The 105,695-nt window shown below is 51.0% G+C and overlaps 4 protein-coding genes across 4 annotated transcripts; all 4 read right to left on the bottom strand.

Moving 5' to 3' along the window:
- Positions 1-1,759: 1,759 nt before the first annotated feature.
- Pfkfb4 (6-phosphofructo-2-kinase/fructose-2,6-biphosphatase 4) lies at positions 1,760-31,040 on the bottom strand. The gene is made up of 11 exons (XM_036193657.1): positions 30,866-31,040; positions 23,210-23,326; positions 22,980-23,076; positions 16,754-16,820; positions 14,063-14,137; positions 13,687-13,743; positions 12,740-12,861; positions 10,678-10,885; positions 9,945-10,091; positions 2,357-2,532; positions 1,760-1,952 (listed from the first exon to the last, which is right to left on the bottom strand). The coding sequence occupies exons 1-11, from the start codon at positions 30,960-30,962 to the stop codon at positions 1,760-1,762; spliced, it is 1,356 nt and encodes a 451-aa protein (XP_036049550.1). The 5' UTR covers positions 30,963-31,040.
- A 6,276-nt stretch (positions 31,041-37,316) lies between these two features.
- Positions 37,317-37,658, bottom strand: Ucn2 (urocortin 2). The gene has a single exon (XM_036192106.1). It carries the CDS (start codon positions 37,656-37,658, stop codon positions 37,317-37,319), a length of 342 nt encoding a protein of 113 aa, XP_036047999.1.
- Positions 37,659-38,764: 1,106 nt separating this feature from the next.
- Col7a1 (collagen type VII alpha 1 chain) lies at positions 38,765-71,786 on the bottom strand. Its single transcript, XM_036194247.1, has 118 exons — positions 71,699-71,786; positions 71,025-71,205; positions 70,283-70,442; positions 70,103-70,196; positions 69,850-70,011; positions 69,563-69,726; positions 69,354-69,483; positions 69,134-69,250; positions 68,906-69,052; positions 68,703-68,819; positions 68,478-68,627; positions 68,276-68,404; positions 67,379-67,522; positions 67,166-67,291; positions 66,924-67,067; positions 66,208-66,327; positions 65,932-66,075; positions 65,482-65,607; positions 65,243-65,389; positions 64,910-65,032; positions 64,447-64,593; positions 63,722-63,856; positions 63,493-63,639; positions 63,277-63,413; positions 62,871-62,997; positions 62,639-62,785; positions 62,381-62,553; positions 62,251-62,286; positions 62,140-62,166; positions 62,008-62,052; positions 61,875-61,937; positions 61,323-61,394; positions 61,197-61,232; positions 61,020-61,055; positions 60,783-60,854; positions 60,609-60,686; positions 60,200-60,226; positions 60,065-60,118; positions 59,914-59,976; positions 59,781-59,840; positions 59,650-59,685; positions 59,427-59,471; positions 59,321-59,356; positions 58,964-59,008; positions 58,842-58,877; positions 58,690-58,722; positions 58,294-58,326; positions 58,072-58,125; positions 57,940-57,999; positions 57,811-57,846; positions 57,626-57,706; positions 57,491-57,526; positions 57,240-57,284; positions 56,951-57,022; positions 56,686-56,730; positions 56,427-56,453; positions 56,210-56,239; positions 56,032-56,103; positions 55,922-55,957; positions 55,812-55,847; positions 55,642-55,722; positions 55,393-55,428; positions 54,973-55,035; positions 54,852-54,896; positions 53,756-53,791; positions 53,650-53,685; positions 53,458-53,544; positions 53,335-53,370; positions 53,207-53,242; positions 53,057-53,104; positions 52,735-52,770; positions 52,486-52,608; positions 52,207-52,407; positions 52,079-52,114; positions 51,942-51,995; positions 51,708-51,776; positions 51,589-51,633; positions 51,410-51,472; positions 51,175-51,219; positions 50,840-50,875; positions 50,684-50,719; positions 50,473-50,517; positions 50,342-50,374; positions 50,203-50,265; positions 50,060-50,095; positions 49,901-49,981; positions 49,705-49,773; positions 49,542-49,577; positions 49,424-49,465; positions 49,202-49,246; positions 49,071-49,115; positions 47,095-47,130; positions 46,957-47,016; positions 46,742-46,849; positions 46,511-46,582; positions 46,350-46,385; positions 46,184-46,243; positions 46,039-46,083; positions 45,845-45,880; positions 45,706-45,741; positions 45,571-45,627; positions 45,351-45,422; positions 44,973-45,044; positions 44,415-44,450; positions 44,059-44,139; positions 43,708-43,761; positions 42,672-42,725; positions 42,529-42,591; positions 42,115-42,177; positions 41,915-42,031; positions 41,167-41,244; positions 41,019-41,072; positions 40,814-40,862; positions 40,223-40,255; positions 40,011-40,097; positions 39,687-39,815; positions 39,393-39,587; positions 38,765-39,100 (listed from the first exon to the last, which is right to left on the bottom strand). Exons 1-118 carry the CDS (start codon positions 71,784-71,786, stop codon positions 39,090-39,092), a joined length of 8,826 nt encoding a protein of 2,941 aa, XP_036050140.1. The 3' UTR covers positions 38,765-39,089.
- A 3,617-nt stretch (positions 71,787-75,403) lies between these two features.
- Positions 75,404-86,310, bottom strand: LOC118586733 (cytochrome b-c1 complex subunit 1, mitochondrial). The gene is made up of 13 exons (XM_036191944.1): positions 86,195-86,310; positions 85,831-85,971; positions 82,447-82,533; positions 81,658-81,787; positions 80,972-81,170; positions 80,438-80,517; positions 78,046-78,161; positions 77,723-77,866; positions 77,463-77,623; positions 77,246-77,331; positions 76,391-76,479; positions 76,033-76,108; positions 75,404-75,594 (listed from the first exon to the last, which is right to left on the bottom strand). The coding sequence occupies exons 1-13, from the start codon at positions 86,261-86,263 to the stop codon at positions 75,530-75,532; spliced, it is 1,443 nt and encodes a 480-aa protein (XP_036047837.1). The 5' UTR covers positions 86,264-86,310; the 3' UTR covers positions 75,404-75,529.
- Between the last annotated feature and the right edge of the window lie 19,385 nt (positions 86,311-105,695).

Here is a 105,695-nt window from a genome sequence, read left to right as displayed (position 1 = left end):
GAAAGAGGAGCCAGGAAATATGGTGCCGGCTTATAAAGACTGGGCTGCGCTTGTGTACAGACTCACGTGGCTACTCCACGCATGCACGTAGATCACATGGTTGTGCTTTGAGCTTTACTAAACCACACAAAGCCACAGGGTCCTGGTCACGTGAGACATTTTGACCCAGAAATGGCTAGGCGGAAGTGAAGTGTCTAGGTCCGCCAGGCATGCCCAACCGTGGGGGCATGTTGTGAATTCATATGAGTTACACCTCCTAGTAATGCTAATCCTTTTGGGGGCCATTTTTTTTTTTCAAATCAACACACACACACACACACACACACACACACACAGGGGGGGGGGAACTAGCTATAAAATACCACCTCAAATTGCTGGTTTTTAAAAAGTATTTATTGCAAAGAATGCTGGACACAGTGCAATGCACAACTGAATTCCAAAACCACCCATTCTAGGGAAAACAGGACAATGTCGGCAATTCTGCCCATAAACCATCTCAGCTAAAAGCTGGTGGCCAGCCTGCATGCAGCTGCCTTGCAGAGGCCACTTCCAAGTGCTTGAGGGAGGGACTGTTCTAGCACATGCCCTGCTCCACTGACATCCTTTTGCCCCAAGCCTACCTAGGCTCTTAGATCTCAGGGTCCAGCAATTCCTGTCTTCCCTGGGCACAGAGGAAAAAGGCTTTGGTGGTCTATGCCTCAAGTAGCATCCAGCTATGTATTCACAGCTGTGTATTCACACAGGATCTGCTGTGACTAACAAGTGTGTCGAGATAACAGGACCAACATCACTCAGATTCTGAGGCAGGGGAGCAAAAGTTGCAGACCCCACACCCCAAAGGCAGAGGTATGGTCCTCTAGCTCCAAGCTAGGGCTTGGAGGTCTGATGAGTCCGGGAGAGTCATGCCCCAGTCCTAGCCCCAGCAGTTTGTCCACAGCTGCCGAGGGGTTACTGGCTGGGGATAATGGCACTGACTTCTCGGAGGCAGATGGCATCTTCAAGCTACAGAGCCTAGGGTTGGCACAGCTGGCAAAGGTAGACTGCTTTGCCAGACTTGGGCCTGGCTTCCCCATGGCTACTCTGTGGACAGCAGAGCACTGGTTGCTGCTAGAGACAGTTTCTTGCCCTGCTTCACAGCCTGCTTGTCACTCTGCTTAAAACATGGAGCCTGACTTTGCTACCACAAGAACTCAGGGCATGAGAGGCACCAGGCTTCATAAGGCTGTTTTCACTAGGCTTAAGTTGTCTATGAACCAAAACTGGAGTGGGCTGGGGACTTCCCCCACGGCTAGGGCTGCCTCTGTGTTTTCTCCTCTCCTTCCTCAGTCCTACAGGTGGAGGTCAACAGACAAGACAATCTGCAGGACTACCAGTTCTGAGCCATTTCTGACAGAGGCATGTCTCGGTCACCAGTGTTCAGTCCTGTGTAGACAATGACAGCATCAGCCGGGTGGGGGAGACCAGCTTCCATGAGCACTTTGGTGTATGCACCAAGAAGGTACTTCATGTGGCTGCCCTGCCATTACACGGTCCCCCGTGGGAGAATTTAGGACAAGGCAGCCTGAGTTGCAGCGATCCCATATTTCAGTGTACAACTTGGTAGACATTAGGAAGGGCGCCACGTAAGCTGCCCTCCTGCTTATTCAGTGTTAAACACCAAGGAGAACACGCAGTTCTCACGAACACCCACAAATATGGGTGACAGCTCTTCTGTTCCACTCTTCTGTTCCAGGCAGGGAAGGAAAGGCTCCCCCTCACCTCAGGCAGCATAAGGTCCCACGAAGATCTGGCCTGTGGCTTCAAGAGTGGCAGTGGAGCTCTCTAGGGCCATGGCCCCTTTCAGGCAGCTGGGCCGCAGTGGGGACATCCTAGTGAGACTTTTTGTCTCGGTGTCACATTTAAGGTCACAGAGTTCATGAAGCAGCCAGCCTGGTGAGTGGGCTGCTTGAGGGCTGTACAGAGGGGCCAGCAGCAGGGGCTCAGCAGCAGGTCAGCAGCCACACCCACCCCGTCACTGGTTGTCAACAAGGAGGCAGGCGGGCTAGGTTGAGGGTTCTGAGTGTTGCTAGCTGCCCATGGCTTCAGGAGTGTCCCCGCATGTTGACAGCATCAGTACTGCAAACACCAGGGAGGCCTGAGTGACCTCCTCTGCAGAAGTCAGGGCCTGCCCAAGGGGCTTGGATGAGACGTGGTCATTGGTGAGCAGGGACTGTGACAAGGGCTTCCTCTGAAGGCCTGGATATGTCTACATTCTGCACAACAATAAAGGCAAAGAATGTTCCCCCTGCTCAGGAATAGATGGGACACCTCACTCCTGCTGTCCTGATCACTGGGGCCAGATAGATACACATCTCACCTCAGGAGTCCCAGCTGGAAGGCCCCAAGCTGCCTAAGCATGAGGCACCCCTTGCTGGGTGTCCAGATGACAGGGCAAGCATGCGTGAGGGTGCTACCCACGCCATGTGCCACTGAAAGCAGGTCGGGTGCTGCCCAAAGCAAGGCCACGCCACCTGCCATCTGAGGACTGGTCAGCTGGGGAGGGAGGGGCGGGGAGGAGGCTCAGTTCCTGACTACACCTCCTTCCTGGCTCTAGCAGCCTTTGGATATTTAGTCTGTAACATGGTTTATCTCCTCAGGCCTGAGCCACAGGGCCCCATGAAGCCCCTGAAGCTCTCACCATGAATGACCCCCACAAAGCTATCCATCCCAATTCTATCTTTGGCCAGCTGAGCTTCGAGTATCTCAGGCCTGAGGAATGGGGGGCTTGAGACTTCCCTCAGCTCCACAAGGCTGTCCGGTGAGCCCTCAACAGCTTCCTTTGATTCCAGAAACTGTAGGAATAGGTCAGGAGTGGTACCCTGTGAAGCATGAAATAGCCGTACCTGCAGGGACAGAGACATGCTCCTCTTGGCCTACACTGAGCTCACAAACCAGCCCTCAAGTAGGTCCTTACATTGAGACAGGGTTGGTTTGTTATTGTTTTGCATTTTGAGAGAGGGTCTCATGTAGCCCATGTTGCCCTCACTATATAGCTGAGGATGACCTTGAACTTCTGATTCTCGTGCCTTTGTATGCTGAGATTATACACATGTGTCACTATGTACTGTTGGGGATCAGGTCCAGGGCTTTGTGTGTGATAGGCAAGCATTCTATCAACTCAGCCACAACGCCAGGCCCATGACACTTTTTTGTTGTTGTTGATTTCAAGACAGGGTTTCTTTGTGTAGCTTTGCACCTTTCCTGGAACTTGCTTTATAGACCAGGCTGGCCTTGAACTCACAGAGATCGCCTGCCTCTGCCTCCCAAGTGCTGGGATTAAAGGCGTACGCCGCCACCGCCGCCGCCGCCACCACCACCCGGCCAGGTAAAACATTTTTAAGAGCCAGGTACATACCTACAATTCCAGTTTACAAGTTCTAGACCTGCCAGGGCTACATAGCAAGAAAAGTTTTTGCGAGGTAGTAGTGGCAGTGCACACCTTTAATCCTGGCACTCAGGAGGCAGAGGCAGACAGATCTCTGTGAGTTCAAGGCCCGCCCGGTCTACAGATAGGCACCAAAGCTACACAGAGAAACCCTGTCTCAGAAAAACAACAAAGTTTTCAAATTTTCAATTTAGAAACCCTTAAGTCAAAAAAAAATCTCGGGCTGGAGAGGTGGCTCAGAGGTTAAGAGCACTGGCTGTTCTTCCAGAGGTCCTGAGTTCAATTCCCAGCACCCACATGGCAGATCACAACCATCTATAATGGGGTCTGATGCCCTCTTCTGGCATGTAGACAGAACACTGTATGGGTAATAAATAAATAAATCTTTAAAAAAAAATCTCACTTTTCCACTTTGGAAAACCTCTATGACAACTCTGAGCCTACTCAGATAATCAAATATACTATCTCTGAAGGGACCAGCACACAGTGGAATACCCACACCCAAACACTCGTTTTCACAGAGATCCTTTATTAAGCGGGGAAGTAAACTGGCTGACTTCTGACTGAGGCAGAAAAACAGCAGCAAATGACCTGGCTGTGTGACTTTTAAGAGGAGAAGGGGAGGTCTGTGTTAGAATGGGCGAGGATGAGGTGGGATGTTTCGGTTGGGCATGTTATTTAGGGTAGCCAAAAGGGGGTGTTTGACTGTTGGACTTCAATACTTTGACAGATGGATTTGGGGCTCGGTCTTAGGAATGAATCTGACATAAGAAAGTGTCCAAATAAGGGAACAGACCTTGGTGGCCAGCTTTAGGGATGTAACCTATGGTTTACAAGGGAGAGGGAGGGGAGGGCAAAGCCTGTTAGCACCATGTTTGCCCTGCTCAGGCCTGCTGGAGCCCTGCTATGGTCAGCTGATTAACCACCTGAATTCTACCTGTAAACTGAGTTCTCTTTGTCCATGGAATCTAATATGTGGTTCCCAGGAATCTGCATGCGGGTGTGTGTGCGCGTGTGTGTGTGTGTGTGTGTGTGTGTGTGTGTGTGTGTGTGACAGAGACAGAGGCAGAGAGACAGAGACAGAGAGACACAAAGAGAGAGACAGAGAGAGAGGGAATGTCTTTACATTGTCCTGTCTACTACTTTTGCCCTAAGGCCTCATTTGAGAGTTTGCATATAGGTGGCAGGGTGTGTGACAAGTGGAGGGAAGGCTCTTTGAAATTATAAAACTTCAGGCTGGAGAGATGGCTCAGAGGTTAAGAGTACTGGCTGATCTTCCAGAGGTCCTGAGTTCAATTCCCAGCAACCACATGGTGGCTCACAACCATCTATAATGAGATCTGTTGCCCTCTTCTGGCCTGCAGATGTACATGCAGATGAGCACTCACATACATAAACTATATAAATTTACAACAAATAGAACAATAAAAATTCCCTGCTCACCCCTAAGCAGAATAGCAGTAAGTCCCGGGCCAGCCTGGACTACATAGTGATTTCAGTGCTGTTTTGGGTTACAGAGGAGAAAAGAGATTGCCTTAAACAACGACAGGGAAAAAAAACAACAAAATTATCAATGACTGTTGTGTAATAGTTTAAAACAAGATTGAAACATTTCATCCTACAGGGACCAGGAAGGTAAACAACCCAAAATAGCTTCAGGAAGTCCCTGAAACTGACCAGAATTACTAGGCCACTCTTCTTGCCAAAGTAAGTGATAAAAGCTGCAAAAGAAGACTCAGACAAGTTGGGCTGCAAAAGATGCTCAGACAAGCCAAGATGCAAAGAAGACTGAGACCAGACCAAAGTAGAAACCAGCTGAGCTGCCTGGAAGAGGTTTAGATCAGTTACTTGGAAAGGACACTTAAAATATTAAAGATGTGTTACATTCTTTTATGTTGTGAAATATTTGTTTCATGATGCAAAATGTGTTGCCTTCTTTAATGTTGCATTTGTTTAACTCTGTGAAGCTGTGTTACTTTGCCTGTTTAAAACAACTGATTGGTTTAAGAAAGAGCTGAACAGCCAATAGCTAGGCAGAAGAGAGAAATAGGTGGGGCTGGCAGGCAGAGAGAATAAATGGGAAAAAAAGAGAAGAGCCAGGAGTGAGAAAAGAAGGAGGAGAATACCAGGGGCCAGCCACCCGGCCACCCGGCCACCCAGTCACACGGCCACATGGCCAGCCATGGAGTAAGAAGGAAAGAAAGGAATAGAGAATAGAGAAAGGTAAAAGCCCAGAGACAAAAGGAAGGTAGAACAATTTAAGTTAAGAAAAGCTGGCTAGAAGTAAGCCAAGCTAAGGCCAGGCATTTATAAGTAAGAATAAGTCTCTGTGCGTTTATGAGGGAGCTTGGTGGCGCCCCAAAGAGCAAAGAATTAAAAAAAAAAAATCAAAAAACAAAAACCAACAACAGACACTCTTCAGCCTGTTGAGCTGCCTGCAGGCTGTGCAGTGGGCTCCAGGTTCCAGTTGCTGTGAGATGTCACCCATGCTGGAGTGGGCATCGGTGATGCAGCTGTCTGTGAGTCTTTTCTGCTCCTATAAGTGAGTCACCCCCATTCCTATAGATAACCTCAATAAAACTCATGGTTCACCAAGTTGGGCTTTGGTCTGTTGAGGGCTCCATATCTTGGTGAGTAGGGGTGTGTGTGTGTGTGTGTGTGTGTGTGTGTGTGTGTGTATTTATTTTTTAAAGACAGAGTTTATCTGGTAGCCCTGGTTGTCCTGGAACTCACTATGCAGACCAGGCTGGCCTCAAACTCAGAGACCCTTGCCTCTGCCTCCCAAGTAATGGGATTAAAGGTGTGTGCTAGCACACTCAGCTGAAACAACAACCTTAAAGAGGTGCTGGAGGCTGAAAAGATGACTCAGATAAAGGCACTTGCCTTCAAGTCTGGGGACATGAGTTCGATCCCCAGGACCCACATGGTGGAGAGAACCAACTCCAGCAAGTTGTCTCTGACCTCTGGACACACTATGGCATGTGTTACAGATACCCAAAGAAAAAACATAAATAAATAAACATCACTTAAAAACAAACAAACAGAAGTGTTAAAGGAGATGCTAGGCTGAGTGTGGGGGTACACGTCTTTAATCCCAGCACTCGGGAGACTGAGGCAGGTGAATCTCTTTGAGGACAGCCTGGTTTATAGAGAATTCCAGGACAGCCAGGGTGGGGGTAGGGTGCTGATCTCGTGTGCACCTCCAGATTCCTCTCCCCTCTCCACTGCCCTAACTGCACAGAGCTGACCATTACCAACTGTACCTATCAGGCCACAGGAAGGGAAGTGAGCTGGTCACTCCCAGGCTGGGTCTTCACAAGGGCCATCCCACCTCACAAGCTGACCTTTCTTTCTGCTCTCCTGTCCTGGACAGTGACAGCAATCATCCTGACTGTAAGGAGGTCGGCTCAACACAGTATGCTTCACGACTTCCATATCACCTATCCATTTCTTTATGAGCAGTCCCTTTCTAAGCCCTTGGGTTCCGTCACCATGAAGACATGACCGGCGTCAGCCTAACTACCTGTATTTTGTCCCTGTCTGGTCCTGTTTTGCTTCCTTGATACCTCCCCTCCTCTCCTCTGCCCTTCTCCTCTGAAAGTTACTTTGGTTTCCAGAGGCAAGACTGACTCTGAACATCCTTATGATAAGGAATTAACAACTCCCTAGGCTTTGTATACAGATCATCCCACAGCGAGCTCACCCCTGCAGGTGAGGCTGCACCCCAGACTGTCCCCCTCCAGTGGTGACAGGATAACTGCTCCTCCTGAACCCCTTTCAGAGCTAGAGAGGAACCAGTGACCAGACCACTAGCCTGACCAACCAAGACTTCCTGTTCCGGCAGCTGTGCAAACCCCAAACCCTTCTTTTCTTTGTTCCCCTTTAAAAGAAATCTCAGAGTTCCCCTCAGTCTCTTGGGGATGGCCCGAGGGGTCACTGAACTCAGTATCATCTCGCCACACACTGATTGCATCTCCTTTCCCTGTCTGTTGCCTTGTCTCTGACTGTCATACTGCAGTGGAGCTCCTAGAGAAGGGCTTTTGCCCTAAAACTCCAAGGACAAGCAGAAACAATCTGTTTCTTTTTGTGGACCACAAATTCATATCGCTAAGTTGGTTTTTTGTTTTGTTTTGTTTTGTTTTGTTTTTTGTTTTGTTTTTTTTAGTACAGGGTGTCATGTAGCTGAAGATAGCCTCTAACTGTAGTCAGGGTTGACCTTGAACTTCTCTCTCTCCTGGCTCTGCCTTCCAAGTGCAGAAACTCCACCTAGGGTTTCCTGTATGCTAGGCAAGCACTACTAACACACAAGTTATGACTTGAATTATTTTATATTAAAAATCAAAATAGGCACAGCAAACAGTAAAATATATAGAGCAAAACAGAAATGTGAAAAAAAAAAACCAAACAGAATTGTAATTATAGTCTAACAACACTCAACTATTACTTTATGATGACCAAATTCACAAAAACAAAAAACCTAAGGGTGCAGAGAATTTGAAGGAACTAATTACAGATGCTGAAACCGATGCATTACACATACAAACTTTCCTTCTGGAAATGTCAGCCACACAGACAATGGCAGACAACAGTAAAATGACGCCTTGCCTGTACCTCTTAGCCACAGCTAATGAGAACACAGTGTGTTCAGCAACAGTTGTAACTGCTGCCTTCCCCACTGCCCAGCCAACTGGACGACTGAAGAAAATGGTGGTCTGACTCTAGGGAGGAAAGTGGGCACTTAGTAAAGGCATGGTGGCAGGACCCTGCAGCGAGCCCTGTGAGTGAGTCAGGCCTTCTCTCAGATCCTTGTGAGCAGGGTCCGAGGCCTGCTTCTAAGCCAACAGATTATGGCAAAGGCAATAAACTGTCAACCACACGGTCACACTGTAATGTAAGACTCCATTTTATCAACTGGAGAGACAGGCTCTTTCTTACTGACTGGAGAAATAAGTTGTCAGATTCTAAGAGGTCCATATGGCAAGGAACTATGGCTGTCCTATAGCTTAGTTACTGACAAGTGGCAGCCAGGAAGACAGCGGGCCCTCACTCTACAGCCTTGAAGAGATGAATCCTGGTAACACCCATGGGGGCTTGAAGGAGACCTCAAGCGTCAGCAGAGACACATTTCCCTCTGACGCTGTAATTGCAGAGAAGCCAGCCACACCTGCCAGGCTGGGAACCACAGCAGCAGTCAGATCGTAAGTCTGTGCTTGAAGTGACTTGTGTTCCTCTAAAAGGCTCTCTTCTGGCCTCCATGGACAACCACACATACTTGAATAAAAATAAAAATTCTTAAAGATGCACAAGAGAACACAGAGCCCCTAGCCTAAGCTCAGGGAAACCCATCGAACTCCCACTGTAGTGTCAGATAACTGAGGTTTCCTCACTCTGCTGTCATCAGGAAACTGCCCCCCCCCCCCATCTCCGGTGTCCTCCACACCTCTCTTTCCTTTGCTTGTTTTCTTTCATTTTGTTTTTATCAAGACAGGGTTTCTCTGTGAAGCCTTGGCTGTCCTGGATCTCACTCTGTAGCCCAGGCTGACCTCAAAGTCACAGAGATCCCTCTGCCTCTGGCCCCCGAGTGCTGGGATTAAAGATGTGGCCACCACGCTTATTTCTTTTTCCGCTGTTGTTTTAATTGGTTTTGTGGTTTGACAGAGTCCTCACTCTATAGCCCAGGTGGTCTTAAACACATTACACCCTCCTGCTCAGCTTCAACGTGGAGAGTTCAAGTATAAATCATCATGCCTAGTGCTAATGGCTATTTTTTTTAAGTTTCTTAATGAAGACATGGTTCTATTAATGAGAACAAGGAGTCGTTAGTTTATTTCCAGCAATACAGATAGAAAGGAAATATTATGCTTGACTTTGCTTTAAATAACCCAGTAGAAAAACAGATGGTATAGTTCAAACAAGACCAATGTAAGCTGAGTGTGCCAAGCTGACTCCTGGGTGCTGTGAGCATCAGATGTGGTGATGGTGAGCACCGAGACTCAACTGATTACTCTTTGACTGTTGCCTTGCTACACATTTAAGAAGCTCATTCATTGGTGGCGCACGCCTTTAATCCCAGCACTCGGGAGGCAGAGGCAGGCGGATCTCTGTGAGTTCGAGGCCAGCCTGGGCTACCAAGTGAGTTCCAGGAAAGGCGCAAAGCTACACAGAGAAACCCTGTCTTGAAAAACCAAAAAAAAAAAAAAAAAAAAAAAAAGAAGCTCATTCATTAAAAGCTGGAAGTAGGGCCAGTGATGTGGCTCAGCTCCTGCCACCAAGGCCCCACATAGGTGAAAAAAGAACCAGTTCCTGTAGGTGGTCCTCTGACCTCCGGAAAAGCAACTGGCATCAACGTGTGCAGACATACACAAAAACAAAATAAATCAATAATTATTTTAAACACCAGAACTATGACTATCATAGATTATTCTCCAGACCACAATGAGCACAAATTCAGGACAGAGGTTTTCCCTGACCCAGAGGACAGTGCCCAAGAGGCAGGCAGGGGATGAGGGACAGCAGTTACCGCGTCAATCTCATTGAGGACCTTCCACTGCTCATAAGGAACGCTCAGCGCCTCTGCCGTCTGGATTGTCCTCTTCATCTGGCTCGTCCAGACCTTCAGGTCCTTGATGTTCTGGTCACTGATGAACTGAGCCAGATGTCTGGCAAACTGAAACACATCACAGCATATTCAGCCCCACAGGTTCCTGGGCTGCCTCAAAGGACCCCAAAGCATGAGGTCAGTGGGGTTCTGTCAACCTCAGGATGTAGGTTTAGTTGAAAATCACCTCACCTCCCAGTGATGCCCACACCCAAGTGCTGTTCTGTGATTCTCCCCAGGCCCCAGGAGCAACCCCGTATTTGTCAGGTTCCCCCATCTTGATCCACTGTCCCAAGGCCATGTGGCCTCTTCTGTGAGTCTTCGGTGACTCCCTGAACTGTGAAGGCCTTTAGCGGCACAGCTGGGACTCAGGCCACTCTAACAGTAGTATAACCCTGCCAGGAAAGGGCTCAGCTGGTTTCTGCTCAAGTGCATTTGATTAGTGCCACATCACCCTCCCTACATCCTAGACCAAGTAAAGACTGTCCACCTCAAGTGCACATTGGCTACAGAAGTCCCCCTACATATTCATATATCCATCCTGCCACCCAGTGTACAAGGTACCAATGCACAGATGCACATCTCTCTCTCTCTCTCTCTCTCTCTCTCTCTCTCTCTCTCTCTCTCTCTCTCACACACACACACACACACTGACCTCTCTGCCCCGGGGAGATAGTCCAGGATCCCCACCAATCCGACCCTTGAGGTTGAGTTCACTCTCCCCATGCCGGCAGAGGTAGATGGAGCGGGGTGTGACATGGATGTTCATGAGGTAATAAACGATGCGACTCTGGATGTGGTCAGCTACACGGTTCACCACGTAGCTCTGGCCCACGTCCATGATCTTGATGTAGGACAGATCCCTTGCCAGAGAGAAGGTAGAGAGGCCCTGTGAGGGTGGCCAGGCCCTTGGAAGCACATGGGCAGCCACAGGAGCCAGCTATAAAGCCCGCAACTCTCACACTGGATTTGAGATCACAACACACAGTCCTGTGAGCTGGTGTGCAAGTGACAGGGTAAGGCAGCAGTGACACACCACAGTGACACACAGACAAGCACTGTGAGGGATTCAACACTCATGCTTCGAAGGTGACAGCTAGAGAAGCCGCCAGTTGAGTCACGTGATGACTTATTGCCACCTGTGCACTCCCAGGCCCTTCCTGCCTCCCTCTGGGCTCTGTGAGCTGAACCAAGACAGCTTTCCCTAGGGCTGACCTGGGAGCTGGCGAACTCTCCACTCCCCAAGGTTCCTGGTCGGCTTTCCTTCTCCACTGAGCCTCTTCCCAAGGAACACAGTCAAGGTCATCTATGTGCCAGGGAGCTGCCCCCTCCGCATCAGGTAACAACAGGTTGAGAAGCACAGAAGGACGGTGCTGCTGGCGACAGCTGCTGACAAGCCCACCTTGGCCACTTTCCCCACTTGGCATGTGTGTGGTGCTTCTGCTTGCAGAGCGCACTTATGTTGGCAGTGGTGGGGATGAGCTGTGACGGAGCCAACGGCCCCCTGGATATTCTCATTGGAGTTCTCACTGTCTAGAAAGAGCACGGGTCTCGATGTATGCCTGCTGCCTTGATACTACCAACAAAAGCAGGAGCAGCAGTTGCTGACAGGCCTAAGTGGGGCTCTCCGGAGAAGCCCACTAGTGCAGTGGTCCTGCAGAATGGCAAGAAGCGTTACTGGGAAGACCCGGGGAAACAACACGGCCAATACTCGGAGAGGTCCAAGTGCCATTCAGCTCCAGCCTGGCTGCAGAGCCCAGCAGAGAGAAGAAAGGTGTGTCACCATGGCCGACACAGGCACCACTAGTCTATAAGCACCCCAGAAGCCATCCGTCTAGCAGCTGCTTGTGTTCCTTGGTTCACACGCATTATATATTCATATGTAATTATAAACACTAATGTGTGTTTACACTCCAGCCTCACTGAGTGCAATCTACACTCCCACATCTTTCCATAATTATGACTTATGGTGACGGAAAGATTTCACCACGGCTCCACTGCTATTTCTTTAACTACTGCTGATTACGCTATGCCAAGAGTCCAGAACTCGCAAACTACCGTCAACAACTCAAATGCTGCCCACAAGCTGTTTTCTGTAAAGTTTGGTGGAACACACCCATCATTTATTTACACAGCTTCCCTTGCAGTACAATGGTACCGTCAGTTCACTGCAGCAGAGACAGTGGACCCTCCAAGGCCTGAATAAACTCACTGTCTGGCCTTTGGCTGAAGATGGTGCTGATCTCAGCTGTAGGTGCCTCAGCTGGGCACCCGCTATGGACCTTACAGCCCCTGGAACCAACACTGCTGCTCACTCTTCTATCCCAGAGGCGGGCAGATGGACCTGATAAGGACTGGCCACTGACTGCTGTTCATAGGCAAGATCGTGCTGCGCCCCACCCCCAACTGCACATCGAAAGAAGCACAGGAAATGTTTGCAAATGCCTTTTGAAAAGACCCTCTGCATAGAAATTAGGCTTGATTTTATGATGGGACAGGAGAAAGTCCTGACTTGTAGAGCTCCAGATGAGGCAACAGCTGTTCTGTAAATCACCTCTTGCCCAGATTTCTGCCCCAAGGAAAGAAACGAGATCAGACCGCCTCCACCTTTTGGTGTACTTCCCCCAGCCGCCACCAGAGGGAGCCACAATGAGCTGGCCAAGTAGACTGCCACCACGCACTCACTGCAGCCGCAGGCTGCGTGCTTTCTCGCTCACCTGTCCAGGTCTTCATCCAGGGACTCATATGAGTTCTCATAGCATTCAATGCGTCTCATGAAGTCCTCAGTGGCCTCATCGCTGTCCCGGTTGACATAGTCAGGACTGCCCAGCTTCACTTGCTGCCAGGGTCAGGCACAGAGCAAGGACACATCAGGACTGGAGTCCCGGCAGAGCCAGAAGCAAGGATATACAGCTAGGCGGGGTCAGGGAGGTGGGCCGGGCCGGGCCAGGCTGGGGGCCGCTCCCATCAGCAATGGTTCTGAAGCTCCCAGGTCTCAATCAGTCTCTCACTCGCTGCCCAGTGCGAAGCCCGAGGCCCTTTCTCTACCCTGAGCTATCTTTCAAACCAATGTGGCTTTTGTTTAGTCCTGGCTGTCCTAGAAGTCACTCTGTAGCCCAGGCTGGCCTCGAACTCAGAGACCGGCCTGCCTCTGCCTCCCGAGTGCTGGGGTTACAGCCCTGCGCTGCCACTGGCCAGCTGACATAGCCATTCTTTAGATAACCAAGGAGCACAGCATAAGAGTGGGAAACCTGGGCTGGGGATTTAGCTCAGTGGTAGAGCGCTTGCCTAGCAAGTGCAAGGCCCTGGGTTCGATCCTCAGCTCAAATAAATAAATAGATAGATAGATAGATAGATAGACAGACAGATAGATAAAGAGTGGGGAACCAGTCTAAGTCTTAAATAGAAACACCCAGCCACCCCTGGCTGAAGCTCCTCTCTTGCGGTCCAGGGATTACCGGAGAGGAGAAGGGTACAAAGGAAGCAAGGATGGAGGCCCACGCCGCACACGACCCTCCCATAACTGGTCCTCAGGACTCCAGGCTCACCTGCCTCCTCACTCCCACAAAATTCAGGATCAGCCCAAACTGGGGAGGGACCTCACTGTCACTGTCACTGGCCCCTGTCTCATTGCCATCCCAAGGAAATCAGATGCACCACTCACCACGATGTTGGCGGCTATGACCTCAGGATCCACACAGATAGATTCAACAAAGAAGGTCTACAGCAAGGGCAGAGGACCAGGGAGAGGAGGGGCAGAACCAGAGACATGGTTAGTGACCCGTTTCCTTCCAGGGTCTCTCCCTTCCACCACGGCCTTGCTGACCAGGCCTGAGCATCCTCTAGCTAAGGGATGCATCACTGCATCCTGGACCCCCCACTACAGCCTGGGAAAGCAAGCTCCAGCAGGAGAGGAACCACACCTCCGTCTCAAATTACACTTAGCCACCCTACTGCCCAGCACCAAGAGGCTGTGAAAGGAGCCGCTGAGGGCCCAGATGGGCAGACTCAGCTCAGAAGGGGCACCCAGGAGACCTCACCTTGTAGCCATTCTGTTCCCCAAAGTTAAGGACCATCGCTCTCCGTTCTCGGGTGGTATTGGTCGCATCAAAAACCTAGGACCAAATGGGGGTGAGTCGGGACTCTGGTCCTGGGGAAGCAGAGGGCCACCCAAGGCTGCAGTACAGGCATCTCTGTGGACTGGGCTTCTTGCCAGGGTACCTGCTGCCCAGGCCACCAGCCTGGCTTATCTCTGTGATGCACACAGAGGAATGCACGCAGCAGTGCTCTGAACACAGTGGGTACTCAGTTCACGTGTGGCCAGCCGGATTCTAGCAAAACCGGTAAGCCTGATTTGGTTGTCCTTTGACTCCTAAGGTTCATGTTCAAGTTCTCCCAAGAGAGAAGCAAGTCTGGCCTACCCAGCCCTGTGGTGTGGTGTCCTACCTCCAGATGTGATCTTTTCTTCCTCAGGGACTCCTGTCATGATGCTATTAGATCCTTAACAAGGGCTTGGGGGTGGGGCGGGGGTGAGGTTGGGGGTGGGGCGGGGGTGAGGTTGGGGGGGGCGGGGGTGAGGTTGGGGGTGGGGCGGGGGTGAGGTTGGGGGTGGGGCGGGGGTGAGGTTGGGGGTGGGGCGGGGGGGAGGTTGGGGGGGGGGCGGGGGTGAGGTTGGGGTGGGGCGGGGGTGAGGTTGGGGGTGGGGCGGGGGTGAGGTTGGGGGTGGGGCGGGGGTGAGGTTGGGGGGGGGGCGGGGGGATGCCCAATTTGGAACTTTCAGCCTCGAAACTGAGCTAAATCTGTTTTGTGAGGGGCTGAGACAAGGTCTCACTATGTAGTCAGGCTGGCTTCGAACTTGCTGTGTAGAACAGACTAGCCTCAAACTTGCAGCAATCCTCCTGCCCATGTTTCTCAAGTGCTGGGATTACAAGTGTGTGCTACAAACCTTTTTTCTTTTCCTTTTTATTTTATTTTTATTCTTTATCACAGTTAGGGAGAGAGAGAAAGAGAGAGAGAGACAGACAGACAGACAGACCAAGCCAGGTGACCTGAGACAGACATGGTAGAAGGAAGACCAGCTCCTGGGGGTTGCTCTCTGACCCCTATACTTGCGCTGTGGCACACTCCCACACACAAGCATAGAAAAAAGAAATGTTTAAAAAAATTTTTTTTAAATATTGAGAATGTTTCCCTTAAATTTAAAAAAAAAAAAATGAAGTCACAGGGGTCTGGAGAGATGGTTCAGTGGTTAAGAGCACTGACTGCTCTTCCAGAGATCCTGAGTTCAATTCCCAGCACCCACATGGTGGCTCTCAACCATCTGTAATAAGATCTGGTGCCCTCTTCTGGCATGCAGGTAAACATGCAGAACACACATATATAAAATAAACAAGCATATTTAAAAAAAAAAAAATGGAGCCACATTAAAGGAGTGGTGGCCTACACTCGGGAGGTAGAGGCAGGTGGATCTCTGAGTTTGAGGCCAGCCTGGTCTACAGAGTGAGTTCCAGGGCTACAGGGCTACACAGGGAAACCCTGTCTGGGGGTGGGGGATTGGGACCACTAAGATTTCTAGGAAAATGGGAGGTATAGGGAAGGAGGCTGAGTTGCCAGAAAGGGGCAGAGGCAGTTTATTAAATAAATGACTTTTGAAGTTGGGCAGTGGTGGTGCACAGTTTTAATCCCAACACTTGGGAGGCAGAGGCAGGCAGATCTCTGTGAGTTAGAGGTCAGCCTGGTCTACATAGAGTTCCAGGAGAGCTGGAGCTACATCATGAGACATGTTTGTTTGTTTGTTTATTTTTTTAAAAACCCAAACCCAAACAAACAAAAAAAGATACAACAAACACTTTTTTGTTGTAGTTTGGAAATGGGGTCTCAGGCATTCCAGGCTGGCCTACAACTCCCTAGACAGCCAAGGGTGTTCTGATCCTCCTGTCTCCACCACCATAGCTTTGAACTACAGGCTCCCACCACCACACTCATTATTCTACACTGGAGGCCCAATTCCAGGCTTCATGCCTGCCAGGCCAGCACTCCACTCACTGAGCCACATCTCCAGCCACTTTACCAACGAAAACTTATCTGTGGGGTTCATGCCAATAAAACAGGTGAGCGAAGCAAAGTGAAGGGGGCCTGGGCTATGGGACCTGAACAGGTGCTCCTCCCAGGAGAGAGGAGCCCTCGGAGTTCTGGCAGTGCCAGAGCCATGAGTACAGGCTGGAGTGGGGGCCGGAGGGTTCCAGGAGGCATGACTCCCAGAGGTAAGGAGGACCTGTGCTTGCGTGTACAGGGCTGGGCCCTTCCTCCCAGATTCTCTGGTTCTGCCTGGCCACACACTTCATATGACTGCAGGGTCACCACTCCAGTTGAAGTTCCTCACCTGGCCTCAGCTGCTTTCTGGAATAGTAAGCTATGGCCAGGGCAGGGCTCCTTGTGCCAGGAGATCAGTCATATGTGTGAGAGACTGAGGTAAGCTGCTGGTCCTAACTTCTAGAAGGAAGAACTGTGGAGTTAAATGTAAAGACACGTCCGGGGAAAGAGCTGGCCCACACACTTCCTTCTGCACAGTTTCTGCCTGCTTCTCCCTCTGGCTGGCACCCTCGGGCATCCAGGGGCACACCCACCCCACCCTGCTTCCCTTCCAGGTGCCTGATGAGCAAATGGCAGACAGGGTGGTGGTGAGGAATCCTATGTCTCACTCTCAGCTCTTTCTGGGGTGTCACACTCACCGCCACATGTCCCCCCTCCTCACTGAGGAACTTCCGGACGTCAGAGAGGGCTGCCAGGGCACACTGCCTTCAGGAGAGAAGACACAGAGTCAGCCGAGCGTGCAGCCTTTAACCCGCCACAGCCAGGATGGGGCAGCCCTCGGGGCCCCTCCCTGTTCAAGGTCTCCCTCCTGCTTTCGGCTGACCATCAGCATCTGGCTCTCATGTGCTCCTGGCTCTCAGGACTCTTGAACGCTACTTTCTGCTTTCCCTTCATTGTCTCATCATGGCCCCGCTGGCACTTTGCCATGTTCATGACACCTAAATGTCAGGCATGTTCTGTGATTAACAAGATCAGTGCTTTTCTTTAATTAATTAATTTATTTTTGGTTGATTTCTCTTATTTTGTGTATATGTTGTAGAATAGTTTAAGATGTGTTGCACTTGTTTATGCTGTGGAACATTTGTTTAATGATGCAAAGATGTGTTGCATTCTTTTATGCCGTATTTAACTCTGTGAAGCTGTGTTGCTGTGCCTGTCTAAACACCTGATGGTCTAATAAAGAGCTGAACGGCCAATAGCAAGGCAGGAGAAAGGATAGGCAGGGCTGGCAGGTAGAGAGAATATACAGAAGGAGAAAAGAGAGATTGAGGAGGGAGAGGAGGAGAGGACTCCAGGACTATATTGTAGCGATGTCACTGTGGAGCCAAGTGACACAGCTAAGCAGCTGTGCCCTGCACCTCACCGTGATCCTCTGTGCCCTCTAGGTCTTCCAATGAAAGCTTCAAAGAACTGTCTTCTGGGAATTGGAGAGACGGCTCAGTGGTTAAAAGCAATTACTGTGCTTTTAGAGGACCTGAGTTCAGTTCCCAGCACCCATCAGATAATGCAAAACTACCTGCAACTCTAACTCCAGGGGATCTGATGCCTCTTCTAGCCTCTGTGGGCACTTGTATGTACATGGCATTCACACATTCACACATTCACACATTCACACACACACACACACACACACACACACACACACACACCACACACAAGTATGCACTGCCACACGCATATAGACACATTTAAAAATTAAAACAAATCTTTAGGGAATGGCTCATCAGTTAAGAACACTAGCTACAGCCGGGCAGTGGTGGCGCACACCTTTAATCCCAGCACTCGGGATGCAAAGGTAGGTGGATCTTTGAGTTCGAGGCCAGCCTGGGCTACAGAGTGAGTTCCAGGAAAGGCACAAAGCTACACATAGAAACCCTGTCTCGAAAAGCAAAAAAAAAAAAAAAAAAAAAAAACCAAAGACAAACAAAACAAAAACCACTGGCTACTCTTCTAGAGAATCAGGTTCATCCCAGCACCCACATCCAGTTCTAGGGAATCTTTCGCCCTCTTCTGGTATCTGTGGGCATTGCATGCACATACATATGCAGGCAAAACACTCAGACACATATGAAAAATAATAAAACCTTACTTTGTTTTTCTTTTGTTTTTGTTTTTTGAGACAGGGTTTCTCTGTGTGTAGCCCTGGCTGTCCTAGAACTCACTCTGTAGACCAGGCTGACCTCAAATTCACAGAGATCTGCCTGCCTCTGCCTCCTGAGTGCTGAGATTAAAGGTGGGCACCACTAAGTTGAAACTGTCTCAAACCGCACCCCCCCAAAAAAAAATGTGTTTTAAGAGGCTGGAGAGGTGGCTCAGTGGTTAAGACCACTTGCCACTCTTGCAGAAGAATGAAGTTCAGTTCCAGCACCCACATGGCAGCTCACAACCCTCCACAACTCCAGTTCCAAGGAATCCAACACCCTCTTCTGACCTCAGAGGACACCAGGTATGCATGTAGTGCACAGACATACATGTGATCAAAATACTCATAAATTGTTTTTTTAAAGTGTTCCTTTTGCCAAAAACTCCGAATTCTGAGTCTAGAAAACTAGCATTATTGGGTCATTTCTTTCTACCTGCCTATAGATCTGCAAGTTCAGGGCTAAGATCTTTTGTGGGCAGTTCTGATTATGGATCTACTGTGTAGGAGGAATCTCAGGGCCTCAAAGGAATCAGCAGGAGAACATCCTGGGAGCCTGTGTACACACTCATATGTGAGTGTGCAAATGTACTTGTGCTTGCAGGTCTGTGTGTGGGTAGAATTGTATGATTGCACTTACCCATGTATAGGCATGTGTGTACCTGGACACATGCTGGAGGAACTGAGGGCATCTGGTGGGACCCCAAGGAGCTAGCTCAGATGTTGGTTCCTACTGTCCTTGGGACTTCATGTCACATGCCTTTCCCTTGCTTTTTATCAGTCTGTTGTAAAAAACTAGCCTTGAGTCCTGGGAGTCATCTCCCAATCACCAAAACGGAAGGCAGCCTTAGAGACCCAAGTGTACTTGGTATGTAGATGTATACAAAGGGTGAGTGTGAGTGTGTGTGTGTGTGTGTGTGTGTGTGTGTGTGTGACTGAATAATGTACATGCAAGAATGAGCCCAAGTGAAGATGCCACATGTGCACACACACTCTCACAGACAGTGTGATTATATGTGTCCAGGGATTGTGCATGTATGTGAACACACCCATGCGTACTTACAGTATGTAGGTTTCTGTGTATGTAGGTGTGTGCATATAAGGTATACATGTGAGGTTATGTGTCCATGGTAGACATAGAGAGCTCATGTATGGTAAGAAAACACAATACGAATGTGCCTGATGGGGTGTGTCCATACTTGAATCTGACTGTCACATGCTTGTCCATGCCTTCCTCTCATCCGGTTTCATGTATATGAATACTGTTCAGCTTTTGAGACCTCAACATTGTGTGTGTAGTTAGGCCCCTGGGAAGTGCAGCCCTGGCTTTCCAGGTTTCTCATTTCTAAGATCTGGTCCCATCACACATTGTGGCAAATGTGTGATCCCAGCAGGAAGTACAAGTCATTCTTGGCTAGGCAGCAAGTTCATGGCCAGCTTGAGTTTTATCATGCCCTCTATCTCAAAATGAAACAGACAAATAAAAATTCCTTCCTCTGCTGGGCCGGGGGTGCAGCCCAGTTTATCATGAACAAGGCCCTGGGTCAATCCCAGCACCACAAACAGTAACAGTAACAAACAAAAACAACAAAACTGAACTAAATAGATGTGACTTCTGGTCTTTAATTTTTCAATTACTTCAAAGAAAATCTGGGATGGTCAATGGAAAATGGCCCTGTGGCCCAGTAACAGCAGGAATGTCCCATCTTCCAACACAGGTCCCTCTGTTCCAGCGGGGTAGTTCCTCCAACCTCTCTGTGTCTGGGTTTCTCCATTTAAATTGTTCCCCAGATTCCGACCTTCCGGGGTAGTCTGAGTGAAATGGCTGGCCGATTGGGAATGCCAATGCCCCACGACTACATTCACACACACCTGCCTCCAATCCAGACTGGACGGCTCAAACAATGCTCTCACTTTCTAAGCTCAGACTCCACAGCTGGGAAGCAAGGTACCACCACTGATCGACATCCGCCTGTGCCCACACCTTGGCACGGCTCTAGATTTTGCACCTGAGAAGTTCTTTGACTTACTAGCCACGAGATGCTTGAGTGAGTGAATGATGGGCACTTTGTTGTTGTTTTATTTGTTCAATTGATTGGTTTTCCTGAGGCATGGACTCCTGCTGCCCAGGCTGGCTTTGCACTGTGTGATGGATGGTGCCTTGAACTGTTCCTCCTGCCTTCACCTCCCAAGCACTGAGACTGTAGGCCTGGCCTGCCAAACTCAGCTGTGATGGACAGTCTTTAGTGGTAAAAAGACTTAGGTTCAAAATTACTCAGCTACTTCAAAAGTGAAGTAACCTACACAGAAGTGTATGAGACTCCTGGACTTTTGAGCCTCAGTTTCTTTACCTATAAAATGGGGACAATGGATATCAGACACCAAGCATACAGTAGATTCAATTCATCTCCTAGCTTCTAGTTTTACCTAAATGCCAGACTCCCTTTCTGGGTGACTCAGCCTGGTCCCACCCCTACGACACAAGAGCAAATGAAGCAAGTTTAAGTATACAGTTGGGGTGCTCCTGTCCCCTTGTGGCCATACATGTGTCCCTGGTGGTAGCTCCAGATCAGTACAGTGGCCTCTACCCCAGGCTGGCTTAATTTGAGGAAGTCAGGAAAGCTAGAGTCTCTGGTACTCTCCTCCCAAGATGGCTGAGGCCAGAGCAAGTCTGTGCCACCTGACTGACAAGAGGCATGTGGCAGTTTTGTCAACTTGCCACAGTCTTAGAACCACCTGGAAAGAGGCTCAGTGACAGCCAGCCAGGGGTCAGGTGGCCTGTAGACATGCATGTGAAGGATTTTTTTTAAAGAGTTATTTATTTTCATGTGTTTTATGCATTTGTGTCTATGTGAAGGTATCAAGTCTCCTAGAACTGGAGTTACAGACAGCTGTGAGCTGCCATGTGGGTGCTGGGAAGAGCAGCCAGTGCTCTTAACCAGTAAGCCATCTCTCCAGCCTCTGGGTTGTTTTGTTTTGTTTTTGAGCTGAGGATGGAACCCAGGGCCTTGCGCTTGCTAGGCAAGTGCTCTACCACTGAGCTAAATCCCCAACCCTTCTTTGTTTTTTTAATTAGGTTAACTGAAGTGGTAAGACCCACCTTGAACACATGGGTGGCACACTTTCATGGCCTGGTCCCTGAACTGTACACAAGAGTGACAAGGAAAGCTGGGCAGGTGGGCATGCACATAATGAAGTCTCCCTGTTCTGCACTGTGGATGTGACGAGCTGCTTCAGGTTCCTGCCTTGACTTTCCTCGATGGGCTACAATCTGGCCCAACAAACTGAGTGAGAATCTCTCCCCTAAGCTTTATAGGGTGTTGGTGTTTTGTCACAGTGACAGAAGCAAGAACAGGAAAAGGCTTATTTCTGTCGTTGCTGTGAGACAGGGTCTCACATGTCACCCTGGCTGTCCTGGAACTCGCTATGCAGACCAGGCTGGCCTTGAACTCACAGAGACCTGTCTGCCTCTGCCTCCCAGTTGATGAGATTAAAGGTGTGCGCCTCCAGACCTGACAGGACAGGGCTTCTTGACCACCCCACCAACCCTTTCTCAAAAAGTTCATGTTTGAATTGGGAGGGGACTGAGGTCATATGAAAATTTCTACCTCCTGTGTGTCAACTACTCACTCCACAGCATCCAAGCCATGTTAAACTAAAACGAAGGCACATGCCAAGCACTCATGAGAGTGCCTATCTTGGGGCAGAAGAGGAAACAACATGCATCCTGTATGGTGGCCCGGAGTAGACAAAAGCAAGGCCTCCAAGTCATCCAATGGCCCCTGACATGCCTGGCCAACCCTCTTCTCTCCCTGAAGCTCCAGCCTCCCTTCCTTGTCCAAGGTCCTTAATACTAGGGCAGGGATGAGCGAGCCGTCAAGAGGCCACACACAGCTTCTCCCTACTCATCACATGCCAACTTTTCACAACCTGAGAGGGAAAGAAGCCAGACCTAGAGCTGGATGTGGTGGCGCACGCCTTTAATCCCAGCACTCCAGAGACAGAGGCAGGCGGATCTCTGTGAGTTCGAGGACAGCCTGGGCAACATAGTGAGATCCTGTCTCAAAAAACCAAAGAAAAGAAAAAGAAAAAACAAAGATGGCTGCCCTGTCAGTCACACAGCATGGAGCCAGCCCTGTCAGTCACACAGCATGGAGCCAGCCCTGTCAGTCACACAGCATGGAGCCAGCCCTGTCAGTCACACAGCATGGAGCCAGCCCTGTCAGTCACACAGCATGGAGCCAGCCCTGTCAGTCACACAGCATGGAGCCGGTCCTGACAGTCACACAGCTTGGAGCCAGTCCTGTCAGTCACACAGCATGGAGCCGGTCCTGTCAGTCACACAGCATGGAGCCGGTCCTGTCAGTCACACAGCATGGAGCCGGTCCTGTCAGTCACACAGCATGGAGCCGGTCCTGTCAGTCACACAGCATGGAGCCGGTCCTGTCAGTCACACAGCATGGAGCCGGTCCTGTCAGTCACACAGCATGGAGCCGGCCCTGTCAGTCACACAGCATGGAGCCAGTCCTGTCAGTCACACAGCATGGAGCCGGTCCTGACAGTCACACAGTATCAGGCCGAGCTGCTGGAGTTCAGCAGCAGCTCAAACATTCACAAGTAACTAGGCTCCAGGAGTTGGGGAAGGGGTGTTTCTTAGCCAATGGGTAGTAACTTATCAAGCCTTCTCTACAGCAATGCCCCACCCCAGCCCTCACCACACTTACTTCCTGATTTTCAGACCTTCTTCATTGTCTGGGAGGAAAAACTCAAAAGATTTGTACGTCTTGACCATGTCCCGGCGATACTGGCCAACGTTGAACTCTAGAGGGAGAAGAGGCTTAGCTTTCGCAGCAGCCCTACCGACCCCTGCCCGGGGCCCCCCAGGCTCTACCTCCACCCAGCCTTCTCTCTTCCCCTCCCCAACAGTCCTCCCATGATCCCCTTGGAGCCTCACCCCGAGTAGGCACACCGATCCAGTTGAGGTACCGGGTCAGCTTCTTAGAAATGTAGGTCTTGCCCCTGGCTGGCAGACCCACCATGACGATGAGCGTCGGGCAGTTGGTCATGCACACTGGAAGGCAAGTAGCGTTGGGATGGTTACTCTGGACTGTCACCTTGATGGGTCTAGAAACACCATGGAAACCAATCTCCGTCTATGAGGGGGTTCCCATTAGGCTAACGGAGGCAGGCAGACAATCTTAAATGTGGTGGCACTGTTCCCTGGGCTAGGGTCCTGGACTAAAGAAAAAAACAAGGAGAAAGGGGTGAGCAGAGCATCAGCATCCACTCATCTCTCTGTTTCCTCACCGTGGATGCGAGGTCACCAGCTACCTCAGGCTCCTGCCAACCAACTTCCTTGCCGTGACGGACTGTCCCTTTGAAGCATGAGCCAAGAAAAACATCTCCCTCCTTCGGTGTTCCACCAGGTACTCGTCACAGCAACGGAGAGTAACAATTCAAGCGCACTGTCGCACCATGCTGGAGCTCTGCGTCTCCCACTCTCCCAGTGTTTTGTCAGCCCGAGGGCACAGGATTGGCACCAGCTGTGATTCCTGGCATCAGACAGATCTCTAGTACCCCCAGATCCAGTCTTCGGCTGCCAAGTGCCTGTTCCAGGTCTGCTGGGCTCTGGGACTTCACCAGGCCTTCTCATCACAAAGCACACAGGTATACAGAGGCACAAACAGCCAGGCCAGCAGCTAAACACTCAACGGAGTGCCCACTGCTCGGAGGACAGTGGAGCCAACGCCTGCCTCTCTGACCCTAATCCATACCCTAATCTCCACCTGTCTCCAAAGATGTGCCAGCTCTGCCCGGGTCTTTGTTGAATTTCTTTTTCTCTTCAAAGCTCTGCCTTAAAGTTTTCCCTTCAACAAGGATTCCCCAAGGGCACCTCCCTGTGTCCCTGGGGCATTTGTACCCCCTACTTTGTCACCTCACTAATGACTGTTATCTCTGGACTAATTATTTGGAGTAGCTATTGTGCATGACTGGCCTCCAAGCCAAGCACACCTTTACAAAAGCGTTACCCTAGATAGGTCTGTTGAATGCTTCTGTCCCCTCATGGAGGGGTGGCAGGGTCTTGAGACCCTCACCTGAGAGCCAGCTGCTTTCTGACACCTGTTGTATGCGCCCACACCCATGTAAGGAACCCATGCTCCATAAGGAAGTCCAATGAACTCAGTGGCTCTTCAGAGTGAACTTCTGTGGAATTGTGCCTCAGCTTGTCCTGAGGACCCTGGGAAGAAGGGCAGAACTTGTTGACATCTCCCCAGGGAAGGAATTTAACCCAGGATCCCTGTAGTGCATGTGCTGCTCACATTCCTGTCCTACACTGACGCTCAGGGATATGAGCACGGAGGTAACCAGAAGCACATTGGGGTTCAGGACCACAAGGGACTGAGACCGGAGGCCCCAAAATGACAGTTTTCTTGACAGTCCGCTCATCACCATCTTACATGCTACCAAGTCAGGGTGTCAACCAGAGAATCTGCCAAGGCTGGAGGTAGGAAAAGACCTGTTCACAGCTGCCTGAGCGTCAGCTGCCTAGGACTAACAGAAAAGCAGGACTGACTGACTGCCTGGGACTCGGCTTCCAGTGTGACCAGATGCGGCCCTACCCTGGGAGTCACGGAAGCCTTCCTTTTCGTCACCCATAAGATCACGGTCAGGAAACCATAGGGGACAGACTGCTGGGCAGATGTGGGGAACCATCCCTCCTCTCCTCTGCCCACTTAGCTGCCCTCCTCAGCTGTCTCTCTTAGGACAGAGACCTCGGGGACAGTTAGTTCTGCCTGTCAGCAATCAGGTAAGTCTCAGTTCCTATTTTGATTGTGACACCTTCCGGCAACTCAGAGTCTTGGTGTCCTCACCAACATGATCTTTCACTTTCCCCATGGAAAAGCTGGAGCCCTTCTGGAAAGCTGTGCCCTCTGCCTTGCCCGGGCAGCATCCTGGACTATGGGCACAGGTGTACTTAGTCCCGACTGCACTTAGGCCTTGAGATGCAGGCTGCATCACCCTGTGCATGACCCAAACTGTGAACCCGGGGGAGGAGAGAAGGGGACCCTGGCTGAACGAAGAGTGAGGACACTTGCAGAATAACCTCAGCATTGGCCAAGGCGGGAGGAAACCGAGTGAAGCAAGGCCCTGCCTCCTCAGGGCCAGCAGACCGACCACACAGTTCCTGCCCAGGCTGACAGGAGCTCTGAAGAAGTTTAAAGAGAGTTCATCAGCCATTTTACCATGGCAATCCATCTGTCCACCCCTGGCCCTCCTGAAGAGCCCCTACACACATGGACACACACACACACACACACACACACACACACACACACACGGACACGGACACGGACATGGACACGGACACACAGACACACACATACATACACACACAGACACAGACACACACACACACACACATGGACACACACGGACACACACACACACATGGACACACACACACACACACATGGACACACACACACACACACACACACACACACACGGACACACACACACACACACATGGACACACACACACACACACACACACACACGGACACACACACACACACACGGACACACACAGACACACACACACACATGGACACACAGACACAGACACAGACACACACGGACACACACACACACACACACGGACACACACACACACACACAGAGACACACACACACACACACGGACACACACACACACACACAGACACACACACACATGGACACACACACACACACACACACACACACACACACACACACACACGCACACCCCATTGTTCCCTCAGTGTTCACGATTTCAAGATCAAGGTACTACACCTACTCTTCATGCCATGGCTAAAAACAGCTGGGGGGGGGGGGAAGGGTGTACTGGGCTTCCACTTGCACTGTTGCTCAAGAAAGGAAGTCAGGACAGGAACTCAGTGCAGGAACTGCACCTGGAGGCAGAAGTTGGAGCAGAGCATGGACGGGCGCTACTTATTGTCTTGGACATCATAGCTTGTTCAGTATGCTTTCTTATTCAACCCAGGACCACCAGCCCAGGGGTGGTAACCCCATCAATCACTAATTAAGAAAATGCCAGCTGGGTGGTGGTGGCGCACATCTTTAATCCCAGCACTCGGGAGGCAGGGCCAGGCGGATCTCTGTGAGTTCGAGGCCAGCCTGGGCTACAGAGTGAGATCCAGGACAGGCACCAAAGCTACACAGAGAAACCCTGTCTCTAGAAACCAAAAAAAAAAGAAAACAAAGAAAGAGAAAAGAAAGAAAGAAGAAAAAGAAAAGAAAATGCCCTACAGGCTTCTGGAAGCATTTTCTCAATTGAGGATCTGTCTTCTCAGATGACTTCAGCTTGTGTCAAATTGACCTAAAACTAGTCAGCACAACATCTATCTCCCCAGAGCAGACGTGGGCTCCCTCTCAGAGCCACAGTCTCCTCCCACAGTCTCTGGCCACAGCACCCCTCTTCCCCACTCCCATCAATATGCAAGGTGGGCAGTCAGGGGAGCAGATTGGATCTAGGCACAAAACAAGGCAATAAATTAGTGCTCACCTCTGCTCCCCAAGATAAGCTCCCCAGAAATAACCCGAAGCAAACCAAAGTTCAAGAACATCTGTGGCAGCTCTGCTTACCGCAGCACAATGTGGAGATAATCCCTAGAGTGGAGAAATTATAAACAGAAGCGGAACAAAGAGGTGTACTACAGACCTTGAGAGACACGGAACAGAGATGGGGTATGCAGCCAGAACACACTGTCTATAACACCGTACACACAGAGAGAAGGAAGTCTGAGGACAAGTCTTTACTGAAGGCCACAGAGCCCTGGGAACCCCAAGGCCTGAGATGTGTACCACTGGAGACTGCCTGCCAGCCTACCTACCAGGTACTTCCACCAAAGGCACAGCCCAAGTTCCTGGAGTGGACTCCAGGCAGACTCCTGGACTGATTGTACCTGTTCCCACCATCGGCCAGACTGAGGAAGGAAGAGGTCTTAAAAATTGGCCAGGCGGTGGTGGCGCACGCCTGTAATCCCAGCACTTGGGAGGCAGAGGCAGGTGGATCTCTGTGAGTTTGAGGCCAGCCTGGTCCACAGAACTAGTCCAGGACAGGCTCCAAAGCTACAGAGAAACCCTGTCTCGAAAAACCAAAACAAACAAACAAAAAACAAACAAAACAAAACAAACAAAAAAACAACAAAAACCATTAAGCAACATGACATGACAGTCCCACTCGGGGGCAGAAGTCTCTCCTGTTGACTTGTGCACACACACAAGTCCTGTCACCCAGGAGGAATCATGCCATCTTGTCACCTTTTGCCTGAAAAAAAGCCATCAGAAACATGTGGGAGACAGAGGCAGGAGGCTCTCAGTGAGTCTGAGGCCAGCCTGGTCTATAAATAGTGAGTTCCAGGACAGTCAGGGCTACACAGAGAAACCCTGTCTCAAAACAAAACAAAATACCTAAAAACCCAACAACAAAAAAGCACTTGCTCTTGCAGAGGACCAGGGTTTGGATCCCAGCACCCATACAGAGGCTCACAAGGATCCATAACTCCAGTTCCGGACTATCTGATACACTCTTCTCACCTCTAAGGACATCAGGCACACACAAAAAGCACAGACACACATGAAAGAAAAATACTCATACACATAAAATAAGTAAATACATATAAAAAACTTTTTAAAAATATTTATTTATTTATTTATTATTATGGATACAGTGTTCTGTCTGTACACCAGAAGAGGGCACGAGATCCCATTGTAGATGGTTGTGAGCCATCATGGGGTTGCTGGGAATTCAACTCAGGACCTCTGAAAGAGCAGCCAGTGCTCTTAACCTCTGAGCCGTCTCTCCAGCCCCATAAGAAACTTTTTAAAAAAGAAAGAAAAATGACATTCTGTCACTCAGGAGGTAGAGGCAAGAGGGCCACCACAAGGTCAACAGTACACCGACATAGTGGTTTCCTGGCCATCCAGAGCCTGTTCCTGGAGACTACATTCTCAAAAACAAACAGACAAAGGAAAAACAATGTCCTACCTGCTGGGGTCCCAGGGCCTTGTCCTTATGCCCTGGACCACCTGCCCAGAGCTCCTAAAGGTCGAAGCGGGGATTCTAATGGTAAGGAAGGTTAATAGCTTCCAGACACACAGGTGTGGCTCTGAATTTTATAAATTATCAAATTTTATCAACTGCTTATGGTGTTGGAGGGTGGAGACCTGGCTTTGTCATTCAGCCCCAGGACCCTGAGGAGCTGGGGACTAGACACCAGAGGAAACCTACCGCCAGCCCAGACTAGCAATGGGTACTGCTTCTTCCTCCCCATAAAGCCCTGTGGTCAGGCTACCCTTCCCCACCCTAGAGTCTTTATTGTCCTCACAGTCCTGCAACCTGGGCCCGAGTTACTGTGCAAAGGGCAGAAGGCTGCACGCGTGCAAACTAGTGTGTGCTGCGGCCTCTGGGGCCTCTGCCTGGGGCCCAGACTCCCAGGCACACATCTGCAAGCTTCATCCTTGGCCATGTCTCCTCCTACTCCGGGAAAGTATGAATCTACAGCCCAGACTATTCCAACACTCTCACACTGACAAGCCCCTCCACTTACACAGAGACACTTTTTTTTTCGTTCTTCTTTCTTTCTTTCTTTCTTTTTTAGTTTTTCAAGCCAGGGTTTCCCTGTATAGCCCTGACTATCCTGGAACTCGCTCTGTAGACCAGGCTGGGCTCCAACTCACAGAGCCACCTGCCTCTGCCTCCCCAGGATTAAAAGCGTGTGCCATGACTGCCTGGCAGAAGAGCCCATTTCCATCTACACTTAGAGCTCAGAGAAAGACATACAGGCCCTGACTCAGGAGCAGATAACTGAGCACATCCCTCCTCTGTGGGCCTCAGCTACTTTCCGCCTATAATGAGGGGATGGCTCAGGCTGACACCTCAGTCCCCAACTCTGAATAGTGAGCAAAGGAGATTGGTGGCGATGAAATCTGCTTCTACTTTTCTTTCTTTCTTTTTCTTTGTTTTGTTTTTGTTTCTTTGTTTGTTTGTTTGTTTTGTATCCCCGACTGTCCTGGAACTCGCTCTGTAGACCAGGCTGGCCTCAGACTCACAGAGATCCTCCTGCCTCTGCCTCCTGAGTGCTGGGATGAAAAGTTTGCGCCACCATGCCCAGCTCGCTTCCACTTTTCAAGTATCAACTCACAAGAAGCAAAGACAACAATGGTCTCATCCTAGGGCTGGTGTCTAAGGGTTAGCTCCCGGCCTAAGGTCACAGAGCTGGTCCAGGGTGTGGCCTGAGCGCTACTGACCCAAAGTCCAGGTTCCTACTCCTCCTGTAACAGGTGCAGACACCCCTGGTCAGGACCATAGTACTAATAAAGGCTGGCAAGGAACTGCCTTAATGCTTCCAAATGACGGCCGGCCAGGCTAACACCACAGTCCCTGGGGACTCAGAATCTGTCTGGACAGCTACGGCTCCACCAGTACCCATACTGTGGTCAGAGCCACCACCCACAGGAACACAGTCTGCCTATGAACCACAGCCATCCTATCAGGACCCAAGTGTGGTCACATACACCTTCCCCACCCCCACTCTACTAAGACTCTCATTACGGTAATGGTCAAAGCCATGGCCTCAGGCTGGCCTTGGCAACCGAAGCCCAAAGGACCCTTATCATACACAGCAGCCTTCAGGACTGCACAGAGACCCTGGCACATCACGCAACAGCCTGATCTCCATTTCCATATCTGCGCCACCAGTTGGACTAGATGTTCTGAGGTCTTTGCCAAGCTGCAAATTCATTACAATATTTGAATTACTACTAAAACATTTTTTTCTTTTCCCTGTTAATAAAAAGAAAATGCAGACTCATTTAAGAGCATACAGAAGAACCAAGGAAGGAGATGAAAACACCCAGGATCCCAGAAGAGGTGAGTCACTTAGCAGTTCACAGACTTCAGCACCTCTCGCTGTCCCACCCTCCTGTGCAGGCATTTACTTAGGAACTCACAGGGGTGCTTCCATGTCCAGGGGCGCCGGTAGGTCCACATGGTGTGCTGTTCCCATTGACTCAATCCTGACAACTGTACTCCCCTGAAGTTCCTCCTAAAACTTTGGTTTTAAGACCAAGGAGTACTTGTCTTGCTGAGAACTACTAGCCCATGACTAGGCTTTCAAACGTTCTCGGCTCAGAGACGCCAAGTACCTTGTCTAGAGCTACACAGCTCAATTTCTACTCTGTGGCCAGGAGAGAGGAACGAGCAGAACCATGACCACGAAGTCCTCTCCTATATCCAGGCAGTGGAAACAGCTTGGGTCAGTGCCCTGCCAAGGTAATGGTGACCAGACCCAGTCTCCAAGAAACTGGGCTGTTTGCTCACACCTGACTCCACTCCTGCTCCACCACACTTAGCTTCCACTGTCACCACCACTGTCACCACCGCCTCACCTGTTCCCAGCCTCTCACCTGTCCCCGACTCCGCCCATCAGTCACAATAGCCTCGCCTTGCAGGTTTGTCTTTCCCCTGGAGACCCTCGCCAAGGCCGTCTACCCACCCATCCAGGTTCATCTCCTCCTCCTCTCCCTGCGGACCCCGTCTTACCACCCCGCTGGCTGGCGTGCAGAGCGGGCCGCCCATTGCTATATGGCATCCAGATCTTCTTCAGGGGATTCTGGGTTAATTCCCGTGGGGACGCCATCCCCGGGCCCGGATGAATCGGACTGCGCTGCTTCGCACCCAGCAACCGGGCCACCTCGGGCCACCCGAGGTCCCGCCCTCGGGCCCCGCCCCTCCTCTAGCGGCTCCAACTCCTGTCCATCTTCCCACAGGCCCGCCCCAGTACTATTAGGCTCCACCCAAACTGAAGAGGCACCGATCTACGACTACGCATGCTCAATTTTCCTACCGCCTCTTTTTGGACTAAGCGCGCCCCGTCCTTCAAACCAATGCTAATAAGGCGCATGCTCAATTCCCAAGGAGTTTGCCATCCAGATTTTGCAGGGCCCGCCCCGGATGTGAAGTTTACAGCCCTCAAGCAGCTTGTTCTTATTTGCATAGTCCCCTCCCGTGCGGCCTCTGCTCCCTGAGGAACGTGACTTCAGAGTCGCCTGTGGGAAGGGTATGAGGCTGGGCGGGGCCTGCGTGACCCTCAGAGCCAGGATAGTCTACACCAGCTTGGCTGTTGTCCCTGAGCGGCTCCAATGACTGGCCTGCTGTCCTGGCTGTCCGCCTCCGCTGCGCCCTCCTGGACCTTCCTGGGGCTTTCTCAGCTGCTCCTCCCCTGGAAACTACCCCGATCCACAAGAACAACTTGTTCAACCACGCAGAAAAAGTTCCCTTATCTTAGGGACAGGAACACAGGATACTTCTCAAAATCGACCGTGTTTTGGCATGGCTCTTGGGAACTTGGGCTAAACCTCTGCCCACCTGGAGCAGCTATATGACCAAGCTATTCTGGGACCCACTAAGCCCTGGCAGTATTTTGAGTCTCTTCCCACGATTTACATTTTACCAATTATAATTTTGTTGTTGTTTTTTCTTTCTTTTGGAGGAGGAAGGTCAGGGTCTCTTGTAGCCCAGGCTGGCCTAGAACTCAATATGTACCTGAGGACAACCTTGAACTTTTTTTTTTTTTTTTTTTTGGTTTTTGGAGACAGGGTTTCTCTGTGTAGTTTTGGTGCCTGTCCTGGATCTCGCTCTGTAGACCAAGCTGGCCTCAAATTCAGAGATTCGCATGTCTCTGCCTCCGGCATGCTGGGATTAAAGGCGAGCGCCACCGCCTGGCCAACCTTGAACTTCTGATCATTGTGCTTTCACCTCCCAAATTCTGTTGCTGTGCACAGTGTTTATAAAGGGTTGGAAATCGAACATAGGGCTTTGTGCATGCTAGGCAAGCACTCTACTAACTGAGCTACACTCTCAGCCCCAATTAAAGTTTTTTTTAAAGATTTTATTTATTTACATATTTTATGCATGAGTGTTCTATTTGCATGTATGTTTGCATGACAGTAGAGGGCACCAGATCCCATTATAGATGGTTGTGAGCCACCATGTGGTTGCTGGGGATTGAACTCAGGACCTCTGGAAGAGCAGCCAGTGCTCTTAACCACTGAGCCATCTCTCCAGCTCCCCCAATTAAAATTTTAATAATGAGTTTTTTTTTTTTTTTTTTTCAAATGAGCTTCTGTCTCTTCAGGAAAATGAGATGCAGACATCATCAATTTTACAAGATTGTGGTACAGATTAAATGTATCAGTCTCAGAAATCTGCTCCATAACATGAAGGCGTTCTCATTCATTATAGTATCTCCCTCCCTGCCTTTGAAAACGTACAAGGTCAAGGGCTGAGAGCCAGGCCTTGCAGCTCAGTCTTAAAGGCCAACAAGGTACTGATAGAGAATTACATGTCCACACGGACCGCCTAACTATTTCCGGTGTAGAATAGCCGTCTGCGGGTCAGACATCTCGCGGGACCGGGACTCTGTGGCCTTACGTGGTTGCGTGGTTGCATAAAGCACACGCGCAGCCATGTAATCTACGCGCTTGCGTGGAGTACCCACAGGAGTCCCTGTACGCATGCGCGGCCCAACCTTTAAAAAGCCGGTACCATCTTGCATGAGTCTCTTTCTCTCTCCCCCCCACTTTTATCTCCTCACCCACGTGTGTTTCACACAGGCCTGTCACCTCTATCCTCTTTAATAAAACTCTTCTGTGGTCTTGTCGTGTTCGGGACGTGTTCCTAGCGCCACTTAAATACTAACAGGTACCATATGAAAAACTTCCCAAACTGGGTGACCCCTGATGAACATGACCCCTTGGAGGCTGGTGAGGGACAGTGTAGGGAAGCCACTCTTCTATGTTTGACCTCCACCACAGCCTCCCAAAAGCTCAAGCCTCTTCCTTCTGCCCAGCCCCACCTACCCAAACTAGACACTTTCTGCTCCAGGCCCCAGGAACATGGCTTGAATCTCCATCTTGCTGTCCTCTGGTGATGGCTTCCACCACACCCCTGGCAGGTTTTCTGACTCAAGCTCTCTGTCTCACAGATGCCCCGCCAGAAGCCGGAGACACGGAAAACAAGGTGACCTCATTCACAGTCAGTGCAGCATGCCTGCTTTGGGTCAGTCTACCAGGTCCCAACCCAACTCTTGAGAGTCTGGCAAAGACCCTTAGGATGACCATGACAACTGTATCTTCACCACTACACAAGGAAATCAAAGTTCAGAAGCCTACCTGGAGCCTCCCTAGTACCAGCTCTAGCTGGCTACATCGGGAAATACCCTGCTCCAGGCAGGTGGTTTATTTCCTTTCCCTCATTCTCCCATTGCAGTATCCTCCCTGCATCCCCCAGAGGGAGGGGGCAGCTTGGAGTCCACCCAAGCTCATGATGAGCAGAGCTCCTCTGTGAACGTCAGCAGCACCCAATTCTCCAAAACCACTCATCCTGTTCCTGTCCATGTCTCAGTCACTGCCAAGGTCACCTTGGGACCACATTTGGCCTCAGAAACCTCATTGCGGCTCCCTCACACCCAGCACAGTTCCCTCTAACATCATGGGTACCCAGTACCTCTTCAGGTACTCCCATCCACTCTCTTCCCCAGAACTGGATGTTACTCAAGGGCTGGTGGCAGAGAAGGGCAGGGCAAGGGGCCAAAGCCATCTCCACACCCAGCCTGAGCCTGGTTTCAGGAAATGTGGCTCTACACCACCCACTCTTCTCAGCTCACCCCGGGCTGACCCAGACACACCCTCTCAAGTCCATATCTCCAGCTAGGAAGCGTCACCATCATGAGCGTAGGCAACCTTCCCAATGCCAGGGTCTACATCTGTTCTGAGGACTCCTCCCCATCTGCCCTTCCGTGGCCTCATTTCTTAGGTAAGAAGCTGAGGATGCAGACGGAGGAGGAGACAAGACAACAGAGCCATCCACAGTGCGAGGAGTCAGCTCATCCCCCCAGCCTTCAGAGCTTCACCTCCTACAGCTTTCTTTATTGCCTCTCTCCTCCCACCTAGGCTCTTGGCTGTTTCCTCCACCGAAATGCCCTCCAAGCTTTGTGCTCCCCCAACACTGGCAGATGTTCACTAGACTAACAGCCCTTGTGGCTTTTCCCTCTCCAGGACTTCTCAAAGTGCACCAATTACCCTGTCCCATGCACAAGAAGTGTTGGGATGCCATTGTGCACTCATGCATGAACATGGCTAGCTCAGCCCTTCTCTACCGTGAACCTTAGCCAGCCTGACCGTGGTTGGCACCCTGGGCACCTTATGTACTGACCAACGGACCTCTTACCCCAGTTACAGAAGCCATTTAATCAAAGTCTTCAGCCCTCCGTTCTCAAGACTCACACTCTTCCCACTAGGTATCTTCTGCCTAGCCCTGGCTGTACCAACCGGTCATCATCTCCAACATCAAGATCTGGGCCTCAGCTCCGCCACACAAGTGCACACAAACATGCCCATTGCATACACACAGACGCACATATATTAATTAGCCCTGCTGCCCCGCTCATCTCTTCCTCTTTATTCCCTGACCAGATGCTGCTTTGCTGGGTGCAGGGAGTTCCCAGGAGTCCTAGCTTCCTCGGGCAATTTCCAAGAACTGTCCCCAGCATCCTTCTGGCCCCAGAGTGCACAGTGTGAGGTTCCAATTTGGGGGTATCCAGCCATGTGAGTGAGCCCTGATCTGTACTTCCTGATTCTAGCCTGGCACAGGGGCACACAGTAGGTGTGTAGAGAAACTCAGGACCAGCAGCACAGAGCACACAGTGTGGGGGCCCTAGAGACACAAGCTTAAAGGCTAAGATGGCACTATGTGAAAAACTTCCCAAACTGGGTGACCCTGATGAACAAGACCCCTTGGAGGCCAGCAAGGGGCGTATTGGAGAGTACCTCCCGCAGCTCCAGCTGGCTGGCCCTCCCCCTTGGCTAAAGGAAGACACTATTTATAGCCATCCTACCTTGGTCCAGGCCCCTCTTCCCAACAAGACCCCAGTTTTTCTTCCCTTCAGGCCACTGACAGATTGATGCCCTCTCAGAGCATTCTGAGAGACCCCCCCAACACCCTCAACTCTCCCTCCAACACCATCTTCACTACACCCAGGTCTTTTCCCAATCCCCGAGGTCCCCATGCTACCCAATGCCTACCCTGTCCGTTGCTCTCCCGCCCAGGGTCGGTCAGAGAGGTGCCTCCTAATGTACCTCTGTCCATCCTGCCACCGAACTGGCCAGGGCCGCCGCCCCCCCCCCCCACCCCCCTGCGGCTCGGCAAGGGTAAGGAAACCCCGCCCCCCCACAGGCTCGGAGGGAAATGGCCCCGCCTCTGTAACCATTCCAGACCCGCCCCCCAGGGCTGCCTTGCTCTGCGAGGTTGCCAGGCCCCGGTCCAGGCAGGCAGCTGCACTCTGTTCTCGGACCAGTAGCGCTTTTTTTCCAGTCAGAGCTGCCGGTAACCGCTCAGGGTCTAGTCTTCCTGCACGAGTTGTCTACACCACTTGGAGCTCCTCCCTCATCCACAGGCAAATAGGATCACACGCCCCAGAAAGTCCATCTCTGCAGCCCAGCAATGGGACGGGGATGTAAAGAAGGTGAACCCTCTTTCTCACAGCAGGTCAGAGGGTAGGGAGGGAAGGTGGATGGAAGGGCAGAGAAGCCAGGTGTGACTCAGCCCTCATGTGTCACGGCCTGGGTGCACATGACTGGGTGACTCGGTGCCTCCTGTCCTTCAATCAAATGACATTTATTGAGCGCCTCCTACAGCCAGAACTTTCATGTACACCATGCCACTCGCCACAAGAAGCTTGGTGGCATCCTTCTGCTTTACACTTGAGGAAGTTGGGCTCAGAAAATGGAACAGCTTTGCTTAGGATAATTCATCAAGGAAAGCAGAGTTGGCTTGGAACTCCAGCAGTATCCATTCCCTCCCGTGAGCCACGTGTGTCTCTCCCCTGGCAAGGCTGCTGGGGTGTAACTAGGTCAATATCTGTGGGTATTGGTGTAGATTTGGGAGTCAAACACCCTCTTCTCCCAGTCCTTCTCACATGCCTCCAACTCTTGCTTACACACAGCTGTCAGAGATTTATAACAGGCAGAGACTCAGCATGTACACACACACACACACACACACACACACACACACACACACCTGCCAAGGTCAGATTTCCCACATGTGGTTATCTGTGCCTCTGCCTGGAGATGTCTCTGATAACCACATCCAACTAAGCAGATCCTGCCTACCAGAGGATAAAACAAGCAAGTCATCAGATGTGGTGGCACATGCTTGGAAGCCTAACACTCAGGAGGCAGAAGGATTGCTACAAGTCTGAGACCAGCCTTGTCACATAGCAAGCTCTAGAACATGCAAGGCTCCACTGTGAGACTGTCCTTAAAAACAGAAACAGGGGCTGGAGAGATGGCTCAGTGGTTAAGAGCACTGGCTGTTCTTTCAAAAGTCCTGAGTTCAATTCCCAGCAACCACATGGTGGCTCACAACCATCTATAATGAGATCTGGCGCCCTCTTCTGGCCATGCAGCCATACATGCAGGCAGAATACTAGGTTTATATAATAAATAAACAAATCTTTAAAAAAAAACCAAACAAACAAAAAACAGAAACACAAAACAATCACATGGCCCTCGCCAATACTCTGCTGCAGTGGCTTTAGGTGGGGGCTCAGGCCTGTGGGCCTTGGATGGATGTCGGATACAGCACTGGGGTCCTCTCCTTAACATTTAATGATGGAGCTCACATGGCAGTATCTTGATGCTCTGTGACTGCCAGGCACAGCCAGGCACGACAGATTCCAACCAGCATACATACATGCCAGTGTTCAAGATACCCAAACATATGGAAGTATGAAGGGTACAGAAGCATGGCAACACACTGTATGATCAAGCTGTCTAAACATACTGTGGACACTCAGAGGCCATGGCAGCAGCCCACTATGGTAAAGCCTGGGTATGTGCTCTGCCTAGATGTAGTACTGTCCAGATTTGTTGCTGTCCTCCACAACTTTCCATCCAGGGTCAGCCCATCTTTATGACCCCCTCCCTCAGTCTCAGCGGCGGCCAACACGAGCTAGTATTTGGGCGTTAGTGGCAGCCTGATCCCTGGCAGCCTTGGTCCGGGCTTGCTCCAGTAAGATCCGTAAGAGGCCGATGGGGACATCCAAGGAGAGTGTGACACGCGTGTCCGGATGAGGGTTAGCTTTGGAGTAGCTCCAGGAAGCTGAGGGCCCTGGGGTGGTAGCTGAGTGGCTCTCCAAGGCCACGGAGTAGGAAACAGTCTCCGGATAGTTCTGAGAGAGGAGCCGGAAGGCGGAGATAGGGATCCCTGGTACAAACAGGACCCTACCCAATGTCAAGACCATGAGCAGCACCAGTGCCCACCTGGCCATCATGCTGTAAGGCTGTAAGGAGAAAACAGGCTGAGTCTGGATCTGCAGCTGCAGCTCACTGGAAGGAGACAGACTATAAGAGGCAAGAGCCAAAGAGGGGCTGGAGTGATTACAGAGGCCAAGCCTGGGACAGAGACACAGAGACAAAGAAACAAGAAAAAACCAAGAGGACCGGACCAAGGTAGCGCCAGACAGAAAGAATGAAAATGTGTCTTGAGGCATGGTGGCTTGTGCTTATAATCCCAGCACCTAGGAGGCTGACGTGTGATCCAAATTTGAAGCCAGACTGGGTCACATGAGACCCTATCTAAAACCTCCAAAGTTGGGGCTAAAGACAGTGCTATCCAGAGGCAAAGAAAGGAAGGGATTGGCAGGGGGAGGGCAGAGGAGGAAGAGAGGAAGATGGACGGGGTAGAGACAAGGCAAGATGGGGAAGTCAAGAAACAAGACAAGGCAGAAAGAGACAGAAACCATCAGAGTCGTCTAGATGGGAAGAAAAACTCAGAAACAGAGAAAGCGCCACAGGGACCAGATGGAGACAGGTTCTGAGCAGCATGGCTGATGAGGAAGACCAGCGTTGGGGGTAGAGCGGGGCAAATGAAGCAGAGAAACCAGAGACCCCAGAGCCTCCCAGTCCAGACATCTCACTCACTCAAACCCCAGGCCCACTCAGCCCCAGACCCTCCTCATCCCAACCCAGTGCTGGTCATACCACTGCCAGCTTCTTCCGGGGAAGGCTGGGGACGCTGCAGCTGCTGGGGCTGGGGCCACGCAACGCTCTCCTCGACCTGACCCTGTACTCCACTCCAAGACCCATTTATCTCCCCCAGCCTCCTGGGGTAGGAGCTAGGCATGTTTCCTGGCATGAGGCAGTCCCCCACCTATGACTCATCCCCTTCTAGGGAACAGTAAGAACACCTCCTTAGCCCCCACCCCATTTCTTTTTTGGGGGACAAGTTAGGGGAATAAGAGCAGGTATGAGGACTCTATACCATGCAATACAGTGCCAACTACCCCTCCCTCCCACCAAGGGAAGTTTGCCTCCTGAGACCCCTCCCCCCCATCTCACCAAACAGTCAACAACAAGGGCCTTTTAAAACAGCAGCTTTAATGCCACCCCCCTCCCCCGAATCAGCACCATGGCATCACAGCCTTGGGTCAAGGGGCAGGTTGGACACCAGTCACATCCATTCACTGCCCACAACCACCCCCCCACAAGTGAGTCATCATCTGCCAGGAAAGCAGGCACCACAATGGGGATTTGTCCACAAGGGGGAGGCTAGACCCACAGACCAAGTCACTGAAATAGTGGACACGCAACCATGCTCGTGTGTGCACAGAACTCTAGCACCGAATGGAGAACAGCAGGACCCTGCTGAGCCCTGCCGCCTCCAGGGACTGCTGACCATCAAGCCTATCAGCCAGGCCTCAGTCCTAGGCAGCACCTGTGTGGAACACATCAAAAAACATTCAGCTCTCTGACCTTCTTTCCCACCAGGAAATCTGCACAGAAGTATGGCAAAGCATCCATGAGGAATTGAATGTGGGCTCTGACTCAGAGAGGAGACCCTTAGCAAAGAGGCACATGGAGAGGCACCATGCAGGTTCCACAGCTGGGGATATGTAGTCAGTCCCTTGATCTGGGATCTGCTCCAGGTCTCCCAGTCTCAGGGAACTTCCCGCCCAGGCACAGATACATGTAGGTGCAGCCTTCACTGAGAGAATCTAAGCCCCTACCTGTTTTCTGGCTGTGGGCCACTTGGGGTGGGCAGCGGCGTTCACATGCCTCACGGGTTCCAAAACGGTTAGCATTCCCTCCGCAGCCACCGTAGACAAAGGGGTGACAGGCTGTGCCACCAGGCACAGCCCGATGGTACCAGCGCAGGGTGTAGGCAGTACAGGAGCCCTCATCCAGTGGTAGGGAGCAGGGGTCTATGGTCATTGGTGGTTAGGTTACTGGGGATAGTGGGGATCAGAGGAATGTGAAATCAGCAAAAGATCAGCAATGGGATGGGTTCTATCTGCCACTACCTGAACCTCTCTGGTCCCAGCCCTTGATGTCACCATCGCCATCCCAAGGAACTTCTGGGTCCTGGTAATCCTCCACAGAATACACCGAGTACTCAGAGAAGTCGTCATCATCTTCAGGGGGTACCTGGCCTACAGGTAGGGTGGTGTGCTGTGAGGAGGCCCCTGCTGGCTCTTGGACAGAGTAGATAGCAATGGTCTTCCCCATGCGCAGAAATGTATGTGTGTGTCCTGTGTGTAGACTTTATATGCGTGCAATGTGCCCTGATGTGTGAATACCCATATCTGTACCTCATCTGTATATGCCCCATGAACTGTCAGCCTCACCTTCCTCCTCTACATGAGAGACCCGGAGCACAGGCACATGGTGGAGCTGGGGGCCAGCTGTATCTGCAGCATAGCTGGGGAGGGGTCCTGGAACAGGGCAGGTGATGACTCAGTCAGCCACCCTAGCCACACCCCTGCTGAGAGGACCCAAATGATAGGAAGGGAGTCAGTGCCTTAGATGAAGAACGTTCTAGATACAGAAAGCTACTCACGTGATCCAGACGCAATAAATTGGCCCTGGCAGGCTGGAAGGGACAGAAAAAGGGAAAATGAGAAATGGAGAACAAGAAACAAAGAAAAAGATAGGAAGGTAGAGAGAGAGAAGGAGACAAAAGCCACACGCATGGGTGAGATACACAGAGCAGCAGCAGGGCAGCCATTGAGGGAGTGAGAAGAGAAAACAGAAGAGCGGGGAAGGAAGGAGAGAGACGGAAGAAGTGTAGAGATGAACCCACAGAGAGACTGGGAGCGCCAGGGACGCAGGGGACAGGGGAAGCCAGGGAGGAGGCCAGAGATGACAGCGTCACACCGGGAAGGAACAGGGCCCCAGAACCACCACTCCCCAACCTGTGTCACAGCTTCTGGGACAGCTCTGCTCCCCACTCTACCCCTCCAAATACAGCTAGTCACCAGAACTCTACCCAGCCACCCACATCTGTCTCCTTCCCTCCATTAAGGGAGTCCTGCTAGCCTGTAGTCATCCATCCCCACCTGCCCTCTGTAAGTTCTGGGGACTTGCCAGCCCCTACCTAGATGTCCCAGGATGGGGTGGGGGCAGGAGACTCCGCATTAGACCCACTCACCACAATGCTGACTCATCTCCTGACGCACAAAGCCCCGGATGTCATCCTCCTGGGAACACAAGACCACAAGGCCCCTGAAGAACCCATGAATCATGGATCGCATAATGCAGAGATCAAAGACTACTCATATAAGTCAAGAGCCCTGGGACCAGGGGGTCAGGGTGCTGGGTGACCCACCCCCCCCCCCACCCCAAGCCAAACTCACGGTCAGTGCAGCTTCTCCCTTCTCCCCACGAGGGCCAGCAGGACCTGGTCGCCCCTATGTGCAACAAATGTGACCAGGTTGTGACAGATCTCACAGACACCTGAGATCATGCTCATCTCTGACTCCAAGCCCAGGAATCCATACTCACCTGCTCCCCTCTCTCACCGGGGGTGCCAGGAGCACCAGGAGCCCCCACCACACTCTCTCCAGGGGGACCTCGCTCGCCCTGTTTACACCAAGACCAAGTAGGCAGGGTCAGTGTCAGTGACAGAATCCGGGCAAGTGGAGGACCCCGGCTTCAGAGATTGGAATATGGAGATCAGCGCATGGGGTTGTAGGTCATGGTTGAGAGAGACAAGGATGGTTGCGGGTGCTGGGGGTGTAGCTCAGGAATACAGTGCTTGCTTAGCACGTGTAAGGGGCTTAGTTCTCAGTACTGTCAAAAGTGAGAAAGCCAGTCTGGAGAGACGGCTCAGCAGTTACAGCACTTGCGGTTCTCATAAAGGACCCAGGCTTGGTTCCCAACACCCATTTGGTGGCTCACAACCATCTGAACTCCAGTTCAGGGGATCTACTGCCTTCTTCTGGCTTTCTCAGGCACTAGGCACACACACGGTACACAGACACATGTTCAGGCAAAACATTCATACACACGGAATAAAAAAATAAAAAATTAAAAACAAAACAGCCATCATGGTGGCACATGTCTTTAATCCTAGCACCTGAGAGGCAGAGGCAAGCAGAGTTCTGAATTTGGGGCTAGCCTAGTCTACATATAGGGTTCCAAGCCACCCAGAGCTATATAGTGAACTCCTGTCTAAAACGAGCAACCAAGCAAACAACAAAAGCAGGGAGGGTAGGGTCAAAGGTCAGGGGTCACAGCTGGGGAGCCCTACCTTCTGACCCTGAAGTCCTTCAGGGCCTTTGGGACCAACACCACCAGGTGGCCCTGGGGGACCACTAGAACCATCATTCCCCCTGGGACCTGGGAAGCCCCCAACTCCTGGGGGCCCCTGTGGATAGAAAAGTGTTCGTGATTAAAACCCCTTCGGGTTGAAACTACCACCAAAGGTCACAAACCCTGACCTCAGCTTACCCGCTCCCCTTTCTCGCCTTGGTCACCCTTGGGACCTGGCTGCCCATCAAAGCCTCTGTCACCCTGGAAACAGAAGAAGCGAGACACATACTCAGCCCTGATATCCCTCCACTCTTGTATTTCCTTGAGCTTAGTGCGTGTCCTGAACCAATGCCCTCTACGTGTATGAGCCAAGCATCTGTTATCATCCCAGCTGTGATCCCATGACACCAACCCCTGCCCTAATACAACATGGCCCCCTCCCTCACTGTCTACCCTTTCATCCTAACTCTCTACTGTGACCCCATCCTCTCTGAAATCTCAAAAACAGCCACACATGATCCCCCAAAGCCACAGTCTTCCTTGATTCTAGCATGACTTTCTTGTCTTATCTGACTCCACCCCCATCATGTCCATTATCAAGAGCCCCTGTACCTTGGGACCAATCAGGCCCTCTTTGCCAGGAGCCCCAGACTGACCCGGCACACCAGGCTCCCCCTAGAGGAAAGAGAATGTGAGATTGGTGCTCTAGCCCATTGCCCCTCTTCATTTAGGGTGGATCCTACCCTGACACTCACTGTGTCTCCTTTCCGTCCTGCCAACCCAGGGCGGCCAGGAAAACCAGCTTCTCCCTGGAGGCATCAGATAGAGGAGTAAGCCTTGGGCCCCAGCCCCACCTCCCCCACATCAACCTCCACATCAGCCCCCACATCAGCCCCACATCAACCTCCACATCAGCCCCCACATCAGCCTCCACATCAGCCCCCACATCAGCCTTCACACCAGCCTCCACAGCCCCCACATCAGCCCCCACATCAGCCCCATATCAGCCCCACATCAGCCCCACATCAGCCTCCACACCAGCCTCCACACCAGCCTCCACACCAGCCCCACATCAGCCCCACATCAGCCTCCACATCAGCCCCCACATCAGCCCCCACATCAGCCTTCACACCAGCCCCCACACCAGCCTCCACAGCCCCCACATCAGCCCCACATCAGCCTCCACACCAGCCTCCACACCAGCCTCCACAGCCCCCACATCAGCCCCACATCAGCCCCACATCAGCCTCCACACCAGCCTCCACACCAGCCTCCACATCAGCCCCACATCAGCCCCACACCAGCCTCCACATCAGCCCCCACATCAGCCTACACAGCCTCCACATCAGCCTCCACATCAGCCCCCACATCAGCCCCACATCAGCCTCCACATCAGCCCCACATCAGCCCCACATCAGCCCCCACATCAGCCCCACATCAGCCTCCACATCAGCCTCCACATCAGCCTCCACATCAGCCCCACATCAGCCCCCACATCAGCCCCCACATCAGCCCCCACATCCCCACACCAGCCCCCACAGCCTCCACATCAGCCCCACATCAGCCCCACATCAGCCCCACATCAGCCTCCACATCAGCCCCACATCAGCCCCCACATCAGCCCCACATCAGCCCCCACATCCCCACACCAGCCCCCACATCAGCCCCACATCAGCCCCCACATCCCCACACCAGCCCCCACAGCCCCACACCAGCCCCCACAGCCCCACACCAGCACCCACAGCCCCACACCAGCCCCCACAGCCCCCGCATCTCCGAGTAGATCTATACCTTGTCTCCTTTGTCTCCATCAAAGCCACAGGCTCCCTTCACCCCTCTTTCACCCTAAGGTAGGAAAGCAAGTGAGAAAGCACACACCTGTAATCCTAGCACTTGGGAGGTAGAGGCAGGAGGGTCAAGAGTTCAAGTCCAGGCTTGGCTACATAGCAAGTTCAAAGCTAGCCTGGGCTACATGACAGCCTAGTTCCAAATTTTTGAATCTTTGCTTCAACTCTTACTACTGGCTTCAGGCATTCCAACCCTGAGCTAACACTATAACCTGGGCCCCCAAATCTGACCCTAGGTCCCTTATTCTCCAACACCAGGCCATCTTGGCCAGAAAAGCAAAAGATTCTTTCTTACCTTGAGGCCCCGGGGACCCGTAAAGCCAATATCTCCTTTGTCTCCTCGGAAACCAGGGGCTCCATCCTTTCCTGGGGCTCCCTGGGACATGGATCAAGAAAGGAAAGTGAGACGTCAGAAGGAATCTCCCTAGATTGCAGGCAGGCGACTCCAGTCACCACCCATTGCCATGGGGACAGGGTCAGCATGGGCCAGGGTCACCATCATAGAGTTCACAGCAGAGGTAGGGGCTTCTGGGAAAAGGAAAGCCATAAAATTTAGGCCCCTAAAAAGTCAAAGGCTACATGGGCAGGGCCATCATGGAAATAGGATCCTTGTGAAGACAGGGGTTCTCCATGAGATTGGGGGCATCTTACCGGCTCACCAGGGATCCCTGCAGCACCTGGCTCACCCTGTGGGAAACAGATTGGGACCTTCATATAACCAGGCCTCACTGGCTTCTCTATGCACATGCGGTCACTTGGTGACCCAGTTAGTGAGGGTGTGGGCTGCACATAGACCCAGTGTGAACACACATGTGACCAAGGAAACCAGGTTCCCTCTAACGTAAGAAACCCCCAAGGTAGGTGTGAGTGATATGTAGTGGGTAGCCATCCCAGCATTGGCATGGAAGTTCCAACCCCCATTGAGGCTTCGGTAATGGTCACGCCCACAAGGCAGGGCCGAGGAGGAAGCGGAAGACCAAGGATCGGGAAGAGGTCTCATGCTTAGTGCCTGGACCCTGGAGGCTGGAGGTAGACAGAGCAGAGTTCTCCAGAGAACACCACCGGACTACGCGATACCTTTGCCAGACCCTGCAACCTACCCCTTCATTTGTAAGTTAGCCCACAAAATAAACCTCCCTTTTAACTACGTGGAGTGGCCTTAATAATTTCACCAATAGTGATACATGACTAAACCTGGGTGGAACTTGCCTTGGGTCCTGTGAGTCCTCGAACCCCAACTGATCCAGCTGAGCCTTTGTCCCCTGGCTCCCCTTTGGAGCCCTTTAGGAGTCGCCAGAAGAAAGGACAGAGTCAAGACACCCTCTGGAGTACCCTAACATCCAAGGAGCTCCCTTGCTGTTTCTAGGCTCCTCATAGTCATTGCTTTCCATCTGTTCCCACCTTGAAGTCCTGGAGTCCTCCCTAGGGTCCCCATACTTCCTAGGGTCCCCATCGTCTCTGCCACCCCTTAGAGTCACTATACCCTGAATTCTGTCTTGCCCACAATAAGCTCCTCCCTCCTGACTCTCTGTGGAGCACACACACAACCCACAGGACCCCCAGGAGAACCCACCCTCTTCCTTGTACCTTGTCGCCAGGATTCCCACTGTCTCCCCGAGGTCCTTTGTCACCGTCTATGCCTCGAGGCCCTCGTTCACCCTAGGTCAGAGGTCAGAAATCAGGGTCAGGAGCTGGAGGCCCCTCATGTTCTGGAAAGCTAAGCTTTTGGATCACCTGGGCTAGCCCCACAGAACTCTTTATGACAGCCAAGAGAGACCCGGTTCACAGCAGAACCAGACCCACTCACCACGTCCCCTTTGGCACCTCGTGGCCCTGGAGGCCCTTCAATCACAGCTGAGTCACCCTGAGGGGCAGGAAGGAATCAGAAGAGTTGGGAGCACCCCAGTCTCCCGCTCCAGCCCTCCCTGATGACCACACTTACCTTGTCACCCTTTGGTCCTGCAGTCCCAGCGTCACCCTATTGGGTACAAGAATGACTCTCACCCAAGCCTGGGAAGCCCCAGACCTCAATATCCATCCTCAGCCCCACTCACCGAGGGGTCTTTCTCCCACATTCTTACCTTCTCCCCTCGATCTCCTCGGCTGCCAGGAGGCCCCTACATGAAGAAAAAAATCCAATTATAGGCGTGTGGGAGGAAAGAAGACAGCGGACTAGAGAGGGACTGAGAGAAATGATGAGGGCCAGAGCCAACGACAAAACCCTGAGGGCTGGGACAGACCGCAGTGTCCCAAGGGCACAGGAGTCAGGACCTACCATGAGTCCTCGAGGTCCTTCCTGGCCAGGGTGGCCGTCTTCACCCTGTGGTGACATTAGGTTCACTGACTCAGAGGTTGGGAATCTGAGGCAAGAACTGTGGTGGAGGGGTGATGAGCCCCAGCTGTGGTGAGGACATACGTACCCGGACACCTGCCTCACCACGCTCGCCTCGGGGCCCAGGCAGCCCTGCTCCTGGGTCTCCCTGGAGATCAACAGGACACCAGGAATGAGTAGGGGGACTCAGTAGAGGACAGAGGAAGTTGGGGATGGATAGTAGCAGAGGAGAGAGCCAGCAGCATTTCATCTACCTTGTCTCCTTTGAGTCCAGAGGTGCCGGGTGCTCCCTGTGGGTCAGAGTGAGGTGAGGAACCTATAGACTCAAAGTCCCCACATACCCAACTTCATGGCCTAGTCCCCAACAATAACCCTCACACGGGCAGACTTGGGGCATTCGGGTAGTTCTACTCACCACTGATCCTGGTGGTCCAGGTGGCCCCAAGGGACCTGGGGCACCTTCTCTCCCTGGAGGGCCTGCCAGACCCTAGAGGAAAATGGGACAGGGAGGTAAGGAGTGATTTGAGGACCCCCTTCTCTTCCTCTAAGAGAAAGGAACCAAGGAAGGACCTGGGTTCCTTCCTCCCCTGCTACCAGAAGGTCTGGAGGTCACCAAGTCCCCACATGCTGTTCCCAGCTCTCTTACCCGCTCCCCGACAGGCCCTGGCTGGCCCATCTCTCCTCGAGGTCCTGGCTGACCAGGGAACCCAACAACACCAGGAGCACCAGGGGCACCAGGGGAGCCCAAGTCTCCCTGAAACAGAAAAGAGGGGAGTGGTCACAGAAGGACATCTTCCCAGGTCATCCCCAGAATGATCTCCTTCCTCCCACACTCAGAGCTGTGATGGGACACTGACTTACCTTCATACCTGGAGGACCAGTTGGCCCAGGGGGGCCCTGAATCCCAAGTCCTGGCTCACCCTTTAAGGGAAAGAGGGGTCTTATCAGGCTTAAGAAGTCCTATGGCCATGGCCCCAACAAAGACTCTTTCACACATACCTTGAGACCTTTGAGTCCCGGAGCCCCTTTTTGACCCTAAAAGATCAAAATAAAGAATTCAAGCTGGAGCGATGACTCCATGGTTAAGAGGACTGGCTGATCTTCCAGAGGTGCTGTGGAATATTATTTTAACCAGGCAAAGATGTGTTACATTTGGGGTTTTTTTGTTTGTTTGTTTGTGTTTTTGTTTTGTTTTGTTTGTTTGTTTGTTGGAGCTGAGGACCCAACCCAGGGCCTTGAGCTTGCTAGGCAAGCACTCTACCACTGAGCTAAATCCCCAACCGTGTTACATTTTTTAAAAAAGATTTATTTATTTATTATATATACAGAAGAGGGAGCCAGATCTCATTACAGGTGGTTGTGAGCCACCATGTGGTTGCTGGGAATTGAACTCAGGTCCTCTGGAAGAGCAGTCGGTGCTCTTAACCTCTGAGCCATCTCTCCAGCCCCATGTTACATTTTTTTTCAGCCACAGAATATTACTTTAATTGTGTAAAAGAGTGTTACATTTGTTTCACTGTGTTACATTTGTTTATGCTGCATTTGTCTAATTATGTAAAGATGTGTTACATTTGTTTCACTGTGTTACATTTGTTTCACTTTGCCTGCCTGAGGCACCTGATTGGTCTAATAAAGAGCTGACCAACCAATAGCTGGGCAGAAAGAGGGATGGGAGGGCTAGTGGGCAGAGAGAATAAGTAGGAGGAAGACTCCAGGCTGGAGAAGAACAAGAGAAAGAAGAGAGAGAGAAGGAGGGACTTGCCTGGGGCGAGGAGCCAGGCAGCCACCAGCCAGACAGACACAGAAGCAGTGAAAGTGAGATCTGCAGAAGGAAGAAGAGGAAAAGCCCGAGGCAAACGTAGATGAAGAGAAACAGGTCCATTTAGGTTAAAAGAGCCAGCCAGAAACATGCCTAAACTAGGCCGAGCATTCAGAACTAATAAGAAGTCTCTGTGTCATGATTTGGGAGCTGGTTGGTGGCTCAAGAGAAAAAGCCTGGTACACAGATGACCCAGGGTGAATTCCCAGGACTCACATGGCAGCTCACAACCATCTATAACTCCAGTCCCAAGGGAGCCTATGCCCTCTCTGGCCTCCAAGGGCAACGGGCAGGCAAGTGATGCACAGACAAACATCCAATGCAAAACACTCGTACGCATTAAAAAAAAAAAAAAAAGTGCAGGAATGTGAACACTAAGCTTCTTTTTTTTTTTTTTTTAATTTATTTATTATGTATACTGTGTTCTGTCTGCATGTGCCCTTGCAGGCCAGAAGAGGGCACCAGATCTCAGAAGAGGGCACAGCCGGTTGTGAGCCACCATGTGGTTGCTGGGAATTGAACTCAGGACCTCAGGAAGAGCAGCCAGTGCTCTTAACCACTGAACCATCTCTCCAGCCCCGACACTAAGCTTCTATATGGACCAAAAATATTCCCAGGGGGACTCAGATGATTATGAACCTCTGGGGCACAGACAGGACCATAGGCTTGTGAGGGCACAGGCCAAGGGAAGCCCAGATGTGACCACAGACACATGGGAGTTCAGGCATGGCCACGGGCACATAGAGCTCACACATGAGCGTGCAAACACAAGGAATCACAGATGTGGCACTCAATGGAAACTCCCACGAGGGAACTTAGATGTGACCACAGATGTGTACTCAGACAGACGGGGGCGGAAGACAAGATTATAAACACATGACTGACCAAGCAGAGGCCTGCAGGAATTCAGCTGTGTCCCAAGACCTGGGAGATGACATGGTAACGGACATGCATGGGCTCAGCCATGGTAAGGAACAGGAGATGAATCATGGACACACAGAAGCCAAGCTTGGGTCCCCAAATATGAAAGCCAAAAGCATGTAGCTGTGTCTTCCAAACAGAAACCTTCTGAGAACACAGGCATAGAGGTTCAGAGACGTGAACAAGCCTAAGAATGGTCCTTGTTTTCATGGTCAAGCCCAGACTCCAGACTTACATCTTCCCCAGGGTCTCCAGGCTCTCCTGCACGGCCAGCTTCGCCCTGCGCATAGAGGACGGTAAGGGTCCCTGGCCCCCCAGCCCCCCCACTCTGCCCAACACTTACACTGGGAGCCCAGAACCACTCACCTTCTCACCCCGCGGTCCTGGCAATCCTCTGTCGCCTTTGGCTCCCTACGGACACAAGGGCCACGTGACAACACAGGTGTCATTGTCAGTCATAAACAGATGAATCTTGAGGAGGTAGGCCTGCGGCCAGGGTCCAGTGTGGGGAATACTGTGAAAGCTAAGGTCACGAGGATGGAGGAACTATGGCTCAAAGGACCCTGTACTGTGGGGTGCAACACTCACCGGCTCACCCAGCAGAGCTCCAGCAAGGTCGCCTGGGGCTCCCTGATAAGAGAGGGGGTCAGTGGGTTCCTTCATTCCCATTCCTTAGCCCATTCTATCAGTACTTCCGCCTACTCACCTTCTCTCCTTTTGTTCCAGGGGGCCCGACCACTGCCTGTGGGGAAGGCCTTGTGAGGAGCCTAGCCACCTTTCCCTCCCACCCCCACCCTGCCATCCCAGGTCATAGGTGAAAACTGAGGCTGAGGGGTGAGCAGGGGGTAGGAAGCAGAGCCCAAGGTCACCTGTCCAGGGGCCCCCACAGGCCCAGGTTCTCCTTTAGGTCCAACAGGGCCAGGCAGGCCTGGTAACCCCTGTGAAAGAACAGTGTGAGGAATGTAGTCTCTTCATCACCCTGTCCCCGCCACCCCAACTTCTACCCAGCCAGCTGGGCACAGGACCTCACAACAGGCCCACTCCCGGCTTTCCTAAAATACATACTGGCACACCAGGACCTCCTCTGTCTCCATCCTTTCCACTGGCACCATCACGACCTGGGGGTCCTGGCTTCCCCGTCTCCCCCTGAAAAGATGGAGCTCAGTCAAGATCCTGCATAATGACTCAACCCCTGGAGCCCAACCCAAGACTGCCAGGACTTACCACTTGTCCAGGTAAGCCTGGTGAGCCTTGTGGACCCTGGTGGGGAGAGCAGATATGAGGTCATATGGGGTGAGGGACAAAGGACACTGGAGAATGTGGTTCCTGAAATCTAGAATATGGCATCCCTGTAGCTACTCACTCACCACAAGGCCTGAAGGGCCAGGAGGGCCAGGAAGTCCTACAGCTCCAGTAGGTCCGGGCAGACCCTGGAAGAGGAAGTTCAGAATAGCGCTACCCCAACAGGTATCCTAGTAACCCTATCCCAAGAGATGCCCTACTCACCCGTCCTGGGGGTCCTGTCTCTCCAGGCTCCCCCTGGAAAAGACCCGGAAACCATGTGCTCAACTCCACAATGGGAAGAGACATGCCTGGAATCCCCCTCCTTCACATTCCCCTTCTATGCCTCGACTCACCTTCAGGCCTGAAGGTCCCTGGGGTCCTGCAGGGCCAGCAAGACCCTAGAGAAAAGAGTGAAGGCAAGGGACGGAGTCAGTGTTGTCTACCTGGGCTCCAGGATTCTCATGAGTAAAGCCTGCATATCAGCAATGACAGATTCCATCCCCTCCCCCTCCTCCTCCCCCTCCCCCGTCCCCTCCCCCCAGGCAGTGTTTCTCCAGCACGCACCGGGGCACCAGGTGGTCCAGGGTCTCCATGGCCACCCTGTTGGAGACAGATTGATGAAAGACGCCAGTCCAACCCAGGGAAAGTTGGTAACGTTCCTCACTGGGGTTTAACATAAAATGGGGCTCTAATAATAAATGAGGGCTCTAATGAACTCACCGCTGGGCCAGGGGTCCCCCTCGGGCCCTGCAGACCCTGCAGAAGAAAGAGGCTCATGAACCTTGGTCCAGGCCTTACTTTGGCCTGTTCCCATCTTTGGAGGGCCTTTGCCTGGTAAGTGCTCTACTCTCCCTACTTCCCAGGCACAGATGACCAGATATACCTGTGGACGCCCCTTTACAGACAGACACACTGACATACACACACAGTAAGCCTGTCAGACATCATGCACCTGCGTTTACAGTTTGTACATGGGCATATCCTCTTTCCTCTTGAGTAATAAACACACAGTGAGGCTCTCAAATCCTAAGCCAGCTGTCCCTGTGGTTACTCACCGGCTTCCCTTCAGGCCCAGCCACACCACGCTCTCCCGGAAGACCCTGTAAAAGATTAGATCTAAGGCCACCTTGCCTTTATGCCCAACACCAGCTTCCTCACTGCCCACCCTGCCCCTGAGGGCCAAGGACAAGACTTAGCTCCCAAACAGTGCCGATTCCAGCCCTGCATATGAGACAACACACGTGAGAGCCGTATTCTTGCACCCATGTGACCTCTGGGACAAGAACTCACCGGGCTGCCGTCATGACCCCTCTTTCCAGGCTCTCCCTGGTCTCCTTTGATTCCTGGTATACCCTGAAAACAAAATGTCATGCCCTGAGCCCCATTCTCTGCTGTGTGTATACATATATGTGTATACTACTTATAGTATGCCCCACAGAGAGAGGGAATAGTGGGGCAGGAAGCCTCACCTTGTCTCCTTTAGGTCCACGGTCACCATCACTGCCTGGCTCCCCCTGTATAGATGAGATGTCAGGTCAGGCTCTAGTGTTATGGTAAGGCATGGGTCACAAATTGACCCCACACTGACCTTAGCCCCCTTGAGTCCAGGGGGTCCTTGTTCTCTAGAGGGTCCAGGACCTGCCTCATCAATGGCCACCTAAAAGTACAAAATGAGGGAGGGAAGATTAGTCTGTCATATAGGTGTGAAGGGATCATTCCAGGTCCCAGGATAACATAAATGATGGGGTTGAAGATACTACATGGAGTTTCTGGGGCCCGATCTCAGGGTAGCATCATCACCACCACAAGGCTGGGTGATCACCTTGGGGCCAGGGGGGCCAGGTGGTCCAGGGAGGCCAGGAAGGCCATCTCTGCCCTGCAGAAGAAAAGAAAATAGGAGGTTGTGCCGGCCAGCTCAGGGTCCAGAAAGGCCCGCTTCAGGATGCCCCCGGCAAGCACCTGTTCTCCACGGTCTCCTTTCTCTCCGCGTTCGCCCTGGATACAAAGAGCAGGGTGAGGCCAACATCAGTGGAGAGGCCAGTTTCTCTAACCATTCCCCTGGCCCTCCTCGTCAGCCCTAAGCTCACCCTCTCTCCTGGCCTTCCTGCCTCCCCAGCACCACCAGCCCGGCCTGGGAGTCCAGGAATGCCAGGCTTTCCAGGTTCCCCAGCAAGGCCAGGTGGTCCAGGTGGGCCCCTCTCCCCGAGAGCCAAACCAGGAGGCCCCTGCGGGCCAGGGTCTCCACGATCTCCCTTCAGTCCACGTTCTCCGGGAAAGCCAATGGAGCCCTGTGGGAGGAGACGGATGGACGCTGTGGCTGTGAGAACATGCCTTCCACAAAGCATACCCTCTGAGCAGCTACTTACCTCCTTGCCCGGAGGGCCTCGCTCACCAGGGTCCCCCTTGGGGCCAGGTCTCCGCTCAGGCACAGGCAGGAAGCTGCCAGAACTCTCATCCCAGGTGCCCACAATGTCCCGCAAGGCAGACACCTGAGGAACAGGGAAGGCACAGAGGGGCAGGGCCTGTGGCTGCCACAGCTCATCCACAGGCCCCTGTGGCCTCTGCTTGTCTCACAGGGCCCCACTTGACCCCGCCTCCATTCCTAAACAACCTACCTTGATGCCAACTGTTTCCAGCAACCTCTCTGCATTCTGGAGACACAAAGATGGTCAACAACTGTGCAAGAGAAGGCCCCGCCTCCTGCCCTACATTGTCACCTAAGAAAGTCTCTACCCCTCTTGCCCTCTGTGGAGGTCAGGTGTGAGGCCACTGGAAGCCTATCTTTGGCATTTCTCCACCACCGATGCTTCCTTGAATGGAAGCTACAGGAGCCCCAGAGGGCAAGGGCAGAACCCAGAGCCCCCCAGCAATGCGAAAGCACGAGAGAAGTGGCTGCTAAGGTATGCAGACAAGGGTCAAGGGCCAGCTCTGGCTCACCGGCAAGCTCCCAGGTTCTCCACGGAGGCCACGTTCTCCAGGAAGGCCCTAGGGAGAAGAAATTGGTGACTGGAACCCAGCCTGTGGGGTGTGTGTACATCTAGGGGAGGGCACAGCTACATGCGCAGATGACAAAGGTTGGAGCCTCACCTGTTCCCCTTTGGATCCAGTCTCTCCACGGTCACCCTGGAACAAAAAGAATGGTCAAGGGGGGACATGGCTCCTAATCCTGCGTGCCCCTTATCACAGTCTTTACTCAATGTAATACACATACTCACTTTGGGACCCACACTTCCTGGGACACCAGGGAAACCCTGAAATATTATTGAACATAAAGGAGTCACATTGGAGCCCAGGAAACAATGGGCTATTTATCCCAAGCCCTAAAATTACACACTCACCTGGCCAGGAGGACCGACCTGACCCGGAGGACCCTGGAGTCCAGGATTACCAGGAGCTCCACGTTCACCCTTGGGACCATCAGGACCCTGTGGAGCATACGGTCAGCATCAAGGGCCCCAGGGAAGAGTAGAACCATATCTCTTACAGGGTCGTGATCAGGAATCACAGAATATAAAAACCCAAGCACTCACTTCTTTTCCAGGGGCACCAGAATCTCCCTTTTCCCCCTAAGGAAGACAGGGGTTTTTAGACATGGTCCAATCTGAGGCCACAGCATCCTCCAAGGGAGGGGCTTACCTTCCTTCCATCCTCTCCAGGGTCTCCAGGCTCTCCCTGTGGGCAGAATATTCCATAAGCCTAAATGGTCTGGCTTTGAGACTGTCTGTATAGATTTCAGATGACTGTAAATGAATCTTCATGGCTATGTTTCTTTGTTTTTCAAGACAGGGTTTCTCTGTGTAGCCCTGGCTGTCCTAGAACTTGCTCTGTAGACCAGGCTGGCCTCAAACTCACAGAGATCCACCTGTCCCTGCCTCCCCAGTGCTGGAATTAAAGGTGTGTACCACCACTTCCTGGTGGCTCTGTGCATCTTAAAATGACTGTGTCCTTCCCAGCAAACTGCTGCGTGTCCATGGGTATGCCTATGTGTCTGCATTCACGTATACACTCTTCCTTTAGCTCTCTGTATGTAACTCCACATCCATGCAGACATAGTAAGTGTCCTTGTTTTATGAGTACACATATCCACATGTGTCCTAGCAGGTATATAGAGGGCTTTGTATGTCCTAAAAGGTGACTGTCTGCATATCATGGCCTGTATCTGAGCATACGTACACTTAGCTCCCTACTTCCTTAGAAGCTATATGTTTTGGCTGTGTCTGCAAGTCTTACATGTATTTCAATATATATGGTCAGATGTATGTTGATGACCGTTGCTATAAACACGTTGCCAGCATGTCCTCAGACGTGTCATGGCATAGCTATAGGACTTTGTCTCACTGCACCTTTGTCTAAGTGGAATGTCAAATGTTAACATGTCTCCACATGCCTGTTGCTCTCAACCTGCTTTCGTGACTCTGACTGGACAAGTGGCTGTGCCTTATCTTGTCATGCACTAGCCCTTCTGAGCTGACACACACACACACACACACACACACACACACACACACACATACACACACACACACACACACGCCTGACTCACGTGTCTGCAAGGCTGCCACATGTACGCCAGGACACACTTCAGATGCATGGTCAGATTGGGATTATGTTTGGTGCTGGTGTGTGTCTACATATATCAGTACATGCTTCATGTATTGTCTGCGTGTCTGGGCTACATGAATACGCTGGCCTTTCTTAGCAGGTTTGGCAACACTGTCTTAGACACACTCACGTTTTTCCCATTTAGGCCGGGTTTGCCGTCCTCGCCTGCCTTTCCCTGTGGGAACAGAGTGTTGGTCAGATATCGGGGCTCAGGTGACAGGAGGAAAAGCAAACGTGAAGCCTGGACTCACCGGTACTCCAGGAGTGCCAGGGGGGCCAGGAGGGCCATGTTCTCCTCGAAGGCCTGGAAGCCCCTAGAAAAAATTCATTGCTAGGAATGAGAGGGTCTCTGAGATATCACTCGGGACATGGCACCCCATGGTCTAGGGGAGGGCCCCCATGTAGAGATTCAGAAGTCTTATGGAAATCCCTTGAGGCCCAGATCCCATAAGTTAAGGGGATTCCAGCTTGATTCCTAATGAAGAATCCGCAACCTTCAGGTCCTGTTAAAATGTGTAAGGCAGAGGTCAGCAAGGGGACTCTAGTGACCTGCTGCCTAGGGACTGAGACCTCCTAACAAAGACCCAGTAGGACCAACTGGCCCCATTTTCATTAGGAATTTCTGCTAGATCTCCAAGCCACCCTCCATCCTGACATCTCCCCTAACTTACATCTCTCCCAGGGTCCCCAGCTTTGCCTGAAGCACCCTAAGAAGAGATTCAAAGTTAGGCACATGGATGAGAATCCCTGCCCACTGGCAGGACAATAGTTCCTGTGAACCCAAAGCCTCTTAATGTTGATATGCCCCACACTGGAAAGCTCTGAGAGGAAATACAGAAAACACAGCTGGTGCCAGAGTTCAAGGCCAAGACCAACCAAATGAAGTGAAGGGGTGCAGGAATGGGACCACTAGTACTCACATGTGGCCCTGGGGGGCCAGGTGCACCTGGTTTCCCATCCACCCCACTCCGGCCATCCAGCCCTGAGGGCCCCCGATCACCCTGAAGAAAACAGAGCGGCAGGAAGCCTTGAAGACCAGGGTGGGTCTGGGAGGCAGCTATAGGTCTGGAAAGTGGTTATATCGTCTCACCTTGTCCCCTGCAGGGCCTCGAACACCTGGGTCTCCCTGGAGGGAACAAGGCCGGATAAGAGGTGATGCTGAGATGGTGATGCAGGTTAGGGGACAAGGCACGTACTCACCTGTGGGCCGGGGGGTCCCCGAAGCCCATCAATGCCCTGAGGACAAAGGAAAGAATAATCAGAGTGAGATTATCTAGGACTGCAGCCCCCACAAGGCCCGTCACACTTACCCTCTCTCCAGAGGCTCCAGGGGGGCCAGGGTCACCCTTGGGTCCTCGAGGACCTTCCTGCCCAGGCTCTCCCTGTGGCAGAGAGAGGCTTGCACTTAAGCGCACTTGAGCCCTGTTCCCAAGGGCCAGCAGCCCATTCCCAGACTTGCAGCTTCACTTTACCCACAGACTCCGGTACCTTGTCTCCGGGTCCAGTTCCCGCATCCACCTGCAGGGGATGGACGGTTAGAACACTTTAAGAGGAGATCTGAGGCTGGAGGGGAAATGGGGACAGCGAGGGGCCATGGAGATCAACAGAGGTGTCAGGGACTGTGAGGGGAGTGGATGGGTGAGGGGCTACAAGAATCAGCAGGGGCAGGGAAAGGACAGGGGACACGGCCTAGCTCAACACCTACCAGCCGTCCAGGGGGACCCGGGGGGCCCTGGGAAAAGAGATTACAAGTGTCAATAGGAGTCGTGAGGTTACCCAGACATCAAAGTTCATAGTTGCCCCAGGTTCAACTCTGACCCCCAATTCACTAAAGTACCCCAATGCCCTAGAGGGCAGCTAGGTCTGAAGTGGCCATCACTGCTTCCCCCTGATAACTTCCAGTCCCCTTGCATGGACAATGGCCACATGGCAGCCCACACGAGCCCAGGACTAGGACCACTCACCGGCTCCCCACGGTCACCCTTGGGTCCAGATGGTCCAGGGCTGCCCTGCAGAAGGCCAGGAAGTCAGTCACTCGGGGCAGACAGCAATTGGGGGGAAATTTAGAAGTACCATGAGGGCTCATGCGGTTCTGCAGGCCTTTGGGAAGTTCTCCCAAGAGACAAAGGAGGTGAGGACTGTGGAGGTGAGCACTGGAAGGTTGGGGTGGGAACCGATGGATGGGTTGAGACTGAGGTCAAGGGTGAGGGGCTAGAGGCTGCGACTCACGTTCCGTCCATCTTCTCCAGGGTCTCCCTGATTGCCTTTCTCACCCACAGGTCCCCGGACCCCAGGTGCCCCCTGAGAAGAGCAGCTGGTTTGAGGTGGCCTCTTCTGGGGTTTTCCCATAAGCTGCACTGCCTATGTTCCCCATCACCGCAAAGCCCATGACAGAGTTCGCCGTCACCCCACGCCTCCCTGTGGATTCTGCTCTCTCATCTCATCCCTCCCAGAACCCCCTCCATGTCTAAGCTTCTCCCTCCCTCTTGCTTTGACCCCGCATTTCTCCAACACTCACCCGAAGGCCACGCTCGCCTGCTTTTCCAGGCAAACCTGGGTCGCCCTGGCGATGGAGAGAAAAGTCACTGTACAGGTGGGTGAGGGTCTAATTGACTTAGTAAGCATGGGCAGAGATGGCTTGGGCACTGACTGGACAGGAACCATGGGATGGACAAAATGATCTGCTAGGGACCCAAGGCCCTTGTCCACAGTTCAAGGGTCATAACTGAAGGGTAAAGGGTGAAAAGCCACAGGAGGGACGCGCCTCACCGGGGGACCTTCGTCGCCTTTCTCTCCAGCTTCACCCTGTGAGATGAGAGTCAGTCTTGGTACCAGGACCCCAGTGGCCCACGCAAACACCCATACTCCCTCTTCCCTACAACTCCCGCAGCTCCAGCCTCTCACATCTCTTCCTCTGGGGCCAAGAGGTCCTGGGGGGCCAGGTCGCCCAGGATCTCCCTTCTCTCCAGCAGGCCCTGAGTCACCCTGTCAGGAAGACAAGAAAGAGGTGATGAAGAACTCAGACAACAGGCAGCCTTTGAGGAGGGAACTCCAAAAACCCTGGGGTCATCCAAGGTTGCAGCACTTACTGTGGGTCCTGCTCTGCCAGTGAGGCCTACGGGACCCTGAGAGAGCAGGGAGGGTAACAGGGCTTAGCCAGATTTCGAGGTACCATTTCCTCCACCCTCTGTTACACCCCCATCCCCACATTTATTCACCCGGTCTCCAGGGTCTCCTTTGGGGCCAGGGTCTCCAGGAAGACCCAACCCTGGTGGGCCCTGTAGATGGAATGATCAGAATTCAGATGTGTATAACCTCCAGTGCCTGCCCCCCCCATTCCCCTCACTCACTTGCTCCCCTCTGATTCCAGCAGCTCCTCTGGGCCCAGGGAGCCCAGCATCTCCCTAAAGGTGACAAAGAGTATCAGTGTTCCCACACTGAAGAGTACCAGGCTCCAGGTATTCCCACAACCCAGCACTTTATGCTGCAAGTCTTGTGATCTCCAGGTGGGACCCAAGACAGACCCTGTGACCGTGACCTTGACCTCGCCCTTTAACAACCACCAGACATACCTTTTCTCCTTTGACTCCAGCACCACCAGGACCCTGAAAACAAACAGGACAGGCACAGCTCAGCCTTGTCTAGGGATCTTAGGGTCTGTCTGCATGGGGACCGAGACCTATGGAGCTAATGTCACAGAGCTCAGTCTCTGCCTGTAGGTCAAAGGCCCACTGACAAGAACAAGGTAAGGGCTACACGGTGGACTGACACCATGTTCATGACTGCACAGTGGTCACAGGGTCACAGGGGCACAGCTAGAGGGCTGAAGGCAGATCACAGCATAAGGGGATCACACAGCTGAGTCTTCCCAGCTTGAGACTGTGAGTCACAGCCCTGAGCAGCAGTCACTGTGTTACTACTGCTCCAGGACTATGCTGGCCTCAGGACCCCATCTGTCCCTCACTCACCACTGCAGGATCCCCAGGGCGACCAGGCTCTCCCTACAGAGAGAGGACAGGGACAGAGAGAGGTCAAAGGGTCACCTAGGAACCCAAAGTCCAAGTGTCCCATCTGCCACATCCCTGCTGCCAGGAAGTGTGACATCCAGCCCACAAGCTACCTTTTCTCCTCTGCGGCCAGCGGGTCCTGGTGGCCCCTGTACATGGAGAAATTGTAAGTCCAAACGGGGAGAGGGACACAGGAAAGCCCCGTTCCTGACCCCAACCACAGTCACAGACTCACCTCAGGACCTTCCACTCCAGGATGTCCAGCAACCCCGGGGAGCCCCTGGGGAAGAGGAACAGAGGTGCTGCTCCAGGTGGTTGGGGGCAGGTTAGAAAGGGATCACAGGGGACTGGGATTGGGATGGGCAAGAGTAGAACTTGGCAAAAGACAGAGATCAGTGCAGCGAAAGTCAAGGGCAGTTTACCCAAGTCAGAAAATTGAAAGCTGGATGGGTCCCTGAGGCTGAGGGCTAGAGCCTGCATCTCTAAGGACTAGGTGTCATGGGCTGATGGATAGAGCGGATCAAGAGCAAGAAATCAGAACTAGGAAAGAGTCTACAAGTCAGCTGGCACTGACAGAGGTCAAAGGGCTTACCTGGGATCCCACTGGACCAGGTGGTCCGCGTTCACCCTGACAGAACAGAAGAGGTCAGAGCTGAAAATGGACCCAGATCCTCCCAAGCTCCCCAGGTTGCACATACCTTTTCTCCAGGCTCACCCGGAGTTCCTGTCTGTCCCCGGTCACCCTAAGGAGAGAGAAGAGTGTATTGATCTCCAACTACTAAAACCACAGCCTTTGAGCTCTCCAGGTTCATTTCTCCTAACCCTCCTGCCTCTGTAACACTGTGTGTGTGTGTGGGGGGGGGTGTCCCAGACTATAACACATTACATCTGAACCCACTCCCTGCCACAGCTGGTACTTACTTTGGGCCCAGAAATTCCAGGAGCTCCCCGTAGGCCCTGAAAAGGGTGATGGGGGAGTTCCGGGGCTTAGGTTAGAGCATGAGGATGAAATGGGAATTGATGGTTGAAGGCAGAGACGGGAGCTGACTCACCGGTTCACCTGGGGCCCCAGGTTGTCCTGGAAGGCCTGGGGCTCCATCCTCACAGTCACCCTGAAGGAGAAATAAATGACCGGAAGCCCAGGAGAGGCCCTGCCTATGGGCCACCAAGAGGTCAGCCTCCTACCTTCTCTCCTTTCTCTCCAGTTTGGCCAGCTGGGCCTTGGGGTCCAGGGCTTCCAGGAAGACCCTACAGGGAAGCAAACAAACACATAAGCCCAAAACTAGGAAGCCCAGCATTCAGCCACTGCCCCAGCAGAACCCCAAGGCCTCCTCACTGGAAGTCCAGGCTCGCCTTGTCCAACGCCACCAAAACCTGATCCTGGGGGACCCTGAGGAAGGACAGTGGGTCAAGGGATGGCCGTGAGACTCAGACTCCAAGCCATCCCCAGGACACCTGGCCCCTCACTTACCCGTTCCCCACGATCACCCTTGTCACCCTGGAAGACAAACATGACCCCATGACTATAGACCACACCCTTCCTCCCCAAGACACAGGAGAGTTATTGGGTCAAATTTGATTATAAAAATAATGGGGGCTGGGTGCCTTTAATCCCAGCACTTGGGAGGCAGAGGCTCTCTGTGCTTTTGAGATCCTGGCACTATGTGCCAGCCTCGTCTACATAGTGAATTCCAGGCCAGCCAAGGCTACACAGAGAGACCCTGTCTCAAAACCTCCCACCCCCCAAAAAAAGAAGAATGGGGAACTGAGAAGTGAGAGTTAAAGGTCAGAAGTGGTGAGGGTTGTATGGGCTCCAGTGGGGTCACCAAGTCTCTGGATCACATGGCGTTCATAAGACTATTTGGGGATCATGCTGTCACCTTCACTGATGTTCCAGGAAGCCCTGGGGCACCACGGGGTCCTGGTTCCCCCAAAGGGCCACGAGGTCCAGCAGGGCCCTGATAGAGGAGACAATATATAATACCTCATTGCCACCTCCCATCTGGTCTTCTCCCACTCCCATATCTCTTGCAGTCACATATCTTGGGACTTACCGAAGGTCCAGGGTCTCCTTTCTTTCCAGGAAGCCCTGGCTCTTTACCTCCAAAGACTTTCCCAGGTTCCCCCTGTGTGGAGCAGGGAGCAGTTCTCAGGGTAGGGGAAGTAGAAGAACCCCCAGAGGTGTCCCAGATCTTTCTTAGTATGCTTCAGGCCTCTTTCAGGGCCCGGCCTGGGGTACCCCTGCTCCTCCATGAAACACCCTGGCCCCTCTCCCTCTCCCTTCCACTTACCGGCTCCCCCTTTGGGCCTCGAGGGCCTCGCTCTCCCTGAGGACAAAGCAGAGGAGAGGGAGAACTTAGATCAGATGAGTCTCAGGGTGGTCCTCACAAGCCACGGCTGATGGCAGCCTCAAGCTCTCCACCCTTTAGAAAGAACCCTACAAGGCCCTAGAAAAGCAGAGAACTTACCGGTTCCCCACGAGGACCAGGCCACCCCGGGGAGCCCTGGAAATGGAAGTCAAAGACAGAACAGTCAAAACCATAGCGTCCATTCAAGGAATCCCCCTGTGACCAGCCAGGGCAAGACTGACTTACCTTAGTGCCAGGAGACCCAGGAACACCAGCAAGGCCAGGACTGCCTGGAGGCCCTTCTGGGCCAGGAAAGCCCTAGAAAGGCCAAGAGGTCAGAGCAGGGAAAGGTCCTCCTGCAGTATCCTGGTTTACATCAAGAGCCCTATTCTATCAACCATGGCTCCAACCCTCAGGCTCCCAAGTGGTACCAGACGTGAGCAGAGGGGCGGAGAGGGGCGTTACCAAACTGAGTGGAACCTAATCCCAGGCAGTAGAGGCGGAGGCCTAGCCTCCCAGGGGATCTCAAAGCACCCTTACTCTCTCCACTCCAGAACCTCCGCCTAACTGGGCTGTTTATAATCTTCACTCAGGCTTCGAAGAACATTCTGTGGGTATTTATTTATTTCCTGTACAGTCTAGGTTAGCCTCCAAGTCGTGGCTCCTCCTGCCTCTGGGAGCAAAGTGTGCATGCCCAGCTCACCCTGTGGCTCTGACTCTGCTTCTTCCTCTTTCTCTACCCACTCTGAGGACACTAGCAGGAGCACCCTGCAGGCAGTCGATGACCTCCACACTCACCCTCTCGCCTTTTGCCTGGGTACTTCCAGGGGGGCCCTGAGGGCCAGGAGCACCGGTCCTGCCCTGAGTGAGGAGAGCAGGTTAGGAGGCCATAATCCAGTCAGGGTAGGGGCAGGTGTGGAGAGACACTCACCGGGAGACCAGGGGGACCAGGAGGTCCAGCTTGTCCTTGAGGTCCCTAAAAGGGGTGGCCAGTGAGTCCTGTGCTGTCAACCAACTCTGCCCCACTGACTCCCAGTCTGTTTACCTCCACAGGGTCGCTTACCGTCACTCCAGGCTCCCCCTTCTGACCCTAGGCAAAGACATGTGGCGTGGGGGTAAGAATACCCAGCCTTAGATGTGGCCTTTGCCCACTCATGCAGCCCTGGCCACTCACCTTTGGACAGTGCACAGCACAGGGCTCCGGTTGTGGCTGTGGAGAAAGAGGCTCTTTGAGCCCAGGAAGCTCTCCTAAGAGAACCCCTAGGCCCCTGTCCACCATCAGTCTTCAGGGGCCTTGTCCAAACCTGTGTGGTCACAGCTGCCTGACACAGGGCTACTGCCAGATCACTGGTTGCTCGGTCCAAGCTTGGGCCATTATCCACGGCAAAGAAGTTCCGGACGGGGTCCATGCCTGGTGCCACGCGCCGCAGCTGCTCTGGGTCAGCTCCCGCCAAGCCCAGTATCATCACCTTGATCCCTGAGAAGAGATCCAGCAACCTACATGAGTCTCACTGGGACCACCCATACTCCCAAGACCCCATTCCATCAGCCCTACAGCTCACCAGAAGCCTGAACCTCACGAATGGGGCTAAATATGTCCCCTCTCAGTGGCTCGTCCACTAATAGGACCATCATCCCTGGCACTTGATGACGGCGACCAGGAGCGTTGGGTGCCAAGAGGTGGCTGTGAGCTGTGATCACAGCTGTGCCTGGGAAGAAGGGTGCATCAGAACCCTGAGACACTGAGCTCCTGATGGGGAAGCCCCAGGAGTCCACGCCATTTGCAGCACTTACCCAGGTTGTTTCCACTTGGGTCCACGTATGGGATGTCCCGGATCTTTTGCAAGATGATGCCAAGATCGTGGGAACTGTTCAGTGGGAACAATGGGGAGGGCCGGTGACTGTAGGTCAGCAGGCCAACCTGGGTGGAAGCAGACATAGGGTATGGAGGGAATGAAAGAGCAAGACAGGGGGGTTCTCAGAGTCTGGAGAAAAAGACACGGGAGGTCTAGCCAATCCAGAACTGCTAATGAGGGGGTCCATAATGATGGTAAGATAGGGAGTCACCCAGCAGGTGAGGTGATCTGGAGCCTGGAGGAGAGCCTGAACCCCCAGAGGGATGGAGAGTTGTTGACTGGTGAGGCACCTGCAAAGGGGAGGGATGGGGACGGGTGGAGTCTGGCTGTCTCTAGGGTCAAACCTGAACAGCGTGTGGACCAAGGGGCCCGAGTGCAGACACCAGCCTCTCCAGGACCCTCCTTACAGCCTCTGCATTGTGAGCATTGTCTCGAGTGGTATGCAACAGGAACACCACATCCATCTGGCCATGGGGACACACTGCACAAAAGAACTGAGTGACTAGCACCATTAGCCATGACATGATCCCCTCAGGCTTCTCCCACTGTTCCTTCCATACCTGGCTTTTGTGTGACAGAGACCTCAGGACCTCGTACACCCCTCTGGATAGGTGCCAGAGAGAAGACATAAGAAATACCAGGTTCTAACCCTGTCACCCTGTGGGAGCTTGAGGTCCCTGGCACCGTCTGTGGAGCCCCAGGCACTTCTGTAGAGGCAAATTTGGTTGAACAGGAGCTTCTCTATGGTGGCCCAGTTACCACCCACCCCAACTCTGGCCTTGCCCTCACCCTGGCCAGTTCCTCCGAGTGGCCTCCAGGACAAGATGTAGCTGGAGGCCTCAGGCACTGGGGTCCAGGCCAAGGTCACTGAATCAATAGAGGTGTCCACCACACGTAGTTCAGTGCTCAGGACACGAGAGGGCTCTGAAAGGGGAATCAGAGACAGAAGGATCAGAGGTTGGATGAAAAGAGCAAGAGAGAGCAATGAGATCCTGGAGCTGGCTCACTTTAGTGAAGCATTATGGGAGATCATGCTGGAATCTCTCCCAGGGCCTTAGGGGAGGGGCTACAGGAGTCCAGAGTACAGGAAATTAGGAAAAATCATCAATGAGGGTGGAGGAGGCCTGCTCCCACCTTTAAAGGGTTCCTATGAGGGAGAGAGAAGACTAAGAAACTTTTAGATAGAAAGACAGCGTAGATGAGACAGACAGAAGCACAGGACAGCTTAGGGAGGACCCGGATCAAAATCCACCGGCCCCTTCTGTCTCTTCAAGGGGCTTTTTATAACAAGGCCAAGGGACAGGGCAAAAGACCTCCCTCTGCAAGATCCAAGCATACTGCACAGTCAAGTGCAGACCCTTCCAAACACCTGGTAACCACATTGGTGGTCCAATCATCCCCTTCTGCAGCCCTGCTGGGTAAAGCAAGTTCAGATCTCACTAGGAAACCTCTGTGGGTCTCCGCATGAGGGGAAGTGCACACGAGAGGTCAGTGAGAGTTCTGGGAAGGCTCACCAGTGTATGCAGACACCTTCCTAGGGGGTCCTTCTCCAGTCTGCCCCAGGACACTCAGCCATACATGGTACAGTGTTGCTGGCTCCAGTCCATCCAGGTTGTAGCTGTTAGACTCAGGTCTCAAGATTAGGGACTGTTCCTGGCCACCTAAGACAAGTGTGGGAGTAAAGACCAGGAATATGAAGAGGATGGAGTTTAACAGTGATAGATGCACCAACCACACCGACCATTGCTACTCAGTTTCACCCTTCTGATGGACCTTCCTGACTCACCTTTATCCTGTCCTCTTCATTGACCCTACCAGATGCATCCCCTGAAGACTGATTAGCCCCACCCACCTTGTTGACTAAGCCCCTTGCTGGTCCTGCAGACCTGCCCCCTGCTCCTTCCACCAACATTGACTGCCAATGGTCCTCTCCCTTTACTGGTCCCAATCTACTGGTCCCACTAGGACACCCCTCACCCTCAGGTTGCCAGTGCAGATGGTAGCCCTGTGCTCCGGGTACCCGCTCCCAGCGCAGCCTCAAGGAGTGCTCTCCACGCCGCACTACTTGAAGGGTCTCCAGAGATGTTGGAGCCTCAGGCGCTTAAGGAAAAGCACAACGGTCAGGGAAGCTTTGCCCCATAGGCCGCACCCATCCCAACTACTACATCCCCCCCCCCCCAAGACTTTACCCACACAGGTTCACTATAAATCCTTGATCCCGTCTCCAATCCCAGCCCAAAGTCCAGCCTCATAAGCCCCATCCCTTGGACACAAGTCCCGATCCGAGACTCCAGCCCCAAATCCTCCTACGTGTGGTGATGACAATGGAAACCGGTGCGCCCTCTCGGTCCCCAACAAGTGCTGTTACTCTCACTGAGTAGCTGACTCCACCTTCGAGACCTCGTATCTCTGCAGAGTCCTCATTTCCTGGGAGTATCTGGTGCCTTGTAGGGCCACCTGGCCAGGCCAGTGAAGAGTAAGGGTTAGGGAGATAACCAGAGAGGGCAGTTATAGCCAGGAAGGACAAGGATGGGGCCATGGAGCCATACCTTCACTCCGTCCCCACGCCAGTCTATAGGCTGTGGCTCCAGGGACTCCGACCCAAGTGACCCGTAGGACATCACTGGAGGCGTTAAGGATTTGCAGTTTTGACACACTGCCCACAGGCTCGGGGGCTAGGGACAAAGGCAGGGTAAAAGTCAGGGGCCATTGGTAGCTAGCAGGGACAGCAGTGGAAAGGCAGAGGTGGGTAATGGAGGCTAGGCGAGGGTAGTGCAGCCAGGTCAGTGGAGGGAAGTTTAAGAGTGAAGAGGTCAGTGTTTCAAAGCGTGGCATGGCCGAGGTCACCACCACGGGCAGACACTCAGTCGCAATGAGTGGTTCAGCAAGGAAAGGAAAGTCACTGAGCAGTAATGGAATGGGCAGTTAGAGAAGTCAGAAATACATAGCAGGGTGGGTCAGCCACTGAGGTGTGAGAACAGCTGGCCAGGTCCACTTACCAGTCCTCACAACCACAGAGGCAGGGGCTCCATCCACACCAGCTACATGGGTTCTCACACGCACGGTATACTCTGTGTCTGGCTCCAGCCCATCGATTTCAGCCACTGTGGCTTCCCCAGAAACCAGCTGAGATTTCTCTGGACCTGGGATCGAGGACAGAGGCAACGTTAGGACTTGCCAGGCCACCAGTGCTCCACTTGGACCCCAAAAGAATCTCCATCTTCCATTCTACTCAGAACTGCCTCTCAGGCCCTCCTTAAATCCCTGCGTCCTACCATGGCCTGAGTGCCAGGAAACCCTGTATCCTGTGGCGCCAGGAACCCCGGTCCAGGCAATGCTGATAGACGAGCTGCCAGCCTGAGTCACGTGGACTCTCCTCACCGGGCCCAGTGGGTCTGGAGAGGGAGACAGTGGGAGTCTGGTAAAGTAGGCAGGAGGTCTGATGGGAGGAGAGGGGGGCGCTATCTGGTGATGGGAGGAGAGGGGGGCGCTATCTGGTGATGGGAGAAGAGGGGGGCGCTATCTGGTGATGGGAAAACTGTAAGTGTTTAAAGAGGCAAGAATCTCACAAAGGAAGCAGTGAAGGTTATGACAAAAGGTACCTAGGAAGGCTGAGCTGGCAGGCAGCAGCCATCTGAAAGATTAGGAGTCAGGGAGGGCAAAGGACGGAGTGAAGTCTAAGGAGAGTTGGGTCCAGGAAAAGAGGAGGGGGAAGGAAGGAAGAAGAAGAGGAGGAAGAGGGAGAGAAGGAGGCGAGAGAGAGGAGGAAGAGGTGGGTTCTGAGGGATGAGAAGCAGGAATAGGAACAAAGACAGGGGTTGCTGGGGATGAGATACAGGTGAACATGAAGGAGAAGGATCGAGTCGGCACGGGGATGGAATGGCATCTACCCTTGGGGTAGAAGTGGTGGAAATGTGGGCAGTAAAAAGGGCTATAGAAGTCTGAAGAGGCCCTGGAGGCAAAGAACCACAGGACTGGGTCAGGCTCTGACCAGTTCGAGCCACGATGACCACAGGGGGACCCTCTTCTCTCCCTCGAAGTGCTGACACAGCCACGTGATAGGAAGTTCCAGGCTGCAGCCCCAGGATGTCTGTGGCAGTAGATTCTGGGGTCACTGTCTGGCTGGACTCTGGACCTAGGATCAGAGAGAAATGATGACCTGGTTTCTGGCTGTCTTCTTAGTCCTCCATACTCCGATCACTTCTCTCAGCTAGCCACACGCTGTACACTGACCACTGTCTGTCCTCCAGCTAATCCGAAATCCACTGGCTCCAGGTACCGGTCCCCAGGCCACTCTAATTCTTGTTGTATCTGATGCCACAACCCGCAGTCCTGGAACGGTAACTTGGGTTTCTGGATCTGGGGATTAAAGACAAGGGTTAAAGGTCAAGATGGGGCTAGGAGCAAGCCAATCACCATTCCCTATAAGTCTCCCAAGGTGCTCACCTCTGCGGATGGTTAGGATGCTGGCATCCCCCTCATGAGTGCCCACTCGAGCAGACACCCGTACTGTGTAGCTAATCCCAGCTCGAACATCATCTAAGTCAAAGGCTGTCTGACTCCCAGGAAGCAACAGGGTCCGCTCAACCCCTGAGAGAAGGCAGATCGGGCAGGCAGGGGTCAGTACCACACAGGAATATAGAACAGCAGTCAGTGGTGGGCAAGGATGTAAGACAGAGTCTCGTGGGAGATGGGAAATTGGACGGTAAGGGGCAGTGAGCGACGAAAACAGAAGGATGAAAGGAAGGGGGTAGAGGGACCAGTCATGGAGGCAACACAGGATAACTGGAGTCACCAGTGTGTGGGGTCAGGGAACAGAGACATGGGATATAGTGTGAGGAGAGTCGGAGACAGAGGGACAAGTTGACAAGCCACTGATAGACGTTGACATGCGATGACAGAGGTAAGTGCTGGATAAGGTCATGACATGAGAGGTTAGTACTAGAGGACTCTTAGTGGGGAGGCAGTGGGAATGCCAGGGATTTTGGGGGGACATGGAAGTCTGAAGACACTCTAGGCAAAGAACCGAGACTGAGACAGATTCTGTCCAGCTGGAGCCACAGCTGGCTTGACCACAGGGGGGCCCCCTTCTCCCCCTTGAGAAGGACAGCAGAAGGGAGGGTCACAGAGCCATGGCAGAGGTGTGGGTGGAGTGGAGATAGACAGCTGAAGAGACAGGCTGGGGCAGAGGGGAGGAGAGGCAGATCCTGAGGCAGTTCTAGGGTTGACAGTTCTCAGGATGTAGATGGGCAAAGAGACGGAGGGGTCTGTAGGAACCCAGTAGGAGGAGCTGCAGGCTGGGACTTTGGTCTGAGGGGACATTTCTGGCTGCTTCGGCCTTACCCTGGGCGCTACGCACAGTGACGCGGTACTCAGTGGCACTGAGGACGGGGTTCCAAGACACTCGCACACGCTGCCCAGGCAGTTCTATGGCTTGTAAATTCATCACCTCACTGCCCGGCCGCTCTGGCCCTGTGCGAGAGGAGACTGTAAGGCTGACTGGAGTCTAGACTTTCCCAGTCACTTAGACCTACAGAGTCCTTACCAGTAGGAACCACGGTCGCAGGAGTGGCCACCTCCCGGCCCTCCAACAGAGTATAGAGCGTGAGGCGATACGCAGTGCCTGGCTGCAACCCATCCAACTGGTGGCGGGTCACATCAGAGGGCAGCACCACTTTCTGTGGTGGCTCCAAGCCTGCAAGATGGCAGGGTCAGGTTAGCTGAAGCCCAGCCCCAAGCCCTGCCCGCCCAGCTCTGCACTTGCACTGACCACTCTCACGACGCCACTCCAGCCGGTAGCCACGGGCCTCAGGCACCAAGTTCCAGGAAAGGAGGATGGATGTGGGGCTCAAGATGACAGGGTGTAGGGACTGCTCAACCGAGGAATCTGCTCAGGGCACGTGGGTATCAATGGCCTCTGCACCCTGCCCCGCCTGCCCAGCCCAGCCTGAAGAAAGGACCCAGACTTCTCACCAGTATGGGCAGTCAGAGAAGTGGAAGGCCCCACGTTGTGGCCAAATAGGGCGCTCACAGTCACCTCGTAGTCTGTGCCAGGCTCCAAGTGATACAAAAACACTGACCCTTGTCCAGGGCTCATGTCCTGCTGCTGTATCACCCCACCTGTATTGGGGCCACAGGGGGTTCAGTGGGCATCACAGATGCAGGCCTCTATAAGTTTTTCAGACCACACCTCTCACTTACCATTGAGGTCCCGCCATGCTACCCGGTAACCAGTGGCACCTGGCACTCTCCTCCAGGCCACCAGGAGGCTGTGGGATGTGATGTTCTGGATGCTCAGCTCCAACCCTTCCTCGGCAGCTGGGGAAGGCCCCACTAGGGATTAGTAAAGCCAAAAGTAGGAAGGGGCTTGGGGGCCTGGGTGCTTAGGAGAAGAGGGTCAGAGGTTGACAGAATTGCTCACTGGTCCGAGCTGTCCCACTCACGGCCTCCCCGATGCTGTTGGCGTAGAGGGCAACCACAGTCACTTGGTATTCAGTTTGTGGCCGGAGACCTTGTAGTCGCATGCTGGTCTCACCAGCAGGGACATTCACCTGCCCAGGGCCAGAGAGATCATCTCATATTGTCTGGTCAAGTCCCTAGCGGCCACCAGTCTTTGCTGACAATCCTTACCTCCTGTCGTTCACTTGGCAATGGCTGTCCCAGCCCTGTCAGAGGGGTGTACTGAATCTTGTAGCCAGTCACAGGGCCACTAGCTGCTGTCCACTGGACTCGCAAGGACTGACTACTTGGCTCAGACAGCACCAGGTCCCGGGGCCCAGATGAAGTGTCATCAGCTGTGAATGGGGTCAGGTCATCAGGAAAGAGGCTCGGGGGTGAGGGGTACATAGTCAGCACTCCTAGGCTGGGGTTAGGATAGGGACCCTGGGCCAGGGTACCCAGAATGGGCAGGAACTTACGAGGCAGAGTCACAGGCACACCACCAGCAGTTGTACACACCCTCCGGGAAATGAGGGGCAATAGTGTCCTCAAGATGCTGAAGTCATTGACAAAGAAGAAGAAGTCATTGGTTGGCTGTGAAGCAACCCGCTTCAGCTCCTCGGGGTCAGCATTCTTGATTCCTGAAGAGATGCCCAAATAGGGCTCAGTTACTTACACATTCTCTGAATGGACCCCACTCCAACTGACCTCTCGCCTCAGCTTGGTTCTCACCCACAGCAAACAGCTTGACTCCCTGCCCCTTCAGTTTTTGGGCAGCTCTGTCCACTAAGTCTTGGGACTTCCCATCTGTGATCAGGATGCAGACCTGGGATAGATACCAAGACCAGTCAGGGATGCTTTGGACTTTTATTTTGGGGTCACATTTGGAGGCATGGTAAGTTTAGGGAACACCTTGGGGATGCCAGGGCGTGTTAGATGGGGCAAGAAGATGTGGTCAGAAACATGTTGGAGAGCGGCCCCTGTACGGGTGTTACCACCCTTGTAGCTGAGTTCACGGATGGCACGGATGGTGTCACTTCCAGAGCCAAGTGCATCCAGACCAAATTCTGTTCTGAGGGGAAAAAAATGGGGTAGCAAAAGAGAAGGATCATGATTTCTTCAAGCCCTGGCCTCTGGGATGAGACTTCTTGAAAGTGCCCTTGGTTCTGAGATCCCAGCCCTCTACCACAGAAGCGTCTACATTAGCAGATCCCTCAGTATAGCAGTGTTGCTGAACCTCAGCAGACCTTGATTGAACTCTTGAGGTTCCCAGCCTAGAGGGGACAGGATATCTGGTTAGATAATCACAAGAAAAAGGTCCCAGTTGTAGGACAGTGGACACTAGCCAGACAGAAAGCCTTTCTGGTGAGCAGAGAGCTGAAGGGGTCAGAAAGCCCCAACATGGAGACTCTGTCCTGGATTCCCCATCTCTATCCAGACCAGAAAAGAGTCATCCTGCCCACCCCCCCCCCGCCCCTCCAGGAAACTGCTTGGAAGTGTTTTAGGACAGGAATACTCTTCCCAGTTATCCCTACCTGCAGAGGAGGTCTTGGCTAGGGCATTTCTGGGCTCCCCGAAGCCTGTTTCTAGACTCTCTCCTATCTGAGGAAGGGGTCTTGGAACCCACGGTCCTGGCCCCAAGCCGGGTACTCACTGTGGGTCATCACTGTACTGCACCGCGGCAAATCGGACGCCCTGCGCACTGGCTACCCCTGAGAAAGGCTGAACCAACCCCTCCAGGAATCCTCGCACTTCGCGGAAGTTGCTGCGGCCAATGGATGAAGAGCCATCGAGTAAGAACACGATGTCAGCGGCGTAAAGGCGTGTGCAGGTCACTGAAGCAGGGAGGAGAGATCGTGACCTCTCCTAGAATCCAGCCACCCTCCTTAGGCACTGAAGTCCCTTGGGACTCGGGGACTGGATGGACAACAGGCCTCATCTGCCTATGCAAACAGCCCAGGTAGGCGGGTGCCTGCTAGCCTTGGAGGAAGCCGCAGTGGGGCTCAGAGGAGAGCTTCTCAGGGAGGGCTGAAGCACGGTGGAGGAGAAGTTGCAAGCAGGGGTGTAGCTCTGGGGCTGAAGTCAGCTTCGGAGGGACTGTTGCCCGGTGGCAAAGGGCAGGGGATTCAGCATGCATCTAGGGAGCTAGAATTCGGGTGCCAACGGGCTAGGAGGCAATTTGGGGAGCCCAGAGTGGAATTCGGGGAGCCTGGGAAGAGTTAGAGGCATCCATGAAGAGTTTGGAGGAATCCTCGATGGGAAAGTGTCAGGGATAAAGTATGAGTGGATGCATGGGTGACAGGGTACAGAGCCCCGGAAGGTGCCCACCTCTATCTCTGGTCTGGGCCCACACTCCGGGCGCCCCCACCAGGATCTCGGCAGCGCAGAGCGCAGCGACCAGGAGCCGCAGCCTCATCCTGGGTGACAGAAACCGTCAGGCAGGAACCTCACCTCTGTTCCTTGTCTCCTGAGCCTTTGCCGGGTGGAAACTCAGTGTCCTCCCCCCTCCCGCCCCCCAAGACCTAATCTTGCCTGCCCTTCAGCCTGCTCCCGCCGCAGCCAGTCCCAATCCCGCCGGCAAAGAGGAGAAAAGTCCCCGATCCCAGGAGGCGGAGCAGCAGGCGGGAACCAGGCGGCCCGCCCTCACTCCCCTCCCCAGAGGTCGCTTCCCCCACCCCACTTCTACCGGATTTAAGATATGACGCACTTAGTGCAAGGCCCTCTCCCATGGCTTCTGGGAATCATCCAGGTTTTTTGACAGACGCTGTGAGAGCACCCCAGTCTCACTTAGGGTTATAGGTCTTGGCTGCTTTTTAGTCAGAGTGACCAATGAAGTTATTGCTGCTCTCTGAAATGTGGACAGGTCCCTGCAGACCATAGTGGTAGTAGCCGATGGTCGGGCATATTGCAGCTGGAGCTGACTCACCCCCAATCCGTGGGGGTGCCCAGACAAAGCCTCAGGCTATAGGTCCTGACAAACGCAGATCATGTGAATCAGCCATGCTTCTGTCTAGCGGACCTCCTGTGCCCCACCCTAACCTCTATGACAGGCAGAGCAGCCCCTGGCAAAGGAGAGACTCTGGGACTATTTTAGGGACCCCAAATTGCTTTGGGCTGAATCTAAGCAATGCATCCCTGTTTTAGAGGAGAGAACCTATGTCACGCTTATTCATATGTGTGCATCCCAATGCCCTTCACTCCCTACTGTGTCATGATCCAGTTCTAGACAGATGCCATCCAGCTGTGTTTGCAGGGAGGGAGGGTTGTCCATATGTGGAGGGATGGACCACCCATGGTGACAGCTCAGTTCTCAGGAATCCACCTAATGCCCATGTTCCCACTAGCAGGGCCTGTCCATGATTCAGGCCAGGTTCCCCCATTTACTTCCCTTCATCTGGCTTATAGGGATCCCCTCCTTCAATATACTCTTGTAGACTCTTTTTACTCAATCCCCTGACCAGGCCTGGGGCCACCCTATAACCATTTCCTTTCCTCGTTGCCTCAAAAGTATCTAACTTTCCCCTTCCTAATTGAGGCCCTCTTAATCCTTCCCTATAGACAGTCGTTCCCAATCCTAGGTCAAGCCCAACTTCTTAATAAGGTCTTTCTTTGGTTATACATGTATGTTTACTAGGTGGGTGGCATCAAGACAGAGAGACATGCCTAAGAAAACTAGCCCCCATTTGGGTCCTGTTTCTTTGTTTAGCCAGTCCTGTATGATTTAGCACAACCCAGCAAGTATATCTTCACTCACCATTGCTGCTGGACAGCTTCCAGGATGCTTGGCCCTGCAGCCTTGCTCCCTTCAGATCCTCAGGTTAAATGGGGAGATGGGGCTGGATGGAAGTTCTGTTGCTTCCCCTGGGTCTGGCCTCCTCATCTGGGACTGAGTTTTCTAGCATGGGCAAACCTCAGGGTACAGAGGACCATCCACTCCTATTTCCATTGTCAGGAAAGCTGGAGCTTCTGTTATCACTGAAGACCCCCACTCCCCGAACTATCCCAGGACAGTCTTTACAGGTCCCAGAAACGGTTTCCAATGTCAGCGTCTCCTCAGCAGTGTCCCAGGGCCTCCCAACCCTAAAAGGTATGCTCCAGATGAGGGCAGTAGAGAAACAGGCCTGTTCTCAAAGAGGCAGCCCCCGCCCTTAAGACCATTGCCTCCTCTGGCACAGTCAAGGGTGGGTGAGAGCAGGATATAGATGGCATGTACAGTATGGACACACATGTATGCAGGTCTGACCTTTACGGAAAACAGAAGGCCCAACTTAAGAGTATTAGCATCAAGGCAAACCTCACTAGATCTGAAGTGCCCCTCAACTAAAGGCTCAGTGTGGGGTCAAAGGAGGCTACTGAGAAGGCAGAAGGCTGGAGATTATTAGGTCTATAGCAAGAACAGGGCTATGGCCCTCTAAGGCCTTTCTTTGGCTGAGCATCCTGCATGTTTACAGCTTTAGGCACAGTACTGGAGACCTTCACCTACCTGCAGCTCTTCCCTCAGGGCAGTGGAGCCCCAGCGTGTGAAGTTGTCCCTCTCATGCTTCCCTGGACATTTTCTTTGGCTTGTCATGTTTCACAAGATGGTACCATGTCTCTAACCAGGGCCCACATCTCACTGTACCCCCAATACCTCAACATTCCTCCCAAAGTTGGGCAGGTGTCATCTCCCAGGACTACTGGGAACACTGCCCTGCTTGTACCTCCACATCTCACCTTACCTTTCCCTATGGCCCTGATATAACCAGGCTCACCTGGATGGCCAAAGAAACATAGCCCAAATCCCCGTGCTAACTCACAGCTCTTACCAAGTTACTTTTCTTCACAATCACCTGGAGACACCTGCCTGACATGTTTCTGGAGGAAAGATGAAATGCCCTGGCTCAGAATGAAGGTGTCCAGAAACTCCCAGCAGCCCCCTCTCACGTCCAGCATGTCTGTAGCCTTTGGGATCAGACACTAGCTTAAGAGACATCAACTCTCATTCCATGAGCACAACAGACATGGGCCTTGTTCCTGGCCCTGGGTGCTCTGTATCCTTACATAGCCAGGGCTGGGCCTAAGTTGTGTGCTGCCCAACGGTGTCTTTCCAGATGGTTACACACAATGACCTGTGCTCTGGCTGACAGCTGAGGGAAAGGCACCGGACAGCCTAAGAGTCAAGGCTTGTCTGGCTACATTCAGAAGAGGGTGCTGGGGAGACTTGGAATGGCCCCTCTCGACAAACTGCCCCAGAACCCTGCTCACATGCACAGCAGCCAAGTTCAGAGGCTCGGGCCTTTGCTCTGACCTTTCCTATAGGCCTCCTTGGGGATCTTACAGAAGAGAACTCAAAGGGGTAGCAGAGGAATAAAGCATTTGAGCTTTATTAGGTGAGTTAGGTCCTGGCTGCCTCTAGAATGGGGAGGGGACCTCTAGGCCAACAGCTCAGGACTTGCCTAGGACAGACCTAGAAGAGGGAGGGGGCTTGGGCCCCACTGAGCTCAGGGCTATTCTTGGAGCCTGAGTCAGCGGCAATAGAGGCAAAGGATTCCTGCCTTGCCTGTCCAGACAGCAGTTAGAAACCAGATCAGAGCACTGTGCCCCGGGCTATCCTCTCTATAACCCACAGTACACTCTGAAGCAGCTTCCTCTGGGACACTAGTGGCCTCTCCTAGTCCATCCAGCAAAGGACAGAGGCCACCAGAGGGTGGCTCTATGCAGTGTCTTCAGTGAGGAGTTTCTCACATAAGCTCCCAGTTTCCACACTGGGACCTCAATGGGGTACAGACTGGGCTGTAGTTTCCGTAACTCCCACATCCCACTCCTGGGACAAGCTGGCTAAGGAATGTACCCCATGTAGCTGAGTGGAAACATCTGGGCGAACTCCCTGCAAGCATCAAAGGCTTCCGGCCTCTGCACTGCAGCCTCCACATTTGCCCCTGGCTAAGGACACTCAGACAAGGGGAAGACAGGCAGGACGCAGAGGATGTAGAACATGAGGAAGTCTTGCTCCCCAGTGGACTCCATGCCAATACTAAAGAAAGGACGACACAGTTCTCAATAGGACTTTATTGGGGGTAATTGGCTGCATACGTCTGAAGCAGAAGGAGTGGTGTGTTTGTGGCAGAGGACCCCGAGTCCCTGGCCCCACCCTCTTGCCTGCCAGCACAGACTTCCTGCCTAGAAGCGCAGCCAGAACATGCCGCTACGGATCCGGTTGTAGTCTGGGAGCTGCTCAATGGGGCCTGTGGGGATAGGGTGGGGAGTCAGGGTGGAGCGCCTGCCTGGCCTGCACAGGGACACCTGGCCCTGTGCCACACCCAGCTCAGAGTGGCTGCCCAGAGCAGCACAAGACAGGCTTTGAGTGAAAGAGGGGAGAGCACATTCCCCGGGTGCTGAGCCTGTCCTTTCATGCTCTGGCTGGCAGCCCCACCCCACATGCACGGTACCTGTTACCTGGTGGGCTGGGGGGTGGGTGGGGTACTAATGGAAATAGCTTGGCAAGGAGTCAGGGAACTGTTGGGACAGGCTTTCTGAAAAAGAACTCCCTGGCACCAGGTTACTGGAGAGAACCTCAACTTCCTTCTCAAAGTAAGCTGGGAACGGGGGACTGGAACAGGAGGGCAGGACAAGACAGCAGCCTGATGAACCGACAAGAGCGACCGACCTTCTAGACTACTCACCAAATCCAGCCACTGCTGGACACTGGTCATAAAAGTACTTGGAGCAAACCTCACGCAGCATGCGGGCATCCACCTCCTGTACGGGGAAGCAGAGAGAACACTGAATGACAGGTCCTGGGCACACTTCCTACTTGTCCTTTGGAGCTGTTCCTCTGCCCAAGGGTGAATGTACAGGGTTCTCCCTACCTAGTCCACAGCCATCAGCACCCTCTGATTACCCCCACCCCAGCAAGTGGCAGCTGCCTTGATAACAGAGAGGCTCATGGGAGCAATTTTTGTTGTATCAGATCCCAACTCCCAACTCCACAGAGGTCCCATCAGCCTAAGGCTCCAGATCCTCTTCCAGGGGTCCAATTACCGCAATCCGGCTCTCCCACTCGGCCAGAGGGATGCGGCGGCCATAAGTCAGGAGGCTGCGACCAATGTCTTCACACACAGGGGTGGTGCCTTCAAGGGAAGGGGAAAAGCTTAGAGGCCTGCCCAGTCCACTTTTGGACCCACAAATGCCTCTAGGACCATGCTCTGACCCCATTTCCGTAACAGCCTGCCACAACAACAGTAGCGGGCTGCCTCCACTTGCACCTGAAGCTCCAATCTCTGCATCCGGGGTGGCAGGTGTGGCTTTCAAGTCTTCTTCCCTCACCCCTCCCCTTTTCTTCTGAGACAAGGTCTTGCTATGGCTCTTTGCTGGCAGGCCAGGCTGGCTTCTAACTCAAAAGATCTGCCTGCCTCTGCCTCCAGAGTGCTCAGATAAAGGCATGGGCAGCTTTGCCCAGCACTGTTTTTCTTTTTTAAAGAATTATTTATATATTTAACGTATGAGTGCTCTATCTGCAAGTATAACTTTATGCCAGAAGAGGGCATCAGATCCCACTACAGATGGTTGTGAGCCACCATGTGGGTGCTGGGACTTGAACCTAGGTCCTCTGGAAGAGCCCATGCTCTTAACCGTGAGCATCTCTCCAGCCCACATTTGTTTTAAAGACAGAGTCTCATGTACTACGGTCCAGCCCTGAGCTAACTGTGTAGCTCAGGGTAACCACGAACTCTTGTTCTTCCTGGCCTATCTCCTAAATGCTGGGATTGTAAGTGTGAAACACCACACACGGCCAAGGTTCTCCCTTCTAAACCTGGCCACACTACAGCCCGAGTCACTGATAACTACTGGGATATACTGTACACATCCCTCACTACAGGGACGAGGAGAACTCACCATCCAGATGAGACACCAAGGCATTCCTGAGGATATTTTTGCCCCGAATCACCTCACTCTCTGTAGCACTGGTGCACAGGCGCATCCTAAGTCGGGTGGGGGTGGGGAGTGGGTTTGAAGTGATGTTCATTCTGGGAGACTGTGTGTTGTCTTTTAGCCTCCTACTACCCCAGCCAAACACCCCTAACTCACATAGCAATACTGAGCTGACACTCACCACTGGCCTTGCAGGAAGAACACCATATCATCAATGCTCATGCCATCACAGACAAAGTGTGCACCCAGTAACCCAGTCTCGGAGTAGGAGATGTTGAAGGTCTGGAAACTCTGGCAAAGCTTGTCAGCCACAGCAACAGAAGCCAGTGGGCTGGACAGGTGCTGCCAAGGGCAAGGATCAGAAGCACCCCTTTTATCTGTGGCCCACAGCCTACACTCCACAACCCAGCCTCCTCTCCTCCCTGAAGGCAAGGTACTCACCTTTCCACCACCGTAAGTGCAGTCATAGTGGCCAATGATGGCATTGGCCACTTGGAGGGCCACATTGTCCGGGTTAGCCCAGCCAGGTCCCTCTACTGCAATGGCCACGTGGGCTAAAGGCAGGGCGTCATCACGATGGCGGATCTGAAACAACACATGTCAAGGCTGGCAGGAAACCAGACTTCCTGAGTAAACAGAAGGATGGAAGATGCTGGACCCTTGCCAATTCCTGAAGAGTCTGACATCAGAAGACAACCATGCACCCAAGGGTCCTCCCACAGGTCCCCAGCTCAGACCACCAACCCTGCCACCAGGCAGCACACCTCACTGCCAGTGAAGCGGCACGAAGTTACACCAGGTACGGCATCCTCTTCATACACTCGAGAGATGCTACTGAAGTGCTTCTGGGCGAGGTCTAGCAGCTGCTGGTGTTCCACTCCTGTGGGGAACAGAGTGGTGCTGGCGGTTGCCCAGAGTCCAAACACAGGTAAGAGGAATCAGACAAGAAAGAGCAGGACTTCTATGTCCTGGATCGTGAAAACATTTCATCAGAACTCGATGAGGAAGAGGATGATCCCTAGGCAGACTGTCTCAAAGGCAAGATAGGAATGCAGGGCTAAACAGCCCATGGCCCTAGCCACACTGAACTTAAAAACAGACTTGGAAGGTGGGGACTCTGGAGGTGGCTCAGCAGTTAAGAGCTCTTGTTCTTGCAGATCAGGGATTGTTCCTAACACCTACAATTGTGGTTTATAACCATCTAAAACTAGTTCCAGATCCGATATCCTCTTCTGACCTCTGTAAACACCATATATAGACATACAGGAAGACAAAACACTCATACACATTAAATCTTTGGAATTTATTTATTTTTATTTTATGTGTATTGGTGCTTTGCCTGCATGTATGTCTGTGGGAAGATGTCACATCTTGGAGTTATAGACAGTTGTGAGCTGCCATGCAGGTGCTGGGAATTGAACCCAGGTCCTCTGGAACAACAGCCAGTGCTCTTAACACTGAGCCATCTCTCCAGCCCCCACATTAAATCTTTGAAAAATTATTATTAAAAATGGCAGATGGGAGGATATTGAGTACTCAGAGCTCTTGCCTAGCATGCACAATGCCTTGGGTCCAATCTCAGTACTATAAATAAAAGTGGGCTGGAGGGATGGCTCAGTGGTTAAGAGTGATTCCTGCTCTTCCAGAGGGCCTGGTTCAGCTCCCAGCACCAACGTCAGACAGTTCACAACTGCCTGTAACTCGCTCCAGGGGATCTGACATCCTCTTCTGGCCTCCATGAGCACCCACCTGCTTGTGGCATACATATAGTCACAAAAATTTAAAAAAAATATGTTAAATAAATAAATCTCTGAAGTAGCTCAGCAAGTAAAAGGCACCTATTTACCAAGTCCGATGACTGAGTTTGCTCCTTGAGATCCACACTGGTAAAAGAGAATCAACTTCCACAAGAAGTCCTTGGATGTGTACATGTGTACGTATGCACATGTACATACACATGCACGCACACACACCCCAAACACATAAATGCAATTAAAAAAAAAGCCAGAAAAGTGGACAGAAGGGGCAATGGTCTGTCGAATGACAGTGGTTCTCTCCCCAGAGCCATCACCTTGCCTGCACTGGGGGAACTGCTACACTCCAGCTCTATCACAGACCTGACTGATGGCCCTGAAGGAGGTCGTAAAGAGAGGTGCTCCTGCAGGACCATGAATTACCCTGGGACCCTGGGGAGCTGAGGCCAAGTATAAGGAACATCACACACCCAAGCTAGATAGTGACAGGCGCCTTGTCTCCTCAGTTCACAAGATGCCCAGGGCATACCTTGACAGGTGAGCACCATCACAGGACTATCTGCCCTATGCCTGCTAAGACTCAGGAAAGTCTGATGGGTTAGTAATTGATGCTGCTCTTGGTCCCCACATTCCCTATTGTGTTCTTGCTAGGTCTTTTTCTCCCACCTTGGTGGCAGGTTTTAAGCAAGTCTGCTTCCCTGGCCACAGCTGGACCTACAGAGGCCCGCATCAGAAGACTATGTGGAACCCACCCACTTCTCCCCTGCTTCTGCCATACCCCACAGGGTTCCTGTCACACTGTCCCTAGTTAGCCTGCCTCACTCTGACCCCATTCAGCAGCAGAGCAAGCGTTAAAGTAATACCAGGTCAGGGCGGGCACTACCTTTCCCCTTTCTCAGCCCCCCAACTGACAACAACCACCCTTCCGAAATTTGGTCGACTGACACGTGCTCCCCACTAACCTCTAACTCTAAGCTCCATTAAAACCTCTGCTGTAATTCTGTGCCTCCCTTTATGGGCCCAGTCACCATCAAATCTACATGATCACAGTACCGCTGTCAGTGGCACTCAATGGCAAGGCTGTAGGGAATAAGCCCGCATCGTTTCCACTGGCCCACAAACGGTATTTTAGGACTAGGTCAGGCTAAGAGAGGTCTGAGGCATAGGCAGGAGCTGGCAGCCAAACTGAGGCACACACTAGGAGTGCCCTGTATGGCCAGTCCCAGTGGCAGCAGCAGAATGGGGTCCGAGCCCATCTCAGAGCACAGAAGGGTCTCACATACTTCAGTGACAGGACAGGAACAGAGTTCCCTGGAGTCATCTGTGGGCAGAACCAGAGATCCAGGCACGGACACGAGAGGTTTGGGCCACCTGTCCAGGGCTTCAGCAAACCATCACTCACCCCCAGCTGCAGCCAGCACCATTCGAGGAGCTTTGTAATGCCTGCTGAGGTAATCAGTCAAGTCTGCGCGAGACAGCCTCCTGTAAGACATGCAGCCAAGTCAACCCCTCTCAACCCACAGCAAGCTGAGCCACACAAAATGGGGCTGAGAGGAGGAACGGCATCCCTGCCTCCAGAGCAGGCTTTAACACGGCCCTCTCAATCCACTCTGTCACCAAGCCCTTCAGGACCCACAGGGCAGCATGTTGAGGAAGGTGTGCGCTAACCTTGGGCTCTGAAGGGGCACCAGCTTCCTGCTGCTGTACGCTCTTGTGGCACACTCCTAACATAGCACAAAGTGGTACACAGAAAGGACACCTAGGTGTTCCCTCCCCCAGACTGTCAGGATATCCTTAACGGAGTCCAAGACTCAAGTGAAGACCCCAGTGCCAACAGGGTCACAGGACCAGATGGGAGTACAAAAACAAACAATATAGGCAGCCAGACGACCTAAACGGCATGTGGCTATTCCAATCTCAGCCAGCTCTCTCTCACCTGACGTTCTCACTGGGCCCCTCCACAGCCTGACCCAGAGGTGTGCCCTGGAATGCTGTGGCATGCAGGTAATCAAAGACCACATTCTGCATAGATGCATCATTTTCCTGCATCTCCTGCAGGATCACGTCTCGTTCCTTCTCGATCTGAGAGTCTTCCAGACTGCAGTTCTGCACAATATCTGCCAGGAGCTCCACAACTGGACACAGAAAGAAAGGACGTGTTAACCAGGCATGGTGGTGCACACCCCCATTTCAGCATTTGGGAGACCATGAGAGGATTACTAAGAGTTCAAAGACGCCCAGGCCACACATCAAAGCCAACCTGGACTACAAATGAGAAATCCATCAAAGCACTTAGAGCTGACTCGGTGAGTGAGGGCATTTGGCACCAATCATGAGGACCTGAGTGCGGGTACCAGAACCCACAAGATGGAAAGATAGCTGATCCTGTTAAGCTACCTCTGACCACGCATACACCAATACACACATAATTTAAAAAAAAAAAAAAAAAAAAAAAAAGAATTACATTTCCCACTGCTGTACATTCGTATTAGTTGCTTTTCAACAAGGAGACAGTCACATGGGTAAGTCCAATTCTGGGGACAGTCTGGGAGTTCTTGGGAGCCTGACTTCTGCAGCCCAAAGACCTATCCTTCTGTGCTCACGCCTTCCTCCAGGTGTTACCTTTTGGCAGGTCCTTGGACAGCGCCTTGATGAGGTAAGCAGTGTGCTCCCGAGTGCTGTAGGCATTAAGATGAGCCCCCATACTCTCTACCTCCTTCTCTAAGGCATTGCCAGGCCGATTTTTTGTTCCCTGGAATCAGACATCAAGAGGACCAATCAGAGGGTTGAAGCAATGGCTCAGGAGCATTGAGAAGATGCAGACTCTATTCCCAGCACCTATATGCACTCACAACCATCCATAACCCCAGTTCCAAGAGATGCCATAGGCAAGTATATGGTTCTACGTTTAAAAAAAAAAAAAATCCAAACCAGGAGCCAGAGTACAGGCACCTGCCTTCAGAGGTTAAAATCCCAGCACATCCCTCCCTCAACAGTCTGTACTCATTATACTAGGTAGGCCCTCAGCTGAGCAGACAGCATCATGGGCCCAAGGACAGAGACAGTCAGGGACAGAAGAGCATGGCTGCAGCAAGGGTTACCTAGTAATCAGAGTTCCCCTAACAGCCTAACCTCTCTGCTCTTGACTGTGCATGTAATGTGATTAGCTGTTCCAAGTTCCTGCCACTGTACTTCCCTGCTATGACGGACTGCAATCTGGAAAGGGGGACCTCAGGCAGGGACTCATCTGATAAACACTCACTCAGAAAAAAACTAAGCCCATACGGCTCTTCCAGAAAGCATAGCCAACGATTATGCCCCAGAGTTCCCCAATCAGGAGACTTGTTTTTTGGATTATGGTCTTTGAGCCAGGCAGCCCTAACTGAGGGACATGGACTTCACTGGACTAACCTTGAAGGCCAGATGCTCCAAAAAGTAGCCTGCCCCATTGTTCTTCTCTGTCTCATAGCGGCTGCCGACATCAATCCACACTCCCACCTGGACAAGAAACCACCAACAAAAGGAACCAACAAATCAGTCTAGCTCCCGTCACAAATGCCAGAGTAGCCCGGCACAGGTTCACAGTCCTCACAGGCAGCAATGTGGAGAGAGTTGCTTCACTGGGACCCCTACAGTCAGAGGGAGAGACAGGCGAGCCACGGCACAGGGAAAGGTCCAAATGACTAATCACACCGTCTCATCTCTGGTACCTGAAACAGGTTTCCTCATGGGTTATCAAAGACACCCAGGAACATTTTTTGGTGTTTATTTTTGGTGTTTATTTTTGGTGTTTAAGGCACTGTCATGCTTTGAAGCCTAATCTGGCCTTGAACTCACAGAAACTCCTCCCACCCACCCCCCCTCGCCTTATTGTCTCAATTGTGCCCATTTACCTGGCTCCACAACTACAATTTTTAGTTCATTGTTTTCTTCTATGCATGAAGCCTATCATTTGCAGACAGTAGTCTGTTTTCTATATTCTAAGAATCATATACAAGTTAGGTATGGTGTCACACACCTGTAATCCCAGCACTCTGGAAGGCAGAAGCAAGGCTAGCCTATGCAACAGAGTAAGATCCCGTCTCAAAAAAAAAAAAAAAAATCATCCCTTGCCTTTGTTCTGATGGTTTTATTCTTTCATCAGAGAAGATGATACTTGGCATTTCATCATTTTAAAATGGTATCGAAACAGTGGCACACACTTCTAATCCTAGCAGAGGTAGGTTTGAGGCCAGCCTGGTCTACACAGTGAGACCCTGTATCAAAAACAAAGAGAAGATAACTTTCATAGTGAGACCCTATACTAGCTCAGTGACTTCTCAACATGAGTTTCACCATGTTGCTATGCTGGTCCTGAATTCCTGGGTTAAAACAATCCTCATCTTTCAACCTCTCAATATCTGGGACTATAAGCACATGCCATGTGTCTGGCTTCATTAAGACTTCATTCTCTTTCAGTAGCAGGGATCAAACACAAAGCCTCAGGAATGCTTAGCAATTACTTTACCACTGACATCTTCAGCCCTCAAAGAAGTTGTGTGTATGTGTGTGTGTTTTTTTAAATGATTTTATTTTATTTTATGTGAATTGGTGTTTGCCTGCATGTATGTCTGTGTGAAGTGTTGGATCCCCCTGGAGTTATAGACAGTTGTGAGCCACCTAAAGTGGGTGCTGGTAATAGAACTTGAGTCTTCTGCACGAACAGTACAAGCTTTTAACCACTGAGATGTCTCTCCAGCCACCCTCCTGCTCCACTCCAGTATAACTATCTTAATATTCCTTTCAATTTTTTATTTTTATTTTTTATTTTTTTTTTGAGACAGGGTTTCTCTGTATAGTTTTGGTGACTGTCCTGGATCTCACTCTGTAGACCAGGCTGGCCTCCAACTCAGAGAGATCCGCCTGGCTCTGCCTCTCGAGTGCTGGGATCAAAGGCTCCTTTTGATTTTTAAGACAGGGTTTTCGCAGGGCGTGGTGGCACACATCTTTAAACCTAGCACTCAGGAGGTAGAGGCAGGCGGATCTCTGTGAGTTTGAGGCCAGCCTGGTCCAGAGTGAGTTCCAGGATAGGATCCAAAGCTTCACAGAAAAACCCTATGGGGGTGAGGGAGGTATTTTCACTATGTACCCATGACTGGATTTGAACTCAGAGACCCACCTGCTTCTATCTACTGAGTGTGAATCTTATATTCTTTTTATGTTTTTTGTTTTTTGAGAGAGGGCGTCATATAGCTCAGACCGGCCTAGAATTTCTTCTGTAGTTAAGAAAGCCTCGAACTCCCAATCCTCCTGTTCCCACCTCCCAAGTATTGAGATTACTGGTATGCAAGAATCATAAAGTCTCCCAGTGTGCTATGAAACATACTACTTACCCACATGATTGAGTTTTTTATTATTTGTTCATTGCTGCCTGAAGTTTTGCATATGCTTTGCAAACAGATGTTGATACTCAGACTACTGTGTAGTATAATTTTAGATAAACATGCATTTTACTTTTTGTGTGAATGTATATGCTCCTGCGTGTAGGTGCAGGGGCCTGTGTGTACATGGTGGCAGAAGGTAGATACCATATCTGTCAAAAGTGGAGCTGCAGGCAATCAAAGGTCTCCCAGCTTTTTATGTGGGTGCTGGGATATGTTCTCCTGTTCTCATGGTTGCACAGCCAACAACTTCAACCACGGAGCCATCTCTCCAGCCCCAAACATTCACCTTAAGTCTATCATCTTAAATTACAATCCACAGCATCCTTTGATTTTTAACTGGCACCATTCTTTCTATGGAACTCCTCACAATCACAGTATCTTAGAGTCTGTGGAATACAGCATGATTTACTAAGCTTTCTTTGAGTCTGTTTATATAGGTTCCTTGTAGCAAGAAGGTTGCCTACCACCGTGTCCTATGTTTGGTAACAATTTATATCACAGACATTACTTTTGTCCCTGGAAAACTGAATCAGTCAACAAAAACATATAGCCCCGAGCCAGGCAGTGGTGGCACATGCCTTTAATCCCAGCACTTGGGAGGCAGAAATAGATGATCTCCAAGTTCAAGGCCAGCCTGGTCTACAGAATGAGTTCCAGGACAGCCAGGGCTACAAAGAAAAACCAGACAGGAAAAAAATTATTTTTAAATATGTGTATATGTGTATGTCTGTGGCACGGTGAGATGGTGTAGAGGTTAAGAGCACTGACTGCTCTTCCACAGGACCCAGGTTCAATTCCCAGCACCCACATGGTAACTCTCAACCACACAGTACCAGGGGATCTGAAGTGAAGTCTCTTTGGGCCTCCCTGGGTATCATGCACACATGGTACACATACATACATGTGGGTAAACCACTCATACACGCAAAAGGAAAATAAGCCTACACACACTAGTCCCCACCCAAACTCAGTACTGGTGTTAGACCCAAATCGCTACCTTGGGGCTCCAAATTCAGGTCCTCACTTTACCCATCTTCCCAACCCTTCAGAGGCACTTCTGGAAGTGCTTTCCTGGTCTAGCCTACAGATTATATAACCTAGCTCACCTAAAGTCTCTGAAACCTCATTTTTCTCTTCATTGTTAGACAATCATCACATCTCTCTTGTCGTTGAAACAAAAAGCTGGAAAAGAATTGGGCCCCGTCCTTGGCGAGCGTCGTGATTGGGGCAGGGCTGAAGTCAGGTACAGGGACAAACCCGGCAGTAAGCCAGTCTCCACCCGGCACGCAGACCCAAGGAGCCCAAGGTCACGTCCCAGCACGGGGAGCACGGGGAGCACGGCGGGCCCGTCAGGGCGCGGGCGCCCACTCACCGTGCAGGTGGGATGGGAGGACTGCTCCGAGGCCACGCGCAGCCCGTTGTCCAACACGCTGACCTGGGTCTCCGGCACGCTCTGGAGGGCCTGGGCGAAGGTGGCGGCGCGCCGCAAGGCAGGGGACCTCAGCAGGGCCGGCTACAGGAAGAAGACGGCCCGTGAGAACTGCTCTCCCAGCCTGACGGCGGGCCCGCTCACGCCCAAGCCAGCGAAGACTCCCACCCCCGCCCTCCGCCGTGACCTTCCCACGGCCCTGACGCCGTGACCTCCCCGCTCCGCCCCGCCACTGCTGACAGCCTGCTCCCCATCGGCGTGCGGGAGCCCTGAGCCCCGCAGCCCAGCGTTCTCGCCGACACCTCACCGTGCGGCGGGTGCGAAGCAGCGCTTGTGTCCCGGAGCAAGCAGCCCGGCAGACTGCGGACGCCGCCATCTTCTAATTCCCGGCAGCGTAAAGTCGCGCCACGCATGCGCAGAACCGAGAAGGCGGAGTCTGAGGCGGAGACGCAGGCGCTGTACGGAATGCTTGGGGCCTCTGTCGCCCCCCGGCGGGCACCAGGTCCATTCGCACGAATTAATGCTTGTTTTTCCTTTGGTCCATAAGCCACTCAGAGTCCCACCTGACTGTCCATCAACCTGCCGTGGGCCCTCCCGCGGTCCGGTCATCGCCTTCTTCTACCTGTGGGGGGCGCTGTGCACTGTTTCTCTTCAAATGCGGGTGCCTGGGATGCACTGCATGCCAGCAGCAGCAGCACCAGCAGCAGCAGCAGCAGCAGTGCCCAGGCCTGGAGGGCAGGGGGCGCAATACACGAGAATCAGCCCAAGGTCGGAAGCACCAACCTGGCAGTGATTCCTCGGCAACAAGGTGGCCGCTGAAGTTAGTTTAAAAGAATAAAATATGTTTAAATGGTTGACCGGAAAGACGTTTAATAATATATTGTCAAAGTAGTATTGAATGTCAGCACTTGGGAAATGGAGGCACAGAAGTATCAGGAGTTCAAGGACATCATCCCCTGAGTAAGGAGGTTGAAACTACCGTGGGTTGTGTAAGACAGTGTCTCCAGAGTGTAAAAAAAAATAAAAAATAAAAAATAAATTGTATGTGTATGAAAAACGGAACAGTGTAGAGATGAATTTGTGAAATAGGACTCTTTGTTTGGGGGAAAAAACTAGTTTGTTTGTTTTTTTTAATGAAAATGCTTTTTCTGTATTTGTAATCTTTTCAAAACTTTTTTAAAATTAATTAATTTATTTATTTTTTAACCTATCTGGCCTTTAATCCCAGCACTTTGGAGGCAGAGCCAGGCGGAACTCTGTGAGTTCAAGGCCAGCCTGGTCTACAGAGTGAGATCCAGGACAGGCACCAAAATTACACAGAGAAACCCTGCCTTGAAACACCCCCCCAATAAAACCTATCTGAAATCAGATAAAAGATAGTGTGTATTGACTGAGAATTTATGTACCAGAATTATGATTCAGAAAGGAGAATAAAGTGAAGCAGTCTTCTAAGTGCCTTTAATCCCAGTACTCAAGAAGCAGGGGCAAATAGATCTGAGTTCCAGACTAGCCTGGTATACATAGTGAGCCAGGGCTATATAGTGAGAGCCTATCTCAGCAAACAAGCAAAACAAACCTGCTTTCTTTTCTTTGAGAGACAGGGTCTCATGTAGCCCAACCTGGACTCAAATTTGCTTTGTAACCAAGGATGATCTTGAATTTCTGATCCTCCTACTTCCCCCCAAGTACTAAGATTTCTGAGGTGCTAAGAAGTAAAGCCGGTGCTTCATTAACGCTAGGCAAACACTACCAAACTGAGCTACATCCTCAGTCCTCTATCAGCTTTTTGTTAATGCTAATTTTTAATTTAAAATTATTATCTATTATTTGTATATGTACACATGATGTGGGGGGGGCATGTCCTCGTGTGTTCAAAGGTCAGAGGACAACTTTGGGGCATCAGTCCTCTCCTTCCACCTTCACATAGATCCCGGGATCAAATTCAGGTCACCAGGCTTGTACAGAAAGCACCTTTACCTGCTGAGCCATTTTTAGAACAGCTTTATATTTACAGAACTGTTGATCAGGTGGTATAGAAGACCCCCATGCAGTCCCACAAACCCAAGAGAGCAGTTCCCCCTTATTGACATCTTACACTGTAGAGCTCATTTATTACCATTAATGGGCCATTATTGGTTCATTATTAACTAAAGTCCATAGTTTGCATAGATTTCCTTGAGTTTTTTTTTTTTTTAAACTAATGTCTTTTTTCTGATTCAGGACAGTACCCTTACATTTGTCTATCTTAGGTTTCTCTTGTTTATGACTCCTGTTTTGTTTTTAACCATCCCAGATTTTAATATGATCTTTTATAAGACTTTCAATTTAATGCCGTAATGAAAAAGGAGTGTACTGTTTGGAAGCCTGCACAGTGTAACCAAAAACAACAACCAACTTGATCTTCCTTCCCACATCTCCGTGAGATCTTCAACCCTGAAGAGTAAACCAGTTGCCTCCTCCTGCTCAGTGCCGCATACCTCACAGTACTTCGCCCCTCATTTCACAATTACGCCTTGCAAACTATTAAAAGTTGCATCATCCAAATGAGAGGTACATCTCAGGTATTTCAATATAAATAGAAAGACATTTAAAGGATCATTTTGCACCAGAAGGTCTCTTTGTAGTGCTTTAAAATCTAAATATTTGACAATTCTTGGATCATTATGACTCATAGTTGTTTTTTTTTTTTTAGAGGTTTGTTTTTTTTTTTTTTTCCTAATGTATTATGAGGGTTTGTCTGCATGTACAGAGGCCAGCAGATGACTTTGAATCCCCTGGAACTGGAGTTATAGACAATTGTGAACTACCACATGGGTGCTAGGAACTGAACCTGGGACCTCTACCAGAGCTACAAATGCTCTTAACTGCTGAGCCATCTCTCCATCCTCTTGTGGAGTTTTGTTTTTGTTCTTAAAAAGATTTAGGCCGGGCAGTGGTGGCACTGCCAGGCATTGGTGGCGCATGCCTTTAATCCCAGCACTCGGGAGGCAGAGCCAGGTGGATCTCCGTGAGTTTGAGGCCAACCTGGGCTACCAAGTGAGTTCCAGAAAAGGCACAAAGCTACACAGAGAAACCCTGTCTCAAAAAACCGAAAAAAAAAAAAAAAAAAAAAAGATTTAGGGGTTGGGGATTTAGCTCAGTGGTAGAGCGCTTGCCTAGCAAGCACAAGGCCCTGGGTTTGATCCTCAGCTCCACATACAAAAAACAAAAACAAAAAAAAGGTTTACACTTACTTTATGGGTACTGAATGTTTTGTCTGCCTGTATGTACATGTACCATGTGTGTGGCTGGTGCTCTCAGAATCCAGAAGAGGAGATCAGATCCTCTGGGACTTGAGTTATAGAGGGTTGTGAGCTGTCATGTGGGTGCTGGGAATTGGACCCAAGTCCTCTGCAAGAGCAGCAAGTGTTCTTAACTGCTGATCCATCTCTCCAGCCCAGTTTTATTTATTTTTTAAATAAATTACTGGGCCAATGAGATGGGTAAGGATGCTTCCTGCTAAGCCTGATCACTCAGATTCAATCCCTAGAATCCACATTGGTGGAAGGAGTGAATGACTCCACAAAGTTGTCTTCTGACCTCCACATGCACACAAATTCTTAAGTGTACACACAAATAAATAAATAGATAAAAATTAAAAACATAATTATTTGCCAGGCTCAGACATGGTTTAATGATAGTTTATACAAGGTCCTATGTTCATTCCACAGCATCACATAAGAAAACTGTTTTGTTTGTTTGTTTGTATGAGACAGGGTCTCAGCTGGGCATAGTGCTGTATAAATTTAATCCCGGTACTCAGGAGACAGAGGCAGGTGGATCTCTGTGGGTTCAAGGCCAGCCTAGTCTACAGGGTGAGTTCCAGGACACCTAGAGCTACATCTAGAGAGATAGATAGAATATCACTATGTAGCTCTGGCTGCCTTAGTACTTGCTATATAGACCAGGCTTATCTCAAACTCACAGAGATCCACCTGCCTTTGCCTCTTGAGTGTTGGGATTAAAGTTCTGGGCCATCATGCCTGGCTAAGAAAACTAATTTTTTTTAAATTTTGAGACTGGGTTTCTCTGTGTAGCTTTGGAGCCTGTCCTGGAATTCTGTTAATGGACTAGAGATCATTAATGTAATTCTTGACTGTAGATATTGTATATACTTATTGGATATAGTTTTTCTTGTATTAGTTATAAGCTTCTTTAATTTTAGACAAAAAAGGGGAAATGTGATGATATTGTGTTCCCCAAAATATCGTGCACCCTAATAAATTTATCTGGAGTCAGAGAACAGAAAGCCATTAGACAGACATAGAGGTCAGAAAATGGAGGCACTCTCATCTTTAATCCTATCACTTGGGAGGCAGAGATCCACCCAGATCTCTGTGAGTTTAAAGCCACACTGGCAACAGCCAGGCATGGTGATTCATGCCTTTAATCCCAGGAAGTGATGACAGAAAGCAGAAAGGTATATAAGGCATGAGGACCAGGAAATAGAGCTGGTTAAGCTTTTAGGCTTTTGAGCACAGTTCAGCTGAGAGACATCCAGTCTGAGGAAACAGGATCAGCTGAGGAATTGGCAAGGTGAGGTGGCTGTGGCTTGTTCTGCATCTCTGATCTGCCAGCATTCACCCTAATACCTGGCCCTGGATTTGTTTTATTAATAAGAACTTTAAGATTCATGCTACAGAACTCACTCTGTAGACCAGGCTAGCCTCAGACTCACAGAGATCCACCTGCCTCTGCCACCTGAGTACTGGGATTAAAGGCATGCGCCACCACCACCTGGCAGAAAATTATTTTTTTTAATAATTTAACTTTATTTTATGTGTATTGGTATGAAGGTGTCAGATTCCCTGAAACTGGAGTTACAGACAGTTGTGAGCTGCCATGTGAGTGCTGGGAATTGAACCCAGGTCCTCTGAAAGAACAGCCAGTGCTCTTAACTGCTGAGCCATCTCTGCAGCCCCAGAAAACTATTTTTTTTAAAGATTTATTTATTTATTTATTATATATACAGCATGTATGCGTGCAGGCCAGAAGAGGGCACCAGATCTCATTACAGATGGTTGTGAGCCACCATGTGGTTGCTGGGAATTGAACTCAGGACCTCTGGAAGAGCAATCAGTGCTCTTAACCTCTGAGCCATCTCTCCAGCCCCAGAAAACTATTTTTAAAGTAAGCAATAATGATAAATATTTGCATTATATAAGAACAAACATTCCTTTGTGTTCAGTACTTATTTCCCATGTGGATTCCCACACCTACCTGTGTATTCGTTACCTTGCGACTGGGTCGTGTGTTGAAAGAGTAAAAGGAAAGAAAATATTTAAGAGTCAACATGCTCTTGCCTTAGGACTGTCCCCCTCACTCAGACTTCTGTGCCATGAGAACAGGCACAAAGCCAGAGAGATGAGGCAGAGGCCCAGGTGAGCTGGCTTGTCACCCTAGATGCCTCAGGACAGACACAGGAATGCTGGAGGCCTGGGATGCTGGTAAAAGTCGTCTCAGTGGAGCTGGAACCGTACCATCTCCTCACGGCCAGTGTGTGAGAGCCCTGCCTTGCTTGTGAGTGAGAAAAATTTCCTGCTGGGCCTCTGCCCTGGACTAGTTCAGTTCTTACTTGTGGCCAAGTGCAATGTGGAATCAACCATCTCTTCTGCTGTCTCAGCCAGAAAATTTTTTTAAAAAATCAAACAAATAGATTTCTTGAGTGACCAGTCTGTGGACTATCATAAGGATGATAAGAGCTGCCCAGAAATATGAAAATAGAACATTACTCAGATCCCAGGAAGGAAGGAATATCTGAAGTGGTAGACACCAGACTCCTTGGGAAGACTATGAAAACACCCAAGTCCAGAGGGCATAAGCAGGTTCTCCCAGAGGTGGAGGAGGAACTTGACTATGAAAATGGATCAGTAGCAAATTGGTCCTGCTTCGGATTGTCTTTGGAGAAAACTGGCTTAAGAGAGACTCTCCCTCACAGCCGTCACCTGTCTTCTCTTGGCTGTGCTGGCGCCAGTGTGCTGGGGGAATTCCTACCTCCTGCCCCGTCTGCTGGGGTTACAGATGGCCCTCCATGCCCACCCAGCTGTTACTTAGATGCTGGGACCCGAACTCTGACCAGAACTCCTGTTCCAGGAACTGTGTCACTTGTACCAAAGCAGGGAGACAGTGGTACAAGTTCCAGCTCCACCGAGACAACTTTTATCAGCATTTCAGGCCTCACAGCATTCCTCGTGTCTGCCCTGAAGCATCTTGGGTGACAAGCCAGGTTACTTGGGCTCTGCCCCCTCTCTTACTTTCTGCCCTTTTTTCTTTACCTCCTCTCTGTTTTCTTTTCTATAATTTGGCTTAATTCATTTTTTATTTATTTTTAATTACATTACATGTAGGTTTGTGCACAGGCATGCGGGTGCCCTCAGGGTAATGGAGCCTCCTGAAATTGTAGTTAGCAGTTGTGAACTACCCAATGTGGGTGTCAGGAATCAGACTCAGGTCCTTTGTAAGAGTAGGGGACACACACACACACACACACAAACTTGTTTCACACAGGATCTCTCTGTTTTGTTTTGTTTTGTTTTTTGAGACAGGGTTTCTCAGTGTAGCCCCTGGCTGTCCTAGAACTCACTCTGTAGACCAGGCTGGCCTCAAACTCACAGAGATCTGCCTGTCTCTGCCTCCTGAGTGCTGAGGTTAAAGGTATGTGCCACCACTGACCTTGATAAGCAGCTTAGGCTGACCCCAAACACAGGATCCTGTGCTTCAGCTTCTGAAAGGCAGGGGTTACAGGTGTGAGCCACCAGCTCATTTGTACAAGGAATATATTCAAGCATCTGCTGCAGTCTGGACTATATGAGCCCCTGATGAAAGGAGAGGGGGGGGGAGGGAGGGAGGGAGGGGGGGGGGAGGGAGGAGGAGGGGGGGGGGGGGGAGGGGAGAGGAGAGAGGAGAGAGGAGAGAGGAAAAGAGGGAGGCTGAGGTCACAGCTCAGCTGGTAGGTTTGTTCTCCAACACAAGAAGAAAAGAAGCCTGGTAGTGATGGTGCAGAGGCAGGTGGATCTCTGAGTTCAAGGCCAGCCTGGTCTACAGAGCTAGTTCCAGGATAGCCAGGACTATTGCATGGAGAAACCCTGCCTAGAGAAAACAAAAACCAAAATAAGAAGAAGAGAAGGAGGAGGAGGAGGAATGGAAAGAGATTGAAAATTAATGGAGGCACCTTCAAGGTGCTCAAAGAAAGCATGGATTTACAGGTGAGGTGTTCAGGGAGAAGAGGGAGTGATGATAAATGGTCTGTGGACAGGAGCTTCTTGGCCCAGGTAATAGTCACCCAAGAACTGTGTATGTATTTTAAAAACTCATCAAGCTAGAGCTTGTAAACGATGTCAGTGCTCTTTTGTATTACATTCTGTTTAACAAAAACTTTGTGCATAAAATGACTGAGGAAACAGCTCAGCAGCTGCACACATGGGGGGCAGGGGCAGGAGTCCAGGTCAGAGTTCGGGTCCCAAGCATTTGAGCAAAAGCTGCATGGGCATGGAGGGCCATCTGTAACCCCAGCTCACAGGAGTATGAGACAAGGAATTCCCCAGCAAGCTGTCAGCCAGATTAGCTGAAAAGGTGTGTTCCAGATTTACCAAGAGAGCCTGCCTCCATGTTATATAAGGAAGCAAGTGGTCAAGAAGGTCACCTAAACACTCTCCTCTGGCCTCAAAATTCAGGTACATATATGTGCATGCATGTGCACACGCACACACAAATATCTGCACATACACGTGTAAACATACATGCTCACATGCTGAAGGAGGAGGGTATATGTTTGGGCCCAGCCCTTGGGAGGCAGAAGCAGGCAAATCAATGCAAGTTCAAGGCCAGCCAGAGCTACATAGCAAGATCTTGTCTTCAAAAAGCAAAGCAAAACAAAACTAGGAGGTATCCTTGGTTCCTCACCTTCATAATCTATGCCTAGTCCTTCAGCAAATCTTCCAATCTTTAGAATGATTTTATTTACTTGTTTGTTTTTTTTTTTAAAGCTGAGGATCGAACCCAGGGCCTTGTGCTTGCTAGGCAAGCACTCTACCACTGAGCTAAATCCCCAACCCTACTTTTTTTTTTTTTTTTTTTTTTTTTGAGAGAAGGTTTCAAAACAGAGTTACCTTAATGCCTGTAACTGGGGTCCCACACATCTGACCACCTCTTCTGACTTTCTAGGCACCAGGCATGAAAACAATGCATTGACAATAATAATATAAAAGAAAAACTCATTTACCCAAAAAAAAAAAAAAAAAGGTGGTGTAATAGAGCCTATTAGAGGGTAATTAACCACTTTCGAATGGATCTGAGGCCAGCAATATACGTCTGATTCTGTCACCTGCTCAGAACTCTAAGGGCCTGGGGAGATGGCCCAGGTGTTAAGAGCACTTGTGGCTCTTCCAGAGGACCTGGGTTTGATTTCTAGCTCGCAACCGTCTGTAACTCTAGGTCCAGGGGATCCGATGCCTTCTTCCGGGCCCTCTAAACACCAGGCACATGCATGGTACGCATATATACATATAGGCAAGACACACATACATATAAAACAAAATAAATATATCTTATTTTAAAAAGCTCCTGGCTAAACTGGGCAAGATAGTACACACCTTTAATCTCAGCATTCAGGAGGCAGAGCCAGGTGGCCCGCCTGGTCTACAGAGTGAGTTCCAGGACAGCCAGGGTTACACAGAGAAATCCTGTCTTGAAAACAAACAAACAAATTTTAAAATAAATATATAAAAAGACCATGGCTGAGACAGTTCCAGGCCTTAAGGGAAAACTTAGTATTTATGTTTTGTTAAATGGGCATGTAGTCAAACTACATTGTAAATATTGATACTGGTGCCCTAGACTAGTGGTGCTCTCGGCCCTAGTCAGAGAAACTTCTGTTTGCAGTGCGCAGCAGTTAGCTCAGAGATCCATAAAGGTCAAAGATACTGAGGATAAGTGCCAGTTGAATGCTTAGCCCTAAAGGAGACATCTATATCACCTCCTCCACCGCCCTAGGAACATCGTGGAAAGGAGACAGAAAGAATGTAAGAGCAGGGAGTGGGGCTTTAGCCCAGAGGTAGAGCACTTGCCTAGATAGTGCAAGGCCTTGGGTTTGGTCCGCAGCTGGGGGGTGGGGGAGGTGGGAAATAACAAAGCTGGGCTCGTGCCTTTATTCCCAGTGCTGGAGAGTCAAGGGCAGGAGGATCGTTGTGAGTTCATGGTCATCCTTGTCTACATAGTGAGTTCGAGGACAGACAGGGCTATGTAGAGAGACCCTGTCTGGAAACAAAACAAAACAAAACGTAAGCTTGGAAGGATGGGAAGGAGTGTTGTAAACCATTATTCTCTGGATATGGTATGGTGGTATTGTGTTCCCCAAAATATTGTGCTCCCTAATAAACTTATCTGGGGTCAGAGACAGAACAGCCAAATATTAAACTTAGAGGTTAGGCAGTGGGAGCACACGCCTTTAATCCTAGCATTCCAGAGGCAGAAATCCGTCTGGATCTCTGTGAGTTCAAGGCCACATTGGAAACAGCCAGGCGTGCTGACTCACACCTTTAATCCCAAGAAGTGAGCCTTTAATCCCAGGGAGTAACGGTAGAAGGCAGAAAGGTATATAAGGCGAGAAGACCAGAAACTAGCAGCATTTGGCTGGTTAAACATTTGGCTGGTTAAGCTTTTAGGCTTTGGAGCAGCACAGTTCAGCTGAGAGGCATCCAGTCTGAGGAAACAGGATCAGCTGAGGAACTGGCAAGGTGAGGTAGCTGTAGCTGTGGCTTGTTCTCTGATCTTCCAGCATTCACCACAATACCTGGCTCAGGTTTGTTTTAATAAGAACTTTAAATTCATGCTACAATATGGCATGGCTGTTGCAATCTTAAATCACAGTATCTGTGGCTACCTGAATACACACACACACACACACACACACACACACTTGTGCACATACACTTATGCAGACACATATACACACACGAAAATAAATAAAATATATACTTTCTTTTGAGACTGCGTCTTTCTATGTAGTTCTGGCTGTCCTGGAGCTTGCTGTATAGATCAGGCTGGCCTTGAACTCACAGAGATCTCTCTGATTCCCTAGTTCTAGGATTGAAGGTGTGCACCACAAGGCATGGCAATAAAATCTTAAAAAGAAGAGACCCCCTCCAATCCTAAATGGCCAAACCTAAACACATACATATAATGAGCAACACCAAATAGCCTCATCGCATTGTATTCCTCTCTCTCTCTCTCTCTCCTCTCTCTCTGTGACAATAATAACTAAAGATATTATGGTGATGAGAGGGGAACATAGGAGGAGATGGCAGGGGAGAGGAAAGGGTAGGAATGATGTACATATAGTACACATATATGAAATTCTCCAAAAAAAGAAAGAAAGAAAAGAGAAGAAAAAGAAAAAAAGTTAAAGAATAAAAGCCCAGGTATGGTGGTGCATACTTTTAATTCCAGCATTCAGGAGGCAGAGGCACGTGGACCTCAGTAAGTTCAAGGACAGCCTGGTCTACAGAGCAAGTTCAAGGACAGTCAGGACTACATAGTGAGGCCCTGTCTCAATAAAATAAAATAAAGCAAAAGGTCAGTAGAAGTTGGGGGCAGATGAGAGGGGGCAACGGAGATAAATGGGATCATAACCCTTGGTGTACATGTATGAAGCCATCAGAGAAGCTATGGAAAGGAAAAAGATCAATAGGCCAAAGAAGGAAATGCTATTGCAAACTGAAGTATAAACAGAGGTCACGTGGCTGCTGCAATGACTTGTCAAGTCTTCAGTGACTCATTAATTGATCTTCTATAAAGAGTGAAGTGAGGTCAAATGCTCCCACACACCCATTATAAACTGAATTTTGTTTCCTGACCAGACTTCCTTTCTCCACCTGCCTCTGAGGCCCCACTCCATCAGCCTGCTCTCAAACCCACCACCAGGTGTGTGGCCTCTGCACTGTGTTGGGAGGTCCTGCTACTCACCTTACTCTCTTTTGAGACAGGGCCTCATGCAGTCCAGGCTAGCTACATGCCCAGGAAGATGTTGGCTTCCTGCTCCTCCTCCCTCTGCCTCCCAAGTGCTGGGATCTCAGGCACAGGGCACAGCTTTGGGCTCCCATCAGCCTCACTCTTCGCTCAATATTTAACACATTCACCTGTTCCAGATTTTTCTTTATTTTCAATTTTATTTTGTGAAAAATATGTTAAGCTAGCCAGGACAAAATTTTGCAGCCTCACCGTTGGTGAGATAAGCACATAATTGTTGTTATTAAATACATCTACAGTGTTGTGCAACCACCACCACTATTTCATTATCCTCAGCAGAAACTCTGAGAATTAAGCAATCACTCTCCATTTCTATACCCGATAACCTCTGCTGCTCTGTATCTTTATGACTGCCTGTCCTAATGCCTCCCACAAGCAGAGTCATATGGTATTTGCCTTTCATGCTCACTTACTTGATTTAACATAATGGGCTCAAAGGTTTGCCCATGTTGTGATATGTACAGGCATTTTCTTTCTTCGCTGGGTGTGGTGGTGCAGGTCCAGAATCTTAGCACTTCCAAGGCTGAGGCCGGCGGATCACCAAAAGTTTGAAGCTAGCTAGACTACGTATTGAGTTCTGGGCTAGACAGGGCTACTGAGTGAGAGCCTGTCTCAAACAAACAAGCAAATAAACAAACAAATAGAGGCTGGCGTTGTAGCCTAGTTGGTAGGGTGCTCGTCTACCATGCACAAAGCTCTGGGTTCAACCCCCAGTACCACGTAAAGCTAGTGGTGGCACATACTTATAATCCCAGCATTTGAAAGGTAGAGGTAGGGAGACCAGAAGTTCAAGGTCATCCTTAGTTCAAGGAAAAATGGGTAAACTGAGACCTTGTCTTGTAAAATAAATAAGTAAATAAATAAAAAGAACTTGGTTCTTAGACAGACATAGTAATGCATGTCTTTAACTCCATACTGTGGAGGCAGAGGCAGTATATTTGTGGGTTTAAGGCTAGCCTGAGCTCCATAGTAAGGCTTTGTAGTAAAATATGCACAACAGAGCCAGGCATGTACACCTTCAGTCACAGCACTCAGAAGGCAGAGGAAATTGAATCTCTGAGAGTTCAAGGCCAGCCTAGTCTACAAAGCAAATTCCAGGCTAGCCAGGGATATGCAGTAAGACCCTGTCTCAAAACAAACAAACAAATAACAACAAGAAATATATATATATCACAAAAAACTTTCCACCGTGGCTATTTTGGAGGACAGTGCTGCAAAGTCAAACTTAGGGCAAGCACATACTTTAAGGAAGCACCCTGCTACTGAGTGCTCCAGCCCAACAGTGGGACAGTCTCCGTGGCATGAATTGCCTTCACAATGTTGTGCAACCACCATCCTTTTCTATTTCTGAAATGTTTGCACCATCCTGGATAGAAACTCTAACCACTAAGTAATTTCTCACTTTCTCCTTCTTCTAGTGCCTGGTCACCTGTGGTGTACTTTTTGACGCTAGGTACCTCAGATAAGAGCAATCCTACAGTTTTTGTCTTGTTGTATCTGACTGATAGAATTCACCAAATGATCTTTGAGGTTCATTTCAAGTGCTTTTGTCCCCTGGGCCATGTCACAGGACCCTTCTCTCTCTCTCTCTCTCTCTCTCTCTCTCTCTCTCTCTCTCTCTCTCTCTCTCTCTCATTCTTCAAGACAGGGTTTCTCTGTGTAGCTTTGGTGCCTTTCCTGGAACTTACTCTGCAGCCGAGGCTGGCCTTGAACTCACAGAGACCCTCCTGCCTCTGCTTCCCGCATGCTAGGATTAAAGGTGTGCACCACCACTTTCCTTTTTTATTTTTTTTTTGAAATAACACCATTTTGATCCCCCCCTTTTTTTTTTTTAAATTCTCATTTATTCTACGATGAGACACCACGACCAAAAGCAAACTTGAGGAGGAAGGGGTTCATTTCAATTGCTCTTCTATATTACAGCAGTATAGCACGTTCTTCCCTTTTGTCTTTTTATATTTCCTTAGTGGTTCTCACCAACACGGTGTGTGCTCGTGTCCGTACAGGTGGACCTGAGGCAGTGATGAGTGGCCCTTGATCACTCTTTACCTTATATATTGATAGGATCTCACGGTTGAATCCGAAGCTCCCTTACAGCTAGCCCAGCTAGCCAGCTCGCTTGGGGCATCTCCTGCCTCTGCTTTCGCCATGCTGGAAGCACAGGCGGATTGCCTTGCTCACCCTGGAGTTATGTGGGTTCTGGGGATGTGAACTCTGGTATTCACACTAGTGTTTCATCCACAGAGCCATCTCTCCAGCTTCACCAGCTTCCTGTAGTTTCTTTCTCTCTCTCTTTTTTTTTCTCCTGTTTTTGTTTATTTGGTTTGGCTGAGATAAGATCTCACTACACAGCCTTGACTGGCCTGGAACTGACTATGTAAACCAAGTTGGCCTTGAACTTGGGATCCTCTGGCCTCTCACTCTAAGGTGCCAGGATTACAAAGTACCCAGTCACCCCTCTTTAAAACGTCTATTATTATTATTTATTTATTTATTTAAATTTTTTTCAAGACATGGTTTCTCTGTGTAGCCCTGGCTGTCCTGGAACTCACTTTGTAAACCAGGAAGGCCTCAAACTTAGAGCTATTTTATTTTTAGTCATGTATATGTGTCTGATGAGAGTTGTATGTGCAAGTGATTGCAGGTGCCTGCTAAGTTCAGAAAAGGTGCTAGGTGCCCCAGAGCTGGAGTTTCTGGCTATTGTGAGTGGCCTGATATAGGCATTGGGAACCTAACTCAGGTCTACAAGATCAGTATATGCTCTTAACCACTGAGCCGTCATTCTAGCCCGTATCCTGCCCCCTCCTAAGATTTTGGCTTCTGGTATCAATATTCCCAGAACGGGCATCCTGAATATCAGGTGTAAAGCTGCTGATCCCTAAGGGTTGCCGATTTCTGCTTGTTAAGAGTTGGGAGCACTTGTGTGTGGCTTTCCAGATGCTAGCATTGTGGGCATAAGCCAACACACCTGTCCCATGCTCTTTTCAAAGCTCATACTTTCTATTGTGCATGCTCACTGAAATTTGTTCCATTGTTTCTGAGATCAGTCAGTGACCTGGAAAAAAAGCCTACTTTAAATGGCTGACATGGAAGAGGATGTGAAAGAAGTATTGTTTCTTTAAATTCCCTGCACCTGGGAAGCCACTTCAGCTTGTGGGGTGGAGCTGGGGCAAGAGACTCTGAAACAGCTGAGAATTACTGAAATTTTCCAGCTTCGTTACACTCTCCACTATCTTAGAGAATGACCTTGGACTTACCAATTCTCCTGCCTCTATTTTCCAAGTGCTGGGATCAGAGATATGTACCACCGTACTTATCTCAAACTTCATCATCATCATCATTATTATTATCGTGTGCTTTTGAGACAGGGTCTCTCTACATAGCCTGGCTATCCTGAAACTCACTTTATAAATTAGGCTGGTCTTGATTCTACCTGCCTCTGCCTTCCAAGTACTGGGTTTAAAGGCCTAAGCCACTATACCAAGCAACTTCAACAATTTGAGGTAAAGTATTTTTCTGGCCTATTGCCTGGGAATTTCCAATATTAAGTCCTAGGTGGTCTTTTTATTTTCATCCCCTTTTTTAGAGCAGGGATTTGCTCTGTAGTTCAGGCTGGTCATAAATGTGCAATCCTCCTGTCTCACATCCTAAATGTGGGATTACAGATGTGTGCAGTGCTATCGAGCAAAGCTGGGATTGGGGGGGGCACTTTCTGTAGATTAGCAAGCACTCTACCAACTGAGCTATAAATCAAGATTTCATCTAATGGTTGAAGACAATCTTGGATTTTTCTATAATCTTCCTCAACATGAATTTTAAAATTTTATTACATTCATATTTATTGTGTAGATACATCCATGCCACAGTACATGTGTAGGGTCAGAAGACAATTCTCAGCAGTCAGATCTCTCCTACCATTTGGACTTGGGATTGAACACAGGTCATCAGGCTTGGCAGCAAGTGTCTTTACCCACTGAGCCATGTAATCGGCCCCTTTTCAATGTCCTTTTAACCTTTGCCCACCTGATTCCAAAGCCCACAGTTTTAGAATTTGCTGCAACAGTACCTAATTCTTGGTATCTACATTTTTACTAGTTTTTATTAGTTTATCAATTTTTTGACAGTCTTGCTGTGAAGCCCAGGCTGACCTCAAACTCTTGATCTTCCTGCCTTAATCTCCCAAGAACTGGGATTCAAGCTATTTGCCGCTCTGCCTGGCTCCTATCTTCACTACTTTTCTGTTGCTGCTGCAATAACAAGCTGGCCCTGGGCTAAGGGGTGTAAATCAGTAGCAGAGTGTTTGCCTGGCATGCATGAAGCCCTGGGTTCAACCTCTAGGACCAGAAAACAACAACAACAACAACAACAAAGTATACAGTTGGAGCAATACACATTTACCATGTCATGGTCTTGTTATTTCACCATTTCTGTAGTTGACGAGGGTTCCATCGATTTTCCCAGGGGCTGTAGGGAGTTATCTGTGCTCTTGCTTACTAAGGTAGGCACGTTTAGTGGGTAGGCACCTTAGCGACTGTAGGTTACCTTGCTGGCTGTTGCCTGATTGCCCCTGCTTCTGATACCACCTGAATTCTTTGGTCCCTGGTTCAGGATGAAGGACCACTTACTCTGAATCGCTCTGTCTCCTGTTTGCCAAGCCTGCCTTCTTTTTTTTTTTTATTCCTTACATTGGGCCCAGCTAAAATTATCCATTATAAACTCCCTAATTGAAGACCCTTCTCTCTAGCTTCATGTCAAATTCTTTCTGACACATACTTCCTTAGGCATTAGGACACGGCTGTCTTTGTGGGGCCATTGTTCTGCCTACCACACCCCCTCCAGGAACCATCAGTTCATGTCACTCTCCTGCTCTCCACAGCACTTTTTCCCCTAGAAATCAGAGTACCTTAGATGTGGCACAGGCTGAGGTCTGGGTGTCCACTGGTCACTGGTATGTGCTTGTCCTGACTGGAGTTCTCTTTCCCTCTCCTCTGACCCCTGCTCATCCTAAGGTCCCCGACCACAGCTGGCCAGCATTCCCTCCATCAGAGGGGTTGTCTCCTCAAGTCTGTCTCACCAGTGGTAGCACCTCCACTTGTGAGGAGGTGAAGGAGGAGCCAGGTCTGCTGCAGCATGCACCGGAGTACATGCCCATAGCCACTGTGTAGGGCCAGCAAGCAAGAGTGCTCATTAAACCCCGTAGGATGCAGGGGTGGGGGACCTCCCAAGAGGCCAATGAAGCTTTGTCTTCAGTGTCCTTCACTTTCAGGCCTTTCCACAGAGTCATGTCATTGTGGGAAACCTGCAGAATTAAGATAAGTTAGGGGTCAGAAAAATGGCTTACTGGCTGCAGGGGCTTCCCCTTAGGCCTGATGAGCTGAGTTTGACCCCTGGAACACAAGGTAGAAGGAGAAAACCGCCAGGCGGCAGCGCTGAACCCCTTTAATCCCAGCACCCAAGAAGGCAGAGCCAGGCAGATCTCTGTGAGTTCAAGGCCAGCCTGGACTACAGAGTGAGTTCCAGGACAGGCACCAAAACTACACAGAGAAATCCTGTCTCAAAAAAAAAAAAAAAAAAAAAAAAAAGGAGAGAACCAACTCCTGCAAGCTGTTCTCTGTCACACGTACCTACCATGGTAAACATGTACTTGTAAGCTCACGTGTGCTTGTGCACATGCATGCATATACACACACACATTCAAAATAAATAAACCAGTTTAAGACGCCCTAACTGTGTCCACTCAGGATCTCTGCCCTTTTGCACTGATTACTCTCCAGCCTGCTTCCTCTGTCTAAAATGGCAGCTGGAGAACAGTGGAGGGAGTCACCCAACCTTGACCTCGGCCTCCACATCCTCACCTCTGCACACATGCACACACAAAATTTAACAGCAATACTATCAGCAACCCATGTGTAACATTTATGCAGCACTGTCAATAATGAGTTAGTAAAAACAAAATAACTTTCCTTTTTTTTTCCCCTTGGTTTTTTTGAGACAGGGTTTCTCTGTAGCTTTGGAGAGCCTGTCCTTGACTAGCTCTGTAGACCAGGCTGGCCTCGAACTCACAGAGATCTGTCTCTGCCTCCTGAGTGCTGGGATTACAGGCATGTGCCTTCACTGCCCAACCAAAATAACTTTCCTAAACAATCAATAATTAAAACATAAATTTCCATGTTTGAGGGAGGGCTGAATTATCTTCTTAGTGTCAGTATGAAAAAATTCACCTCCCAAATTATAAATGGGTTATCCTATTTTAAAAATATGCATTTTAAAAAAAGATCTATTTTAGGGACTGGAGAGATGTCTCAGTGGTTAAGAGTGCTGGTTGAAGCTGGGTGGTGGTGGCATACACATTTAATCCCAGCACTTGGAAGGCAAAAATAGTGGATATCTGAGTTCGAGACCAGCCTGGCCTACAGAGTGAGTTCCAGAACAGCCCGAGCTACACAGAGAAACCTTGTCTTGAAAAACCAAAGAAACAAAACAAAGAATGTTGGTTGATCTTCCTGGGTTCCGTTCCCAGCACCCACATGATGGCTCACAACCATCTGTAACTCCAGTTCTAGAGGGTCCAACACCCTCTTCTAGCTTCTCTGGGTACCAGGTGTGCATGTGGAGCATAGATATGCATGCAGGCAGAATACCCATACTCATAAAATAAAGAGTATAAAAATTTTATTGTTATTATTTTTGTTTTGTTTCCTTTTTTTCTCCCTTCCTTCCTTCCTTCTTCCTTCCTTCCTTCCTTCCTTTCCTTCCTTCCTTCCTTCCTTCCTTCCTTCCTTCCTTCCTTCCTTTCTTTCTTTCTTTCTTTCTTTCTTTCTTTCTTTCTTTCTTTCTTTCTTTCTGGCTGATTTATTTTGGTTTAATCATTGTATATGTGTATGTCCGTGTGTGGGTATGTGCACATGAGTGTGAGTGACCTGAGAGGCTAGAGGTATCGGATCCCCTGGACATGGACTTCTGGTTGGTTGTCAGCTACCTGACACGGGTGCTGGGAACTTCATTCAGGTCCTCTGGAAGAGCGGTGCATACTCTTAATGACCAAGCCATCTCTCCAACCAAATTTTAGTTATATATATATTTGTGTGTGTGTGTGTGTGTGTGTGTGTGTGTGTGTGTGTGTGTGTGTAAGAGAGAGAGGGAGGGAGGACATGACAGGCTAGTGTATGCGTAACACAGTGAACTTGTGGAGGTCTGACTCTGTGGTCAGTTTCCCGCCTTCCACCTGGTTTTGAGGCAGGGTCTCTCCTGGCTGTGTCACGTGCAGTGTACAGGCCCATGTGCCTCTGACTGGCTGATTGTCCTGCCTCTGCCTCTCATCTCCTAGAAATGCTGCGATTCTATGAGTACCACTGCATCTAGCTTGTCACATGAGGTCCTGGGACTGAACTCGTGTGGTCAGGTCTGCACAGCAAGTATCCTGACCGGCTGAACCATAACCCTGCCCAGAGGTTTGTTGTCTTTTTTTTTTTTTTTTGAGACAGGGTTTCCCTGTGTAGTTTTGGTGCCTGTCCTGGAACTCACTCTGTAAACCAGGCTGGCCTCGAATTCACAGAGATCCGCCTGCCTCTGCCTCCCGAGTGCTGGGATTACAGGCGTGTGCACCATAGTGGCACTCATAGTTATCTTATATAGAAGCCATCACACCTTTAATCCCAGCACCTAGGGGGCAGGGGCAGACAGAATTCAAGACCAGTTTTGTCTAGGTAGTGAGTTCTAGGTCACTAGGACTACGTACCAGGACCTTGTCTTAGAACAGAACAAACAAAAAGAGGCCAAGCTATAGCAGGGGGACATTACAGGAACGTGTCAGGAAGTTCCCCTGAATGTTATTTTTCCCGGATTTACTATTAGAATATTTGTTGACTTAAAGCCTCTTTTCCAGCCACATGTTGGGGCGCACGCTCTAATAGCCGCCCCTAGAAAGAGGAAGCAGTGGGGAGACACCAAGCTGAAGTCCAGCCAGGGATGTATGGTTAGACTCTGTCTTGAAACACACACACACACACACACACACACACACACACACACACACACACACACACACAAACACACACATATACACACACACACACACACACACACACACACACACACACACACAAACACACACAAACACACACATATACACACACACAAACACACACACATATACACACACACATACACACACACACACACACACACACACACACACACACAAACACACACACATATACACACATATGTACACACACACACAAATACACACACATATACACACACACAAACACACACACACACATACACACACACACACACACACACACACACACACACAGCCTCTTTTAAAATTGGTTGTGATTTTTCTCATTTTGTTTCTTCTCAGAAAGGTCAAAGCCAGGGTCTCATGCATGCTAAGCACACATTTTGCCAACTGAGCAACTGCCCCAGCCCTTTGCTCATTATTTTGATTTACTTCTGTTTCTCTTTGATTTGTGATTGGAGTTTACTTTTCTGAAACACAGGACTCTAAACATTCCTATTCCCCGGGACTCATTCAACCAGGATCACCCAGGGAAGAGGAAGGGAGGAGAGGAGTGGGGTCCTTTGAAGTAGTTCACCCCTCATGCTTACTCCATGCTGGGCATCAGAGTATGTCTGAAGTTGCCACACAAATAAAGGCAGTTAGGGACCCCTGACTGGCCCTAGATTGGGGCTCTAGGGGCCTGAGGTGGGAGTGAGGATGGGTTAGAGATGGGAGA

This window comes from Onychomys torridus, chromosome 7 (genome assembly GCF_903995425.1).
Source record: "Onychomys torridus chromosome 7, mOncTor1.1, whole genome shotgun sequence".
NCBI lineage: Eukaryota > Metazoa > Chordata > Mammalia > Rodentia > Cricetidae > Onychomys > Onychomys torridus.
The sequence above is the reverse complement of the archived record's forward strand: the minus strand, read 5'-3'. Positions and strand labels throughout refer to the sequence as shown.

What these genes read in the sequence shown, in the direction of transcription:
- Pfkfb4 (XM_036193657.1), bottom strand. Translation starts at nt 30,962, where the DNA reads ATGGCGTCCCCACGGGAATTAACCCAGAATCCCCTGAAGAAGATCTGG. An exon ending in GATCGGTGTGCCTACTCGGG is followed by an intron (nt 23,077 to 23,209) that starts GTGAGGCTCCAA and finishes TTCTCCCTCTAG; the next exon opens with AGTTCAACGTTGGCCAGTAT. An exon ending in TTCCAGCTGGGACTCCTGAG is followed by an intron (nt 1,953 to 2,356) that starts GTGAGATGTGTA and finishes CCCTCTGTACAG; the next exon opens with CCCTCAAGCAGCCCACTCAC.
- Ucn2 (XM_036192106.1), bottom strand. Translation starts at nt 37,658, where the DNA reads ATGATGGCCAGGTGGGCACTGGTGCTGCTCATGGTCTTGACATTGGGT.
- Col7a1 (XM_036194247.1), bottom strand. Translation starts at nt 71,786, where the DNA reads ATGAGGCTGCGGCTCCTGGTCGCTGCGCTCTGCGCTGCCGAGATCCTG. An exon ending in CTGGTGCCCCTGGAAAAGAA is followed by an intron (nt 53,545 to 53,649) that starts GTGAGTGCTTGG and finishes TATGCTCCACAG; the next exon opens with GGTCCTGATGGTCCCAAGGG. An exon ending in GGGGTCATGACGGCAGCCCG is followed by an intron (nt 51,220 to 51,409) that starts GTGAGTTCTTGT and finishes AATCTTTTACAG; the next exon opens with GGTCTTCCGGGAGAGCGTGG.
- LOC118586733 (XM_036191944.1), bottom strand. Translation starts at nt 86,263, where the DNA reads ATGGCGGCGTCCGCAGTCTGCCGGGCTGCTTGCTCCGGGACACAAGCG. An exon ending in CTTGGTGTCTCATCTGGATG is followed by an intron (nt 76,480 to 77,245) that starts GTGAGTTCTCCT and finishes CTTCCCTTGAAG; the next exon opens with GCACCACCCCTGTGTGTGAA. An exon ending in AGTGGGAGAGCCGGATTGCG is followed by an intron (nt 76,109 to 76,390) that starts GTAATTGGACCC and finishes TTCCCCGTACAG; the next exon opens with GAGGTGGATGCCCGCATGCT.